General features: G+C 50.1%; 1 protein-coding gene across 3 annotated transcripts; it reads left to right on the top strand.

Moving 5' to 3' along the window:
• The first annotated feature begins 7,908 nt into the window (after nucleotides 1–7,908).
• GFRA2 (GDNF family receptor alpha 2) lies at nucleotides 7,909–119,327 on the top strand. 3 transcript variants are annotated; one of them, XM_058720413.1, is made up of 9 exons: nucleotides 7,909–8,057; nucleotides 25,654–25,968; nucleotides 31,547–31,630; nucleotides 51,096–51,450; nucleotides 89,156–89,265; nucleotides 90,016–90,156; nucleotides 92,781–92,953; nucleotides 102,555–102,608; nucleotides 103,623–104,989. In XM_058720413.1, exons 1-9 carry the CDS (start codon nucleotides 7,997–7,999, stop codon nucleotides 103,743–103,745), a joined length of 1,416 nt encoding a protein of 471 aa, XP_058576396.1. In that variant the 5' UTR covers nucleotides 7,909–7,996; the 3' UTR covers nucleotides 103,746–104,989. The 3 variants fall into 3 exon arrangements, with proteins under 3 accessions (XP_058576396.1, XP_058576395.1, XP_058576397.1); XM_058720414.1 differs by lacking the exon at nucleotides 7,909–8,057 and adding an exon at nucleotides 19,691–20,464; XM_058720412.1 differs by lacking the exons at nucleotides 7,909–8,057; nucleotides 102,555–102,608; nucleotides 103,623–104,989 and adding exons at nucleotides 19,686–20,464; nucleotides 118,125–119,327.
• Nucleotides 119,328–142,221: the final 22,894 nt, after the last annotated feature.

Here is a 142,221-nt window from a genome sequence, read left to right on the forward strand (position 1 = left end):
CTGTACTATTTTTTGCTACTTCCTGTGAATCTATCATTATTTTTATTTTTTATTTTTTATTTTTTTTTAAATTTTTTTTTTTCAACGTTTTTTATTTATTTTTGGGACAGAGAGAGACAAAGCATGAACGGGGCAGGGGCAGAGAGAGAGGGAGACACAGAATCGGAAACAGGCTCCAGGCTCCAAGCCATCAGCCCAGAGCCTGACGCGGGGCTCGAACTCACGGACCGCGAGATCGTGACCTGGCTGAAGTCGGACGCTTAACCGACTGCGCCACCCAGGCGCCCCTATCATTATTTTTAAAAAAGTTAAAGAAGCTAAAACAAAACAAAAACTAAGCCAGACTCTGCTCTGAGTGACCAGGCATTGGGGTAGAGGAGCAGATCTCCATTCAGTCCTGCAGAAATGCACTGTCAATACAGCCTGTGGGGAGGGCGGGGAGGCTTTGCCTGCAGGAGTCCCTCAGGGTCACTGGCATTTGAAGAGCCCTAGGCACAGCCTATAACTTTGGGAATATAACGTTTCTGCAAGATGGAGACAAGAACGGCTCCCCAAACCCACAGGTGCTCCTGGTGGATGGAGGACTGGGGACACTCCACATTCCTGGGCCCCTGACACTGAGTTTGGTTAGTGGTTGCTAGAGAGAGATGATCTGGGACTTAATCCTGGGAGGGGCACTCAATTGTTGGTATTATCCAGCCTGGGAAAACCTGCCACAAGTTCTCTAAGGGCTGGAAAAGTAGAAAGTAAAGGTTTCCTGGCTTGAGAACTTAGAAGGGGTGGGAGCCCTGGGGAGGCCTGCCCCTAGCAGTGCTGGCTGAGGTGAGGATGAGGCTACAGCTATGGGGCCACCTCGAGGAAGGCCAACTCTGCCTTCGGCTCTGGGGGAGGTGTGAGGCAGAGAGTACACTGTCCTAGAGGACACTGCCAGAAAGGCACTGCACCGGGGGCCCTAGCAACTTCCAAGGAGGTGGCTGCAAGTGTGTCCTCTGTCCTGGCTCTGCTAAGAGTTTGGGACTGTATTGCTCTCTGCGTGCTGCTCCACCTCTCTCTTGGGGTCAGAAGAGGCTCCCACAGTCCTGTCCCCAAAGCCAGTGGGATTTGAAAATGGATTTTCTGGAGAGGACAGAAGTGTCAAGTATTTCTACAAGGCTATCAAGAGGCAGCCTCCTTCCCTGATGTCCTCTGGAGAGGGGCCAGGTGGCTTTCCAGGTCCCTCTTCTCCCTTGGGAGTTGCTTGCTTGCTGGGGTTCCTCCCAGTCCCCAAGACTGGCACCCAGAGCATGAGCTGCACCTCAGGAGGTGTGCCTCACTAGGTGGGATATCTCACCTCAATCCCAGGGCTCCTTTCCAAGAACTGGGCCTTGGTCCTGTACCACCTCCTGTTTTTGCCAGAGTCCCTGAGAATCAGGCCTCTGTAGCAGGTATTTCCATTGTCACTGTCCACTCTGTTGAGGCCCGTAGCCCACTCTGGTGATGGCATTCTTGGCACTGCTCCAGTTGTGCTGAGATTAGGTCTCTGAGTGACAGCTTCTTTGATGCCTCTATTTCCCCCAGTCCCGCTGGGATGTCCTGCTCCTGCTCCCTTGGGGCCCATTCCTTTTGTACCCTCAGCATGTCAAGGAGCTGGCACCAAGTGGTTGTAGATTTTGATCTGTATTCTGGCAGCAAATGCCCAGGAAGGACTCTGTCTGGGGAGGGGAGGGACTTGAAGAGACTAGGGACATTGGTATGGGTCAAAGGAGCAACTATAATTCTCCAGACCTATCATGGGAGCTGGAGAGAAGGGGAGGCTGTCTGTACCCACGCTAGAGACAGACACACCCAGTAAGGAGGCATGGAGAAGACTGCATGTTGAGGCTCATTTCCACTCTCTGAGTCCAGAGTTATGGATGGCAACAGGGGTCTGTTTGGGTATGGGGAGCTATGCTCATTGGCAAAGGGGGTTGTGTCATCTGCTATGTGCCTTTTGTATTTGGCTTTCGAGGGACATTGTAGGGCTTACAAATTCTCCTTTTTTGAGCTGAGCTGGTGAGAGCCCATGGATTGCTAATTCTGTGCCTATTTCATACTACATATTAGATAGAGGATGATCAAGGAGGATAAAAAATGTGGGATCCACTTATGCCCAGGACTTTAGGAGAAGAAGCATCTGTGGCTTAAGGCACCAGTCCCTATCAGCTGGTGCAGGGTCTGCCCGACCCTGGCAGAATTATGTTGCTGGATGAGGAGGGACATGCAGTTTGCATTTGCTGTTCCCCCACTACCCTTCCTGAGCCCTGAATCACACCTGAAGTTCTTTCCCATCCCTCACACCCAGAAGGCTGCCCAAGGGAGCCCATCTCAAGGATGCTGTTCATAGACCAAACAGGGATTGCAAATTGAAAAGCCATTAAACATCCTGATAGCAACAGAGACTCTGATGGCAGGGATTGATGCATTAGGGCATGGGGCAGGGCAGTCTGTGGGGGACTAGGGAATCTGCACCTCAACTGAAATCATTCCCATACAAATTGTTTAAAAATGGTGTCTGCCAAAGAAGATACATCTGCACATAGAATCTGGCAACTGCAGATCTTTCCCTTTTCCTGCTGCCCTCAGAAGGGGTCTCTCCTGGTCTAGTTCCTCAGGGTTCCTCCCACACCAATTGGGTGACTCCAAGGAAATGGCATGGAGTGTGAGTTAAGGTCCAGTTTATTAATCTGCTCCCTAAATGACTTTGGGCAAATACTCGACCTCTCTCTGTCTTGCTTTATTCATCTGCCCAATGGGTATAACAATATCCTTCTAGTCCACTTTGAAGCTTTGTTCTGAAGATGAAATGAAATAGTGTATTTTTAAAATTCATACCTTATTTCATTCCACAGTGGATTTGAGGCAGCTTCTAAAAATACCTGTGATATAAAGGATAAAAATAAATAATATGTGAAATCATTTTGCGATTGTACTGTAAACACGTTCTCCTTATCGTTCCTGGGAGCAGTGCGAAAGTGATAATGGATATATTATTTCCCAGACTCATTTTCAATTTAACCTTGGCCTTCAGGGCCTTAACTGAAAAGCAGGGCTGTGGAGTGGGGGGTAAGGGGTGGGAAATCTCAGAAACCAACCATCTGCTGGGCCCCAAGATTGGTTTTGCCTGGGGATGCTTGGGGGTTGGTCAGTTCTGACTGTTCAGCCTCCTGCTGCTGTACTTGGAGGCTTTCCTGGCAGCTCCATTATCATTAATGCCAAACTCCCTTGAGCATCCCCTCCAGGCCTGGCCTTGGCCTGAGTGTGCAGACACAGAGAAGAAAATGACTAAGTCCTGTCCTACAGGGGCTTGAAAGGAAGACCTGGGAGTGAAAGTCACACTGGGTTTAGCTTGATTGGGAAAGTTATTGATTCCTTCTTATTTCAATTCTTTGTCTGGACAAGGGACCCCATACCCCCCTCTTCCTCCTTCACAGCAATGCTGGAAGGATGGAATGGGAACGTGCTCTGATAGAAAAAAAAATTGCTATGTAAATGTAAAAAGTCATCATCTCTGTTCAGTGCTGCTTTGAAGTGATTTAGGAAACAATGGAGCTGTTAGGATGTTGGAGTGGACATGACCAGGAGGGTTTGCCTTGAACACTCCACCATAGAGTCTTTCAGGGACCTGTGCAGGACTGGGGGCCTAGACCACAGAGATGAGCCCTTCCCCACAGAAAATGGAATGCCTATCAGCTTTGGAGCATGTATCGAATATTTAGTATGTGCCCAGCATGGAGACAGGCATTATTGAGTGAGAGTTGTTATGGGCTGAATTGTGTCATCTCTGGCCCTCTTGCCAAATTCCTATGTGAAGTTCTAACACCCAGGGTCTCAGAATGTGAGTATATTTGGAAATAAAGTCTTTTTTTTTTTTTTTAATTTTTTTTTCAACGTTTTCTATTTATTTTTGGGACAGAGAGAGACAGAGCATGAACGGGGGAGGGGCAGAGAGAGAGGGAGACACAGAATCGGAAACAGGCTCCAGGCTCCGAGCCATCAGCCCAGAGCCTGACGCGGGGCTCGAACTCACGGACCGCGAGATCGTGACCTGGCTGAAGTCAGACACTTAACCGACTGCGCCACCCAGGCGCCCCAGAAATAAAGTCTTTAAAGAGGTAATTAAGTTAAAATGAGGCCATTAGGGTAGGCCCTAATCCGATTTTATAAGGGTATCTCACTAAAAAGAGGATATTTGGTCACACAAAAAGATACCAGAGACACTCACATGCAGACGGAAGACCATGTGAGGACACAGTGAGAAGACAGCCACCTGCAAACCAACGAGGAGATCATGGCCAGAACCAACCCTGCCAGCGCCTTGCCCTTAGACTTCCTGCATCCAGACCTGTGAGACCATAGATTTCTGTTGTTTAAGCCACGGAGTCCATGGCATTTTGTTCTGGCAGCCTGAGCAGACTAATATAGATTTGCAAAGAAAAGTACAAAGTAGTCACTTCTTTAATGACTACTCATTGAGTCGAGCACTATGTGGGCAGCAGATGCGAGGATGAACAAGAAAGATGTGGGCTGCACTCTCAGGAAGCTTAAAGTCCAATAGGATATTGTAGCTGCCTTCAAGACGGGGAGAGAAGACCAGCACTCAGAGAAAATAGAATTGCATCTAATTATATGTGTGTATGTGAAGTTTAGTGGTGCTGACTTCCAGTGGTGGAAGCGCAGAGAAAATAAAACTAAGAGGACATCATTAGGAAGGTTTTGTGGGGTGGGGGCTAAAAAAGGTTCAGGGGACAAAAATCTGGGCTGCTCCTGACACTTGCAGGGAACTTCCAGCTCTAGCAAGTGGTGCCCTGCCAATGCTGCTTACCTGGAAGGCCCCCCACCTTGGGGACTTCTCAGTGCTCAGGGCGCTGGCCAAGACAGGCTTGTCTCCTGGGCGCCACTGCTGCCACCCTCAGGCTGCAAGCTTCTGCTCTCGGGTGGCTGGGGCTTGGCTGGCCCTTGTGTGCTTGTTTGCTGCCATTTCTCCAGGCAGATGGGGACTGCTGGCTGTTTGTCAAGTTAGCAATTAACAAGTAATTCATTAGGCGCCTAATGAACAAATTATTAACCTGGCAAGCCATGTCCAGCTGCTGACTGGGAGTGGGGGAGAAATGACTTTTAATAAGGTCTTTGAGTGGCAGTTGTGGTTTAGTGGTTAAGGCATGGGCTGGGCGACAGGAGATGTGGGTTCTGGACTTTTGGACCAATTGCTTTACCTCTCTAGGCCTTAGTTTGGCTGCTCACATGGTAGGAGTAATAAAGCCCTATTAGTGGGCAAATGAAATGTCAGAAACAGTCTGTATAAGTGCAGGGTATTCAGTTATATAAACTTTAAGGCCCTTCATTCTAACTTCCTCTGATTTCACCTCCCCAAGTCAGTGTAAGGATACCAGTAAGGATCCCTATAACCCCTGTAATTGCTAAGTGTCACTCCCAACTTACTATGTGCCTGGAGACATAGTATATGCAAGGACAATGCAGGGCAGGGAGCATGTGTATAATGTGTCCCTGCTCTCGTGCACTTGCCATTTGTGGACCTATCAGACATTAACACACAGCAACTAACTAGAGTATGAAGCAATTTGTGATAGGGCCTAGCGCCACAGAATTTCAGAGGGAAAAAAAAGAAGTGTAATCCCAGGTGAGCAGGAGCCTTGCAGGAGGGCAGGGACTTGAAGAACGACTTCATTGTGTTTTTCTGATTATAAAAATAACATGCGCTCATTCCCCCAAATCTCCAAATAGAGAAAATTGGAAAGAAGAAGATAAAGATAATCCGTAATCTCATCAGCCAGAGATAACTGCTGTTGACATTTTTGTGTGTATCTGGGAAGGATTTTGACAGGCAGAGATGGGGAAAGGATATCCTAGATGGACGCAATGTTTTGAGTGAAAGCTCTGGGCTGGAGGAGGGTAAGACCTGTGGTGGGGGCTTTGGGAGATGAATGTGCAGACCGGGCAGGCTGGAGCAGGGGTCCTGGAGCAGAATGGAATTGGTAGCCGGTGGCGGTGAGGGGAGTGGGGAGGGCTGAAGAGGGCAGGAGGGGCCAGACTGTCATGGCAGAGGGTGTGTGTGAGAGATAGCGCCTTGTGCATTGGACCAGAAGCCCCAGCCAGCAGGCCAGCCCTCTGCTCTTCAATCACACTCCTGATGCAATGGAACTTATTGATGTAGCTGTCCCACTTAGGAGAAATACTGCAAAAACCCCGGCAGGAAAAATAAACAAATATGAAGCTGTGGCAGAGCTGCCAGAGGGAGTGTGGGGCCAGAGGAAGAGGCAAAAAAGGCCTGTATTTAGTGTGACCGGCTGAGGCTGTTTCAGCTGTGTGGGCAAGTCTGCACAGGGGATAAGGGACCTGTTCTGCTTTGTCCCCCATCCAGCAGGGGTGACGTCCCTTCAGAGCCTTGTCTTATCCCTAGGAGACATCTAATCCACAGATACTTTTTGTCTCATAGCAGCAGAAAAGTTTATAGTTGGCAAAACTCTTTTCTATGAGATACTTAAAAGGGTTTTGTAGGAGGCAGAGTTTTTCTTTGGTTCACCACGACAAAGACTTTGATGGCACCACACAGTCCATCTCTTTAGCCACATCCCATGTGTCAGATGGGACCATGTAATTGGTTCTGGCCAATGGGCCATGGGTGAAAGTGACACGGATCACTCTGGCCAGCTGTCTCCACTCCAGCTCTTTCTGCTTCTGCCTTAGTGACTCAGGAGGGGTTTTGTTCCAGGAGGAGCAGCCACAAAATGATAGCGTGTCAGTCTGGATCCCTGAGTGACTGTGTGGAGCAGAACTCCCTGCAAACTTAAGCTGAGATTGTCGTATGAAGAAGAAAGAAACCTTTATAACACACCCCATGGAGACTTCACAGTTTTTTTTTTGCTGTAGCATAGCCTAGCTTAACAACCCATTTTGGTTGACTGAGGCTTGACATCTTACATTAACAGTAAAATGAATACCTTGCTCTGGACAGCTTTCCACAGTTTATTGTTGGGCAAATTCACATCTATCATTTCGATCCTAGGAGCAATTGCATATTCGGGAATTGCCCCCTGGCAAGAGCTCAGGAAGCATTCATTCTTAATGTAATGACTTCCTTAAATCTCCACTGCTACACACATCCAATGTTTAATCAATCCCTCTCCCCACTATGCTCTAATTCTACCACTGGTTAGCTTCTAAGTGTGTTACACTTATTTGAATCTTTTTAATGTTTTATTTATTTTTAAGACAGAGAGAGACAGAGGGTGAGCAGGGGAGGGTCAGAGAGCGAGCGAGACACAGAACCTGAAGCAGGCTCCAGGCTCTGAGCTGCCAGCACAGAGCCCGATGTGGGGCTCAAACTCACAAACCGCGAGATCGTGACCTGAGCCGAAGTCTGACGCTTAACCGACTGAGCCACCCAGACGCCCCGTGTTACACTTATTTGTTCTTCCATCTGCCTCCCCACAACCAGGTTGGAAGCTCCTCGACGCTGTCTTATTGAAGACAGACAGTGTTTGTTGATATTGCACATCAGGCAATTGCAGCAGGCACTTCAGTGATGGCAGAACGATCTGCCAGTTGTGTATGGGCAGAGTAGGCCTACCATCACTGTTTTCTTAAGGGGCAGCTAAGTTAGGGGGCTGGCCCAAGGTCACACAACTAGTAAGTAGCACAGCCAGGAATGGGCCCCATCTTTATGACTAACAATCACAGCCTGTCGACTGGGTAGGTGGTTTTGAGGACCAGAGGAGATACTGCCAGGGTGCTTTGTGAGGCATTCCCATGATGTTTGCATTTCCTGTTTCTAAAGGCCAGTAAGGAGTCCAGTGTGGTGGTGTTAGAAGCTGGAGAGGGGCCTGGTTGGACTAAGGAGGGAGGTTGAGAGGACTGGGGCAGGGGCTCCCTGGGGGAGGAGGCCTTGTCTGCCATACCCTCAGCAGCAGGATGGTGCCTGCAGTTTCGTGGATGCTCAATCCAGTGCCCCCTGGAACAAATGGGAAGGAATGAGCAGGCGAAGGGCGGCAGGAAAGGAAGCTGCAACCTGAATTTTGAAGGTACAGATTTGTAAGGATGGGGAACAGGCACGGGCTCCCTTCCTACCCTCCTGCTATCTGCGTGCATCCCCTGGGGTCCACGTGGTGTCTGTCTCCTGCCCCTGTGGAAATGCTGGGGTTGGGTTGGCAAGCAGGTGATATTACGTGTGGCAGGCTCATTGTTGCACCTGTACAGTCCATTTAAGCACTCCCAGGACACTCATTAGCAAACACAACATCGGTCATGGGGCCTCCCCTATTCCTAGCTCCTCATGGGGCTGGGGGTGTAGAGGCAAGGCCTTTCTCATGCTCTGGTGGCCTGAATCTCATCCAAAGAGTAGATGGATGGAGCACACTGGAGTGGTGGTCCAGCAGGGGCTGCGAGCAGCACCTCGGGAAGAAATGCCTGCTCCCTCAGGGCTGATGGCAGGTGGAAGCTCTTGTGTAGCAGGGATTGGTTCTAATTAGTCATCAGATTCCAACAGGGGCTGGGTGTTTTTCTTGGCACAGTAGGTCTCTTCCAACAGACCTGTTCCTGTTCTCCTTTGGGGAGTGGAAAGGTCTTTGTCTTTTGAAAAGCTCTTTCACACCCTCATTGGACACTCCTGGTGTGGCTGGGTATCTCAGGGTCAGCCATAGTGTGATTTGAAGGGTGAAGGGAGTGGCTTCCCAGACACCTCCCAGAACTCCAGATCTTAGGACCAGAGGGCATTCAGAATTCATCAAGCAGCACTTGCAAATGGATTAGATGAACTTGCATGCCCACTGCAAGTGACTGGTTCCGGCTGCCTGGAGCACTGCATTGAGAAGTCTTAGCTGCGATCAATTAACAGTATCTACCTTGGTTAGGAGAGGGGAGGGGTGCATGAAGGCAGATTTGCTTTCTCAGATCTCATTTGAATGAATCCCTTTCCCCTGGTGCCTGATTTCCGCTATTAGAGAACCATTACGTCCCGTTAAGACCTTGTCTCTCTGTTCATATTTCTTTAAAATGCATGTGTGTCAAAGAGGAATACCTAGAAGGTATTGAAGAATTCAATGATTGATTGATTGATCAGAATTGATTGCAAAAAAAAAAAAAGACCATTCTCAGTTTTGCTAGTTCTGGAAATTGCAATGCACTGACAACCTTAAAATACATGGATTACCACTTGGCTTAGGATATGTTTATCAGACTGCCTCTGAAGTGGCAGTTGCCTGAAAGGCAGGTCAGTTTGGTGGAAGGCAAGGCTGGAAACTGGAGAACCCCCTCTCCCACAGGGTATGCCTTGCAGTGGGGACACCAGGGGTCAGAGGTATTGAAGTGTTGACCACCTGGGGGAGGGTGCAGATCAGCTCTACTCTTTTCAGTTCAGAAACCCTTTCTTGGGAGAGACCGGTGTTCCTGGCACTCTTGCCTATTCTCTGTGGGCTATGTCTTCATCACCCACTTTGGCGGGGGAGTCAGGTTTGGGGAGAATTGAGGTTGTACCTGCCCCATTTCTTTAGAGTAAAAATTATTGGAGTTGCTGGGCTGAAGAGCAGGGGGTGGGGGATTACATGCTAACAAGTAAGAGCCAGGCAGTTCATTGTGTCGATCGGGAATTCTAATGAACTGTTAATGTACTAAGTCATTATAGACCTAGACTTTAAAGTGAAGAGTATAAACCAATCTAGCTTGAATTAAAAGAACTTAAGTGGCAAAAAAAAAAATCCTTCGGTCAGATTTATCAATTTTTCCTAAGGAAAACCAAATAGGAGGAAAGAGAAGCATTATAAATGGGTCAGTTAGATCCTAGTGAGTCCTGTAACAGTCCAGTAAAAGAAGTGTTTTGACCCAGGTCAGTGATCCTGTGCCTGAGCCTCTGTGCTGAGCTTAGGTCAGGAAAGAGGCATCATTCATTCATTCATTCATTCATTGATTCCAGAAGCACACACTGGGCACTGATTATGTGCCAGCCTCTGGGAATATGGGGATAAAGAAGATGTAGGTCCTGTCTGCATAGAGGTTTGAGTGGGGTGAGGAGTATAGGCAAGAAATCAACAGGCATTTTTGATAGAGCATGAGTGCTCAGCTTTGGAGATCTTGGTTTTCATGTCTGAGGAAAGGGGATGTTCCTCTTTACCATGGAGCTCCAAGTCACTGGAGCAGCCAGAGCTATGCCAAACAGTTCACTGGGTGTGGGCTGCTCACTCCTGAAGCAGATGGGGAAGCCCCAAAACTCTCCATGGGGTAGGGGCTGCCCCCCAAAATACTGACTGCTTCTTGCACCAGCAGAGTGTCTCAGACATTTCAGAGTCACTGTCACATGCAGCGTCTCACTGGATCTTCCTTCTCTTCTGAGAGGTCTCTTCCCTGAGGATGTTAAGGTCACAAGCATAGCTGGAGTAGAGCTGGGGCTGGAAACCAAGTACACTGGGCTGGCTCATTCCATGGGGTGAATGGGGTGGAAGATGAACTGGGGAGTTGGGATGGATCAGAGACAAGGAGAGGACAGAGATTCTAACACAGACTTCTCAACTTATGTATGACTTAATGATGGTACAACTTACAAATACTTGACTTTATAATGGTGTGAAAATGATACGCATTCAGTGGAACCCATACTTTGAATTTTGAATTTGGATCTTTACCTGGTCTAGCGACATATGGTACAATCTTCTCTCATGATGCTGGCCAGTGACAGTGAGTGCAGGTCCCAGTCTGCCACGCGATCATGAGGGTCAACAACTGATGCACTGACAACCATTCTGTATTCATCTACAGCACAGTGTTTAACCAGTTACATGAGCTATTCAACACTTTATTACAAAAAAGAATGATTTTGCCCAAATGAAAATGTTCTGAGCACGTTTAAGGTAGGCGGGGACAAGCTAGGACATTCAGTAGGTTAAGGTGCATTAAATACATTTTCTACTTATGATATGTTCATCTTATGATGGGTTTATTGGATGTAACCCTATAGTAAGACAAGTAAGGGTTGTAGTACAAAGTCTGTCCTTCCTTCCTTCCTCTTGTTCTTTCAACTAGGAAACCCAACTATGTGCACTGTGCTATGTTCAAATGGTACTGGACTCTTTTTCTTTTTTTAAGTTTATTTATATATTTTGAGAGGGAGAGAGAGAGAGAGGCAAAGAGAGAGGTAGAGAGAGAATCTCAAGCAGGCTCCACACTGTCAGTGCAGAGCTCAGCTTGGGGCTCCATCCCAGGAGGAAATGTGAGGAATCGATATCCAGAGTCTGACACTTAACTGACTGAGCCACCCAGGCACCCCCAAATAATACTGGACTCTTAAAGGTGGACCTCTAAGCCTAGTCTGGGCCTCCTTCCACAGTGCCACACTTCCCAGTTGGGGTGTTGCCCCAGGAGCCAGGTTGCAAGAATATGGAGAAATGGGACCACCCCAGGCCTGGGAAGATAGAAGAATCCTGAAGCTCCCCCTCCTGTCAGCAATGCAGACTTCCTAGTGTGGGGCCAGTGGATCTGGGGAGGCCCAGGCAGTGAAAGAACTCAGCCAAGGCAGAACAAAGGAGATAGAAGTTTATTGAATACACTGCAGGACAGCAGCAGGCAGGCAGGACGGTAAAGGAGAGACTCTGCCAGGAGGCAGTGGTGGGAGGCTGCAGTTAAGCAGGGAGTGAGGAGGTATGGGAACGTATGGAATGTTCCTTTTTTGGTACCTATGCCTGGTTGTTAAGTAGCCCATTGGTCTACTAGGGCCTTTGGCTATTTTGAGATGGGTCACCTAAGGAGTCTGTTTGCACTCAGTCCTGGGGGTCACTGTGGGCCCCTTCTACCTTACTCAAGTTTCCACTGTTCAAGCCTACTGCTTAAAGGTGGCCTCCAAACCTGGTACAGTCAGTCCCTCCCCATCCAGGGAGCAGGGACCCACCCATTTTTGGAGTAGGGAGGCAGCAGGTGCCTGGACCCCTGGGAATGGCCTGCTTTGCAGATGTGATGACTTCCTCCACGTGATGACTTGGGCTGGGGAGCAAGAGGTGGGAACGGTACCAGATGTCTCTGGTCCCTTCTGCAGAAAGCAGACAGCGCCAAGAACCCTGATGTCAGAGAGGTTGATGGGCAGCTGGCTGTCCACGGTGTGGGCAGCCTGAGGGGCTCTTGGGGGACTCCTATACAGGTTCCATCCTTGCGGACACGGGAGCTCTGGGGAGACAGATTCCACTTTGGCATAAGGAAGAACGTCTCAACGATCCAAGCAGTTTGGGACTGTGGAATGGAAGGAGAAATGAGCACCCTGTCAAGGGAAATGTTTCTGTGAAATTGTCTTAGTTTTTACAGTTAAAAAGCATTTTATTTTTGTTTTATTTTATGGAAGTGTTTGAGGAAAGGTTACCTCACAAATAGGAAATTTGGAATCAGTTATATCTGGGTTCAAATCCTAGGTTGGCAGCTCACTAGTGACCGCGGATAAGTCACTTGGTGCCTTGACTTTTAATTTTTTTTTTTTTTTTATCTGAGAAATGCTCACCTCAGAGACTGTTTGGGGGCCAAAGGGAAATGAATTTACAGAAAAAAGCTTTGTAAGCTGTTGAATGCCAGGCATCTGTTGGCTCTCTATTCTTGTTGTCCTGCAAATTTCCTTCAACCCTGACAGCCTGAGGGCTCAGGATGATTGAAATTCTACCATTAGCAATTCATTCTTTTGGGTTAAACATTACCCCTCCCCCTGGTTGCTGCTGGGGCTAGAGAGGATATCTGGAAAGTATAGTGCATGGGGACCGTGGAGTGAGGAGGAACGTTTTGGATGATGAGAAAGTTCCCAGGGTGAAGAGGGTCAGGGTGAGGAAGGGGGGCCATGAAGGTAAATGTGCCCATCTGTCCAAACTCTACATTAGGCCTAGGGGAAGCATGTCTGCTCAAAGAGGGATATTCTGGTCCCTGTTTTCTGTCCAGAGCCCCTTCTGAGCTGCCTTCCAGCCCCCTGGAGACTGCCCTGGGCCCTTCAAGTGACAGTCCATTTCAGACCTAGCTCTGGTGCTCCACCCACTTTGCCAGGCTTGGCTAAATAAAGACATAGTCCCTGTGGGGAGCTGCTGGGTCTGAGAGTTCTCCTGGGAGGCAGCAGGCAGCAGGAGCAGGCTCCCCACAGCTTAGCAGAAGCAATCACTGCCCCTCTCCCTAGATTCTGCCTCTGACCTTGGGTAACCTGGCAGATCGCCAGTGCCTGAGAGCTGGGGTGGGTGTGCACGCTCAGACAGGCAGCTGGGATCTGCCAAGCACAGTGCTGGCATGGGGACAATGCTGGGGTGTGGCCTGGATGGTGCCAACATAGGCAGAGCAGTGCACTCAGGGCCAGCGGGGAGGAGGCTTGACAGTGAGCTGGGATATTTTAAGCTGATGGTAGCTCACCAGAAGGACCACTTACCAGCTCAGCTCTGGTCTCCATTGGGAAGTTGTGAAGTGGGCAGAGGAGAAGTGGGGTTTTGCAGTTTTCGCAGGACATCTGTGACTTCTAGTGAAAGAGTTTAGAGAAACAGTCCTTCCCAGACCTGTTCTGGATGAATGAAAGACACTGCCAAAAACTATTGGGTCCCTTCTCCCTCTCCTCCATGATCTCCTATGTAGGAGAAAGCAGCAGAGAGGCCTGGCACCCTGGTAGGATGAATGCTTGGTTTCTGTGTTAGAAGGGGAAAGCTCACTAGACCAGAGTGTGGGAGGACCTGCTTTCAAGTCCTGGCTCTGCCACTTGCTGGCTGCTTTGTGACCTTGGCCACATCATGGGACATGTTCAAGCTTGAGTTGGTTCACTTGGAAGAGAAGTTAATTCTGCCACGCCTTCCTCTCAGGGATGCTTATAAGAGCTTCAGGATCTTGGAGGAGAAAGCCTTGAAACTCAGAAGTGCTATATCCACATAAGGTGGTTCTGATAGCTCCCTGCCCAGTAACCATCTGCATTCCTGCATTCCTGCTTCAGCAGCAGCTTCCTCTCCCTCTGATGGGCTACCCCAGGGCCTGGGGACTCCTTGGCATGGGTGGGGCTGCAGAGATGTCTCTGAGGGCCTGGGGAGAGGCTAAGTAAAGCCAGATTCCCACCTCCTGCCAGTGCCTACCTCAAAAGAGAATGATGAAGCATGGAGAACATTGACCGAAATCAATTAGAGAAATCAATGCCCCTGAGTGCAGTATGCATTTCTTCCCTCCTAATATGGTCCCACCCACCCTGCCTCAGCAGCCCTGTTCACTCTTTGGGATCAGAGAGTTTAGTTAAATCCCTGCTGGTCTTCATTCCCAGACTAGTTCTCTCCTGCCAGGCTGGGCATCAAGGATCTGGAGTGGTCCTATGGGGATGGAATGCTGGTGAGGGGGTCAGCCTGCCATTAGGAGGGAGACAGGGGGCTGGAACAGGGCTGAGAAAGGCCCCGGATGAGCTGGGCACCATGCAGCTATGCCATGTTGGACAGGATGCTTTCTAGGCTCTTGACTTGAACTCCAAGGATGAGGCCAAACAAAGCCCGCAGCAAAGAAAAAAAAAGAAATTTCAGTTTTTAGTGTTTTCACACTGTTGCTGGTCAGGGCAGGGAGAAAGGGAGTATTTAAGATGCTCTGAATTGGGACATGAAAACTTACAGGCTGGAGAGCCATCACTTTGCTTATTTATTTAGGGCACATGGGTTACCAGAGAGAAACCCTAGATCCCAATTGCCAGAGTTCGAATCATGATTCTGCCACTTAAAATATGACCCTGGCCAGGTTAAATCACTTTTCTTGCCTCAGTTTTCTTATTTATAAATGGTGCTGTTAAGAGTACTTGCCCCACAGAGTTATTACAAGAATTAAAGAAATATCAACATGTACCTTGCCATAAAGTTTTAATTATTTTTTTCATGACAGAGACTGAGAAGTCAGGGCTGGTCACCTTGTCTGTCTTGACCGGGAGTAGAAGGCAAATTCCCTCCTCCTGGGACTCCATGACGAATCTGTCACCAACAGCTTAAAACTTTATCTTTACAGTGCCTCTGACACCTTTTCCTGTCCCCGCCCACCTCCTCCAGTCCTTGCCTACCACTTCCTGTCTACGCCCACCACCACCTCCTGTTCCCCCCACCCCTCACTTCCTCCAGCTCTTGCCTACCACTTCCTGTCCAGCCCACCACCACCTCCCTTCCACGCCCACCTCCAGTCCTTGCCCATCACTACTTCCAGTTCACGCCCTCACCTCCTGGTCCACACCTGCCATTACTTCCAGTCCCTGAGTCTTTCCCTCCTGCCACACCCACCACCACCTCCTGTCCTTGCCAACCGCCTGCCTGCTTGGGTTTTGGGCCTTCATTACCTTAGGTGAGACTGTTAACAATTGCCTCCTAACTTCTCTTATCTCCATCTTTCACAGAATTGTCAGATCAATCTTCTGAAAATACCATTTTCATCACGTCAGTCACACGCCCTCTAAGAGACCTTCAGTAGCTTGTAGGGGAGCAAGTCCAAAGCCTTCCCCGCTTGGTCCTCCACTATGCATCCCAATGGGACCTTCCAGATTTTCTCCCACCAGCTCCTCCCAACCTTTTCCCCTTGGTTCCTCCCCACTCTTGGCCAGCTCAAACCTTTACCCCTGTGATTTTACCTTGGCTGCCCCTTCCCAGAATGCTGTCCCCTGTGTTCAGTCAAATTCTACCCATCCTCCAGGTCCAGCTTGAGTCCTACTTTCCCAGCAAGTCCTGAAATCCAGTGGCACTAACTCTTCTTTTCTCTTGCTTGGCCCCAGTCAGTGTTCCCTTGGGTTGCTTACTCTTCATGGGTACATGACCTAACTCTATGTGTAAATGCTTCCATGGCAGGAGCAGTCCAACACTGTGTTGGGGATAGAAAAGGGGTCCAATAAGTCGGTGCTGCTTGATTGATTGCAGGAGACTGGTGGGCTGCTGTTCCATGTTTGTTCCTGACATGTCTTAGCTGACATTTTTTTTTATCCCTGGTTGGCTTTTATCTCTGGGGCAAGGGAACACCCAGCCTTCTTCCCTCCACTGAAGGAAAGTAAGGGATGAGATTCTGTGGGGGCAGTACAGGTCTGGTCAGCTGAGCTCTGTGGCTACTGCATGTGCACATGCCTGTGTGTGTAAGCGTGTGTGCGTACTGTGGTGGGGCTGCAAGCTCCTGCCCCAGTCCTTCTTCCCTCTCTGCTTCTCTTGCTCTTGTCCTCCAGAGAATCCACTCCACAAGATGAGTAGGTCAAGAGAGATGAGGCAAAGGAAGAAACAAAAGGCCTAAGTGTTCTCCTTCCTTCCCCTCTGCACATTATAACTTCTGGATCTTTGATGGTGGAAGGGCAGGCAAGGTGGGTGGATGGGCACGAGAGTTACCTGCTGGTTAGCTCAGGGCAGCTGGGGTGGGCTCAGGAAAGCAGTCTGAAGGATACAGTACCTGGGGGTGTGAGGAAGTACATCAGTGAAGCCCAGGTGCTTTTGTTCACACATGCTCACTCGCCTTTCTCCCATGACTCCCTCTTGCAAGATCTCCTATCCATCATCCTCTACAAAGTAGTCTCTATTTCCCTTGAATAACTATAGCTTTTTATCTTCCCTTCTTATTCCGCACTAAGTTTTATGCCTTGTCATAGGTACCCAATTCTTTTTTCTGGATCCCAGAGGAAAGGGGTGACATTTTATGAACAACTGCCTATGAACCAGGCATCTGACTAGCTACTCTGTGTACAGTATCTCATCAAATTTCCTTAAGATTTTTTTCATCCTCATTTTATAAAGATTTTATAGATTAAATTGTCTATGGCTAGTATGTGTTCCTTTGTGTTTCCTCTGCAGATCCTGGTGGGGCGGGAGGCTTACATATAGCATGTGCTCAGGAAATAATGGTGTGGCACCTGGACTCCGCCATATCTAAGGGCAACGTAGGTTGAGGGCTGGGGTCAGCAGAGGGTGGGCTGTATTGGGAAAGGCTTGTATAGACAGGGAGGAAGAGAGGGCCCAACGCCGGAGGGCCCCACAGCCACAACAAGCTCAATGGTGGTCTGGCTGGTGTTGTCTAGTGTCCTTGTTAAGGCCGGTGATGCCTAGTCCCTGAAGGGCCTCAGCCACTCACCTCTTGCTACCAGATTCCCCTCCTGCCAAGAAGACAAGTCAATGGGAGCCATGCCTGGTGTCCATTGCTGCTTTCTCAGCAACCTTCACCAGAAAGGGGGTCAGGCAAAGCTCCCACATGTGTTTCAGAAAGTTGTCCTTCCATATATGTTTATTTATTTTTGAGAGAGAGAGAGAGAGAGAGAGGGCACGAATGGTGGAGGGGAGGAGAGAGAGGGAGACACAGAATAAGCAGGCTTCAGGCTCTGAGCTGTCAGCACAGCTGTCACAACCCAGGAGTTGTGAGATCATGACCTGAGCTGAAGTCCTAAGCATAACTGCCTGAGCCTCCCGGGCACCCCCAGAGAGTTGTCCTTATGTCTAGCCAGGGTTAAAAGACAGTTAAAGTTTTAGAGGAAAAAGAGCGATGTGTTGATTTGGGAGCTGGCAGTAGAGTTAGCCCTTGGAAGAGGGAAAAGCTGCATGGGATACCAGAGCGTGGGGATGGTGGAGGGAATTTGGGCTACCAGAAGTCCCTGAAGTGGGGCAGGGGAGGGAGAAATTTTATTTGCGGGAGCCTCCTAGCCTCTGGCCTCCAGTCTCCCCAGACTCCCCAGCAGCATAAGCCCTATGGGCTTGTTACCCTTTCATCTATACTTTTCCGAAGCTGCTTCCTTAAGTCCCCGAATTCTGGAAACGAGGCAGGGAGGTCTTGTCGGTTGTGAAGTCTTTTCCTAGAACAGAGAGGCCCAGAGGAAAGGCAGGGAGGTCTGCCCTGAGGAGGCTTTCCCCAGCTCTTACCCCAAGCATTCTTGGACCCCGTCTCCCACTCCTTGGGTTCGGCCGCACCTCCATAGGGCATCATTCAGTGGAGGGCAGGGGGAGGGGCTAGGGCTCCCGCCGACGCCCCAATATCAGCAAAAGGAGAGAGGTATTCTAAGAAGACCCGCGCGCTGTGCTTCCAAGGCTGGGGATCCGTGTTCCCGCCTAAATCCGCAAGATGGAAGTTGCTCCCTCTAGCTCTTCCACTAGCGAAGGCTGATGGTTTTGTGAGTGACCCTTCCTTTCGAGCCCAGGTCGATTTCTAGCGTTTACTCTTTTCTAGAGACTTGTTCATTTAAACATGCATGGTAAAAGACACCACCAAATACACCTTAGATCCAGTTTTGAGTAGCGCCGAAAGTTTACGAGGCACTGGGTGTACCCCACCCCAGCACCCAGGGTGCGCGCCGAATGTAGGAATGTGTGCACCAAAGCCGAGGGACGCAGGCAGCTCGAACGTTGCTGAGGATGTGTCAGGAGGAAGAGTGAAACTGGGGTGCCTGGCGTGCGTGGGCGTGTCCCCCGCGTGTCCACCGCCCCGCCGCCTCGCCCCCTCTTGCCGGAACGTGCCAGCAACCTCACCTCTCCTTCAGCCCTTTCCCAGCCAGACGCTTCCTTTTTGGTGCCTCTGGGCGTTTACTGTAAATTCCGTGACTAAAACACGCCGGTGAGCCCGGCCCATCGACAGATGGATCAATCGCCCCCTTCTCGGCTGGGGGAGGGGACCCCTCCCGGTGCCTCCGAAGCGAGGAGCTGCCGGTTGCCTCAGGAGAGCTCTCGGAGCCCAGCCCGTCGCCGAGCGCGGGCCGCCAAGCTTGGCACGGAGCCCTGGGCCGGGTCGGTCTCCGGAGCGCCCCCCGGGGTGGGGTTCCAGCCCCGGACCTATCCCTCTGGTGCGGTTCTGGCAGATCCGCTGTTCTAGGAGGCGGTCAGGGCGCTCAGGCACCACGGCCTTCCTCCCGCACCAGGGGAGGAGAGACCATTGGGGAAGGGGAGTCTCGAAGGGCTGCAACGCCGGGGCATGCGGGGCGCCGGGGGTGTGTAGGGAAAGTTCTCGAGCCCCGCGTGGAGAGCACAGGTGTATGCGTGTTCGGGGCTGGACCTGGGCAGGCAGGCTGCGCGGGGACGCTGGGGGCTGGCGCTGGAGGGGGTCTTTCTTTTCTCTAGCACCTTCGGGGAGACACTCTGCTTGGACTCCAGGGTCCAAGGACGCTTCCGCTTGAGGAGGGTGGAGCCCCTCCTCAGACCCTGGCCACCAGGCCTGGGGGGTTTTCGAGCGCCCCTCCCCCACACCCCGGGATAGCTGGGATGTCCGGGACTCCCCACGCCCTCCGGCCTCAGCTGAGCCTCCCCAGGCCTCCAGGACCCGTGGGCCGAGGCGGCGGGGGCACGGGCAGTGGGGGTTGGAGGGCGCAACCCGCCCGCCGCAGGGGGAGGTCTGGTGGGGCGGCGGGGGAGGGGAAGGGTGCGGAGCCTTTGGTGGGCTTGAGCCGTAGCCCCGCTAGCGGGTCAGTTTCCGGCCAAGGCATCAGGTCAGTCCCGAGAAGGGCGGGCGCCAGAGCAGAGGGAGTCAGCGGCGGAGCTCTCCTCTTGTCCAGCGTTCCCCGGCGCCACCGCCACCGCCGTGTCGCCACCGCCGCTGCAGAGTGTCGCTTCTCCGCCGCGCTCCCGCTCCCTGCGCCGCCAGCCGCCTGGGAGCCCGAGCGCCGAGCCCGGGGCGGAGAAGAGGGGCGCGGGCGCGAGAGCCGCGGCGAGGGAGCCGCGAAGGGGGAAGGGGGGGCGGGCGGAGGGAGGAGCAGGGAGAGAGGGAGAAGGGGGAGGGAGGGAGGAGAGCGAGGGAGAGCTGGAGAGAGCGAGAGCAAAGAGCGAGAGCCAGGGAGAGGAGAGGGAGGGAGACGAGAGAAAGACACACGCACGCAGATACACACGGTCACTGGAATTCCATTAGAAAAAAGTGAGACGAGCAAGGGTTAGCGGGAGAAGATTTTTTTTTTGTTTGAATCTTTTCTTCGTCTTGGTGCGAAAGAAGCGACTCCGGGCTCTCGTCCTCGAAGCTCCCACCGGATTGTTCCTTGGCGCTAACACCCGTCGGTGGATTTCTCTATTTGCATTTTATTCTGACCCCCACCCTTGCTGCTTCCTTCCAGCCCTTCACTCTCAAATCGCCTCTCCCCCACCTCCCCAGTCCGCTCCTGGGAAGCGCAGGGGAATTGGACCCGCGGAGACTCGCGCCTTCCCGGAGCAGCGGAGGGGAGGACAGAGCGACGACCGGGCTCTCGGCTTGTAAAGCAGATATATCCTCACATACGTGTATATTTCATTTTAGTGGGCAAGAAGGGCGTCGAGAGGCAGCCCACCGCCCTCCTTACCCCCCACCCCAGAGGCGAGAATCGCAGGACTCGGGATCTTCATCGGGTGGACTAGCTTGGGATCTCCGCATTGGATTTGGGGCTGACTATCACTGCTTGGCTATTATTATTGTTGTTGTTATTATTTTTTTTTACCCAAGGGAGAAAGAAAAAAAAAACACAAAAAACTGTGGGATTTATTTAACATGATCTTGGCAAACGTCTTCTGCCTCCTCTTCTTTTTAGGTGAGTACCTGCGGGCGGGGACGGGGGAGGGCCGTTTGTCCGCGGGAGCCTGGGGGGCCGCGCGGGGCCGCGCGTTCGGGCGCCGGCAAGAAGCCGGGAACGCGGCGGGCGAGCGGGGCGCGGGCCGGAGACCGGCGGGGAGAGCGCGCCGCGGAGCGAGCCGGGCCCCAGCGCTGCCGAACCGAGAGGGGCCGGGCGGCGAGGATGCGGGCGGAGGGACGCGAACCGCTGCTGGCTGGTTACGAAGGGGCTTGGGAAGGAGACGTGGAACACCCTAACCATCCCCGCACATACGCACGCACACACAGGCACACTCGCTTACTCGCACACAATGCTACTAGCATTCATTTCTCCCAAAATAATGGATTCAAATTGCGGCAACTTGAGAAAAAAAGAATTGCAACTCTTGATTTGGAAGAGAGGAAGGTGGGTGGGGAGAGGCACAGTGTCGCGGAGAGAAAAATCATGCCAGTTCCATCTTTCTTGTCGGCTCCCGGATCGACTCGGGCGGACAGCATGGGTTTCTCCAGGAGCTCCTGCTTGGACGTGTGTGGGGGCAGCGATGGCAGCCATCCCCTCACCTGCCAATCAACCTCTGGAAAGTGCATCCCGCTTCCCGCACCCGGAAATCCTTTCCAGTGGCCCCGCTCCCTGGAACACTTTTCAAGTTTCTCCCCACCCTTTGCCCTTCCTGTAGCCCAGACCCAAGCCAGATACCTGGGCCGGAGTGGAGGGTTTGGAGCAACCATTCACTGCCTATCCTTCACCACCTCTGGCCGCGGGGGCACCCTGTAGTTTGTAGGAAGAGGAGGGAGGTCAAAGTTTGCTTCCTTGGATGAAGAAAGAGAGGGATGTTGGAAGAAAGAGATCCTAACAAAGACCAGTGTCCATTCTGTAAGCCCCCTCCTCCAAGGGCAGGGAGGAGGGGCTGCCTGGTGCCCCCGAACCTTGGGCAGTCTCTTTCCCACCCAGAATTCCCAACCTCTCACCCCCTTTTGTGCTATGTGAAATCTCAGTTGCTTGGGAAATAGGTTCAGAGAGAGCATTCTGGGAGTGGAGGTGAGGGAGAAGGCGTTTCTGAGGCCCTGGGCAGACCTGGAGTCCCAGGCAAGGCTGCTGCTCTGGAGAAGGTGCTCCAGAGAGGGAGCTGGGGAATGCATGTGTTGAGGGAGCACACATCTGCTTCAGTGTGGATGCTCTTCCCACCATCCTGGCCTGCGATTAGCCAGTGGTGAGCCAGGCTGCCAGGCTGGGTCCAGAGTGTACCCTTTGCCTCCTGGTGGAGGGGAGAGGGGAAGGCCTGAGGAGGTAGGTGCCTATCCTGGAAAGATTTGGATGGTCTAATAAGTGCTCTCTTGACTTGAACAGGGGATTTGAGTCAACATTGGTTGGGCGCTGGACCCTTTGTCCACCCCCATCCTTTGCCCCTTCCCAGAAACTTCCTAGGGGGCTTGGCCCTGCTCTAGGGTATGGCCTTGGAGGTCCTGCCTTCCTAAGTCTGAGGCAGCTCCTCTCTTGGGTAGAAGAGGGTGTGGGAAGGAGCTGGAGAGGTACTCCAGGCCCATTGTGATCCTGCAGCCCTTCCTGGCTACCCACTGCAAGTGGACTCTCATTCCAAAGGGGTTGTTATAAAACCTGACCTTTTCTCCCACTGCTGGTCTGAATATCCAGCTTTTTGGGATCAAGAATGAGCAGGGCCAAGAAGAAAAGAAAATTATATTTCAGGAAAAGCAACCAGATTGTGCGCTGCTGAGCTGTGTACACCCCAGAGGGGGCTTCTAATGTCCTGGGATAGAAAACAGCAATATGGGCCCCTTAGTGCTGTCTCGGCACAGAACACCATGTTGCAGGCAGGCTTTTTTCAGCTGAGAGGGCTGAGGAGTTGACTTTGTTCTCATGATATAGGTGTATGAGAGCATGCGTGTGTGTGTGTGTGTGTGTGTGTGTGTGTGCGTGTGTCAGAGATGCACCCTGGACTCTGAGACCCTGGGGGCTGAGTGGTGAGAGGAGGAGTAAGAGCAGGGGGTCAGCAGCCCTTTTGGTCAAAGCCCTTCCCTTGAGATGCCCCTTTCCAAAGCCAGGGCAGGGGAGGGGTTAACTGAGTGACCACAGGATATTGGAAGGCTGTGGGTTAGGCCCACCAAGGAGGAAGGGATACGTTGTTATTAAGGAAACTTCAGCCTCAGGGCCACTTTCCTGGCAAGGATCCTACTGTTGGGAGTTGGTTGGAAATTCCACTTGGAGGAGAGGTTTTGTGGAGCCTGAGACTGGGTAGGCAGTTTCAGTGTGTGAGAGGCACGGTGAAGCATGTTCCCAGGAGCACAGGTCTTCAGTGAGCACCCCCCAAGGTTCTGAGTGAGGTCTTGGGGTAGAGAGGCCTTTCTGGCCAGTCATCCTGACCTCCAGTGTTGACATGCCCAGGGGGGAGAATGAGCATTCTGGCTGTTGCCAAGATGTTCAGTACAGCTCCACGTAGTCTCTCGGTCCCCCTTGTCTCTAGAAGCTGTTCCACATGTCTTTTCTTGATGGATATGAGTTTTTTCCCTGACCTAGAACTTGGGAGCATCTCCAGGATACCCTCTGACCTTTACTCTTTTGGAATTCCTGGCCCAAGGCTCTCAGTTGCTATTTCTTTCTCTTGCTGGGCTTGATTGGTTCTGGGGGTCGTGATGCCAACTAGAAGAGCCAGGGATAGGTGCAGTCAGAGAGTTTGGTGAGAGGATTCACTGGCTCTCTGCAGAGCATCTTCCTGCCCCAGTCACATGTGCCTGCTGGCAGGATGGGGGAAGCCCTTGCTTTTGGCACAGGAGCCCAGGATTCTGTGAGCATTGTTCCATGGGGCTCCGGGCCCCACCTGCCGGGCATGCAGGGTAAGTGCCTTTATTGCCCCAGTCCCCTAGGCCAATGTCCTGACCTTTAAACCTGCCCACAATGCTCCTTTCTCAGTCTGTCTCCGACAGTGCATCCTCAGGCTCAGTCAAGATAGGAAGGGAGAAAGCTGCTGGGATGTTGGGGTGAAGTCAGTGGAAGTCCCAGGGCTGGGTTATTCTTGAGCAGGCAGGCTGGCTGGCTCGGTGGGGGCAGCAGGTGCAAGTGAGGCTGGGTCAGCTCAGCTGGTTGTGGGTGGCCCACATGCACTGAGTCTTGCTCAGGGACCTAGGAATTTGCTGAAGCCAGGAAATAAAGCTGCTGCCTCTGCTTGGGTGGAGGACACCTCTCCAGCCAGTGCCTGGGCAGATGCCCCCACTCCATGCTGGCTTCTTCTCCGGTCTTGTCTCAGCCTGGCCACAGCCTTCAGCTCTTCCTGTCCTGGGGCAGAGGTATGGTCAATGGGAGAGGTATTATCTTTTGCTCTGGCCTACCCCTTCCTCCTTTACTTCCTTTTCTTGTGGGTGGGTGTCCTCCCTTCCAGCAGCAGATTCCTTTTCCCTCTGCAGCTGTAGGGAGTGACAGGCTCGTGGTGCAGTGCTCTGCCTCTAGGTGTCGCTCTCTTCCTGTGGTAGCACCCCCCCCCACTGTGAGCAGGGCCTTCTGGGGGAAGGAATGAGAAGTGGCTGTTCTGGATAGGGAATGGGGTAGGGTGTGTGTGTGGGATTCTGAGGAGGGGACTTCTGGCCTAGGATCTTACAATGTTTTGGGCTGGAATGGAGGAGGCCTCCCAGATCACTCCTGGGTCTCGGAAAAGGCAGTCTTGGCTCTGGTGCACAGAAGAGCTTTTTCTGGGGCAGAATCTGGAGTGAGGGGCTTGGAGAGGACAGGGAGACCAGGGAAATATCTGTGTCTAGAGGAAACCATTTTGGGAGCTTGATTTTGACAGGACCAAGTGAGCCCTTCCCTACCCTTCACTTCTGAATCTTTTTCCCTGAGCCCCTTCCTTCAGAGGCCTGTGGGTTTAGATGCTCTGAGGGTGATGGGTAAGAAAGGTGGCTGAATTCTGCTTGTTCACTTTTGGAGAGGTGAGGCTCCATGTGCAAGGCCAGGGTCTGAGGAGGGAAGCTCTTTCTCTTTTGCAATTGGCTTATTATTTGGCTTTTGGAAAGAAAAAAAAAAGAGACAGAGGGGGACAGGGTTTCAGGGGAGGGTGGAAAGAGAGGGAAGAAAGAGAAGAAAATAGTAGATGCTATAGAGGGAGAGTGAACAAGAGCACAGAGCTATTCCAAGAGCAAAGGTGATGGAGAAATAGACCTTAGGAGGAAGTCAGAGAGAGAAGTGTGTGAGAGAGAGACATGGAAAAGGCCCGTCCGGACACACACACACACACACACACACACACACACAGGAAATCGAGTTGCTTGTCAGGCTTGCCTGCAGCACTTTCTGTCAGTGGGGCTGGGGTAAAGCTTGTCTACAGAAATCCTGTTTTCAGCTCTCCAGCCAGTGTGCAGTTGGACTGGAAGATGTGGAGGGTTGGGCCGGGGAGGGGTAGCTGCTCCCTTCCAGGCATGCCTTGCCTCAGGCCACAGGCTCAGGCTTGTCTCTTGGGGTCTTCTCTTAGGGTCTGGGAACTTAGAATGGACAGGTTAGGAGTCTGAGGGATCTTTTCGGCCTGTGTGTGACCTTGAGTTGTTATCTCCCTTCTTTAGGCCTCAGTCCCCCCACCCCCCCAACCCCATGGTAAAATGTGGGGGCTGGACACTGTGTCTCTAAAGTCCTAAAAGACTAGGAAAGTTAAATAATATTCTGCTGCTTTCCTGGCTTAGCCCAGCATGTTGGCTGGACCTCTGGCTGGAACTGAGGTTGATGGAGGTTTGGGCAGCAGGAAAGTGAGGGTCCCCCTCGGCATGCTCAAGCAGGTCCTGCAGCCCCCAGCTCTCTGCTGAGGCTGTGACCTTCTTCTCTGGCCTCCTCGTCTTTTACAGGGTCTGTGGTCTCTCCGAAGGATCTTCTGGCTTTCCTGTGCTCTGCTCCTGGGCCCAGGGCTGTGGGGTGACAGGGTGGAATCGGAAGGGAATCTGGTAGAACCAGGGCAGAATGACAGCTCGAATTCTCCTTCTGGTTTGAGGAGGGGTGTTGGTGTCTTGGAGTCCTTTCACAGCTCTTCCTCTGACCGGCTCTGTGGTGGCCTTGGTGTGCTTTGGAGTAAAATGGGTGTGGAGTTTCCCAGAAGGGCGCAAGCCCCCAGGCCTGCATCTTGGGTCAGAGATGACGGCGGCCCTCATTCATGCTTGTCTTCCCTCCCCACCACCCAGACGAGACCCTCCGCTCTTTGGCCAGCCCTTCCTCCCTGCAGGGCCCCGAGCTCCACGGCTGGCGCCCCCCAGTGGACTGCGTCCGGGCCAATGAGCTGTGCGCCGCGGAATCCAACTGCAGCTCCCGCTACCGCACGCTGCGGCAGTGCCTGGCGGGCCGGGACCGCAACACCATGCTGGCCAACAAGGAGTGCCAGGCGGCCCTGGAGGTCCTGCAGGAGAGCCCTCTCTACGACTGCCGCTGCAAGCGGGGCATGAAGAGGGAGCTGCAGTGCTTGCAGATCTACTGGAGTATCCACCTGGGGCTGACAGAGGGTAAGCCCAGCCGGGCCTGGCGGGGGGGTGGGGGTGGGTGGGGGTGGGGTGGAGGGATGCGGTGGGATGGGGGTGGTGGGGAGGGCTGCGCAGGGCGGAGGGCGGGGAGGTGGGGCAGGTTCAGGGTAGGACTTGGTAGTGGAGGGAACTGGCCAACTCTCTGTCGCCCCCTGCCACGGGGGCCTAGAACACAGGAAGTAGGGGTTGTCGGAGTCAGCCTGGAGACATGGAGGAGGAGGGAGAGTGACAGCTGGGAAGGAGACAGGGCCAGGTGGTGGGAGAAGAACGAGGCTGGAGAAAGGAGAGAGTAGGGTCGGGAGAGGATGGATGGACTGATGGACGAGTGAAGTGGTAACAGAGAAGGGGAGGCTGGGGTACCCAGGCAGATGGAGAAGGGAGGGTGGGTCCTGTGCATGCAGAGCTGTGTTTCCAAGCAAACCAGTCCCTGGGCCTCCCCGAAACCCTGGGCGCTCAGCGAAGGGCAGTCCCATTTCTGTTCTTCCTGCTGCCAGGACACCTGCTCTTCAGGTGGCTTCCTGACTGCAGGGCTGGCCTAGGCACCTTCTATAGGGCTTGGGGCAGTGTGTGGGCAGCAGGCCGCTTCAGGTCCCAAGGTGGCACCTTACCAGCTCCCTCCCCTAACAATCCACTCCACACACCCCCATCCTCCCCTCTAGACTACAGTGTGGGGGATTTGTGTACAGTGCAGGGAGATTGGCCACCTTGGTTAGACGTTCATTTCTTGATTCAACAGCTGTTTATTGAGAGGTTCTCATCTGCCAGGCCTGTGGGAACAGTGGAGAACAAGCTGGGGTAGCCTCTGGCTTCTTGGAGCTCAGAGTTTGTGGGGGGATGTGGATAAGTGAGGGGCTTTCTGTCACTTGGTGGTGTGAGTGCTGTCAGAAAGCACTGGTGCTGTGGTAGCCCAAGGCAGCCTCTTATGAAATCTACAGAGTCTTCCTGGAAGAGGCAGCCTCTGATCTGAGACTAAGGAGTGAGCTGCAGTTACACGGTGGGGGGGAGGGAGGAATGTGGGGAGAGTGTGGGAGGTGGAGGGGAGCTTGGGCAAAGACTCCCAGAAGGGAGTTGCCGGTCTGCAAGTGACTCAGTGTAGTAAGGTGGGGGGTTGGAAGTGGGGATGGGGTGAGGAGAGGGGAGGGATGTGGGACCTGGCGGGCAGCAGCTTGGCCAGCTGGCCAAGGACAGTGGCAGGAAAGAGGGAGGAGGGTTCAAGAGCTATTTAGGAGGTGGAATCAACAGGTCTTGGTGAAGAGAGAGGACTCGAGGAGGGCAGTTTTCTCTTTTGGGCAACTGGGTTGGTTCATAAGAAGCAGCCAAGGGGGGAGAGCAGGGAGATGATTCCTTTATTTTGGGGCACATGGCTCTCACTGGCCATGCCCTCCACACAGCTGGAGCCCAGGTGGGGAAGTGGCACTGGACATGGAGATTGAGGAGCCACCATTAGCCTGTAGGTGTGACTGGGGCCATGGGAGTGGGTGTGCACACACTGAGAGGAGGGCAGGGACAGAGCCCTCAGGACTCCCAGCATTTAAAGATGTGCCAGCAGGGGAGGGAGAGGGACCTGCAGAGGTTGGGGGGAGGTGTTGGGAGAGAGGTGGGAGGTACATCAGGAAACCTGGGGAGGAGAGAGGGTCCACAGTCTCTAGGACATGTCCCTCATGCCTTTGGGGTGAGCATTGTAGGTGGTTTCTGGGAGCAGAAGCCTGGTTGGGGAGTGAATGGGAGCTGGGGGCTGGGAGTGGTGACTGTGGATGTCTTCTAGAACTTTGGTGTGAAGAGGAGAGGAGAACAAAGGATGACTTCTTTTGTAAGAGGTGAGAGGGTGGAGCAGCTTGAATTCTAAGGTAGACTGGGAGTGATAGGGATGTCGAGGTGAAGAGAGAGGGCTGCACTGTGGAACAGTGCCCTTGATTAGCCTCGGATGGAGGAGCAGGGTGCTGGAGGGAAGGAGGAAACTGGGATCTGGTGTGAGGCTGGAGAATGAGGGATTCCTGACCAGTGGCCAAGATGGTTCCAATCCGCCTTGAATTTGGAAGTAAACTGGGCATGTAATTATGAACAGTGTTACCACCATTAATAGCAAAGTAATTCCTCATGTGTAGGTCTCCTGTTCCTAGTAGCTTCGAGTCCTAGAACTAGAAGTGAGCAGAGAGGGAAACACTGCCACAAAGCGCGTGATGTTTATTCTCTGCAAGGCAAGGAACAGTCTTCACCCGGAGGATGCCTCTGTAGTGCGTGAAAACTGAGGTTCCTAATTCAACAGCTGGCTTGTTTAGTTTCTTGTTTTCTTTCCCATGGTCTTCAGTCTCAACCCAAGGGAGGCTGGGTGGCACTTGTGGGTGGGCTTGTTGAGGGCTTGCAGGATGGGCTTGTTGAGGGCTTGCAGGACGGATGCACTGGGGAGGGGACAGAACTGCCAGCTGGAAGAGCCAGGTGGGCCACCTGAGAGCCACCTCTGGCATCACCGTGTCAGAACACCAAGAACCTTCCTGATTGCAGCCAGGCAGTGAGGCATTTGGATGATAGCAGTGTGCGTTCTGTGCATTTATGCTGCATCCTGCCATGTGGTCTTCAAGGCCCTTTCAACCCAGGAATGTCAGCTGGAGAGGCGTGAGCTGGCTTGTTGGTTCCCTTACCAGGCAAATGTCTGTGTAGCCCCGACTGTGTGCTTCAGAAGGTGAGAACACAGATTCAGCCATGGTCCCTGTGCTGGCAAGCATACAGGCTAGGAGACCCCTCCCCTGGGCCAACTCTAGAAAAGTAGACTCCCTGCTTTTCTCCTTCCTCAAAACCTACCCTGCCCCCATTCCTGGCTCTTAGGAGTCAGAGGTATTTTCTGCCCAGGGTTGGCCAGGGAAAAATGAGAGGCCTTTTAACAGCAGGTAATGTTCCTGTGAGTGACAGGATCCACCTGAGGGTTAATTATTCATGGTGTGGGATGAGTGGTCTCCCTGGGGGAGGCTGTAAGCACTTCCTCCCTATTCTTTAATAACAGTTAATAACCTGGCTTGGGCCTGGGGCAGGGTGGGGGATTGTGGAGTGGAGAGATCTGTGCGGGTTTGGACTTTGATTGTGGCTTCTCCTTGGCCCTGGCTGGTGGGTGCGATTCCTCTCTTCTCCCTCCACCTGAGGCTGAGCTGTGCCTAGTCTGAGGTCCTTAGCAGTGGACAGAGCTGGCGGTGGCAGGACTGTGGCCTCTGCTCAGGTCCTAGATGGTCCCAACTGCAAAGACCTAGAGATCATTCCATCCCACTCCCACTTTGGTGGGGAAGCTGAGGTGCAGGGAGGGGGGCTGGTGGGACCAGGGCCCCCCGGACTCCTTATCCAGGCCCCTTTCCAGCTGCCCTGGAGAGATCCTGTGGTCTCAGGCTCATCTTCCCCTTCTGTCACACCACCACAACCACCAGTATCTTACATGATGGCACTGTCACTGTTGGTTGGCTGCATGGGGGATTTGAGACCACTTCTTGACTTCTCCAAAAGTGGCACTAAAGTTTGAGGTCATTCTGCTTCTTCAGATGTGAAGAGCAAAGGCCTCTCCCAGGTCATGGCCCAAGAATGTGACATCCTAGATCTAGTTTAATCTGGTTGCCAGGATGCCCGTGTGGCCAGGTCTCTGATTTCCCACTGGTGAATTCTGCCACAGGAACAGGCAGCATGGGTTGACTTAAATAGGATGGACCTTTTCCAGCCAGTCCTAGAAGAAGCTGTTTTCCCCAAGAGATTCCACCCCCGCCCATCCCGCCCCCAGTCAGTCATACTAGCTGATCCATACCCGCGGGCCTAGCTTTGCCAGATACGGGAGGGAAGGACCTGGTCTGGGGGAGCAGTCTGGCTGGCATAAGACTGACTCTAAAAAGTTAAACAGCAGCGCTACTTGTGTAAGAACAGTTTGGTTCAATAACACTTTTACTTTTGGAGACAGTATTCATAATGTTTCAGTACTTGGACTCTGGAGTCAGCTGCCTGGGTTTGAAACCTGGCACTTACCAGCTGTGTGACCTTGGGCCAGTTTCTTAACGTCTCTGTACCCCAGTTCTTTATCAATAAAACAAAGGGTAGTGCCTATCTCATAGACAAGAGAATTAAATGAGTTAGTACACCTAAAGCACTTTCAATGGTGCTGGTACATAGAAGGCTTAGTGTAACATCATTTTTATTACAAAAAGCTCTTGTATTATTTGGCCCTAACAAATAGCAATGGCTGGTAACCCCACCACCGGGAGTTTCTCCAGTGTCTGTGGGTAGAGTGGAGTTTGCTGAGATGGTACAGCCCTGTGACAGTCCAGGGGGAAGTTGGGATTGGGACTGGCCTGAAAGAATAACCTTTGGATAGTAAGAGACCACTTGGGCACCCATTGTGTGTAACGCATTTGCTGGGTGTTGCAGGGCATGAGGGTATAGGGTAAAGTGAAGGGTGGAGGACATTTCTCCAGGGAGAGAATGAACATCTGGGGAATCTGTACCATTTTTGGGGGGTCTGCCAGATATAGCAGACAGATGCCTTTCTCTGTGAACCAGCAGAGGGCTGGACAAGCCTGGAGTGCTAGACTCTGGGTGACCTCATGGGCCTGGCTGAATGCGTCCCTTATAGGCAGATTCCAAGCCCCCTCTTCTGGATGGCTGGCACCTTCCTGCAGGTGGCCCCCATGGATACCACCCCACATGTACTCTTCTTTAGGTGCTGGGCCCTGGGTGGATAGGAAATCAATGTGTGAAGCTGTGGGTCATCACCTGTGTCTCCCGCCCCTTCAACACAAACACGCAGTCTGAGTGATTACCCATTGATTTCTCCTCACAGTAAAGTCTCAAGAGGATATTTCCTCTCCTGCTGAGGTTTTGGCAAAGGGCGGGAGTCCCCATGAGGAGGTGGTGGGTCTCCAGGGCATCCCTGTGCCATTTATCTCCTGTCACTCGCTTGCTTTTCCATTCACTGAATCTCTGATGCACCCAGAAGCCTCGAGGAGAAGTCTGAGAAGCCATCAGGTGGCAGGGAGTCAGTCAGACAAGCTGGGGATCAGGATTCCACTGAGAAGACCTTCAGCCCTATCATGGTGACATGATGGGAAGCAAAGAGGAAGTTCTCTGCCCTTATGTGGCCTGGGCAGAGCCAACCTAGTGTGACGAGAGACAATGCTGGTGTGAGGGTCAGGGGACCAGAGTCTAGTCTAGCTCTGCCGTGAGTAGCTGTGTGATCTCAGTCAGGTTGCTTCACCTCCCTGGCCCACCTCAGGGTCCTCGCTTGTGAAATGAGGAAGTTGCACTGAATGACTTTGGAGGGACTTTGGCTTCAAATCCTGTGATTTATACCTGACCTTCCATGGGCACCTCCCCAGTGCCTTCTTTCAAGAAGCATTTGGAAGGCCTTAGAAAGGGCTGGACATGCAGGGAGGTCAGTAGAGGAGAGTATTGGCAGTACTGACCTGCTGTGGGGACTTCTCTAATTGGTGAGAAAGAACTTACCTGTGTGAAATGCTCACCGTTTCATTCATAACTTGCTCTCGTCTAGTCCTGTAGGAAGGGTGGGCCTGTGCCTGACACTGGTTCTCTCTTCCAGGTGAGGAGTTCTATGAAGCCTCACCCTATGAGCCGGTGACCTCCCGCCTCTCGGATATCTTCAGGCTTGCTTCAATCTTCTCAGGTAAGTGGGCTCTTGCTGGGGCCTCCCAGTCCTCCTAGGTGCCCTGGCCTTCAGTTGGCTCTGCCTTCCACTGGTGAGCCCCTTACTGCTTCTGAGCTTCGGGTCCTCATCTGTAAAAGAGGAAACCATAACAGCCACCCCCAAGGTTGTGTGTGGAGTGGTGGAACGAGCTCACCATGCTGTAGGTCTTGAATCTGAAACCTGGTGTCACTCTCCTAGTTTGTTGTTGGTCTTGCCCTCCTGGGTCCTTCTTTCTAATTCCCAACTCTTCCACTTTGGAATTCTACTTTGGTCAAGCTGCTCAACTTTTCTGTGCCTCAGTTTCCTCAGTTGTGCAGTGGAACAATACCTACCTTGGATTGTCATGATATACAAATGAGTCGATGGTTGTAAAGTGCTCAGCAAGCTGCTGGGCAGCACAGCACGGGTCCCGGATAGGAACTATTAGCTGTGGTTGGTGGCGGTAGTATCACTATTATTGGTTCTGGTCTGGGATTCTCCTTCCTCGAGGGGTCTTCTTCTTGAACTCCACCATGAAGCCTCTGGTTCTCTGGTGCTTGGCCTCCCCCAGGAAGTGAGAAGGACTGTGTTAAGCTCTAGCTTTGCTTGCTATGGTCCTTGGGTAGGAGTCCGATGAGTTTGTTGGTTCTTTCTTCCTGGCCTGTTCCTTCTGGCCTCTGGGAGACCTGTGGGCCCAGGGCAGCTGCCCCTGCTCAGGCACTGGTAGGTGGGGGCCTTCCAGTCTTGGGAACTGCTCTGTGGGGGCTGGGGGTGAGCTCCTCCTGGAGCCACCACTGGTGCTTAAAGGTGGCCAGGCAGGCTGTTACAGGACAAGGCTGCAGGCCTCAGGTTTCTAGGAAGTTTTGTGGCAGAATGTGAAGGCTCCTGAAGTTTCTTTTGCTCTAAACCATTCTCAATGGCAGCACCACTGACATTTTGACCTGGATAATTCTCTCCTGTGGGAAGAGCTGTCCTGTGCACTATAGGATATTTAGCAGTGTCCCTGCCTCTACCCTTTGGATGCCAGTAGCAGCCCGCTGAGTTGTGACAACCAAAAATGTCTCCAGATATTGCCAAATGCCTCTTGGGGGCACAACTTTAGTGTTGTAGAGAAGCAGCACTCTAAACTGTGAAATGAAAGACTTTCCTGTAAGACCCTAAACCCTTTCAAATGAAGAATTCTCTAGGAGAGTGTTTCTCAAACTTTCTTTTTCCATTATGGCCCCGCTAAGGAGAAAAGCAATTCTCTGTAGAGAAACACTGTCTTAGTCTGCTTTGGCTGCCATAACAAAATACCATAGACTGCGGAGCTTATACAACGGAAATTTATTATCTCATAGTTCTGGAGGCTGGAAGTTTAAGATCAAGGGCTGGCAGGGTTTGGTTTCTGGTGAGAGCTCCTTTCCTGGCTTGCAGATGGCCACCTTCTCACTGTGTCCTCACAGGGTGGGGTGGCCGTAGGGTAAGAAAGAGGGAGCGGGGGAGAGAGAGAGAGAGAGAGAGAGAGAGAGAGAGAGAGAGAGAGAGAGAGAGAGAGAAAGCTCTTCTTTTTCTTATGAGGACACCAGTTCTATTATGGCTCTACCACCTCACCTTTATGACCTCATTTAACCTTAATTACCTCCTAAAAGCTCTGTTTGCAGGTATAGTCACATGGGAGGTTAGGACTTCAGCATATGAATTTGGTGGGCACAATTTGGTCCATAGCAAGTGCCAAGGAATACCTGCTTTTTTTTTTTGCCTGCCCAAGAACCGATTTTTGCTCGGTTGGGGGTGATACTCTCTGCTCCCATTGAGAATACATGCTCTAAGGGATTGAGATGGGAAGATACCTATATACCTGGTGGGAGAAATCCTGGAACCCCATCAGAAAGGAGGCACTGGCCAAAGGGTGACCATCTAGATATACCCTTGGGCCCTGGCGGTGGTTGGGGGTGGTGGTGAATGAAATGGAGACTTCAGAGCTGATCCTGGTTAGTTTTGGATAGAAATCCACCTTTGGCCACTCCTTTTGAGACAGTTTTGGGGCTCAGGTGCAGGTTGAGAATATCATCAGCAGGTGATGATGGAGTAGGGATGCCTTGCAGCCCTGATGTAACCATTCCCCACCCTGCCAGCTGAGCACTACTACATGGGTGGGAGTCATTGGGTTTATCTCCAACAAAGAAATAGTTTTGACTTGTGCCCTGAAGGATGAAGGTCAGAGGTCTGCTTCCCAGACTCACACTAAACATCTTTCTAGCAGAAAATCTTTATGCGATGGGCGTGATACTCTGCAGGACAAGGACATTGACAAGACAAATGAGGAAATTATTGGGTTTCAGCTCACTGAATCAGCTTTCTTTATCTACTTCCCAGGTGAAACTGGGTCCCACATGACCCTGGATCCCTGGGCTCTGGGGCCCACTCCCTATAGAGTGGAGGGGTGCCTTCGAGGTCTTGGCAGCTCCCCCCTCATTGCTCCTGTTGACCCCTCTCCACCCAGAGTAGCTGCAGAGATGGTGCATGGGTGGCCCTGTCGGAGGAACTTGGGCACATAACTGGGTGGAGGGCCCTGGCCAGGCCATCGAGAAACTAAGTGGGCCAGGGTGGGGCACACAGCAGAAGGAAGGCTGGATGGGGGGCTGGGAGGCCCGGGTACCACTACATTCTCTCACCCAAATTAACTGAGGGGCTTTGGGCAGGTCACTTCCCTGCTGCAGACCTTATGTTTCATTTTGGAAGAAGGAAGACCTAACCTTAGAGCAGGGCTCCCTAATTTTTTCCCACCAAGGCACACAGACAGTGGCATTATTGCCTGGCATACTAGGGTGAGCAGAGCATCTTGGAGCTTAGGGGAACATGGGCCCCTGTCTGGCTGCCCCGTAGGGTCAGTACCTGGGCACAGATGTCACCTGCCTGTGGCTTGCTAGCTGGGAAGGCCTGGCCTGTGGGACCCAAGATCTGCACTGGTGCTTTAGGATGATAAGGCTGCCACCCTGTAGGACTGTATGGAGCCCTTCTCCACTTCTATACACCCATATTTGACTGTGCCTTGCCTCTTCCATCATCTGTGTGGAAAGGCTGTGAGTGGGGAGCATGGGGTCTTTGTGGCCCTTCTCTACACCATGATACCCCCAATCAGGGCCCTAGGAACTCAGAAAAGGGTGCTCCTGTATCTTTGGGGCTCAGTTGCCACTATATCCTTAACATCTACTGCCTAAGAATTTGGGCCCCTGTCATTGGGTCCTCCTGGAACATGTGTTCTTTATCTCTGGACTCCTCTGTCTGTTTGGTTTTTAGAAAGTCCTGCTGGGATTCTCTTGGCAAAAAAGCTGCCAGGATTCCTCTAGCACTCTCTGATGCCAGAGGCCCTGGGGTAAAGGCAAACCTCCCCTCTGATCTGCCTAGTTTAAAGACTAGGCTTAGGGTTAGGGTCAGTGACTGGGAGTAGGATTACTGGTGTCCCGATAGCCCTGAATCTAAAGCCAGGAGGAGAGCAGTCTGGCTGTGCCCCGAACCATGGCCACAGTGATGTTTGAGGCATCCAGGTGGGAAGGGAGTGCTCATGGAGAACTGAGGTTTTTCCTGTTTCTAGCAATTCAGCTGCCCTTGCAAGCATAAAATGGAGTGTTTAGGGAGTTAGTCCAGTGCACAAAAAGTGTGGGCCTTGAAATGATAGTCCAGGGTTTGAATCTTGACCTGAACACTTATAATTTTTTTATTTTGAGAGGGGAAGAGAGGGGGGTGGAGAGGGACAGATAGGGAGAGAGAGACAATCTTAAGCAGGCCCCATCCTGAGCATGGAGCCAGACGCAGGGCTTGGTCCCATGACCCTGGGATTCTGACCTGAGCCAACATCAAGAGTCAGATGCTGAACTGACTGAGTCACCGAGGTGCCCCACCAACCTAGCCACTTAGGGGAGTGTGATCTTGGGCCTCATTGGGCCTTCTTGAGCTGTAGTGCCTATGTTTGTAAAATGGGAACGTGATACCTACCGACAGTGTTGATACAGAGGATTCACCGAGAATGGATGTAGGGTAACAGAATTAGTCATCCTCTCTTTGCTGAGGATGTTTAGTAGGGGACAGGGGGTTTGGGGAGCTGAAATTGAGAGTCCCTCCATTCCTGGGTATGACCCTGTGAATACTGAATACCAGCTGGTCACATCTGGGGTTGCAGGAGAGGATGGAACAGGTGAAGAGAAGAGCTTCTTAAGGGAAGGAGAGATCGTTCAGGCAGAGAGAGGTTGTGGAAGGGTTTCATGGAGAGTGAGGGAAGTGGTACCTCTCTGTTCACATGGAGGGAGGCCATCACTGTGAGGGGCAAGGGTCTGGGAGGCCCAGGCAGTGGTTTGCCTCGCAGTCACGGGCCTTGCCTCAGGGACAGGCTGTGCATTCCTGGTGAGGGACGGGGCCTCCAGGGCCTCCATCCCATGCAGGCCTTAGCAGATGCATGCGTGTGGAGCATATTTATGCAAACCTGTCTTTTCTGTAGCTATAAAGGAACTCAGAGATCACCTAGGCCCACCTCTTCCCCTGACAGAAAAGGAAGCTGAGACCACGAGAACTGGGACAGACTGGATTGGGATTCAAGTCCTTGCTCCCACTCCTGTGCAGTGTCTGCCTCAGGCAGGTGCCTCTAAGCCCTGGTTTCTTCTTACACAGCAAGGGGCTGATGGAAACACCTACCTTCTAATTTTTGTTGGGACTAAATGAGATACTGCAGGTAAATCCTTACCCAGAGCTGGGGCATATTGCACTACAATATTTAAAACTTATTATGGAGTGATTTCTCTAAGGGTAATATGGCAGGCTATGGCAGGGCTGGCCTGGAAGCTTGCATTTGGGAAATGGTTGCAAGCCTTTGGGTGACACGAGGCTGCCTCCCACCCACGATAGTGCTTGGTGGGGGCTGGAGTGGGAGGTGACTGGGCAATTTTCAGGGCAAGTAGGACCTGGGGGCTTCTGCTGAGCCACCCTGGCCTTGTTGAGCTACACTGTGGAGGGATGGGGATACGTGGAGGCTGGCAAGACATCTGGGTCTGGGACCTTTTGTGGGTTGGAGGAAGAAACTGTGGGCGGTGTCTGCCTCAGTTGGCCAGTAAGCCTCTGGGGTGGGCAGTCTTGCTTGGATGGGGGCAGGAAAGGCCTAAGGATGTTCTTGTTTTAGGCTCCAGTGGCCCTTTTTTGGGGGCTCAGGAGTGGAGGGAACCCTGTCCCTGCCCAGAACCTGGCGGGTGGCCCCTGACAGATGAATGCCACCACACTCTGACGTGTTGTGATTGTGGGTGTTGGTCTCTGTGTCTACGCATCCATGCCTGTCTGGGGGTGCCTAGCACTGTGCTGTGCTCCTACTACATATCCATAGAGAATAGACTAGTGGGTGGGTCTAGACTAGTGGGTGGGCATGCTAGACCTAATTTGAATCTTGGCCTTGCCCTACCAGCTGGGAGACCACAGGGCGGGTCACTTGACCTTTCTGGACCTCATTTACTGACCTGTAAGATGGAGTGGCTGGGCCTGCCTGGCGAGGATTGGTGGGGACACATGCACGGTTCCTCATGTGGTACTGGGGCACCTTAGATGGTGGCCAAGGGCAGCACTGTTGAGGGCTGGAGGGAACTAATGGCTTAGTGTGGGGTGTTAGACCGGACAAGGAAAGGTGATGAAGAGGGCCAAGCAAGTCTGAGGGGGCCTGTGTGTGCTGCATCTTAGGAGTATCTGAGGTTTACAGAAGGGCGGGTTGCTCATAAGTGCTTCATGGGAGAGATGGGGCGGGGACCGACATGTTTTGTTCAGTAAACATTGAGCTCTCTGTGTTCCTGATACTGCGTCAGACACTGCTTTAGAGTGACTCAGACTCATGTCCTCACTGTCTACTGGGGTAGGCAGACACCCACTTAGACACCCATGAGGAGGCTTATTGTTGGTGGCAGTGTAGACCAAGTGCTGCCGTGAGAGTTCAAGTATCCTGGGGAAATCAGGAAAGTCTTGGAAGAGGAGACATGGGGGCCTGGGAATGCCATTCTTGGTAGTGTCATGGCCTAGAGGGAGGCCTGGCTCACCTGGGATGATGAAGGAACCACATATCTTCTGGGCCTGGTGGGCTCTGAGAACAGTGAATACAGACCCTTGTGGCAGATGGGAGATTGGCCTCTCTGGGGTCTCTTCCCTTGGGACTCCTGCCCCAGACTTCTCCTGGATGAAGCTGTGCATGACTGCTTGGCTAGGGAGCCTGGGTCCCTGGGGAGGGGCTGAGCTGCCCTTGGATGAGGGAGAGGCTTAGTACTGGGCTCCAGAGCCAGTCCCCTGTGAAGGTTGCCTCAGTGGCCATAGTGGGGCCTGACCCAGCTCTGCTGGGTGCCTAGGGAGGCCTGTTCCCTTCCCCTGCTCCTCTGAGGGGGGGCCTGAGCCTTCGTGCCACCAGTCCCTCCTCCCTTCGTGTTGCTTAGCAGGGATGGGTGAGCCAGGGTGTTACTGGCTCAGCCTCAGCCTGTGGGCTGGTGCCTCTCAGAAACCCCCTTCTGAGGCAGCCCCTGTGAGGTGGTAGTAGGGGAGGTTTGGGGATATCAGGGGAGGAACTGAAGGAACAGGCAGCCTCTCTCCCTGCCCCTCTGCACAGTGGCTTAGGTGATAAACTGCTTATCCTCAGGTTGTCTCCCTGAGCCGAATGCAGAAGTGTGTTATTTAAATTTCAAAATCACATTCTTCTTCTAACAGCTGTCAGAGTCTCTGAGTGTCAACGAAAATTGGGCTTTAGCTGCAGCTCTGTCACCTCTTACACCTTCCCTTTCAGGAAGAATTCATCTGGTGGCCAGGGAGAGCTGGTGTGGGGTGGGGCAGACAGGGACTGTGGGGACAGGGAGAGGGGAGGTGACTAGGTGGATGGGGTCAGGTGAGCAGTGACTCTGGCCATGCTGAGCAGCAGGTGGGAGCACCTGGGAGGAGGCCAGCCTCCCCATCAAGGGGTGCCAAGGCGTTTCCCCCTTGTGTTTCATTTCTTCCCCTCTCCTATCAGTGCTGGTGACTCGAGGTCCTGTCATTGGGTGGGAGGATTTGCTTGTACTAAGGTGTGAGCGGGGTGTTGGTGACTTCATGTTTCATTGTCTTTGTGTCCAAAGAAGAAATTGGTATGAGAAGAAGGCGAGAAGGAAAGAATGAGTAGAACAGGAGAGAACAAAGTTTAACCCCAAGGAAACGCTTTGTAATGGTAAAATTTGACATGTCATGGTTGGGACGAGGCTTTTGGGGTGAAGACATTTTCTGGTACTTCTAAAACAATATCTCCCAGGGGCACCTACTTGTTTCCCCTTGGGTATATAAGCCAGGCTCTGCCAGCAGTGGGGATGTGGGGTGGTTCTGGGCTGGGTCTCTGCTCTTGAGAGGCTCTCAGATGGCTCTGCAAGGTTCTGTCTCCCTCTCCACCCCCTGAGCACGCTCCTGGCTTAGCCATGAACTATACTCACCTGATTTATCCTGGTGGAAGGCAGGTTTTGGGTAACTGCCCTGGGAATGCCTCTTCCAACCATATCTGTTGATGCGCTCCTTTAACCCCTAGGCTGTTGAAAGAAAGGAACAGGTTTGACTGGGGTCAGAGTGTGTGGAGGGAGGTGTGTGTGTGCGTGCGTGTGCGCATGTGCACTGTGAGCATGTTAAGTGTTTGTGGAATGTGTGTATGAATTGGTATGTGTATGTATATGTGGGGTGGTATGTGTGTGTGAGGTGTGTGGGGGTGTGTGTGTTTGTGTGGTTGTATGGAGTGGTATGTATGTATGAGGTGGGGTGTGTGTGTGTGTGTGTGTGTGTGTGTGTGTGTGTGTATGTTGTGCCTGAGTGGGAATGAAAAAGTGGAGGGGGTGATGTGGCCCTTCTGTCAGGGGAACAATCACTGCCCTCAGCCCTCTTTTCTACCTCCTAGGGAAGCCCTGAGAACACTGGTGCAGGGGTGAATACAGAGGGACATTAGAGGATGGGAAGGCTATCTTCACGTGATTAACAAAAATAATTAGTGGACTAAACCTCTGTATGTGTATTTTGGGGCTTCCTACAGTGTGGAGGTTATGTCATCTTCTGGATGCTTCTGTCCCCTCCTGCAGAAGCAGTGTGTATGTGAATTCATTCTTAGACTCCAGGAAAATCCCTTGGGTGCTGTGCCCTGTTCTAGGTGCTGGGGAAATGTCAGTGAACAAACAAGGCAAGGGAGACTGTTGCTCTTATGGAGCTTATTTCGATTAGCCCGAGACAGAGAAAAACAGAAAACAAGCCAACAAACAAATTAACAGTAACAACAGAAAGATAGTGCTGAATGGCATGCAAGGATTAAATAGGAGGACAGGACAGAGGTGGCTGGTGGGTCATCCAGATTGGGAATGCCAAAGTCTGACTCCCTGGAAGGATCCAGCCATGGGAAGTCTGTGGAATGGCAGAGAGCACATCTAGGGAAAGGTCCCCAGGGCAGGACACTGTGAGGGAGGGTGGGGCCTGGGACCCAGTGAGTGAGGTGGAGGTGGTGGTTTGGGAGGTTGGGCACCTAGGTAGGCAGGGGCCAGATCACTGGGATGCTGCAGGTAAGTTAAGGACTGTGGATTTCATTTTAAGAGTGATGAGAAACCTTTCTAGGGTTTTAGGCACTTGAGTAGCACAGTATGAGTTATGCTTTTTAAAAAAAAATTTTTTTAACGTTTATTTATTTTTGAGACAGAGAAAGACAGAGCATGAACGGGGGAGGGGCAGAGAGAGAGGGAGACACAGAATCGGAAGCAGGTTCCAGGCTCTGAGCCATCAGCCCAGAGCCTGACTCGGGGCTCGAACTCACGGACCGCGAGATCGTGACCTGAGCTGAAGTCGGACGCTTAACCGACTGAGCCACCCAGGCGCCCCGAGTTATGCTTTTGAAAGCTTACTCTTGCGCTGTGGCAGAGTGGATCATGGGGCAGGGAGGGGCATGGGCAGCGGTGGGAGCCAGAGAGCAGTTAGAGGCTGTTGCACTGGCCAGAGTCCTAAGACAGTAGGGTGTATGATCTGGAATCTGTGGTGGCACAGAGCTAAGGACAACTGTGGTAATTTAGGCTTGAACAACAATGGGACTGCCATATATCAGGATGGGGAAGGGGGAGGAGAGTTCTCTGTCTGCCACAGTAGGCTGGAGATACTAGTCAGACCTTTAGACCTCTGTCTGGAAATGCCAAGTAGGCAGTTGGATGTAAACCTGGAGTTCTGAGGAGAGGTTAGGGTTGATATATAGATTGGGAGTCGTTAGCATATAGATGGTGTTTAAAGCTCTGGACCCATGAGGTCACCTAGTGAGAGTGTGTGGACCGAGGGGGAGGTAGGTGGGGGCTCTCCAATGCAGAGGACGAAGAGCTAGCAGAGGAGGCTGAGATGAAGGCCAGTGCGAAGGGTACCAGGGGGAGCCAAGAAAAGCACGGGTCTCAGGAGAGAGGAAGGGGTAAGACATGCTAAATGTAGCCAAGAGGTCAAGTTAGGAATGTTTTGAGACATGACCATGGCATTCGGCAGCATGGGGGGTCACTAATGACCTTGACCAGAGTGTCCTTAGTGGGGCTGTGGGTTGGAAGCTTGATTTGGAGAGGATGGAAAAGAGGATGTGAGGTAGCAAGGTAAAAACAGCAACTGTAGGTGGCTTTTGGAATTCCTTGTGAAGAAGGACTTCTTATGGTGAGAAGAGTTTATTTCATAATCATTAAAAAAAATTTAGCTTATGGTTGGTGCTTCCAATCCTGCATCCATTCACCAAAAATAAAAAAATGCTGATGAAGGTACAGGTGAATCACATCAATATGAAATGCCTCAATTTTGGCTTTTAATTGTTATAAATACAGAATTAAAGCTGATATGCTGTTGTGGGAACTGGTGTGAGCATGGTAAAAATCCTAATTAAACAAACAAACAAACCCACCCAAACTACATTTAAAAAGACGTATAACCCTCAAAAGTGGCTGAAAAAGTCCCTTAAAGTGTGAAATAATGAAATTTTAATTTTTAATTGCTTAAAACACAAAATTAAGCCTAATATGCCTTTTGAAGAATTGGAGAAAGCATACCAACAGTGGTTAAGATTTGACAAAATATAAAATGATATTCAAAAAGCAATCGATTTTGGAATCGATTTTCAGTGAATTTGCCATTCATCAAATTGACTTTTGGTGTGTTGGTCTGCTTCCAAAAATACAGCTGACCCTGGAGGATGCTGGGGTAGCTGTGTGTTGTGTGGGGATGGAGGTGAGGGGAGAGTCCCAGAGAAGGTTGAGGATATAAGGTGGGGAGCCTGGACTAGCACTGCCACTTGGTGGGGGGCGGGGGGAGGCACCCTGAGCGGTGGGGGGAATGAAGGTTGCGGTCCCGCTGGGTCCCTGGGCCTTGAGTGAGGACAGAGGACTGGCAGGCGAGGCATGCTGGGAGTGCAAGGTCATCTCTTGGGGAAGCTGACGGTATGCAGATGCATTCATGCAGACGGTATGGGGCTCCTGGCCACCGCTCCCAGCTGAGAGGAAGATCCTGGAGGTGGTGCTCTCTTAGGCTTCTGGATGAGCAGAGGGTGCTCTGAAGTCTGCCTCTTGCTCACCAGTGAGTGACTGGGGACCCTTCTATCTTTTGGGTGTCGTGTGTGAGCCTGGGGCAAGAGGTGCATGGGTTGGACTTCTTTTAGCAGGGTTATGTGCAAACAGAGATGTGGGGGAAGATCTTTCCAGCCGGGGAACACATTCTTAAACAAGCATTTATGGTGCATGTGCCATGGACTGGAAACTGTGTGAGGCATTTTTACCTACATTATCCAGTCTAATCTTTAGCATAGTCCTGTGTGTAGGCAGCCTGGGTGTTTTATCCTCATTTTGCAGGTGAGGAAAATGAGGCTCAAAGAGGTCACATAACCTGTCTGCACATGCTTGCTCTGATAGTTGTGCAGAGCCTCAACTGCCAGAGGCTGCCTGCCCCTGCCAGGTCCTCTGCCTCCCAGTTGGGCCAGAGTTCCTGCTCATAATCACCAGCCTGGCCCCCAGCAGGGACACTGTGAAGCCTGTGGAGCGAGCCTCAGGCCAAGGGTAATTTTCCATTTGTTACTTGATTATAATCTCTTCATTTCCACTAGAATGTAAGCTCCAGGAGGGCAGGAGCATTGCCGGTTTGGTTCATTTCTCTTAGCAGTGCTTTACATGTAATGAGTGCTCCGTGTTGGGAAAATCAGGGAATCTTGAGTGGTGGCTGGGTGTGGATGGCCTCATGAGGCTGAGGGGTGTGGAGGTGATGGTGCAGATGGCTATAGCCCAACAGGGAAGATTGGCTCCCCTTAGCTCCCCACCTTTCCTGCCTTCCATCCATCCCTATTTAGTTTGTTTTGTTGACATCTCATTGTTGATGGCCTCTCTGCTCACCCTTATGTCCCTAATTATTTGGACTCAGTTGACTGTCCTTTTCTTTGAAGTTCTTGTCTTGGCTTCCATGACACCAGTGTCTCCTGACTTTCCACCACCTCCCAATGTCCACTACATGATGATGTCCAAGGCTTTGTCCTGACCCCTTTCCTCTTCTTTATTGTCACCCTCAAACTAGGCAACCTCATTTAGTCTTATGACACTAAATAGCTTCCATGTCAGTCATGGCATTTTATGTCTCTCGCTCAGATGTACCTTCTGCAATCCAGACTCATTGATTCTTCTGCCTTTTCAGTATCTCCACTTGGACATCTAGTAGGCATTTCAAACTTCAGTGAAAACAGAATTATGTGTTCAGTTCTGCCCTCCTTCTCCCCTTTAGGTCTTTCCTGTTTCACAAAGTGATTCCACCATCTACCTGGTGCTCCGGCCCAAAACTTCAGAGTTTTCCAGGATTTCTTTTTCTTCCTATTCAGCATCTGACCCATCCTGTTGGTTTTCTCTCTAAGTTATTTGCTGAATGGGCTCAGTTTTTGACATCTTTGTAGTTACCACTCTACCTAGACCACCACCTGTGGCTTCTTCTTTCACTTTTGCTTCATTAAGGAAGCTCCAGCCACTTTATGTTTCCTTTTGCCTATGAACACACCAAGGTCATGCTTGTCTCAGGACCTTTGCACCTGCTTTTCCTTTTGCTTGGGATTCTCTTACTTTGGATTTTTTGCACATTTTACTCCTGCCCATCATTCTATCTCAACTTGGATGTTACCTCCTAGGACAGCCCCTTCCAGACCCCAGTCATTCTCTTCTGAATTTCCTTATGTATTTTCTTCATGGCATTTATCAGCACTTTATTTTTGTTTTTAATTTTTTTAATGTTTATTTATTTGTGTGAGAGAGAGACACACACACACAGTGCAAGTGGGGGAGGGAGAGAGAGAGGGAGACACAGAATCTGAAGCAAGCTCCAGGCTCTGAGCTGTCAGCACAGAGCCCGATGCGGGGCTTGAACCCACGAACTGTGAGATCATGACCTGAGCCAAAGTTGGATGCTCAACCAACTGAGCCACCCAGGTGCCCCATCAGCACTTTAAATTACCTTACTATTTATATGTTTATTACTGGTCTTTCACTAGACTGAAAGCCTCTGGAGAGAAGGGACTCTGTCTTTCCAGTTTGCAGCTGGATTTCTAGAGCATGTGGTCAGTATCTGAAAATATTTGTTGACTGACAGCTGTGTGACTGACTGGCAGTTGATAAGAAATTGGGGGCTGTGCATGAAGGCAGCCAGTGTGGCTGTGACCCCTGTATATATGAACGTGTTTCTGTGTGTATACATGCTGTGTTTGCATGGGGCCAGGGTAGACTCCTTTTAGCCTGTTTCCAAACGAGGTGGGATGGGAGGTTTCTCACTCCCTGCAGCCGTCAGAGTCTTATACTTGTGTGGGTGCCCAGGGGCTCAGTGTGGACTTGGGGCTGGACATTGCAGCTGGAAAAGGTGTTAGGGGCAAGCAACCAGTCTGGCAGATTCCTGGAAGGCCAGAAAGGGAGCAGAAACACCTGAGGACCCATTAGCCTGCAAGTATCATAGAATGGTGAGCATCTTATTTCTGTTCCCATGGGGAGAGGCCTGTTGGTTGTTAGAAAGTCTACCTTGATGAGCTTCTTGTTTGGGTAGCGGGGGGTGAAGCCCCAGAAGGCATGCTCTACAAATTGCCTTCTGCTGAGGGTGGGCTTGGTAAATGGTGTGCTGGGTGGGATGTGTGCATATTTGAGGAATGGGCATTGGCAACTCAGCCTGTGCTCCAAGTCAGTGGTTCTGCAACTTTGGAAGGCAGCCTCAGAGTCACAGGGCAGCTTGTGAAATCCAGATTCTTAGGGACCAGCCATAGAGCTCTTGACAGAAAGGCATGGGGCCTGTGCATTTGCGTGTAACAGGCACTTCAAGTGACTCAACCAATGCAATGAAATTTAAGAACCTTGACTGTAAATCAGTTACTTCCCTCCCACTGACCAGACCAACCAGAACTGACCAGGCACACTGCTGAAGGAATGGGAGATGGGCATAAGAATAAATACTTTAATTTTATTTTGTTTAATTAATTAATTAACTATTTTTATTTTAGAGAAAAAGAGAGTGTGTGAGTGGGGGTGGGGCAGGGAGAGAAGGAGAGGGAGAGAATCCCAAGCAGGCTCCATGCTGTCAGCACAAAGCCAGATGCGGGGCTCAATCTCATGACTTGAGCCCAAATCAAGAGTCAGATGCTCAACCAACTGAGCCACCCAGTGTTGTTATTTTAATAGCAGTGCATTTTAACACATAGTAGAAAAATGCAGAACTAACATAGATGTTATCATTTAGGACAAATCCGGGTAGGTATTGAAAAATTTAAAAAAGTGAGTCAATTGAGAAATTTAAAGATTTCATTTGAGAATTAAGAGATTTGAAAGAGAAATTTGACTGCTGTGTGGTGAGCCCATCTCCATATGGTGTCACACGGATATTTTAAAGATACCAGTTTGACGATCCAGGGACACATGGTCTTTGGCTCAGGGGAGCCCCCCAGGAGGGAAGAGGGGAGGTGGGTGAGGCTTCGCTGGGGTGAGGGAGCCCTTCTGCAGTTGTTTCCTGGCCCTGCTGTCACGGAGGGACAGGAAGGGAAGGGCGTGAAGGGCGTGAAAAAGCCAAGCCGTGTCCCCAGGGGCTGGAGCTGGGAGGCTGAGTTCACTGCGGTTTTGGAAAAGTACCAGGCATGGTTCAATCCCCACTCACACACCCTGAGGCAGCTGTTTCTCATCTACTCCTTGGCCCAGCTGGGCTCCTCTCGCAGGCGTGGGAGACCCGCGTGGGTAGGAGCAGAGTGAGTGTGGAGAGCTGGCTGGCCCAGGCCTACGATGAACTTCTAGTTCCTGGGTCCTTCTCAGCTCCTGTGTGGTCTCTGCGGGGGACGGAGGGGTGGGGTAGCAGGGGCCTCCCTCCCTGCCCTTTGCACATTTTAGTTCAGGGGCTCAGGCCCACACTGGGTGAGGCTGTTGTTTGCAATCCAGCATTTCTCCTTCCTCCCCCAGTAGGGGTTCCTGAAGAGAAAACAAAGCCTTCTGGACCCATGGGAGGGGCGCTCAGTGGTGAAGGAGAGACAGTGGATGTGGGAAGGGGCTGTCTGGTGGGCTTGCCTTCCCCCGGCACATATCTCCTCACTGGTAGGGAAAGCCGTGCTTGGGCCAGCTTCTGGGGCCGTTCTCCACAGGGCCGGTACCTGCTCAGGGAGGATCAGAAGGGGCATCTTCCCTGTAACTAGGCAATTGCTGTTACTGTTGCCACATTTATTGTTTTTTTTTTTTTTTTCTAGGAAATTTACCAAGTTTTGGCCCAGGGGTTTACATTTCCCACCCCCCTAGCACAAGCTTTCACTATTCAGACTACAAATGGAAGGCACTGAGGCTGTAATTACAGCGGCATTAGCTCAGGAACACGCTGAGAGGAGCAGGAACAGGGCACCTGGGGAACCTAAAAGCAGCCGCGGGCCTAAATTAGCTGCTGCTCCGCGTGCGTTGTCGCCCTGCTCCTCTTTGGGGGCCCCCTCCATCCTCACTCTCTGCTCTCCTCCACCTCCGCCCCATGCTGCTTTGCTTGCTCTTCCCCTCTGCCCGCCAGCATTCTGACAGGTGCAAGAAACACAGAAGAACAACCTGTCTGGTGTAGAGGTGGTGCCCCCAGAATAGCCTTTGTGTGGATGTGTGTCCTTGGATCGCGATGCGGGCAGGCTGGTTTGGCTGCAGCTTAGGGGACAGCTTGGGAGGCCGCACCCCACCGGGGACAAGCTCTCGCTGTGCTCTCCTGGGACTCACTTTTGGTCTCTGTGTCCAGGTATCCTGAATTGCTGTCAGGTCCTCCCAGCTGGTGCCCCAGCTCTTTGTTCCCTTGGCCTGGGACCCCGTTCCTACTCTTTTTGCTTCCTCTGACTCATCCTGTAGGTTTAGCCGAGATGTCACTGCTTCTGTGACCCCTGGTCTGGGCAGGATGCTTTCCTCTCTGCTGCTACAGCACCCTGACTTCCCTGATGCACAGCTTAGCACTGCCATGGGCCACTCCCCTGTCTCCAGCTGGGTCTCTGGGGAAGTGCTTGCACCTAGTAGGCCTTTAGTAAAGAGTTGAAAACCAACCTTGATTCCTTTTTGGCCTTAATCCCCCTTTTGCTTTCACAACAAGAAGAGAGGGAACTTTCTCTGCCATTCTAGGGCTGTTGTTGGCAGGGTGTTGAGGTGAGGCCCAGTCTTCATCCATTGTCTCCTGACTTTCACATCTGAGTCCTTCTGGACTGGGCCCTTACATTGATACTTGATTAGACATGGCCTTGTGTTGACCACTATTGCTGGCTCCACATCAGTTTGGCTTCTTTAATAGTATTAGCCAACAACTTCTAAGTACTTGTTACGTATTAGATATTGTTCTAAGTACATTTATTCTTTCACTCGTCAAATTTGCATTCAACACCTACCATGTACCAGGCATTGGGAAGTATGGATATGGCAGTAAGTACAACCAATAAAGCCCCTGCTTTCAAATGGAGTTTATATGTAACACAAACAAATGACTAAGGAAGTGTATACTCTGGCAGATGGTGATGAGTTGTGGGAAAAAGAGATCAGAGAAAGGGTAAAGGGAGTGACTTCTTGTTACGTATATGGTCGGAAAGGATTCACAGATAAGGTAACATTTGAGCAGAGACCTGAAAGAAGTGAGGAAAGGTCATGGAGGAGAGCTTTCCAGGAAGCGGAAGCAGAAAGTGCGAAGGCCCTGAGGTCAGGGCACATTCCAGGAAAAGCAAGGAGGCCAGTGTGGCTGGAATGGAGGAAGTGACCAGGAGGAGAAGGTGAGGTCACATAGAGCAGTGCTGGCTAACAGAAATATGAGTCATCTACATAATTCTAAGTGTTCTAATAGCCACATTAAAAAAGTAAAAAGAAGCAAGTAAAATTAATTTTAACCATACATTTGCTTAATATATTTTCAGAATATTATTGATTCAATATATAATCAAACTAAAAAATTATTAATGAAATGCTTTATTATTTTTTTTTCTTAGTGAATCTTCAAAATTTGGAGTGTATTTTCAAAATCTGGTGTGGACATCTCATTTTGGGTTTAGCCACGTTTCAGGTTCAATGGCCACATGTGGCTAGTGGCTACCATATTGGACAGCACAGATATAGGGCCTTGAAGACCAGGCCCAAGCCTCTGAATGAGGGGAAGCCATAGGAAGCTTTGAGGCCTAGGAGCATTATCTCTCTGCCTTATGTTCTAGAAGGTTCATTCCAGCTGCGATGAGAGGATTGTTTTGAGGCAGGGGGTGGGGTGGGTGCAAGGATAGAGCAGGGAGCCTAGGAAGGAGGCTCTTGGCCAGGATGTGGTGATGATGGCTTGGACCACACTGGGAGCAGCGGTGGCGGTGAGAAGTGGTTGGATCCCGGATGTATTCTGGAGGTGGAACTGGTTGGTTTTTCTGACGTGGTGTGTGAATGAGAGAGGAGTCAAGGGAGTACCTAGAATTTTAGCCTGAGCTAGTGGGAGGGTGAGTTGTTTTCATACAGATGAGGGGAACTGGGGTGGGGGAACAGCATTGGGGGGAATGTGCGGGTTTGGTTTGGGGCCTGTTGAGGTTGAGATGCAGTGTCAGCCTTTCAGGTAGAGTGGGCAAGTAAACAGGCAGCTGGACGTGTGAATCTTGTACTCACGGGGAGGCTTGGCTGGGGACAAGCCATGAGTGCCCTGGGAAGTGGGTGCACATAGAGAAGAGGGGCTGAGCCCTGGAGGAAAAGGTGGATAGTTGTGAAGGTGAATGCAGGGTGGCAGCAGGAAGCCCACTGGAGAGGGCAAGACTGTGAGGAAAGAGGGCCAGATGGGGTAACCTGCTGTGTCTAGTGTCCAGATGGGCTGAGGAGGAGGAAGCCCCAGGATCCCTGACCACTGGCAAGAGGGGGAAGCAGACGCTAGGCTGCAGTGGGTCCAGGTGAGACCAGAAGGGGAGAAAGAGATCGCTGGTATGGATGACTCCTTTGAGAGCTTTTGCTCTAAAGGAGAGCAGAAAAATAGGATTACCTTAATGGTGGCTATATGGTCACAAGGAGGCTTTTTTCCCTTAAAGATGGGTGATATAGTAGCTGATGGGGATGATCTAGTAGACAGAGCAAAATTATCATGCAGGAGAGAGGAAAAAATGAGCTATCTCATTCACACTCACAACCGTGCTATGTGGTAGGTACTATTTTGCAGATGGGGAAACTGAGGCAAAGGAAGATTCAGTCATTTGTCCAAAGCTGTACAGCTAGTAAGTAGCAGGGCCAGGAGTTGAATACAGATGGCTCAGTTCTATAACACCCAGTCTTAACTGCTATGCTACTGCTTCTTGGTTTCCTAGCTAGATTTGTGAGCTCTTTGAGAATGGGGCCTCCTCTTACACATTTCTATCTGACACAGCACCTAGCCAAGAGAGGGCTGTGCAGAGGTGAGGTTTGCTAGATCTTTAATGACCAAGAGACCTGAACACCAGGAATGGTGCTGGGAATGCTCGGACACCTGGGCTGGCCACGGGAGGCGGGGTGTGGGGCATGGTGTTAGCTTGCCTCAGTTTGCGTCCTCCCCACCACCTCCCAGGACCTTGCATGAAGTGGATGGTGCTCAGTAAATACAGGCTAGATGAAGAATGAGTGAAAAGGCTAAGGCTCATCCATCCTAAAACCTAAGCTGATGATTCTTCTGGTGTACACAGTGTTGGCATGACCTGGTTCCTGCTCTGGTTTACCACCAGTGTGCTGGGTGGCCTTGCCCACTCAGTGCGTCAGTTTCCTTAGCTGTAAAATCAAGAGGTAGGGCTAGGTGGTCTCCCATCTGGCTCTCCCCAGAATGTCTCAGGTGGGCATGTATGGGCTGGATTCCTGCCTCCCTCCAGTCTGTCATCAGGATGGACAAGAGGCACTGTGGGTGGGGTCAGCTGGCAGTGGAGGGTCAGGTGGTCCTTAGAAGAGCCGAGACTTGTGGGATGGGGTAGCCAGCACAAAGGGAGCTTTACAGATTGTGGGAATCCTGCTTCATGTCCAAGACATCTGACTCCAATGGCAGAGCTCAAAGCCGTGGTGCTAACGGCCGAGTCCTAACATCTAGCACATGTGCCCTTTAGCTGGTTATGCGCTCAGCCCCATTAAAGTCTGAGGCTGGACTTCAGCCTCTTACCTCTACTGCCGGGGCTCCCACCTGGAGCTTCCTTTTTAGGGGTTCTCCATGCTAACTAGCTGCTGTAGCACCCCTGCCATGTGGCATTTTGAAATGTGTAGGGACAGTTTTCAGTGGTCCTGTGGTGGGGGTGAGGGTGGTGGTAGTGGTGGCTGCTGAAGATCCCATGATGAGAATTGTCCCTCCCTAAATGCCAGCAGTACCCAGAGCAGAAGCCTGTTCAAGTGTGCCATTGCAGGGTGCTCAGGGGCCTGGGAGCCCATCTTGCCTCAACTGCCACTCAGTTGTGTGATCGTGAACCAGTCATTTTATTTCCCATTATCTACTTTTGTGAACAGGGCATGAACACCTACCTAGTTGCTTGCCTTAAAAAAAAATGTTTATTTTTTTTATTTTGAGAGAGAGAGAGAGAGAGCAGGCACACCCGAGTCGGGGAGGGACAGAGAGAGAGGAAGAGAGAGAATCCCAAGCAGGCTCCACAGTGTCAGCAAAGAGCTGGGTGGCTTTATCTCACAAACATGACCTGTGCTGGAATCAAGAGTCAGACACTTAACCCACTGAGCAACCCACTCCCCTCTAGTTGCTTGCCTTTTGGGTCGTGGTAAGTTTTAAATGAGCCTGGATTAACATTCCTCATCATCTTGACTCACCACAGGTAAGGCTGGCTGTGCACCAGGTGCTGTCCTACGCTGTGTATTCCCCCATTTTAATCCTTAGTGCCTGTTGGGTGACCCGTTTCACGGAGAAGGAAACTGAGGTAGAGGGCATCTTGAACCCTGGGAGGTGTGCCCAGTGGGCCTGTGGCGGTGGTCTTCCCGTGCCCCAGCAGGCCCGTGACCTCCCTTTCCTTCACCCCCAGGGACAGGGGCAGACCCGGTGGCCAGTGCCAAGAGCAACCACTGCCTGGATGCCGCCAAGGCCTGCAACCTGAACGACAACTGCAAGAAGCTGCGCTCCTCCTACATCTCCATCTGCAACCGCGAGATCTCTCCCGCGGAGCGCTGCAACCGCCGCAAGTGCCACAAGGCCCTGCGCCAGTTCTTCGACCGCGTGCCGGGCGAGTACACCTACCGCATGCTCTTCTGCTCCTGCCGAGACCGGGCGTGCGCCGAGCGCCGCCGGCAGACCATCCTGCCCAGCTGCTCCTACGAGGACAAGGAGAAGCCCAACTGCCTGGATCTCCGCGGCGTGTGCCGCACCGACCACCTGTGCCGGTATGCCCGCCCGCAGCCCCCACTCCGCGCTCCCGGGCCCTGGCGTGCGCGCGCAGACACCTGCCGTCCACTTGCTCGTTCTGACCCGCGTTTACGGTTTGTCTGCCTTCTCTGTGTTCACTCGTGCTTAGCACTGTGGGAATCCATGGTGAACAACCCAGCGAGCATAGAATTTCATAGACCCTAGAGCCTGCTGGGCTGAGAAGGGACCTTCAGTGAATTCGGCCCCACTCCTTGAGGAAACCGCCACCTCATGTCCCATTGAGGTTATGTGGCGGGCAGGATGGGGCCCTCCTAAATCGCAGAGGCAGCTCCTTACACACGGAGAGCTGAGCCAGTCTGGTGCTGGGGCAGGGTGTGGGTTCGAGTCTGACTGCCCAGGTTTGACTTTTCTACTTACTAGCTGTGTGACTCGGAGCAAGTTGTAAAAATTTCCCGAGTCGCTGCCATTCCTTCACCTGTAAACAGGAGTAAAAATGTCCACATTCGGTTATTGTGAGGATTAGGTGACATGATGTGTGTCAGAAGCTTAGCACAGAGCCTGGTGTATACTCCATTTTAATAAGCATAGCCTGATTATTAGCAAGGTTTTTTTCGGTTGTCATTACCGTGAGTTGAAATTTGCTTCTGTATAGTTCTTATGTCTTCCCTGTTTGTTGTTAAGCATTTGTTGAGTCCCTGTTGCACCCAGCGCTCAGTTCTAAGACATGGGTGTGCAGAGGTGAACATTGTGCTCTCTGAGGAACAGCCTGTCCAGAAGGGGACACAGACAAAGCAGGGATCCCAGTGCAGTGGCTCTCAGATGAGGCAGCATGGGGTAGGGACATCTGCTTTAGTCTGGGGCTCTAGAGGAGGGGGCCTTGAGCTAAACCTTGAAAAATGAGAAGGTGAAAGCCAGGGAATGTGTCAGCTGGAAAAGCATATGCAAAAGGCTGGAGGGTAGGAGAGAACCTGGCCTCATGGGGAACTGCAGATGGTGGGTGCACATGGAGTGTGGGTTGTGAGGTGGGGAGGCCACAGGTGGGGCTGCTGCAGAAATAGAGGCCATGGTGGCGCAGAGATATTCAGAGATTGCTTACTGTGTCCTGGATGCTGGTTTATTATATGGTTTGTCTAATTTAATTCTCACAACAAAACTACCGGGTAGATAACTATTATCATCTTTATCTGTCAAAAGAGGAGATAGAGACATAGAAGGTAGCTTGCCTAAGGTCACACAGCTGATACATTTCAGAGCTGGGATCCATCCATCCACACTGCTTTTTCCAGTGTAGCATCCTGGACTGGACTCAGATAGTGGCTGTAGGAATGAACAGAAGTGTATCATTTCAGATATGATTGGTAAGTAGACTTGACAGGACTGGGTGATTGGTTGAAAGTTCCCTGGAGGCAGAAGTCATTTCTGTTTTGTTTACTCCATACCTCGTCCTACACGTAAAGCCTGGCACATGGTGAGCACTCCACAGACGTTTCTTGAATGGATAAATGAACGGTGACCACTATGTTTCCTAGTTAAGTAATTATGGGATGAAGGAGCCATTCAGTGTGTGTGGGGGTTTTGGGTGTGTAGCATTTGAGGTGCCTGGAGGACCATTGCCATGCCCCAGGCAATGTCTGGGGCATGCTCAGTAAAGAGGCTGGAGTGGAGAAGTGGGTTTGGGAGTTGCTGGGCACCTCGTTGGTGATTAAAGCCCCAGCAGTGAGTGAAATGGTGCAGGGTGGATTGGTGGAGCCCAAGAGGGAGTCTAGGCTGGAGAGGCCTACAGATTTGGGCATCCTCAGTGTTTAGGTGATGAGAGAAGCCTTTGGTGTGGATAGTGAGGCAGAACTCTTCTGGAAATACCATTTATTCAGGGAGGGGCAAAGGAAGTGGGGCTTGTGGCAGGGAGGCTTGGAGGGTGGAAGGATAGCCAGGAGGAAGTGGGCCAGAATCCAGGAGAGAGAGGTTCCTGAGGGAGGGGGTGACTGAGACATGGTGCCTCATGGTGTGTACATGTGTGTACAAGAGAGTATGTGAGTGTGCCTGTGAGGAAGTGTGAGAGTGTGTACGTGGGGGGGGGCGTATGGATGTGTGTGAGTTTGAGAGTGCATGAGTGTGAGAGGGAGTGTGTGAATCTGTGTGAGTGAGTGAGTGGCGGGTGGAAACCAGCTGTAGTTGGTTCAGGCATGGCAGGAGGCAGAAGTGGAGGCAAACCCTCTTGTTGAGGACATGCACGCACAGGAGAGAGAGAGACACACACACACCCCGTGATAGAGGCTGCAGGGGGAAGAGAGGCCTCTTTCTACCATGGGAGTGCCGGTGGGGGGGGTCGTGTTCGATGAAGGGGAAGTGCTGTTTTGGTTTGGAAAACAAGCACCGCCTGAGTTCAGAGACAGGCCTGATCCCAAGAGCTCGCTGCAGGGCTTGGGAAAGCTGTGAAGATGGTAGGCTTTTCTCTTTTGTTTACTTAAAAAAAATAGGCCTTGTCGCTTACAGACACTGATTGAGGTGATTTAAAACAAACCACACTACAACAAGAGGATGGCTAGAGGCAGAAATCCAGGGCCCTGCAAAGGAAGTCGGGAGCCAGTGCCTCAGGTGTGCGATCTAGCAGTCACTGAGCTGGAGCTCTGTGCCTCGTGGTGGCTGGGATAAAGTGGGACCATGATGACCCACACGAGTTCCAGAGCACACTGGAAGGGAGCATGGTAGTTCTTGAATGCACATAACATCCTCTCCTTCTTCTAAGTGCTGACATGACCCACCGGGCTGTTACACATAGTGTATGTGGAATGACAGATGGATTAGGAGCTGGGCCTGGGAGGGAACTGGAGGGCCAACCTGAGTCCAAGTCCAGTGACAACAGGCTGGAACATGCAGGAGCCTGTGCGCACCTGTGGGCCAGGTGCACCAAGGCCAGCGGACGAGCCGGCCTCAGCCGTCTCCATGAGGAGCGGTAGCAGACAAGCCACAAGAGCACCAGCATCCCCTTCATGAGTCCTGTGTTAAGGGAGGACAGTGTGTGTGGTTCCTCAATGTGGGGGTGGGGGAGGTCCATGGTCCTGAGTGAGAGGGGGGGAGTTGAGAGCAGGATAATTTCAGGCTTCTAGAACATCTGTGTCTGTTTAAAGAGCCGGAGGGATTTTTTTGTTTCTTATTCCAGGGGTGGGGGAAGCCAGAAACAGGAGATGGGGATTAAGCCTCATATTGTAGAACCAGAAGGGGTGTTTCAATGAGATTAAGGGTTGAGAAAGTCTGGAATGAGGCGTCCCTGAAGCTAAGGGCTGACAGCCTCTGAGAGGCACTAAGCCAACTGGAGGAGGCTCCATGCAACAGGACATAAATTTAGACAGCGATCGCAGGACCTGCCAACAGTGCAGTCTCTAGATGTTTGAATTCGGTCAAGTGTTGAAGTTCTAGGTGCCCCAGGATGAGGTGACAGGGTGAGCTCTCGGTCTAGAACCAGGGCATTCCTCTAACCCTCCCTGCCCAGCTCCCATCCCTGAACAGATTTAAAGTGTGGTCCTGAAAGTGGTAGGACAAGGCTGAAGGAGGATCTGCATCCAGGATGGGGCTGGCAGGGCCTGGGGGTTATAAAAGCCTGGCCAGGTGTTCTCTGGGGAGCTTTGCCTATGACTCAGAGCTGAGGCTTGAGGTACAGTGGGGCAAAACAGATTGATAGGTGGTGGGTGGAAGTGGTCACCGTGGTCACCCTAGAGCTGGCAGACCTGCCCCTGGTCTCCTGAGTGGTCCCGGGTGGGCCATTTCACTCCTCATGCCCTTGGTTTCTTCATTGATCACGTAGGGACGCTCACCAGTCTGCAAGGACCCTTCCCAGGTCTGTGAGTCTGGGTTTGGGGGCCGCTTTCTTCTCCTGCACCTCCACTTGAGGTATATTTCTGGGGAGATGAGCTCTTGGCACAAGAGAATACAACAGAGACCCCTTGTTGGGGTAGAAGGCATGGGAGGGCAGATTTGAAGGACCTAGGGACAGGCCTGGAAGGGGAGGAGTTGGTGATTTTCCATGTTCTTGCAAGCCTGACTTATGGATCCATGGACCCTTTCCCCATGTCACGGAGGAGCCCAGGAGGTGATGGGTGGCTAGAGGGGGGCATGAAGAGAAGAGGTAGCCCAGACTTTGTTCTCCATATGCCTAGGGAGAAGCACCCTCCCTTTCTTGCCTAGCATTGGGTCCTTCCAGGTTTCTGCCCTCCAAGATAGGCACCACAGGTGGAAATCTTTACTGTGAAATGGGTGAACTCAGTGCCGTGATGTTTGGATCAGGAAATGGAGACCCCAAGCCTTCCTTTCCTGGTCACGTTAATGGACAAAACTGGCTTTGATGGGGATCATGGGAAAGCTTCTTTGGGCTGACTCTTGGAGAATGAGGCTCTTGCTGGCAGGCATCTCTTGGGACATGCCTGGTGCTCCAGTGCTATAGCACCCAGTCCTCACTTTGCCAAGCCTGCCTGGCCCCCTTCGCTTTCCTGCTGGGGGAGTTGGGGCCTGGCTATGCTTCTCTCCGAGTGAATCTTGGCCCAGGATTCCTGGGGGACAGCTCTGCCAGAGCCCACCTCAACTGGCACTGCATTAAAGCAAGTCTGTTGATCTGCTTTGTGGCATACCCAGGGGCAGGCCTTGTACATCCCCAGTGTGATATTTAACAGACTCCACTGTGCTGTCTTATGAAATGTCACTAAACACAAGGTGTTGGGGTTTGAAGAAGCCTTTGGTTAAACAAGGACATCTCTGTGCAGGGGCCAGGGTTTATGGGAAACACTTCTGAATCCTCCCCTGACTCTTTGGACCAGGATCAGCGTGGAAGCTTCCTGCTCCCTGGTTCCAACTGGCCCTGAATTTGAATGCTCTGTCTCTGGCTTTTGTCTGGTTTGTGTCCCATGAGCCTTTAGAGCTGTAAACTTAAGTCCAGGAGAGGCTTTTCCTTTAAAAGTCTTCTGATACAGAGTCTGGAAAGCCCAGAGAATCTCTTGGAATGAATCCATGGAATTTGGCTGAATTCTCTCACCCTAGCCCCCCAATGGGCCATGACCTACTTTTTTTTTTTTTAACACAATCTTCTGATGTCTACTCTCCGCTTATACTTACTGCAAGGACAGTCTGGATTGTGCGTGCGCGCGCGCGTGTGCGTGTGTGTGTATGTGCCTGGGAAGCTGTGGGGAGGATGGTTATGTTGTCCTGTAAACTGTGTCCCTTTCAGGCCTCGTTTAGAAGAGGCCCTCTGAAATGCCCTGTTCCTCTTGGTCTGCCAAGAGGATATAAATAACTCGGTGCTGGCCCTGTGCCATGTCCTGGGCTGTAATTTAACCTCTGGGTGCTGAGGATATGTATAAATAGATTCCAGCCTGGGGCTGCCCTGGCTGCCTGGGCCCCCTGTGCAGTGGACACTGTCCTTGTCTAGGAGGACTGCCGGGAAGGCAGAGGGGCTGGGGACCCCCTCCCTCCCCCCCCCCCCCCCCCCAATCAAGGTTGTCCACAGGGAGTGGGGAGGAGTCTCTTCAGCAAGCTCAGCCTCTTGCCTCACTGGGGCATGTCTGGGGATGTAGGCAGTGTATGTGGACAGGTTTGCATTTGATTCTTGGCTCCTTGGGGTGGTCCCTCAGCTTCCTTTGGACTCTGTAGAATCTGTTGACTGATGCTTTCAGCGAGTTATCTCCATAAACAGCAGCAGGTGATTATTTGCATGGGGTGAATGGGCTCTGGGGCTTCCAAGCCTTCACTTCTTTTAAAGGAGAGGGTCTGGAATATCTTGAAATCATATACAAAGTTTTGTGTGTATGTTCCAGAGAGAAATGCGTTGCTTTCATTAGATTCTTAAAGGGTTCCTTGATCTCTCAAAACTTAAGAACCTCTGCCTTGTCTAGATGGCCAGCTTGGATTGGCTACCTGGAGGACTGTGAATGATTGATTAGCAATACCTGCTACAGGCACAGGAGGGGCACAATGGCTGCCCTGCTGGAATCCAGCCAGTGTTCCTGGGCCCAGTGGGTCACCTGGAGCAGGAGGAATGCAGGTCTTAGGGCCATTGCTTTATTCATCTGACAACTATTTATTGATCATCCACTGTGGACCAGGTCTCATACTCAGATCAGAGAGTTCATGAAGTAGGTGGAGGTCCTTGTCCTCAGTTTGCTTATAGTCCAGCGTCAGCACTCTGTTTGTTGCCTCTGCAGCGAGAATAGAGCCACACAATAAACTAGATGATAGCATTTCCACTCAGGTTCTCTTGACATCACAGTTCTTCTCTGCTACCTACCAGGTCTCCCCTGGGTCACTTTGGTAACAGTGAGAGCAGCCGTACACATGAACCTGGCTTAGGGGTCTGCCCGGTCTTGAGCAGAGCTCAGAACCCCACATCCCATTCTACCTCCAGAGCAAAGCTGTGCCCAGGAGTGCCATGGGGTAGAGACATCATCCTCTTCCTGAAGCAAACCTAACCAGCAAGGTTGCCAGTGGAGGGAAACGCTTTGTGTGGCAGCATCCTGGGATCTTCAACCTTGCCAGAGACACTGGGGATCCCATGCTGGCTCCTGCTGCTGGCCTTAGCAAGGGTCCTGCCCAAATGACTCCTCTTGGAATTTCCTGTGATACATTGAGACCAAGCTGGAATTTTGAACATTATTTTACTAAGGCTCTGGGAAAATAAACATGGTGAGAAGCTGCTGCCTAGACATCTAGTTTACATCTTCCGGCTTTGCCTGCTGCAGGGGTATTAGCATGGCTGGGCAGAGAGTGCCTTTAACCTTTCCCATCCAGGGTAACTCTCTGGGCATCTGGGCTGCATAGAGCTCACGCCCCACAGAGATGTGGTGGTGCACCCCTTGTCTAGCTAAGGTCCCCTCTTGCAGAGTTCTGCACAAGAACCCCTCCAGTACTGGATGATTGGCAGGAGGAATGACCCATCTGGGAGAGATGCCACTATGCAGAGAGGATCAGAATGTAAACCAGTAAGGTCTGTTCCTACCATAGGCATTACCTACACTTGTGCGTGTGTTTGCTTAGATGGGACCAGGGCACACTTTCAGCTGCCATCATCTTGGTTGTGCCCTAGGATCCTTGATTATTTCCACTTCCACTCCTTGATATGAGCTGTCTACTGGCTTGCTACTTAATATCTTAGGGTTGCTCTAACAAAATTCCATAGAAGGGGGTGGGGTGCTGAAACAGCAAACATCTTCTCACAGTTCTGGAGGCTGGAAGTCTGAGATCAGGGTAGCAGCATGGTTGAGCTCTTGGTGAGGGTCATGTCCTCAAGTGGCCTTCCTTGGAATGTACACGCAGAGAGAGATCTGGTGTCCCTTCCTTTTTATATAAAGGCACAAATTCCATCATGGGGGTTCTACCCTCGTGATCTAATTACCTCTTGGAAACTCTACCTCCAAATACCATCACACTGAGGATCAGGGTTTGAACATATCAGTTTGGAGGGACATGAACATTCAGTCTATAGCATGAAGACTTACTCTTCATTCAAAGCCTGTTTGGTCCCCATCTCCTAGCTATGTCTTCTACTGATGCTTTCTAGAACTTTGCTGTATACTTAATGTGGCACTGATCACATGACTTTCCTTTAGTACTGTGTCTCCCTAGTTAGGTCTCTGGTTTTGTTCTATTTTTATGTTACTACTCTGTTGACTTATTTAACAAATATTTATTGTATGTCAGGCACTGTGCTAGGCATGAGAACATGATAGAGATGGTCCCTGCACCCCTGGAGCTTATATAGTCTGATGGAGGAGATAGGAGTAAACAGATAAATATATAATTAACATTTGCAAAATGAGCAGGATGTAGAAATAGAGGATAATGGGGAAGGAGGGGAGAGCTACTTGGACAGGGGGCCAGGACAAATTTATCTGAGGAGGTGACATGTAACGGAGACATGACAAACGAGAAGCCATAGGTAAGACAAATGGGGGAGAACATTTCACGCAGAAGAAATAGCATGTGCAGAGGTTTGGAGGAGTGGGGGGTTTGCATTGCTGGGGAAATGAAAGAAAGCTGGCATGGCTGGAGCAGAAGGGACTCCAGGGGAGAAAAGCAGGAGCAAGTGGAGGGGGCAGGCAGTGCCAGGTCACACAGGGCCTTGCAGGCCACGGCAAGGAGTTTGGGTTTTGTTGTAGATTGAAATGTAGTTGACATACAACATTACATCAGTTTCAGGTACGTGACATAATGATTTGACAGTTCCATATGTTATGCAGTGTTCATTATGGTAAGTGTAGTCATCCTGTGTCACCACACAAAGTTACTACAATATTATTGACCATATTCCCCGTGCTGTACATTACACCCCCATGACATATTTGTTTTATAACAAGGAATTTGGATTTTTTTCTGAGTGCAATTAAAGGAAGCTTTGAATCCAGCTAGTGACATTATTTAAATTGGGATATGAAAAGATGACTCTGGCTACTGTGTGGAGACCCAAGGGAGGGGGCAAGAATGGTCTCAAGCAGCCTGGGAAGTGGTTATCCTAGTATCACCAGACCAGAAGTGATGGCAGCTCAGGCCAGGGGGTGTCTGTGTGTAGAGAGATAAGTGGGCTGATGTGTGATGTTTGGAGATAGAAATGATATACCTTGATGTAGGAGTGAGGAGATGAAGGAATTCCAGGGTAACCTGCTGGCTTATGGCTTGAGCAGCTTGGTGTGTGACCGTGCCATTTTCCGAGATGGTGAAGGCTTGGATGGGAGATAAATCAGGAATTCCATTTTAGGCATGTTAATTTTGAGATGCCTTGGAGACATTCCTATCTGGAGCTTGACTGGGGTTATAAATTCTGAGGGTCATTAGCATATTTCTGGTATTCAAGGCTAGGGCAATGGACAGGGTCCCCCAGGGAGAGGCTGGCCTGGGTGGAGGCACTGAGAATGTGCCTGGCACCTGTAAGTGTCTGGTAAGGGGTTGGTGGTGTTATTATGATGTCCCAGGAGTCAGAAGGAGGTTTTTGAGAAAGAGGGAGTGGACGGCTGTGCCAGATGCTGTTGAGAAGTCCAGAAAGATGAGGACACACAGCTGACCATTGGATTTGGGAAAGTGGAAGGCACTGGTGACTTCTTCCACAGCAGTTTGGGTGAAGAGGTGATTACAGAAGCTTGATCAGAGCTATAGAAATGTTTGTCAGTTGGTTGGTCAGAGCTTCCTGGGAAAGATCCTCAAGGAAAGGGAGTGCGTGCAGCGTAGAGAGTTGCTCATCTGCCTGTTCAGTGAAGAAAGGGCCAAGGGGAACCCAATGCTGGTATGGCTTTGACAAGTGTAGGGTGGGGGTCACTGCCACCGTGAGCACTCTCAGGCCCTCTGCCATAACACCCTGTAGGTCCTAGGGCCACACCCTTGGCCAGGGTCAGTCTGTGATCCTGAGGCTGCCCAGCCTTGAAGATACAGTGTATGGTGTGGGCCCCATGTGCCTGATGGTCTTTGATGCGGACACATACACTGCAATGTGATTAGGACCCCAAACATCCCACCTTCCATGTCCTCCCTGGGCTCTGAGGGGCAATGATATGGTTGCCACTGACTCAGCTTTTCTAGTTATGGCCAGAAGGGCCCTTAAATGTGGGAAGAGACTTTTTCTAAACCCCATGGTCTTCTGAATGACCTAGATGACCCACCCTCCTGGAGAAGATGGCCTGAGGCTGCCTGAGGAACCTTGCTTTTTCAGCCTTCTTCAGCCAGGAGGCATGCACTACAACACCAAGGAGTATTTGAGAGGTGCCCCTGGGGCTACCTGCATGGGCATTCCTCTCCGGCATTCAAGGGGCAGGATGTGGCTTTTTCCATGGTCAGCCAGGACATGTTCTTTGTCCTCCCGGGGTGGTATCCACAGGGATGAGGCAGTTCCCCTTCTTCCTAAGTAGCACTAGCCTGGTATCCTGGAGCTGGCTGTCTGCCTCAGGGCCCTTTTGGAGGTTCTTAGTGGAAGACTCACAGCTCTCATACAGGTGATTCTATTATCCCAGGGTCTCGAAGGCGAGTAAGCATATCACACTGCCGTTGGTGCCCTTATGCAGAGTAGAACCAGGACATTGGGCTATTAATGAAGGAGTCATAAGATACTCACTCTTCATTGTGGAGCAGTAGGGAAATTTTGGGATAGCTGCTCATAGCCTGCCTTGCCCATGGTGTACTGCTTTAGTCTGGCAGGGGTCCTCCCGGGTGTGTGACTTCTCTTCCACCTGGCCCATGGCGGGTGCTCTCTGAGCACTGTGACATGCTCAAGAGAAGACTCCTCAGATGTATTCTTCACAGGGCAGCATGAAGTAGCTGGAGTCACAGTCCTAGCTTCAGATCCTCACCTAGGCAGTTGTGTGAGCTTGGGCAGGTTCAGAGCCTCACCTAGGCAGCTGTGTGAGCTTGGGCAGCTTTAACATCATGGAGCCTCTGGGTTCCTCATCAAAATAAGGACAGCTACGTGATTATGCCACATTGAAGCTTGGTAACCCATTCAACAGGGCTGCTCTGGGTGCTCAGCACCCAGGATGCTCAGGTAAATCACAGGCCTGCCTTGGTACTGGCTGAGAGGTGGAGGGCTGGCCCCACTGAAGTTGGCGGGGGCCCTTGCGGAAGGCAGCTTTGGGGGATATCTGGGCTGAGTTAGAGGGGGGAATAGGTCTGTACAAGGAAGCAGGCCTCTGGTCCTTCCAGAGGGAATGCATGTGTTATAAAGTGGGGACCCTATGGAAGCACAGGGAAAGCAGTGTGATTTTCTCCAGAAGGAAACGGGACATCATGAAGTCTTTTAAGCAAGAGAGTGACATGATCCTGCCAGTGTTTTGGAAAAATTTCTTTTGCTGCTGTGTACACAATGGTCTGAGAAGAGTGAGGCTGGAGACTGGGAGTCCCACTGGGACCACATTCTGATGGGTTCTGGGGTCAGGCCAAGGCACAGGGTGAGTATGGAGGGGCTGGGTCACAGACACACTTCAGAGACTTTAGAGGTCAGTTCCAGGGGACTTTAGGATAGGGACCCAAGGGAGTGAGGAGTCCATGGTCTCTGGCCTGGTGGTCTGCTGACTGATGAAGCCATTACCTGAGAGAAGAGAGGATGAGAAAGAGGAGAAGGTCTAGGCATAGAGGGAAGAGGTCTGTTTCAAGCCTATCATCGGAAACAAGTGGAAATCCCAGTGAAGTGTTTGTGTATGTGGGAATTCAGGAGAAAGACCGGGGCTTGGGATGGAGATTATGGGATTAAGTGAGGTAATGTAGAAAGAGCAGTGAGCGTGGGGCCTGGCACACAGGCACAAGGTAAACATTACTTCCTTCAAAGAGTGTATAAGCTCATTTGGGGAGACAAGGCTCACACGTCTGAAAACATTAAATACGAAGAGGAGGCCCCAGTTAATTAAGTGTTGTAAGGATTAGGCTGCTTGCTGTAGGCATTCAGAGAAAGGGAGCCGTGTGGCTGGAAGAGCCACGGAGGGTGGTGTGGAGTCCTGGGTCCTGTGGCTGGGGTGGGAAGGAGGACAGGGTGCCCTAGGGGCAGAGGCTTCCAGGGGAGGGGGACAGGAGGGAGAAGCAGGACTGGGCATGTTTGTTTCAGGCAGGAAGAAATGTGCTGCTCAGAGCAGAAGGTGCCACAGGTGAAAGAGAGTGTGTGCATGTATGTGCGTGTGTATGCATGAGGTTGGAACTTTGAGATGCCCTGGGGAGACACAGAGCACATAGGGTCTCCCCCTGTCCCTCCCAGGCCTCCCACTGTATGTTGCAATTTCAGCAGACCCAGGATTTTTCCAAATTTGTTGCTTACGAAGAGGAAGAAATAGAGTCTGGTGAAAAGGGTCCTGGACTAGGAGTTATACTAAATCCCAATACTGCTGCCGTCCTGGTACTACCTTTGTTAGTATCTGACTCTGATCTTACTGGAAACTGGGATGGGTAGTGAGTTCCCCGTCCTCAGAGGTATGGACTAAGCAGAGGCTGGAGGCCCCTTGGCAAGCCTCGGATGAGTGTCTGGTTCGATGGGCTTTGTAGGTTCTTTCTGAACAGATGTGGCATGGATCTCCTGTCTCTTGGGGTCATGTGAAGAGAATGGATGAATGGATTACATGATCTAGGAGGTTCCCTCCCCTCCCCTTTCTCTTTCCTTTTTTCTCTAATTTTTATTTACTTTTAATTTATTTTTTAAAGTTTCATTTATTTTGAGAGAGAGACAGAGCATGCATGTACACACACAAAGAGCGGGGGAGGGGCAGAGAGAGAGAGAGAAAGAGAGGGAGAGAGAGAGAATCTTAAGTAGGCTGCATGCTGTTAGCACAGAACCCGATGTGGGGCTCAAACCCATGAACTGTGAGATGATGACCTGAGCCGAAATCAAAAGTCAGGACGCCCAACTGACTGAGCCACCAGGCACCTCTTTCCCTAATTTTTAAAGCGAAATTCACTTTACCATTTTTGCTGATTATAAAAGTGATATTCACTCACTATAACACATCATTCAAGCAAGCGTACTAAAGAAAGTAGAAATCATCTTCTTCTCTAACACCCTGAAATAAGCCATGGTAAACATTTTGGAGAAAATATACTTCCAGACTTTGTAAATCTGCATACACGTATTTTGACAAAAATGATGTCATGCAGTATGTGCTGTTTTGTGAGCTATTTTTTTTCTCTAAATATATTGTTAACATTCAGTCTTTGTTAACATCTCCATACATACAAGCTTACCGGGTTTTAACGGAGGTCTAGTTTTCCCTACGGGTTTGTGTCCCCAGGGATGACATACCCCACTTGTTCTTCACACACACGTGCATTCACTGTTATGGGAAAAACTTGTATCTGGATCCGAGCCTGCCAGAAGGTAGGGGCCACTGCCTCCTAGGCCCTCAGAGGGGAGTCGGTACCAGGCAGCAAGACCCTCAGAGAGCTCTTGGATCCCGACCTGGGACTTCCTCAGGGTCCGGGGGAGACAGGGGACTGGAATGTAGCAGTGTCTCCATGGTGGGTGTGAGTGCTTGTGGCTAGCTTCTCTTGGGTTTCGGTTGCTCTCAGTTGGAGCAGGTCATTAAGGAGAGTGCGGTCTGTTTCCTCTAACTTGTCACAGTGTGCAGGGTGAGGGCTGTAATGGAGCCAATGAGTTTTAGAATGAAACATGCCAAGGCCTCTTTAGCCACTATCCAAAGGCAAGGAAAGATGATGCCCAAAGTGGAAAATGTTAGGAATCGGTATGGGTGTTGACACCATTAAAAAACAAGCTGGCTGGTGAGGTTGAGGACAGGGGTTCATGGGGCACTTTGGAGAGGCCTGGCAGGCTGAGCCTGGAAGGAAGGTCTGGGGCGGTGGCATATTTTCTCCACTTGGTTTTCCTAAGTGCTTTGCTTCTCTTGGGGAGTTGTAAGTAAACTAAGCAAGGATCATTGCCTGCTGCTTGCTAATCCTCCCCTAGTTCCAGCAGGGATGGGAAATCCCTGAGAAATCAACTAGTAGTTATGAAGTGGTAACCAGTGAGCTCAGAAGACCTGGGGGCCACAGCAGCAAAGGCAGTTAAGCTGCCAGCTCTCCCTGTCGAGCTGTGCTTGGAGCAGAGGTGGGCTCTCATCCCCCAGAAGGTACGCAGGGTGGGAAAAAAGCTGGGCAGGTGAACAGGTCTGGGAGACCCCTGCCTCCTCCTTCCCCCTGCTGGGAACATGTCCACAGAAGCCCGGGGAGGAGGAGACACTTTGGCCACCTCTTCTGCCTGTTTCTCCCTTTGTATTCTAGTTTCTTCAATTAAGGCCTGTGTCTCTGAGGAGGTTGGGCTGAGAGAGGGGTCCTCAGAGAGAGAACCGACCCTTAATTGGCTCAAGGGTGGGAAAGGCAGAGCCCTGGAGGTCTCCACCCACTGGTCTGAGCACCCCTCCTCTCTTCTAACTGCTTGAAGGAGGTGTGGCTTAGAGGGACCCTGGTGTGATTGTGTATAATAAGGGGAGCTGGCAGGGGTAGGACCTTGGTTCCTATGTCTTTAGTGTTTCATAGCCTTTTTCACTATGAGAGAAAGGTGTGTTGTCTGGAAAGGTGGCAGCTATGGGCAGAGCAAGGTACTGTGCCTCCAAATGTATCTGGGTGGAGCCCCTAAGGATCTATGAGTTCACCTGGAAACAGAGCTGCAGGAGATCGTGCAGCTCATCCCAACAAAATTTCATTTATTTATTTTTTGAGTCTACTTATTTTGAGAGAGAAAGCACGAGTGGGGGAGGGGCAGAGAGAGAGAATCCCAAGCAGGCTCCGTGGGGCTTGAACTCAAGAACTGCGAGATCATGACCTGAGCCTAAATCAAGGTTTGGCTGTTCAACTTCCTGAGCCACCCAGCCACCCCTAACAACAAAATTTCATTTTTAGGTGCAGAAGCTGAGGTCCAGGGACATGAAATTAGCTGCCCAAAGTCACATAGCTAGGGAGTGGCAGAACCCAGGCAAAAGGTCAGGTCTTACCTCCCTGGGCAGTGCAAGGCATCTTGGCCAGGCAGTGGGTGAACTCGACAGGGAGTCAAAAACCGGGGTCCCAGACTTGGGATATGGAACATTTCTGAGTCTCAGTTTCCTTATTTAAAAGAGCATACAGAATCAAGTCTGTTGTGTCTACCTTACAAGGCTTTTGTAGAAAATGAGAGATCAGAGAAGATACTTGTAATGCTGCCAAGAACCCACCCCTGATATCCCCTCCCTGCATTCATTCATTCATTTAAATGTTTTATTTATTTTTGAGAGAGAGAGCGAGTGAGCATGAGCAGGGGAGAGGCAGAGAGAGAGGAGGACAGAGGATCCAAAGCAGGTCTGTGCTGACAGCAGAGAGCCTGATGTAGGGCTTGAACTCATGAACCATGAGATCATGACCTGAGCCTAAGTCAGGCGCTCAGCCAACTGAGCCACGCAGGTGCCCATCCCTGCATATTTAGAAGTGTGATGTGTTCACACCCACCCCCCCAGAATCCTGACCTGTAACCTGGGGAGGAAGGTGGGCAGCGATGGGGTACTGGGGAAGGAGCCGAATGTCAGGGAAAACTTTGTACTTGAGTACTTACAAAGCTCTGGAATGGTTTTTGGCTTCTGGCCATGGGCAGAAGGTCGAAGACCACTTGGATCACAGGCTAGACCAGACCTCTGCTTCCTTCCCTCTCTTCCCAGTTCTTTCCCAGGGAGTATGTCAGACAGTCCAGAGCCCATGTAGTCCTGCCAGAAGCCCAGCCAGTCCACTGTGGACTACAGGCTGGGCAGGAAGGGGTGGGGGAGCATGGGGGTGTCCTACCAGTCAGTGACCCCCCCTTTCTTCATAAGGGCTCACACCTGCATTGCTCCTGTCCCCTGCTCCTCTCTCCCCTTTGGACCAACCTCCCAGAGGTCAATGGCAGAGAGGAGCGGGGGAGAAACAGAAATGATGATGACTTTGATTTTTTTTTCCTGTCGGAGCCTGGGGAGGGTGGTTGTTTTGCTTCCTGGACCTCAGCGGAGAATTCTCTGCCAGACAATCATCTTGGCGCTTTCATTGCTTTCTGATGCTCCTCTAACTGCACAGGGTCGGCTATTAAATGGTCATCAAACCTCAGCCTCTATCCCATCAATAGTCATAAAGTTGGGGAGATAAAAGCCATCAGTTTTCCATTATAGCTGAAAGCAATACTGTAGATAGCTATTTTCTGAATGCTGCAGATAGATGTATTTTAACTAGAGCAGGGTTTCTAGTGGCCCCCAGCTCAGCTGTGGGCCCTGCTGGGCCTGGGATAACCTGCCAGGTGGTTACAATGGGGTGGGGTGGGTAGCCGGGGCATTCTCTCTCCTGTCTCTTTTCTCCTTGGAGAATTGAAAGGGCACATCTTCAGGTGTGGGGTGCTGGGCAGAGGCCATGGTGGTGAGACTGTGGGCTTCAACCCTTCATTCTAACCACATACTATGGATAAATGCAAAGGTTGCAATCTGCTCATTCTGATGAGAAATGACCCTCCTGAGCTTGGGCTGTGGGCAGGCCAGGGGCCGGGCCCAGGGCAGGAACCTGGTGATTTGTGGGGCTTCTGGCGAGAGTGAGGGGGTTGGGGCAGGCTGGGTCTCCGTGAAACAGGAGCGGCCACAGCCTGAGGAAGCCAGGAGACAGCTTGGGATGTGGGACCTTGGGAGGATGGCTGCTTCTGATATACAGTCCCGATGGCTTCTCACAGACCAGCAGGCCATTTGGCAATGGATTTTGCAATCAAACACCTTGGCAGTGAGCAGCCATCAGATAAGTCCTCAGAATGAACTTTTCAAAGCCCTCAAACCCGGGGGCCATCCTGCCTCAGGTTCCTGAAGAATGTGGAGTTTGAGGCCCCTGACTCTGACCCATCTGCACCTCTTTGTAGGCACTCCTTCCAGGTGTCTGTGCTTGAGCCTCCCTTATCTCTGGGATGTTGCAGGGACAAGTCTCCCTTTGGGGGACTTTTTCTCATGAAACAGAAAGTGCCCCTTCATCCTAGAAGACCCCTTGGAGGTCATCACCTCTTTGAAGCTTCTGTGTCTTCCAGGAAGGTGTGTTTTGTTGCCTGTGCTCCAACACTACTTTGTCCCAACCAGTCAGAGCTATTCTTAGGATGCATTGCACTTGTAAAGTGTGTGGATTTTACTCCACAACACTCTGGGGTCAGATCACATTTCCTGATCTTTTTAAACTAGCTCCAGCTGCCTGCTACCTACCCAGGCCAGCAGGAAATGCAATCCCAGGTAATTGAGCTTCCCCTGTCTGTGGCATGAGGGAGCCCAGCCTGGGGTTTAGGTGAGGAAGCCTGAAGGGGTGGGGGATGCTGGTCTTCAGCCTCTGGTGGTGTTCCTCCTGCCAGTTGCACAGTGGGCCTGGGTCTTCTAGCATCTTCTGGGCACCCCTACCCCCACAGCTATAAGCTCGACTGACTCCAGACTTGCCCAGAGAGGCCCCGCAGGCACTTCCCTCAACGCCATGGGCCTCCCTGTTCAGCTGCTCCCAATGGTCCTTCGCCTGGGCCTTAGGACGGTGTGGCCCAGGTTCCCTCCAGCCTGGGGAAGCAGCCTTCCCTCCTGCTCTGATCACCAAGCTCTGGGCATCTCCAGCTCTCAACCTGCTTTCATGAGGCATCTGAAAATAAGGCCTTTCAGCGGCAGGGACACCCGGGCCTCCCAGCTCGCTTTCTAGAAGGGGCACATGGGTATGCAGGGAGGAAAGGAAAACACTTTTTATCATTTTAGTTCATATGCAGCTGCCCCTTTAGGCACATGAGACACAGCTGCCTTCTCCAAGTTTCCTGCATGTGGTGCACTATGCGCATCTCTCGAGCTCACATGGTGACTTGTTCATTTACCCCTGCGTCTAGCCCAGAGCCTGGCACAGTGCAAGGTGCAAGAAATACTTGAGTTCTTGAATGCTCTTTGTCTCCTTGAACAGAGATTGTGGAAGGTAGCTTAACCTTTTCTTGATGACACAGTGCTCTCCTTGACTACCCGTTCCGTTGTACAGATGGCGTGCGGCTATGCCTTCAGGTGCTCCTGACTTATATAGAACTGTTTGCCCCTGTGCTAATTAGCCCCAGATACTGTGAATTTTGAGTTGCTGTGTTTTGCTTTTCTGGTAGTTCTGTCTCCTTCTTCGTGTTTGCTGTCATTTCCTGCTGAAGGCTCTGTCTGCCCCTGGGAGTTTCCTTCTGTCCCCTTTCTTTTTCTCAGGTTTTCTGTGGAACAGGAAACCAGAGCACCTATGTATTAGAATTATGTATGCACTAGGAGCCATTAGACTCTAAGTGAAATGATAAAGGATTTTCTTAGGACTAAAATATCTGTTTCAGTGTGCAAACTTTATACTCCACGCAGGCAGCTTGTTTCTTGTTCCTGGCAGGCTGCCAGATGAGTGACCTACAGAAGTGCTGTTATGGTGGAACTCTTTCAGATTAAAAATATATATTGTAAGATGACTTTGGAAAAGGGACAACAGAGCATATTGAGACCTTTTGGAATTAGAGTTGGCTATTGAGATGGGTAAAGATAGGCAAACTCTCTGTTTTCACCAGAGAAGAATGTGACCAAATCCTCATTGTCCTGTTTTCCCTGATGACCTTGGATAAGAGCACAGTTTTGTGCTGTTGTTTTGTCGCTGACTGCAGGCCCAGGGATTGGGATGAGGGTGGCTTTCATCTCCGGTGGGGTTGTGGCAGCCACACAGGACACTGTGGGCCTGGCACTGTTGCGTCCCCACCCTGTGATGGTGAGCACCACGCCGGTGATAGTGATAGTAATGCCTATCCTAAGCAGGGGTGCCATGAGGACCAGATAGAAATAAGGCATGCTGAGGGCTTCTTTTCGAGTGTGAGGTAAGTGCGAGTTAACTTGGTGTCAGCAGCTTAGTGGAAGGGACCAGGCCTTGGCTGGAACTCCTGAGTCCTGCCCCTAAATCAGCCCATCTTGCTGGGAAACCTCAGGGATGCTGCGTAACCCGTTGGGGTTTGTTCCTTTATCTGAAAACAAAAGGGCTGAATGAAATGACACTTATCCCAGCTTATATGTTTCACAAATTGATTTGCTTTATTTCTAGAATATGGGGCAGGGCTGGAGGGTGTATGTGATCTGAAGAGGACCACAGGCTCAGGGCATTCATAAAATTTCTGCCATACAGTGAGGTAAAATACCAAGGGCTTTGCATTGACATCTGTTGTATGATTCCATAAATTTGCAGGAGAAGGTGCGGGGGTGAGTGTTTAGGGGTGCTGTGCGTGTGTGGATGTGTGAGGTGTGGGGCACAGAGAAATCCCAAGGGCACGTGAATCTGTGCTTGAGCTGCTGAGCTATCAGGAGAGGGCCTTGTGCTGTGCATTGCTCTGCAAGCCTCGAACTTTCCCCACTCTGGCACACACACAGGAGCCGTAAAAGAGTTCTTGGGTTAGCCCCTTGCCCCTCTGGGCAACAACTTCATTTCTGGGGTGAGGGGAGTGGGCTCACTGGTCTCTACAGCCCCTCCCATGTTACAACACTGAGAACCTGAGAAAATGCCTTTACAGTCCCTTCTCCTCCCACCCAGGGAGATCCTGCCTGTGGGCCCAACCCCCCCTTGAGTCCTCTGAATGGTGTGGCACATGACCGCTCATCTCTCCAGGGCATCACAGGTGCTGCATCTGTGATTCTAGGTTTTCCAGGTATGGAAGCGGTCAGTGGGGCTGTGGGCTGTTCTTTGTAGCATTTGGGCTTCCCAGACTCAGAAACATGGGGGCCAGGCAGGGCAGGGTGGGGGAGGTGGTCTAATAATTCTCAGAAGAGCAAAAAGGAGAGAGTCATCCCCTGGTGACTCTCCCTGGGTCATGGTGCCCTTCAGGGCTGGCAGTGGAAGGAGGGAGACTCAGTGTCTGTGTTCTTTGAAGGATGAGTGTATAGTCACATGAGGGGCACAAGGGAATGAATGTGTGTATACACAGTCAAGAAGGATTCCTTCCATGAGCGGGTCTGTGTGTTGTCTATGGATTTTGTCAGCATGCTCCGCCAAAATGTTTCTGAACTGCAGGGGCCTCTTCTGTACAGAACTGCCTTCTTCTTTAATAGTAATGCAACCCACGCTCTCCACAGTTGTAAAGTGGGGAAAGCTGTAACTCGGGAAGGAAAGGCAGGTGGGCCTCCAGGCCCCCCCCTTGTCTCCTGGGGCCCTTTCCCTGGGACCTTCCATGGATGGTTCCCACTCCTCTGTCTGTGTGAAGGGGCTGGGCAGCACTCAGGCTCTGGTGGGAGTGCCTCTCCACGTTCTGATACCCCCCAGTCAGAACTGGGATCAGCTGAGATGTTCATGGACACTGAATAAAGCCTCAGGGAGGCAAAGGAAGATCTACATGGGGAGTTATGTGCTTTTTGGGCCTAGCATGCTCTGTGGGGCTAGCTAGTGCCCATCCTGCTCTGGTCTTGGTTTGTCCCATGTGGGGGGCACCACTTGGGATCTACTACCCAGGCACAGGCCTGTGTTGTCCAACTCTGCTGTCCAGACCCCAGAGAGCAAGTAAGGCTGCCAGAGGGGACCTGTCCCTTCTGCTTGTAGTTGATACTGGATTGCCACCCCTTTAGGGAGGCCAGCCTTTCCCAAAAGAACGTGGTCTTCCAAGGCAGGTAACATTGATGGAGCTCTTGTATGTTAGGCACCATGTTACTGTGTTAGGAATTTTCACGCCCGGCCTCACATATTCTTTATGACCCTTTGAGGCAGGCACTTTTACTATGTCTCTATGCTCAGGTAAGGGCACCAAGACCAGAGATTTTAAGTAACTTGCCCAAGACCACACAGCTAAGAAGGTGAGCAGAAGCCTAAAGTAGGCTGGCTCCAAAGGCTGTGTTTTCACTGTTATTCTTCATCATGTCTCCAGATGTGGCCCATGGGGCCCTATCTCAATTACCTGCAGTGTTTACTAAAACACTGATACCTAGGTCCCTCCTAAAACCTATTGAAAGAGAATCCCTGGGTTTGGGGCCCAGAAATCCAATTTCCCTGTGTCCCTGGGTGATTGTCTTCATAGTGAAGGTGGAAAACTGATGCATGTGGGCACACCCTGCCCAGGACCAGTGATGTACGGGGCCTGTAGATAAGGTCCTGGAACATGCAGCGTGATGAATCTACTTCCTAGATCCACGTGCGAGGGGTAGCTTGTTTGCTGATCTCTCCACCTTCTCTGCATTCTCTAGAGCTCTTCCAAGGGTAGATGGAGTACGCCTGGGTGGGAGAGTGGCCCAGCTGTATCTGCCGTTTACTTGTGTGGAGCATCCAAAAACTTTTGTTTTATTTTTTATTTAAAAAAATTTTTGTTTAACGTTTATTTATTTTTGAGATAGAGAGAGACAGAGCATGAATGGGGGAGGGTCAGAGATAGAGGGAGACACAGAATCTGAAACAGGCTCCAGGCTCTGAGCTGTCAGCACAGAGCCCGACGCAGGGCTTGAACTCATGGACTGCGAGATCATGACCTGAGCCGAAGTTGGAAGCTTAACTGATTGAGCCACCCAGGTGCCCCCGAAAACTTATGTTTTAATATCCAGCTGGCATTTTTACTATTAAAATGACCTCTGCTTATTTATCCTTTGGAAAATAATCGAAGTGTTTGCTGTGAGCCTAGATAGTCATTGCAGAGAAACACTGTGGTATGTATGGAACAGGCAGATGGGCCTGAGCCTCAAAGACCGAGTTAGGTCCTTTGTGGAGACTAGTGCTCATGGTCAGAGGGTGGTGGCGCTCCCGCATGGGTCTGGCCGAACCCTGTTACAGTGAGTTGGTGGCCAAAAGGCATCCTGCATGGCCAACTGCCATGCTGGGGCACGCCTGGCCCTGAGTCTGAGGACCTGAGGGCCTGAGTCTGAGGATCTCCGAGTCTGAGGACCTGAGGAAGTAAGTCCTGTAGCTGTCTTTCTCTGGCAGGACACAGGGAATGGGGAGAGCACAGTGAGAATTCCTCCCCCAGGGTGTCGCTGCAGCGTGCAGGTCCTAAGGACCTGGTCCTGGTAGGACTCTGACCCTCTCCTCCACGACAGCTCCTGAGGGCCTACCCAGAGAAGGCCCTCGGCAGGGCCGGGGAGCTGGCCATCCTTGGGTGGGCAGCAGAGTCTCAGATCCTGGACAAAGCTGCCCTTGGAGGAATGAGTGGTCACCCAGGCTAGGCACACAGAGGGTCTCAGCCTGCCTCTGGACCAGCCTGGGGGCGTGGCGGGAAGTGGGACCAAGTGCCTGCTGTCAGGGGAAGGTGATTGATGAATATAAGTGGGTTGAATAGCATCTCTCCAAAAATTCATGTCCACCTAGAACCTAGGATGTGGGCTTATTTGATGTAATTAGTTGAGGCCACACTGGATTAGGGTGTCCTTATAACAAGGGGAGAGCAAGCATAAGGGCATGCTGGGAAGAAGCCATGTGAAGACAGGCAGAGGCTGGAGAGATGCAGCTATGAGCCAAGGGACACAAGGACTGCTGGGAGCCTCCGGCAGCCAGAAGAGCTGAGGAAGGCCCTCTTCTGGCACCTTCAGAGTGAAGCACAGTGCTGACCTTTGACCTCAGACATCTAGCTTCCAGAACTGAGAGAATAAGCCATTGGTGATGTGTTTGGGCAGCCCTAGGACACTAATACGCTGAGGCAGGGTCTTCCATACTTCTCCAGGGAAAGGCTGTGTTGCTGCTGTCACTGTGACCCCCAAGCTGGTGGGCCCTGGCCAAGGTCATGACAGTTCATGTCCCATGAGAGGCATGTGGCTCAAATGGGCAGGTGCTATTCAAAGAAATCTGGGAAATTCTGAGGGGGGCTTTCTGAGGAAAGGAAGTAGGAGTGAGATGGTGGGTGCCAGGACACTTGGTTGGGGAGCATGGGCCAGGGACTGCGTTCACACAAGGGGAAAAGGGGACAGGGTATGTTCAAGGCCAAGCAGCACTGGCTCTGCCCTTGTGACTGTCCCATTCCTTGAGGCCTCTCTCTTGGTTTCTACTGCCGCTATCATACCCACCCCACAAGGGCAATGTCTGTTTCACACGGGAGCAGGAACCCAAACCCTGAGAGGACCAGCAGCCTTGGGCTTGCCTGGGTTCAAGTCCCAGCCCCAGCTCTTCCCAGCTGTGTCTCCAGTCATTTCATGTCTCCAAGGCTGGGTTTCCTTCTCTGTAAAGTGGAGGATTTTGTGGTACCTGTCTTAGGTTTGTGAGGGAGAAACAAGGTAATGCTTTTAGAGGTGCTTAGCAGACACGTAGTAAACATGTCAAATTGTTAGCTATTATTATTTAGTATTCGTTTGGTAGGTATCGGTGAATGCAAAGGCGAGACTGAAAAGACGTAATTATAGAAAACATAAACAGCATAAAAATATAGGTTTCCAAGGTACAGATTTCAGATCCTGAGTGCCTGGGCTGGCTCAGCACCCTGGTGGCTCTGCCTCTCCATGGGCTGGGTATGGAGCTTCTGTGAAGCAGTCTTCTGCTCTGGCCCCCTGACCTGGAGGCCTCTCAGCCTCTTCGGTCTCCTGTCGGTGGTGACAGCAGACTGTATCCAGGTAGTGGGAGCAGGGCTGCTGCAGGTCTTGGTCCTTGTCAGGAACTGGATTGGGAGGACCCAGCTCTGAGGTCTCAATTTTGGGAGAAACCCAGAAATCTCCTTTGGAATAACTAACTGGTATTAACCCTTGACTCTTCAACTTCTCCAGGCTGGCTGGCTCTGCTCCCTTTCAGAGCAGGAGGGGTCAGAAGGGATGGATTTTGAGAAGGTCTGCTCTATGAAGGTGAACATGAACAACTCCTGGCCTAGGAGGCTGGTGTCTAGAGCTTGTGTGTGGGCCATGACTCCATTGCACCTGGCCATTGCAGCCTTGTTGAGACGTTGAATATATCCCACAGTGACTTCTACCAGGAGTGATGCTCTGTGCGATGCCATTACATATGCTACCTGTATTTGGGCCTAGAGGTGGGTTAGGGGGCTAAGGAGACTATGACCTCTTGAATGTTTCCTGGGGTATGATTATATTTTATTTCGTTTATGTTCAGTTCTGTGCACGTGAACCTACTATTGTCTTGGGGTCCTTCATTAAAATACCAGCTTTCACCCTTTGTAGATACTTTGACTACAGATCATCAGCCACCTGATCTCAAGTTACTGTTCCCAGTTTGCCTCCTGGTTTGGGAAGGCTCTGTTTAAGGCCTTCAATAGCATGGGTATCTACTCACTAGTTGTAGACCTACTACTACAGAAGAACATATCAACTGGGTATTCAAAGAATAGCTCTCTTGTCAGCTATACAACTGGTCTACCTTCCTCATTACTGTAGATTCACATGTATCAAAACTCATTGTACCCCATGCCAATGCAACAGTAGATTCTACTCCCTCTTTCCTTTGAACACCAACATCAACAGCAATATCCAGATGAAATACAAGTTGCCTATACAGACATCCAGTGGGCCAAGAGACAGCAAGAAGGAACACCATGAAACACCATGCCCTTGCAGAAGACAATCTGTGGCTGGGCACCATCAGGATTTCCTGCTGGTACATGTTACCTTCCTGTGCAGGAAGCTAGAGGACTGCTTCTTGGGGTCTGGGGTTGCCTGATTGGCTTTTGTCCCTGTGGTGTAGTTCTCTTAGGGTGTAGTTCTCTTGTAACTCTCTTTAAACAGAACCTGACTGCCCCTGGCCCCACTTGTTTCCTGGTGGGTCTGGGCTGTAGTTTGTGATTTTCCACCCACTGTGCCCAGCTGTCCTAACACAGTCATACTGGGGATTAAGTTTCAACATATAAATTTTGTCATGACACCAGCACTCAGTCTGTATCAGACCCCTTAGGGGTCTCCTTCTGCTCAGGCTGGAGCACAGGTGCTCTGCAAAGCCCTCTGTTCACTGCATCCAGACTCTGGGGCACTGTTCTAGATTCTGCCCCCAAAACTCATTCATACTCCTTGCTGGATCCAATTCCTACTCTCCATCTCACATTGGCCCTGATAGCCTTCCCTCCCTTCCTGGGTCTGCCCTTACTTGTGTCTCATTTTCAACTCAGGATTTTCTTTCCTCTGTACTTTGTATCCCATCCCCTATCCTGTGAACCTCAGCCTTGGCAGAGCCCTGTAGGTTAAGTGTGAAAGACTCAGAAGTGGTGAGGAACTTGCCTGGGACCCAGAGTCTGCTTATTCTAATATAAATTCACTTAAATGCTTGACGAGCTAACAAAGAGTCTTCTTACTCCTCGCCTGGCATTACATCTTCACATAGTCACTACTTTTTTCCTGCCACATGGGAATGTCTGTCTGCACACTTCATCTTCTTCTCTGATGAAGCCAGAGGCTTCAGTTCAAATTCTCAGAAGCTCTAGGGTCTTGATGTTTCATTGACTTATAGTAGAGGCTTTCCAAGGGGCTAGTGACTAGTCCTTTGGGCCCCAGTAGCCATCTGCATCCCTGAGTGGTTTGCTGTGGCCCCTCTGATTTCCTTCCTGTCCATTCTCCATGGGAGGCGCTGAGAGAAGCAAGATTGCAGCGCCATGTGATCAGTGTTGGTGTACGTACCGCCCACGCAAGATGGGTGTGGCTCCCTGCTCTCTGATGTCAATGGGATACTTGAAGTTGTCATTTCCTTTGGAACTGGAGGGTAGAATGGGGGAGACTCATGCAAGTCAGGGCGTAGTAGAAGGGCCTGGAGTTGGGGGACTGAAGACTTTCTACCTGAGGGGTATGTGGCAAGGCCTTCATGTGGGCATGTGTGTGGGTGAGTGTCCTGCTTACATGAAACAAACGGCCTGTGTTCTCGCCTCCCTGGATGCTACATTCTGTGTGCTTGACCTTAAGCTGACAGGTTGGAACCCCCTAGTTTATAGATTTTATTTTTTTAAAGCCCTTTTTGTAAAACACTAACCTCAGCGAAGGAGAAAGAAGGAAGAAAAAGAAAAAAAAGCTGAGTTCAGCAGCTGCAGTTTGCTGTATTTTTCATCTTACATCAGCAAGTTGGGACCACAAATAATCTGGTCTTCTATGCTTCAGTGATGCTGCTGCTTAAGACTTTGCTTTCCTCCTAAGGCAGTATATTCCTGGGAGCCAACATTGCTCTCCTTCCCCAACCTGCTGGCTCAGGTGGTCCGGAGGTGGGTGGCCAGGGCAGGGGATCCAGATGAGAGGTGGAGCACAGAGGGAGCATTGACCAGCCCGAGGCGGAGGGCGGGGGGGATGTCATTAATTCGGCATGATTTCTGGAATCAGCTAAACATTTCCTTTTAACCAGTTTCCCCAGCCTCACATTCTTTGTTAGTTCAGGAAAAATGTCATTTATAATGAATGTTGCCTTGATAAATTGCTCCCGAGAAGCATAGCGTTCTCATTAGTCTATATAATGAGAAAGACTCTTAGTGGTGACATAGCTGCCCAGATACTTGCCTGATATGAAAAATATTTGTCTATGCAGTCTGCTCTAGAAGGCCTGGAATGGAGGGCAAGGGGGAAGGGGCTGAGGGCTCAAGGCTTCCTGCAGGCTCTGTGACTCTGAGGATGTGATCTCCCAGCACTCTCTGAGGATGGACCCCAACCACTCCTTCCTGCTTCCTGGCAGGCACAGGCTGTGGTATGCAGGCTTCTTACCCATGCTGCCACACCAGCCCTCTCCTATCCCCACTCTGGCTGCCTGTGCTGGGAGCTGGTCTGTTGAGTCAGCTGGAGAAGAGAATTTTGGTGCCTTGTTATTCTTTGTTATTATTTTTATTCCAAAGAAGGAAAGAGTAAACGTGTTTATAGTGAATTCTGTTTTTGTGAAGTGCTTTTGCCTATGTGGTTTCATTCCAAGTACTCTTCTGTGTAGGTATCAGAGCCACTTAGGTACTGAGAGATGCAGTGGTATTTCTAGGGTTTATGGCTTGGAAGCAGCAGCATTTTGACCCAAATACCCAGCCCCATCACTAATTCCTTTTGCCCTTCTGCTTGTTTGAAAATGGACAATTTACCCAGCCTTTCTCCACAGGGACCCATTGGGTTTTTATCTCCAGGTCCCCAAGGCACTTCTTCATGTTAGGAGTGGTGCTTAAGGATGTGTGTTAATTCTTGCAGGCCACTGGGGCCTCCTTTAGCAGATGGCTATTACCAGAGATAGCGAACATACTTTTCCAAATTTCTAACAACCACCAGGCAGGATTAGAGGAGGAGGAAGACAGACCCACCATAGGGCATTTTGAGGAGCTGAGTTAGCTATCTTGGGGCTGAAGTTAATGCAATGTTGATGCATTTTGCTGTGCTGCCAGCTAGAAATCTGCTAGTAATTTTATTTTTCAAAGGGAGGTATTAAGAGAGTTCTTGGCTCTTCTCCTGCTTTGACAAAAGTCTTCCAGGCCTCTATAGGCTAGTCCCCATCCATCCATCCATCCATCCATCCATCCATCCAACCATCCATCCACCCACCCATTTATACATCCACCTATCTAACCATCCATCCATCCTTTCATCCATCCTTTCCTTCTTCCTTCCATCCAGTGGCTGTTGAGTCCCTATTTGGTGTCAAGTATGACTCTGGGAATTGGAGAGTCAAACGTGAATAAGATAGTTTCTGTTCTGAAAGGTCTCCTAATTTAATGGGAGAAACAGATAAGAAAAATATAAATTATAATATGGTTGGTGGTGCAAGCTCAGTAATTGGAGTTTGTGAAACATGTTCAGAGTTGGGGCAGGACATTCACAGAAAGTGCTCCAGAAGAGCTGGTGCCTGAACTGGGTCTGGAAGGGTGAACTGGAAGAAGTTTAAGGAGGGCATGGTTGGGGGATGGCATTCCTGGCAGAAGAAGTGCCGTGGGATAAGGGTCCATGAAACATCATGGTTGGGGAATGTGTGCTCTTTGATATTGCTGCAAGGGTTGGGGCTGGAGAGAGGAACATGAGGAGAGATGAAATGGTAGACATCAGTGGAATCCGGATTATGGGTGGGGATCAGGGTGGTACATGATGGGCTGAAGGAGCCCAGGGTATCAGTGGGGCTTTGTCACCAGGTCAGAATGGGCCCTTCATAAAAGCCAAGGCTGGCAAGCGGGGCTCAGCCCTAGGTGTTATATGGGAATCTCGGTTACCTTCTCAGAAACTACTAGACTTTTTTTTTTTTTTTTTTATGGATGAGGATGCTCACAGAGAAGTGAATACTTGCCCAACATTATACCCCTTGTAAGTTGTAGAGCTGGGGTTGGAAGGTGATTTGGTGCCTGGGATGTTGCTCTTAGCCATGATGCTATTCTGTCTCTCCAGTTGGTCTGCAGTTTCGGCTAAGCATCCACCTTTGGATTTTTCTCTGTATGTTATGTTTCAGGAAATGTTATTTAATGTAAGAAACTATCTGAATCTCTGTAACAATATACCATGGGTGTGGATGGACTGCGAAGGCTGAGAAGCACATTGTGTGGAGGTTGAAGGGAGGGGAAATGCTGAGGAAAATGAGATCTGGGTCTTTGTGTAGGAGGTTCTCAACATCAGGAAGGGGAAGAACGAAGGACAGAATGGCTAGAACTGAGAGGAAATAAGCTAATGGGACTTCAAGTGTCACTGCCTCTGGACTAATTCCTAGGGTTAGGAAGACCATGTGAGCGGCTGGCCACTAAGGTCTGGGACCTTGCCTGCTCCCTGGCACTGCAGGATTGCTTCCTACCCCCAACGGGTGGGAGGTGGACCTGGAAGACGGGGGTGGTGGGGAGAGAGAGAGGGAAGAAACCCAACCTCATACCACTAGCAAGAACCATATCAGCATTCAGAGAAAGTTGAAAGAAATCTTTCAGCTGGCTGGCTACCTAGCTCAAGGCTAACCACACTCTTAACACAATAATAAGTCAATCCTCACTGAATAATTAAATAGAGAGCCTTCATAAGTATTGACTTAATGTGACAGCAAGTCTATAGTGACTCGGGGTTTGCTTATGTAAACACAATCTCTTGTTCAGCTTACTTAGCAGTTCAATGAAATAGAACAGTCCTTCAATTAAAATCAAATGATGCATGTGTTTAATTCTTTTCTCTTCTTACTGTGTAATAATAGGTTTGGAACATAGGTGAAGATCAGATTGGGGAAAAGTGGAGAAAAGGGTATCTGCCCATCTGCTTGTGTTTTCAGAGGACATGAAGAGACTTAACCAATGGTCTCTAGAAGAAGGATACGGTCTTGGCTCTTATCTATGGGCCCTGGGTGGGAGATCCATCCAGACCCTACTGATCGATCCTCTCCCAAAGCAGGCTTAGGTTGGCCACCATGGTTGGTATATCTGTCTCTTGATGGTGGCCTAGGTCTAATTGATTGCTTTTGGTCAGTTGGGGGTGCAGTGGCTCCAACCACAGCACTCTCCAGGCCATTTCTCCATGGCTCACCTGGAGGGGAGAAGGGGGATGCTGTGGGATCCCCAGGCTGGATGACAAGGAGGGGCCAAGGAGCAAGGTAGCACCCCACTTATTCCCTTGGGGATGCCAGAGAGAAATAAACCTCCCTCGTCCTGTGGCTTCAGAATGCTGGGAGAAGGGATGGGGGTGGTGTGCTGGGAAAAGGGATGGAAGGTGAGGGCGTAGGCTTGTGGTAGAAGGGAAAACCCAATGGCTTCATAAGATTTGAAGCTAAGTCTTCTGGCCTTGCTGCTGAGATAGTAACTGAGTTAATTAACCTAAGTCTTCGTTTCCTTATCTGTAAAACAGAGGTAATAATGCCAACTTCAGAGAATTGTTGTCAGAGTAAAATGTGAGGATGTTAGTAGAAGTACTTTGTGTGACACTGTACAAATGCAGAGGGTGCTTGTTAATAGATCAGAGATGTTATGTCCCTTGGCCTGAAGGGAAAGGGCTCATGCCTTCTAACACTCTGTTCTGTGCTCAGGAGTGGTTAGCAGGGTCTTCTGATCTCATCAAGAGCGGCAGCAAGCGCTGCCAGGGCATCCACTACATGCCAGGCACTGTCCAAGCACTTACGTACATTTGCTGATTGGACATCTCATTCAGACCTTGCCATGACTGTATGAGGTAAATACTATTGTTACCTCCATTTTCCAGCTGAAGAAATGGAGGCCTGGAGAGATTTAATGACCTATTCAAGGTCACACAGCTAGTGAGTAGCTAAGCCAAAGCTCAAACCCAGTCAGTATGGCATAATGTTGGAAATTGGACCTTCTGGCTGAGTGTGCTTCTGGCTGGGTGGAGGGGAGAGGGGTTCTCGTGAATTCAGGACCTCCTGTGGGAGGAGAGCAAACATTTCTACGTGTGGCAGCCTGCCCTGGGGTCGTGGTCATGTCCAGAAGGGTTTGGTGTGCATTTCCCAGTTTGGCACCAGGTTCTGTCTCCAACCTGCAAGTGCCTAGGTATCGGAGCTACCCGGAGGGAGGAGCCAGTTCTCTGAGATGGTAGCTTTTCTCTCCCGGCCTCTTTGTCTTGGGACAGAGGGTCAGTAAAATTTGCTGATGTTCCTGGAACTAATAACCCTTTCTCTAAATGAAGCTTAGAAAAATCATTGTTTATAATAACAGGATTCCCGAGGCCTTGTTCAATTAAACTTGAAGAAATAATTACAATCTTAAAGCAACTTTATTAAAAGAGAGCATAACAAACAGTGTATTCTATTAGCATCTTTTGAAATTTACTTCTGCATCTTGTTAGTTTATACGCTTACCATTTTCCCCTGTTTGCAACCAGGGTATGCAAACTGTATTGTCTCCTGATTTTTAATCCCTTCACGTGATTTCATGTTTGACTTTTCATATATTGGCACAATCTACGTCCTTGTCGTTTTTAATAGCAGCGTTGCTTTCTGTGGCTCATCCATCTGAGCCATTCCCCTCTAGTTAAGCTGGGGAAAGAATCTAAGGCTAGGTCCATCTTCCTTCATGAATTTTATTAACATCTGTTTTCCAAGTTGCTCTCACTGAGGTACTCCTGTAAGCCTGGCTCTTTCACATGGGCTAGTCAGACCCTTTGTGGATTTGGTTTTTGATCTGTGTCCTTTTCAGTGTATGCCTTTTTTTGGTTCCTTTGAACGTGGGCAGAGAAGATCATATAAAATCAGAGAGTGAAGCTAGATATTAGTCAAGAATTTTTCTGTTTTAAGTGACAGAGACCCCCTTAAGAAAATTAAAAAGGAATTTACTGGCTTCCAATAAAATTTAGAAAGGGCAGGAGTAGATTCTAGGACTCAAATACAAATAGGCCTTTCTCTCTCCTTGTCTCTTGTTTCTGCTTCTCTCTGCGGGTTAGCTGCATGTTTATTCTTCTTGTGACCGTGAGGCTAGAGTATGGCCCCGATTCATCTGGGCTCATGTCTGTGGTGTCTCATAACCAGAGAGAAAAGAATAGTCGTCCTTGCTTGCTCCATTAAGAAAACCCCAGGGAAACACCCTGTTTAGCCTAGCTTGTGTTACTTCCTTATCCCTAAACTAGTCTGTGTGGCTGGGGACAGAGTTGTATGGTTGGCCCAGCCTGGGTCATGTGTCCACCTTTGGCCCAGGTAGTAGAGTGCCATGGTTGACAGCCTTTATTAGAGCTACCTGGCTGGAGGTGGGAGTCCCTCCCCTCAGCCCACTCCCAGGAGAGCTGCTATTCTGAGCAGGTAGAATAAATGTTTACTGTACACCTGAAGAATAAACAGAAAGGAAAGAAGCTGGGTTGGTACTTGATTTCATGAAACAAGTGGTGGCAGTCTCCTGGAGGAGCAGGAAAGGATGGAGGACCAGGCTGTCCACAGTGAGCCCTGGAGGTGTCAGAAAGCTGCCACATGGGAGAAATCCATTTTCCCCTTTCTCAGTGTCACATAACATTGAACGCACTTAACCAAGCCCTGCACTGCTGGAGAGAACCTCAGAAAGCCATTCCAGAGGCACTTGGGTCTATTAAAGCCATTTTCTCTGCATTCCCATAAGTTGTCTATGAGGCCTATCATGAGTAATTTGCACTTCTTGGGAAACCCTATTCCCTTCCATGAAATATTCAAGTACCCTGTTCGTTTGTATGAGGACAGTGCTGGTGGCTGCCTTTGGAATCATCATTAGCAGTGGAGGATCATGACAGCACAGCCAGAGAAAAGACCCTATCCTTGTTAGCAGGTGCCTGGTCGTGGTATTCTGGCTGTAGGGTACGTGTGGCCTACCTCTCAGAGCTGCTGTGTTCTTGCTGTGGAATGTGTCTACTTTGTGGAATTGTTCAGAAAATTCAATGAGGTAACTGCATCTGGTACATAATAGGACCTCAATAAATATTAGCTCCCTTTTCTCCTTCTTCACTTTTAAGACTATCAATAGAAAACCATTGGTTTCCATGGCAACAGTGTAAAAGGTATAATCTGATAAATGGGAACTTTGGGAAGCTGACAAGAACACACCAAAAAGCCATGTACTGTCTGGCATTGGAGTGCTTTGGGGTTCTGTGGAGTAATTCACCTTGTATTATATTTTAGTATTCCCAAACTATATGTGTTTAGGAAGGTATTTAGAATTTGGATCAAGGATGGTCTCACTGATTACAGGTGCCTGTACTTTCTCTTGGCTAAGACCAAAGCATAGAACTGAGAAGTGTGTATCCAAGTGTAAGTGTATGTCTGTGTAGGGATTGTTGTGTGTGTGTATGTACACAAATATGAGCATTCTTTGCCATGTAACAAGGAGCCTTCTCAGGCCCTGGTATGAAGCATTATTTTCTTCCATGGCTAGGTCATAAAGTGGGGATGTTTAAAGCTGAGACCAGGGGGTGGGGTCTGAAGGGCCCCCCGAAGCCCAGCTCTGCAGTCTGTGTAGATTGCCATATTCCCAAACTTTAGCCTGCCTCAGAATCACCTGGAGGGCTTGTTAAAGCACAGATTGTTGGGCCCTGCCCTTAGAATTTCAGATCTTGTATGTCTGGGGTGGGCCTGGAGAATTTGCTTTTCTAACAAGTTCCCAGTTGATGCCAGTGCTGTTGCTCTGTGGACCACACTTAGAGAACCACTAACCTATAGGGAGTCTGCTTGTATGGCTGATCTTTGCACATCGAGCCTTGCCTCTTTTTCCCTCTGTAGAAGCGCATCTGCCTAATCAAATAGGATTGCCAGATCCAACAAATGAAAATTCAGGATACCCAGTTAAATTTGAATTCCAGATGAATGATGAAAAACTGCTTAGTATTAGTATTAGTTATGTTTAGTTTAATATTAGTATGTCCCAGATACTGCATGGGATATACTTACACTAAAAAATTCATTGTTTATCTGATATTCAAGTTAAATGGACATCCTATATTTAATCTGGCAACCGTGTAATCAGATTGGGGGTCAAGTGTCTCTCTGTGCCTCTCCTGCTGCTTCTGTGTGATTGAATAGGCTACAGCTGCTAATGAAACCAGCCCAGAGATGGTTTGTGTTTTTCGGACAGAGCCACCTGCTGCCCTGAGCTCATTTGGCAGTCTTCACTTGGTCTCACTGGGATGGACTTGGCTTTGTTCATATTTGCTCTTTTGCTGGCTCTCTGTGCCTTTCTTTGTCTGTCTGTCTCTCTTTTTCTCATGCTTTCTTTTATGCCCTCTTTCCTATGGGGGTTCTTAAAGGTGGAAATTTGCAAAGTGATGGGGATGGGCCAAGGAGAAGTCTTCTTAGCAGTGTGAGAATGGAGTCCAGAGGCGACCTCACGGGGTCTGCAGGGAGGAGCAGCATCAGGCCCAGAGAGGGCATAGAGAGCCCCAGCTGGCTGGCCACCGTGCACTATGAAAAGGATAACATTTGCCTTGGAGAATGCGCCTTCCAGGGCTGGGTAGGGAGCGCTTATGTGGCTGCTTCACATAGTGGCTGGAGTCTAGCGTGTCACCAGCTTGAAGGAAATTGATGTCACTTGGTCTTTGATGCTGACAGAGGGAGCTGGCTGCCGTGGACATCAGCCTGTCTTGAGGGACAGAGAGAATCTGAGCAATCAAAGGCCTTCTGGAGACTTGGACACAGCATCCCCCTAACTGGCCCCATTTGGCCTTCTCTCTTGCCAAGATCACTTTGACGCTAAGAATGGAGAGATGGAGGAACAGAAGGCTGAGCTATGGCCCTTCCCTTCACCTGCCCCTCTGATGGCTGCTGTGCCCGGGCCTACCTCCTCTCCTCCCTGTGCTCTGAATGGAGCTGGAGGGCCTGCTTAAAGGAAGTAGGCCATGGCATTAGACGGGTCTGGCAAAGGAGACTTGTGTATGCTTTGGGGGCTGGTGTTCCTCTTCCTGTGTCCTCAGAGTGGCATGGAGAGTGATGGTGGGGTAGGGAAGCCATCATTCACCTGGGACCAGCAGGGTGACCCTGGAGCCTTGTGGTAAGGGAGAGGGCATGGGGGTCTTTTCTTCCTGGTATGCCCGCATTGCCTTGTGTGGGAACCAGACCTACCTTGGCAGGTTGAACAGGTAGTTTTCCTTCTATCCCAGACCGAGGAAAACCTGTTCCCTGTTTGCACTTGCCAGTGTTTGGCAGGCACAGTACTGGGGACAAGATGTCTGGATAGAGAAGAAAGATAAGGTGATGCCTCCTCTGAGTTCCCCAGCTGTCTTACATAGCCCCGTGGGGGGGAGATTGGCAGGCACGACTCACCCTATTTGATAACTGGGGCCACTGAGCTCAGAGACATGACAGACCTGCCCAAAGTCACAGCCAGTGAGTGATAGAGCCTGGCCGTGAGACAGAACCTCCCAGTTCCCAGCTTCCTTTTCTCTCATCTCATCTCCAGTGGCCTATCTTTGTGGACAGTCACATTCTCCTTGCTCATGCTTTGCACCTTCTCCAGCCCGTGGGGCCCAGTGACATTTTGAGGGGCTTTGTGGATGGTGGGGCCAGGCAAGATCCTCAAGGTTCCCAGTGTCAATGAGTGGAGAACTAACCTTGCAGAGGGGAAGTGGGCAGCGTGCTCCCACCAGAGGGCGAGCCAACCGTGACCTCTCATTAAGCTCTGGGCCATGGCTGGTGGGTACTCTGCCCTGACCCCATTAGCTGGGATTTCCTTTCTGACATTGCCCTTCCCAGCCTTGTCTGTCCGTCATGTGACAGGGGCTCAATACATGTTTGGAGGAAGAATGAAGAAATCAGTGAAGTCTGACACTCTAGGAAAATAGGTAACAGTTGGAGAGACCAAATAGGACAGTATCAGTGTCTTTATACAATTGAGTATGAAATTGCCTGGTCCAGACCATGTGTGTAGCTAGAATACAGAGGTGGGAGAAATCCACACAGCTGGGGTGGTCAGCAAGGGCTTTGTGGGGGAGGACGGCAGGTGGGCCTTGCGGGGGTACTAGGAGGGAGTCAGGCCCTAGTGTGATCACATAGCTTTGGAACGTACTCATGTACTTTGGTTAAGAGATGATTTCAATGCCTCTTGGTGGGGAGGAGATGACAATTGGTGGCTTTGCTTGTTGCTTGTTGCTTGTTGATCACATAGCTTTGGAACGTACTCATGTACTTTGGTTAAGAGATGATTTCAATGCCTCTTGGTGGGGAGGAGATGACAATTGGTGGCTTTGCTTGTTGTCTAGCACCTTCCTTGCCCCACACCCTGCAGGAGCTTGGTTCTGGCTTCATGCTGCGCACCTGCAGCCCAGCCCTCCTTAGTGTTGGGGCCTGACCACATCCCCTTGGCTCCTTTTGGAGGGAGGCATCTGGCCAAAGCAGACAGTGAAGTACCTGAAGGGCTGTACGAGTCTCCTGTGGCTGCCATAACAAAGTCCCACAAGCTGGGAGCTTAAAAGGGAAATGTATTCTCTCACAGTTTATGGAGGCCAGAAGTCCCATATCAAGGTGTCAGCTGGGTTGTGTTCCCCAAAGGCTTGAAGGAGGAATTTGCTCAGTGCCTTTCTCTCAGCTGCTGGTATTGCCTGCAGACCTTACCCTTCCTGGCCTTGTAGGGGCGTTGCTCAGTCTCTGCCTCCATCTTCACATGTATTCTCACTGTGTCTGCGTCTCTTCTCCCTTCTTAAGGACACTAGTCATTGGCTGGAGGGCTCACCCTAATCCACTGTGACCTCATCTTGGTCACGTCTGCAAAAAGCTCATTCCGACGTAAGGTCCCATTATGATACTGGGAGTCAGGATGCAATTCAGCCCATAGCAGGTGCCTAGAGCTTTTGTTTTGCTTGCCTCCAGGTCTCCTCTACCTATTAAAGTCTGTGTCTCTGGAGGCTAGGAGGTAGGCAGAGGCCACCACACTCACACTGTCAGAATGTCTTCACGCACATGTGGGGTGCGCGGTGGGACAGACGCTGCTCTTACCATTTAAGACTGAGTCTTACTCTGCAGGGACTGAAGTCTTGGTTAGAAATGCTGTTTCTCCCTGTTTTGGTGTTGGGTGGTGAGGAGATAGAGGGTAGGAAGGAGGGGGAAGACACCTGCAGGCTTCCTGTTTTCAGGGACGCAGAATGTTGGCTCTGGAAAGACCTTCAGGGGCTTTTGCCCCAGAAAGGGCATCCACCCTGTTCATTCTGGGGCGGGGCCCTGGCTCCACTGCTCAGGAACTCTATGATCTTGGGCAATTTATTTAGCTCCTCTGAGTCTCAGCGTCCTCCTCTGTAAAGTGGGATAGTAACAACAATCCTGGTCAGATCTCACAGAGTTCAGGTCTCAGTGTTTGTGAGGATTTAATGATAAATGGATGGATGTGTAAGTTTCTTTTCTTAAATCATTTTTATTGTGATAAGTTATACATTACATAAAATTTACCATTTTAACCATTTTTGACTGTATGGTTTTCAGTGACATTAAATACATCCACAATGTTGTGCAGCCATCACCACCTCCATCTCTGGAACTTTTTCATCTTCCCAGACTGTGAAAATATCTTTTACTGAGAGCACTTTGTATTTCATTTGATAAACCAGGAAACCGAGTCCCTGAGAAGGAAGGACTTGCCTGAGTCATCCAGTGAATTAGGGGCACAGCTGAAGTGTGAACCCCAGTCCCCTGTCAGTTCGGTGCTCATCACCTTCTGTCTCCCACACTTCTGTGGGCTGCAGGGTCTGGGACACATGAGGCATCGTTGGGGTTGAATTCCTCCGCAGAGCTTCCTCTCTCTCCCCCAAACCCTGTCCCCAGGACAAACCAGAATGTGTACCATGGTGGGACACACACAACTGCCTGCTCTGAGAGTGTTCCTGTCAGGCTGTCCTGGTCTCTGTCAACCTCTGGTCTCTCTCTGCCTGCTTCTTTCTCAGATGGGACAGAGTTCCAGTGGAGGATCAGGGGAGCTGAACTTGGGGCAACCTTTGGGATGACTTTGTGAGGTGCCTTATGGCGTGGAGAGAGTGGGGGCAGGGAGTCAAGGGCTGCATTTTGGTCCTTCCTATAGCTACCACAGTCTCCTCACTGAGCACCTATTTGTTGAGGCCCTACTGTGTGCCCATCATTGGGAAAATACCAGTGAATGAGACCATATTCCTCTCTACTTGGGGCTTCTGTGAGACACAAATGGTATGATACACGAAGACCCCATGGCAAAGGGCACTCACCTGTAGGAAGTGATGGCAGGTGGGGAGGTGAGATGGCCAGGCTGATGGTAGCCAGGGTGCCAGGGTGGGTTAGATTTGGGTGTTCTGGGCTCCATGTGACCTTCCACATCAGGTGCTGGAGACAGACCCTGGCCAGAGAGCATCTGTTTGCCTTCAGGTGACTCACGGTCAAGGAGGGATGTGCCCACATAGTTATGAAGCAGTATTATGGGGGCCAACAGAGAGGAAGGGGTGACAGCAGGTTATATCACCAGGGGAAGAAAGGGCTGATTCTGCCCAAGGGGCAGTTGGAAGGACAGCAGGGGAAGCTTTGCTCTGACTTGGTTCAGAAGAGGACTGTCAGGAAAGCCTATGGGTGTCTCACCATAGACGGACTCTTTTTTTACCTGTCTGGGGGCTGGCTCCTTTGACCCTCAACTGGATCCTGGGAGTAGCTGGAGCAGGGATTATTGTATGCATTTTGCAGGCAGGAAGACTGATGTGTTGAAGGCCTTGGGCAAGGTCACCCAGGACTGTGGTCAAGCAGAAAGCAGAGCCCAGCTTTCCTTCCTTGCTCCCAGGCATTCTTGGCAAACCCACCCCAGGTTCTTTCTGTCTGTGTTCCTCTGACTGGAAGATCCATTCAGAGCCCACCGTTCCTAAACTGTGTACCTGGCTCTCCAGGTAGTCCTGCCCTCAAGGAGCTCCCAGCCTGAAGTCCCTCAAGGCTTGGTTCCCCCCATGTTCCTCTCCATCTTCCTGGCTTCCTCCTGCCCTGGGAACCTGCAGGCAGGAGCCACTCTGCTGGAGAAAAGGCGGGAAGGCAGCCAGACTAAACCGTTCTCTCTGTTGGGTCTTCTCCTGACACCAGGTCCCGGCTGGCAGACTTCCACGCCAATTGTCGTGCCTCCTACCAGACGCTCACCAGCTGCCCTGCCGACAATTACCAGGCGTGTCTGGGCTCCTACGCTGGCATGATTGGTAAGCCGCCCCCGTGCACCTGGGCTCTTGGTGGCTCCTGGCTGCCCCATCCCCATGGGCAGGGGGCCTGGCTCAGGGCCAGAGAGTGGACAGCCTGAGCTCGCTTTTCTCTGTGGTGGGAAACCAGAGGAGAAGGCAGCCTTTTATCATGGGGGGAGGAGGGCCCCAAGGGCCTTATAAGGCTTTTGAAATGAGAAAGCAGCATTTATTACATGGTTTGGAGTTTCCAGGTACCGCGCTGAGCAGTTTACACCAACTGTTTTATTTTAATTCTCATAGCAGTACTTACTAGGGGGGAGTTGCTATCTCCATTCTACAAATGGTAAAACTGAGGCTTAGAGAGGTCAAGTCACTTGCACAAGTTCCCCTAGCTAGTAAATGTTGGCACTGGGATCCAAACCCAGGATGTGAACCTTAGTCTCCCTGGCTCTCGAACACAGGTTCTGCTTGCTGGTGAAGAAGGCAAAGGCCCAGGGAAGCAGGGGGCAGGGTGGTGACTCTGGGATAGCTCCTCTGCTATCTTGCTCTGTCCTCAGTGTCCATACCCCTCTGCCCCCTGTGGCCATGGCTGCATGGTCGCTGGGATAGTAACGGTCCGTTTGTTTGAGTTGGGATGTATGTGTGTTTGAGGGGGCGGGTGGGAGGAAAGGAGAGTTCCCCAGCCTCTTCTCTGTTGTGTCTGGGGCCTGGGACCCAAAGAGAAGGCCTCACTATTCCTCTTTCCTTTGCCTTCCCTTTCTCCCTGCCCAGGGTTTGATATGACACCCAACTACGTGGACTCCAACCCCACTGGCATCGTGGTGTCCCCCTGGTGCAGTTGTCGTGGGAGTGGGAACATGGAGGAGGAGTGTGAGAAGTTCCTGAGGGACTTCACCGAGAACCCGTGCCTCCGTAAGTCCGAGCAGGCCCTCCCCATGCCTCTCAGTCCCAGAGGGGCCCTGGAGGCCTGCCTTTGCCATGCCCTTCTCTCTCCATTGGGATGGCCAGTGATAATCTACAGGGCTTCCCCAGTGACCCACGGAGAACTTGGGTTTTGTGCTCTTGGGGACTCATCCTACTGAATAGTCAGTAGGCCAGCCTGAGTTTACCACTGGAGGATTTGAGCCTATGTCAGGCCAAGGTCGAAGATTTCTGGTCTGTTATCCTGAGAGCTTTAGCCAGGTTCCTTCAGGGACAGCCGTATGATGAGGATCTCAGCATCTGTCACTTGTCCCCTTAAGGATTTGTTTCCCGTTAGAATTGGTGACTTGCAAGTCCCAAACTGCTAACTAAAGGCTAGAGAGAGAGGTTAGCCACAGTCTGCCTGCCTCGCTCTTTTCAGTCTGACACTCTTGCCACCCACCCACTTGAAAATCTCCCGCCTTCCTTCTGTCCTTTCTTCCTTCCATCCGTCAGTCCATCCTCCCTTTTTGTATGGCACTGAGGATTCAGAGAGATGAGCCATGGTGCCTGCCATTGAGCAGTGTGGAGTCTGATGGAGGCACACTGTCAGGGGGTCACGGTGACCACAGTACGGAGTGAGTGATACTAGGGTGGAGGTCAGTACAGGGCACTTTAGGAGCCCAGACTAGTGATACCAGTCAGCCTGGAGGAGGAGGCCCTGAAAGCTCCTCAGAGGCTGGCCCCTTGAGGGAGAGTGGGCATTTGTCAGCTGACAAGGCAGGGAGGGCGCACCGGTCCACCCTTGGCAGGGCGGCTTGCAGGAACTGTGGACTATGGAGTCTTGCTGTAGAGCATGAGGACGCTGAGGGTTATCTGGACAGGGAGAGGGAATCCTCCTCATGAAGGGCCTTGCAGTCCTAAAAGTGTTAGGATCTTATGGTCCTACAGGTGGTGGAGGTGGGGGTGCAGGTCACTGAAGGGGAGTCAGCAGGTGGCATTGTGGGCAGACCAGCATGCAGATGGCCTGTTCTCTGGTTCTGGTGTGGAGGGTTGGGGCTGTGGTTCTGACAGGTGGTCCAACACCAGTGTACTCAGAAGTGGGGGAGCAGCTATTCCCAAAGAGGCCGGTGTGACTGAGCCGGAGCAGTGGTGGGCAGGAGAGAGGAGAGATGGAGTGCACAGATCTTTTTTTTTTTTTTTTTTTTTTTTTTAATTTTTTTTTTTTTTTCAACGTTTTTTATTTAGTTTTGGGACAGAGAGAGACAGAGCATGAACGGGGGAGGGGCAGAGAGAGAGGGAGACACAGAATCGGAAACAGGCTCCAGGCTCCGAGCCATCAGCCCGGAGCCCGACGCGGGGCTCGAACTCACGGACCGCGAGATCGTGACCTGGCTGAAGTCGGACGCTCAACCGACTGCGCCACCCAGGCGCCCCGGAGTGCACAGATCTTTAGGCGATGGGCTCAAATGCCGGCAAGTGGGCGGTCATGGAAGCATGGTGGGGGGCTTGGGTGGGGAGAGATGACCTCTGCAAGACTGTAAACATGGGCAGAAAGCAGTGATGCAACAGGAGGGAGCGATGCCTTGTTGGGGCGTAGACGTGATGAACTTGAGGTGCATCTGGGACTTGGAGGTGGAGATTTCTGGAGGCACTTGGTTCCAGGGTCATGTCTTGGGAATAGTTTGGTCCAAGAAGTCCCATTATTTAGTCTTCAGTGCACTGGTGTTGATGGTGTGGGAGTAGGTGAGGCCACCGTGGAAGATGGCTGAGTCTGGGGCTCTTGGAATGCCATTGGCAGGACCTGGAAGCATCTGAGGTGGCAGAGGAGCCAGGAGAACCTGTGTGGGGGTTGGAGGGTGGGCAGGGGTGGGGCAAGGGTGGGGATGGGGGATTGGTGTGGGGGACGCTTTGAAGTGGAGGGTGGTCTGCAGCACAGGATGCTACAGAGAAGCCAGTGATCACCGCCCTGGGCCCGGCCTGCTGCCTCCTTCCGGGCTCCCCACCCCACTTCTCCTCTTCCCTTCCTCTTCTGCATTTCTTTTTCTTTTTCTTTTTTTTTTTTATGTTTCAAGTTTTTATTTAAATTCCAGTTAGTTAACATATAATGTAATGTTGGTTTCAGGAGTAGAATTCAGTGAATCATCACTTACATACAACACCCAGTGGTCATCCCAACAAGTGCCCTTCTTAGTACCCATCGCCCATTTCCCATACACTTCCCTCCATCAACCCATAGTTTGTTCTGTATTGTTAAGAGTCTCTTTTATGGTTTGCCTGTCTCTTTTTTTTCTTCTGTGTTCATCTGTTTTGTTTCTTAAATTTCACATGAGTGAAATCATATGGTATTTGTCTTTCTCTGACCAACTTAAGTCACTTAGCTTTCGATGGACATTTGGGCTCCACATTTCTTTCTTTTGTTTGTCTTTTGCAACTTCCCTCTTGCTATTTTCTTCTCTCCATGTGAGATGTCAGTAGTGTCTGAAAGGGGACTCCAGAGAAATTAAGTTTGGACAAGCCACACCCTGTCCCCGGCTCTGGGCTGTTACAGGGGAGGCAGCATTAGGATGTGAGGGGAAGAAATTATGGAGGCAGCCCCTGATTTCTCTGTGCCTACCTGCTCTCACCCCCCACAGGGAATGCCATCCAGGCCTTTGGCAACGGCACGGATGTGAACCTCTCCCCTAAAAGCCCCTCATTCCAGGCCACGCAGGCCCCTCGGGTGGAGAAAACACCTTCTTTGCCAGATGACCTCAGTGATAGCACCAGCCTGGGGACCAGCGTCATCACCACCTGCACATCTGTCCAGGTGAGGGGACACGGCTCTGCAACTGGGGAGGGCAGGCTGAAGGCATAGAGAAACACCAGGACATGAGAGGCGGGTGTGGGAAATTAGCTCACTGGGGATCAGGGATGGGACTGGCAAGTTCTTGCCCTTGGGTCAGGACCCAAGAGGCAGGGAACAGCTGTTGGGAGCTAGTTTTTTTTGTGCCTACATTCCCTAGGCATTCACCTGACAAGTAGGAAGCACTGGATGTGTGCTAGAAAACACGGGATGCCAGGGAAATGGAATGGTTAACACATACTAACCATCTGCTAATTACCAGGTGTTATGCTAGCAGATTCTCTGCCTACTTCACTGAATTTTCACAAAGTGAGGTGTTGGTCTTCATGTATTATACACAGGAAACTGACCCAAGAAGAAGGTTAGGTAACATACCCAAGGTCATACAGCCGGTTAGTGGTAGAATAAGATTTCAAACCTACGTCAGACCCCAAAACCCATGATGTTCATTTGTTTGTCCATCTGTCCATCCACCTAGTCATCGAGCATGTATTATGTATGCGTTATGTGCCAGGACTTACGTGAGATGTGAGGGAGACTTTGGTGAATAAAACTGACGCTGTCCTGGGTTTTGTGGTCCTTACGGTCTTGTTCAGGGTCAAACAATTCAACAAGCATCAGGCATGGACTGGGTTCAGTGCCACAATAGGGGACACATGTGGCACTATGAGGGCACATCCTAGGGCTCCCCACTCAGCTTTTTCTCTCTGTTGGGCTACCCTCCTGCCATCATGCCATTTGCTACAGTAGATTCTTTGCTTAGGCAGTTGGATCTAGTCAGACACACACACACACACACACACACACACACACACACACACATACACTCACCCACAACACACCCACTCACCCACATACATACACCCACACACACCACACCCCCCCCCACACCTATACACTCTTACACTCACATACATACATACACTGATACATATACACACACAGTACAGCCACTCACACACACACGTACATACATATATACACACACCCACACTCACAACACGCCCACAACTCTCACTTTCACATACTCTCACATAATACACTCACTCGTACACTCACACCCACATCCATACTCACATACACACTTTCTCACACTCATACACACACACCCCTAGAACAAAGAGTGTAAAAGAGGACTGACCCCATGCAGAGTATCGGAGCAGAGGAAGGAGGGAACAGCAAAGTTGAGGGTGTTGGGGTACAGTGAGGGAGTTGGGCCTAGAATTGCCAAGAAGGTTGGGGGCAGCAGGGGGCACAGCCTGAGTGGGTGAGGGGGCAGGGTTATCAAGGCCTGGCTATGTGCGAGGCAGTGAAGACGCCAGGCTAAGTTGGGTGTCATGCTTGAGGGATCAACAGTGCACATCTGCTACAAAGTTTTACTTGTGTACAACAAGGCAGTTCTGAGACCTGGCATACAGCGATGTGACTGTAGCTGACACTATCGTATTATGAAATATGTTGATTGGCATGTGGTAAATATTTCACAGTGTGTGTGCCCATATACTGGGTCATCAGGTGGTACACTGTGAATACATGCAATGTTTGATGGTCAATTACAACCTCAGTAAAGCTGGAAAAAACCCCAGTGGGCATTCCTGGTGCCAGGATGAGGACTTGAGCAGGGACCCATTGTACCACAGGAGCTGGGGTGGGTGCCTGTCCTGGTTGGGAAGCCTACCCACCCTGCCCTCCCTGGTGGGCTTCTCTGTGCTGAACAGCTGACCTCCAGGTATCCTCCTGTTAGGCTCAGCATGGGCCCTTCCATGCCTTGCGCCCCTCCATCAGGCCGCTCCTCCAGATCCCAGCCGAGGAGTCCGTGTCACCCTCGGGCAGCTCCTAATTACACTAGCCACGCTTGAGTGGCTGCGGGCAGGGGCTTGGGGGCCCGCTGCACAGACAGTTGCCAGCTCAATTTCATGCTAGAGTGGCAGGCAGCTCGGCGGTCAGGGCTGGGCCACCTGTTAGGTGACCATGCTCTGGCATGGTCCACATGTCCCTTGGGGCACCACCAGCCTCCCTGAGCTCCTCGGGGCAGGCTTACAAAGGGAAATGCTGATTCAGCAGGTGGCTGTGGATCTTTCCTGAGGCTCTTACTGTAGCTTGACTCACCGTGGGTGTGGAAGAGTTCAAGGGTGTGGTCTCTTGCCCTCACTGCAGCCCACTCAGCCACTCAGTGCCTGGTGGCTCTGACTCCTTTTTAAAAATTTTTCCTCTATTCCCTCGGCATTTTGCTAAACTGTTGCCTGGTTTCTTTTAGCCCCAGTCTGGTTTTCTTCAGATTCACCATCTTGGGGCTTGTCTTACACTTGGTTTAATTCCAGTGGAGTTAATACACCATGTGTATGTGAGATGATGTATGTGAAAGTGCTTGCAGACAGAGGAGCACTCTGAATGCAGGGGCCCGAGCTGGGGAGGCTGACTAGCAGGGGGCTCCCCAGGCCTGGCCTCAGGCACTGCCCACTCACAGTCTACTGACTGTGTCACTCTGGGCGGGACAGCTGAGATTGGCCATTCCAGGAGAAAAAGAAGAGATGTAGACCCTCAGAGGGGGCCCACCAACCATCTTCCTGGTTCCTTCTCACTGAAACTAAAGGGGAATGGCCTGATTCTGTTTTAATCACAACCTGTTTGGTGAGAACCTACTACTCTATGCCTGATGCTGGGAGTGCAAGGGGAATAAACCCTCATCCCTGCCCTCAGCTTGGCTAAAGGCTGGCATGGGTGGTTTGTCCCCACACCCTCTCCCTCAGCTTTGCTGGGCTGGAAGGGGCTCCATGGTGGCCTTTGTGGGGCCTTGGGAGTGACAGCAACCTACAACTACAGAAGGGAGTCTTTACTCCACTCAGGGGAGTGAGGGCAGAGACAGGAAGCTGAGGCCAGGGTGGGAGGGAGGGTAGAGGAGGCTGTGCACCCTACACACCCCCTGGAGAGAAAGGCAAGGACTTTACTTATTACCTCTGTCCTCCTCCCCATTCATAGGCCCAAGCCCTTGGGAAAGCCTTAGGGACCCCCTTCACTGACCCAGAGATGGCAGCGAGTTGGGGATCCCACATAAGTGATTGGACGTTAGGATAAGAGGGCCTTCTGAGATCTCCTTCTCAAGCCCCAAAGTATGAAAGCTTGGTAAGGACAGTAATTTGTTCAGAGCCCCCAGCCCCCAGATCCCGAACAGTTTCCTCTGGCTGTACTGCACTGGGTCCTCTCCTAGATCTGCTACCCCAGAGGGCTTTCCCATGGTGGGGTTTGGGGTCTTCAACTGGAACCCTTGTCCTCATCATAGAGCTGCTACACAAACACCTGGGTATCTCAGCCACCCAGGAGCCAGGAGCCAGCAGGCCCCTGAGTTGGCCTGCGTCTGGGCATCTTTGATGCTGTTTTGAGTCCTGCTCTCATGTTTCCATTTCTGGCTGTGGTCACCGCTTCAGGCAGCCTTACTTTCCTGGAACTGTTTGAAACTTGGAGAAAGCATGGCAATACCTGCAAAATCATCTCTCCCCTTCCCTTCTGGCCTTGCCTGTATTGTAGGTAAACACACCCCTGTGTGAATTCCCTCCCTCATCTGTAGGCGGCAGGTCAGGCTTGAACTCCCATCGCACAGCCAGGCTGTCCCATGGCATAGGCTGCAGTGAGCAGGTTGCTGGCCTGTGCACTGGTCAGTCCTCGGAGTGAAGAGCCTGTCCTTCCTCTCTCTGCTTGGCGAATCCTGTTTGGCTTCCCCTTTTGGCGTGTTCCCCTGACTCTGCTCCTGCTTTACCTGACTTGAGCCCCCATCATGATGTGCCCTGCTCCATCCCTGACAGACAGAGGCTGCCTCTCACCCTCCTTGTTGCCCTGTGGACCCCAGTGCTCAGTGCATGGCATTGAGTAGGTGTTCTAGACAGGGTGAGGGAAGAACCCAGAGTTCCTGGTTCATCGGGTCTGTTGGAACTTCCTGCTCTCCATTCGAGAATGGGTTCTGAGTGCCTTATTGCTTGCAGCCAGCTCTGTGCAGCTTACCTCCTTCTCACAGATGCTGTCTGCATGCCATGAGGGTAGGCAGGTGGAGAAGTCTTTCTATGGAGGATGCAGGAAGATTGGTTAGAAGGTTCTTTTGTCACATGAGCAGCGGTGCAGTGATGGGGATAGTGGGAGCCGGACAGTGGACTCTTGCTTTCTCTGGTCATGGTTTGTTTCAGTGTCCTTGGCATTTCCTGTGGTTTGCTTTGAGCCACTTTGCAGGGACCCATCAGATCAACTGGGGTCTCACCTTTCCCAGGGCTGCAGAGCTCTGGCAACACAGCCTCCTTTGCTTTTTTGGTCTCTACCAGCCAGTTTTTGCTTTCCTCCTTGATCCTACCCATCACACCTGGTGGAATTAGAAATGAATTTGGAGGGGTTGATGCAGCCCCCCCTCAACACACCTGTGGTAGGCTCAGCAGCCTGCAGACACTTTCATCTCCTCCTCATCCCAGTGCGCAGGCCTGTGGGCATCAGAGTGGGGGACTGAGAGGCCTGTCAGTGTGTTATAGGTCTATTAGGCATATAGTTCTGATATACAAATACGGCAGGTTTCAAAGCTTTGAATGACTTGAATGCATTCCTTCTTTTCTTCCCTTCTTCTGGCTTCCCTTATAGTCATTCATTTATTTACCCATCAGTGCATTCATTCATTACTCAGTGTAGATTCTTCCTGCATGTTCTCTGTTCCAGGTTCTGAGGCTGACAGCTCACCAGGGCCAGTACCTTGGTCCCATACTGGTAGGATGGACAGGATGCACACTCAGATAATTGGTGGGGAGGAAGCGATTGGCACCCTAGGAAGGTAGATAAAGTGACACGGGGCCCAGAGGAGGGAGGGCTGCTCTGGACTGGGAGTAAGGGCAGAGGACTCATGGGCCGAGTAAACCCTGCTGCTGGGCCTGGAAGAACAGGGATTACTGAGTATGTGGAGACATGGAATTGGAGTAGAGTGGGTAAGGGTGTCCAGGCAGAGGGGCTCGTGGGAGTGAGGGCATGGAGTCAGCATAGCACAGAACAGGTCCAGTAGGGGAATCTGCTGGCCATATCTGGCCTGCTGCCTGTTTGGATAAATCAGGGTTTATTGGAATACAGCCACACCCCCTTGTTTACATATTTTCCGTGTGCTACAGGCAGAGTTGCCTAAAATACTAACTTTCCTGGCCCTTTGCAGAAAATGTTTGCCTGCCCTGGTCTAGAGGAAGAGCAGGCCCTGGGTTGGGTGAGAACAGGGATGGGAATGCAGTCTGGTGAGCAGGCTGAAGCACGGGCTTTGGAGGGGCCACCAAAGGCTTTGGACTGGGGAACATGCCGATGGGAAGATGAGCGCTGTGATTTGGGAAGATTGTGACAGCAGGTAGAGATTGATTGGCAAGGGAGACGTGCTTGCAGGTGTGTTTGATCTTTGCCATAATCGATAGTCATAGGAGGCAAGATGGAAGCGTTGGGCCAGGGGTGGCAGGTAGCGGAGGGGAAGAGGAATGAGTTACTGGGTGGGCCTGCCAGGAGGAAGGCTGCCGAGGACACTGAGATTTGGGGATGGGGCCAGGATCAGAAGCAGGGGACATGGTTTTCCCATGGACGCAACACTGGGCTTCGTCCCTAGCAGCTGGGCTAAGTCAGCAAGGACCTGGGACTGCCAGACCTGGCTTAGGGAGTGGGAGACAGAGGTGGGCAAGGAAGAGAGGAAGACAATAATTCTTTCAGCTTCCTTTTGCCAGAGGGCAAAAACCCCTCCGGGAGAAACTTCTAGAAGGATGAAGCTTACCTTTGCTGCCTTTCTTCCTCTGTGTCTGTGCCCCTTCCCTCATTCAAGTCCCCCAGTGCCGTCTGCTTCTTTCATACTTCTGGAGGCCCCCTGTAGTACAGCCAAGGACACAAAGCCCCTGTACCCACCTTTCTGTCACATGGATTTGCTGTTAAAAGCCCTGCCTCCTGCCATCCTTGCAGTCCAGACCTGTGCCCTTTGGGACACTGTAACCCAACAGTGCCTGAGCTTGCCGTGAAGGGAGGAGAGTCTCAGAGTAGTGATGGAAGCAGGACAGGGGTGAGCAACTCACCTCTATTCCCATAAACTTGTTCCATCGGAGTCCAAGAAAATTGGGTGAGATAGGCATTGTGGGTGGCCTTAGGGGGGCATGGCCTCAGAGGGCAGCCTGCAGCCTGCGGGATTTGGGGAGGGAGGCAGCCTCTTCTCCTGCTCCCATTTACTTAACTGGTGCTGAGATGACTGTGTGAATGTTTATTTGTCTCATTAGGGTGTGAGCAGAGCTGTGACTCATTCATCTTTAGAACCCCTTGTGGGAGCAGTGGGGGAAAGTTAATGGTGAGGGAGGGAGGCAGTGAATCTGAGCCACCGGTGGTTTTGCCATTAAGTAGTGCAACCTTCTCTCTGCACCTCGCCCATGTGCTGCTTTCAGAAAAGGTCAGCCGATGGGCAAACCCCCGCACTGCTCTGTGTGGCCGGGGCTGTGTGGGGGTCTCAGGTTTGCCACTGGGGAGATTACTGCAGCCTTCATTGTCTGCTCTGTGTCTGCTGGAAGTCAGGTGCTGGGGCAGAGACTGCTCCATGTGCCGTGGGGTAGGGCTGAGGTAGCCCCAGGCTAAGGCTGACCCTGGGTTTCACCTCACAGCGCCTTCCTGGGCCCTTCCTGCATTTCTCATAGGCTCTGCCTTTGAATGCAAAACTAAGCTTGGCTCAGCCTCGGGCCTTGTGGAATTGAGGAGCCCTTACAGGTGTGTGGAGCTTTGCTGTGCCATGTGCACTGTCTCATGTAATCATCACAGTGGGTCAGTGATGTGTGTTTGCCTATCCCTATTTTATAGACGAGAGAATGGATGTTCCAGTAGATGAAGTGACTTTCCTGGGTCACTGGATAAAGAAGGCTTGAGCCCGGGGCTCTGGTCTCTCAGGCTCTTCTTCCTTGGATCCAGGGAATTGTCCTGTGGGGATGGACGCCAAAAATTAAGACCCTTTGATCTAAAAGGGAAAGGCTGCATGGGTCTGTGAGGATAAAAATCTGTAAGTTAGATTTCACAGCACTTGAAGGAAGTACTTTTGGACAGCGAGAAGAAGCTCAGGATGTCACCTGGGCATTCAGCACACATTCAGTGTGTGGCTGGTGGCCCTGGAGCCTGCTGGACTGACATGTCATCAGTGCAGAGGGACATAGGTGAATGCTGTGGATGCTGGATATACAGTGGGTCACATGGGGTACAGGGAGAGGTCCTATCCCTGACCTTCATGGAGGCCAGTCCTTTTCTCCCACCACAGTCGCTGTGGCACCTGTCAGAGACCAGCAAGCAAGGATTGGATTGCCTTGGGGCTGGCCCAGGGGTGTGTGTCACTTTCTCTTGTTGATATGGGTCAGATGAGAGGATGAAGGCTCCTCCTCTGCTTCTTCCTCTCCTCCTGTTACCCTCCTTCTCCTGTGGCCCCTCCCTTCCTCTCTGTCCCCTGCCCCCTTCTCCCCTCTGTCCTCCCTGCTCCCCCCAAAACCCCCAAACTCTCTGCATGTGCTCTCTTAGGGTGCTGCCTCTCCTTTTTCTCTCTGTTCCCTTCCTCTCTTGATCCTTTCCTCTGCTCCTCCCCTCTCTTTTTTCCTTGAATATTTGCCAACAGCCCCCTCTCCTCTCTTCTTCTAAGAGGAGCCTGTCAAGTCTGCTCACTCTGAGGAGCAAAATCCAGCCATAAGCCAGCTGCTCCAGGTGAGATCTGTGTTCAGATCTCCCCTCCACCCCACTGCTTTAATTCTAAGTCCTGGTGCTCCTCTGTTTTGCTGGCTTCTCTCTGTGTGACTTGGCCTGGGGCTCAGCCTTCCAGAGCCAGCGGTGGCCAGGCCCGTGTCGAGGACCCATCACAGAAGGTTGCACCGCAAGGCCCTAGAGGTCACTTAGTTTAGTTCTTTTCTGAAACCTGATTTATTTTTAAGTAGTAGGCTGTTTTTTAAAATACTTCTTGTGTATAGCTCCAACATCTAGAACAAATAAAATCAGAGTTGCTTTGGTTGAAGTGGGGGTGAGAACACTCATCCTGGCTGTTTGATGCAACACAGACACGTTCCATATTTAGTGGCACTGGGGGAGGGGAATACACAGGAAGAGGACATGGGCCTGGAGACAGAGACCTGCCACACCTGGAACCCATGATACCTGGAAAGAATGCCAGGAAAAGCGGGTGTTGGGTCCTGTGGCATAGGATATCAGAAGTGCTGTGAATTGCTCAGGGGGGTGACTGAGGGAGGATTGTGTAGATGAGGGCAGTTGAATGGAAGATAGTGGTGACAGTGCAGCCCCTGGGATGGGGTGGGCAGGCTCTGTCCAGCAGTGACCTCCCACAGGCCTGGCTGGAGCTGCACTTTGTCTGTGGCAGTAGAATCCAGTCCTTGGGTTCCAAAGGGCCCTTCTTCAGGGACCAAGGTGGGTAGCATGGTAGGCTTGGATCTTGGCACCTGAAGTCATGGGCACTGTGGTCTTGAACAAGATCTTCCTGGGTCAGGTCCCTGGTTCCATTCCCGTTGTGCTCATCATCACTGTGGTCATATCTCCATGATTGGGAGTGACTTGGATTTTGGCTGGCCTCTGTGTGACAGCTGGGGCCTTGTTTTGCTGACCAGATGCCCAGGGTGGTAGATTGCCTATGATGTTTAAGGGATTATTGATACTTCTGGCCAAGAGCAGTGATTTAGGAATAATTTCTTGGGCTTCCTGGTGCTTATGGTGGCCAGAGCTTCCCCACAAGTGCATTGGGAACCAAGCCATTTGAAGCCAGGGTAGAAACACCATGTCCCCCAGCTGGTTCCCATGGATCATTATTATGATGATAACAAAGGACACTTCCTCTTGCTCACCCTCTGGTCCTGCATCCAAGTGGTTATGCCAGGAGTAGAGAATCCTAGAATCATCAGTAGGCCAGCCTTCCTTTCTCATTCATCACCTCGGACCACCAAGCTCACAGGTGCCCACATCTGTTTAGGGTGGAATGGCCAATGCCTGGCACTATTGCCAGATGTCTTCCTACCATGCACCAGTGGCAGACATCACTAATCAATTACAGTTCTCTTCGCCACAAGCCCAGATAAGGCTTGTGAGCTTTTTGGAGCTGGCACTTGCATGCTGGTTCTGATATATGGCATTCATTCATTGAGTCATGGTTTCATGCATCTAGTAAAGCATTTACTGAGCTGGTGTTAATGAGCCAGACACTGCTTAGTGCAAGGAAAAGGAGCCATGGTCCCTGCCCTGTCAAGAGGAGTTTTGAGTATAGTAGACAAACATGCAAATGTCTTATAATTATTCCATCATGCTCTAAGTTGAAAGCAGAGTTAGGAATCCCTTCTCCAGGAGCCTAAGGGGGACAGGACCTAAGTGCTGATGGTGTGAGAAAGGGACCAGGTCTTTTTGCTACACGGGATTGAGCCAGCACTCTTCATGTGAACCTTGTGCTTAATGATGGCAACGGTGGATGGTGGGGCCATGGACTCTTTGGTCTTATTCAAGTCATGGGACAAAGCTTGGCCAGAGACCCAGCTCTGGTAGCCCATCCTTACTAGCACCTTCTCTTCCACAGGAACAGGGGCTAAAACCCAATAACTCCAAAGAGTTAAGCATGTGCTTCACAGAGGTGAGTGAAGGGCAGAGTGGGGGATGGCTGCAGGGGACTGGGCTAGAAGGGGGTGTTTCCTAGGTGAGTCTCAGACTCTGAGCCCCCAGATCCCATCGCATGAGCTTCTGGCCCACTTAGACTTGGGTGGGTGCTCACTGCACTGGGGGTGCAGGTTCGGAGGCTGCAGCCAGGGGCCTTGGCTGTCTCCTTGGGTGAGACACAAACAGCTGCTCTGAGCAGAAGCCCTCTTAAGCCCTCCTGACTCTTTATGACAAGTGTCTTGAGTACCTACTCTGTGCTGGTTCTGTGATATTGAGGAGATTGGGAGATGGGAAAAGACACAGTCCCTTCCTAAAAGGAGCCCCAAAACAGGAGTGTATCTATGACTCCATATATAGTGTGTGTGTAGGTATTTATATGTATGTATGTATGTGCGTGTGTGTGTGTGCATACACACACACTCTCATATATATATATATATATATATATATATATATATATATATATAGAGAGAGAGAGAGAGAGAGAGAGAGAGAGAGAGAGGAAAAGAAGTATAAGCTCCTAGAGGAGAGTGCTCAGATAGAGATGTGTAGGGAAGAAGCTTCATGGAGCAGGGGGATTCAAAGACATTTAGGAACAGGTAGAACAGAGCTTCTCCCTCCTCTCCTCTCAGGAAGCAGGTGCCTGTGGACCCTGAGAGCTCCTTCTTGAGACCTTAGGTACCATGCTCCTCCTCTCTGGTCTGTGTCCACAGACCCTCTTCCTCACTTGGCAGTGTCAACCCTTTTCCCTGGGGACTGCTGCCTGGTCTCCTGGAGCCTGGGGCTCAGCTCAGCTCAGCTCTATGGAAGCCTAGCTCCACCTGCGGGTGAGCACAGAGCAGGGTCCCCTGGGTGGATGGGGCGGGCAGGGGCTCAAGGACTCCACTTCTCGAGTCCTTTCCTTTGCCTGATCCCAGCCCTACTGACTCCTTTGTTTTTCTGTCTTTTGTTGTGCTCTTTGCTTCTGTCTCCCCTTGTGTCATGGCTGCAGCTCACGACCAATATCATCCCAGGGAGTAACAAGGTGATCAAACCTAACTCAGGCCCCCGCAGAGCCAGACCGTCGGCTGCCTTGACCGCTGTCTCCTTCCTGATGCTGAAGCTGGCCTTGTAGGCTCTGGGACCCATGTCGGGGGATTTCCGGAAACTACGCAGATGAGAACACCTGCCTGGCAACATGGAAACACACACACACACACACACACACACACACACACACACACACACACACATCTTGCAAAAAAAAATTTTTCCCCACCTTGTCTCTGAACCTGTTTCCTCCCAGATTTCTTCTCTGGAGAAGTTTTTCTAAACCAAACAGACAAGTAGGCAGGCAGCCTGAGAGCTGGCCCAGAGGTCCCTCGGCAAGGGAAACCCAGTGCTGAGGAGGGTGCAAGGGTCTAGAAATGCCCTTCGTTTTCTCCCGGTGTTTTCTTCTCTGGACCTCGCTGACATAAAAGACCAAGATGACACCCCTGTGGCCTGAGGGACTGGAACTGTGCTGATGTGAACTGGGGCCAGGGATCCCCACTGGCGGTTTGGCAGAGGGCATCGGGCAGCAAAGCAGCCAGGCTGGCTGCTGGGGGTCCAGCTGGGCACCTCAGCACCTCCACTCGGTTTCGAGCATAGAGTTTGTTTTGTGCTCTCTGTCTGCATCTGAACTGAGAACCCCCAGTGATGCCTGTGGAGGGTGTGGTACCAGGCCCTCTGACTGTGGCATGGAGGGAGTACTGGGGCCAGCTCCAGGGAGCTTGGGAGCTCAGCCCTCTGGGGACATCCCCTTGGGCAGAGGGAGCAAAGCTTGGGCACCAGCTCAAGGCTGCTGCTTCCTGCTTGGTGGCAGGAATTTTGAAATCAAAGAGAAATGATCTGTCATTGGCTCTTTTGGTTTCTTGTGGGTTCATTTGGTGGGTCTCCCACCAGGGAGAGGGGCAGAGAACAACATGGCGGGACACCTGCTGGCACTGTGCTTCACTGGCCGCAGCTCTCTCCTCCTCTCGCCCCCCTGTTCCTCTTTTCCACATTCTCTCCTTATTTCCCAGACAAGCGCCAACTGTATGTACATAACACGACTCCTTTCTCAACATATATGTATATATAGATCCATATACATATATTGTGTGGTTTCCCCTTTTTTCCTTTTTTTAAGAAACAAAACTATCGAAATAATACTCCAACAGATGAGCGAAAATGTATTATTGTAAAGTTTATTTTTTTTAACAATGTTGTCTATAATGGGAAAAAAATGAGATTGACTCCCTGTGTCTCTGCCTCTGTCAGGCTGACTGGGCTGTGGAAGGGGGTTCCTGATCCGTATTCATACTTAGCCAAGGCTCCAATAAACATACTAGGAAGCAATTTGCCTTCTGCCTCCCTCCGGTGTGCCTTCTCCTGCTATTTTTTCCTTGGCACAGTGCTGCCTCTTGGCTGCTTACCTGGGGTCCTGGTGGGCCTTGGAGAATGTGTGTGTGTGTGGGGGGGCATGCACGCATGTGCACATGTGTCTCCATCTGTTATGTGTCTTTGATGTGGGTGATGGAGCTCCTTTAGGAGGTGGTTTTACACTTGGTGGGTCTCTGCGTCCCGGCTATGCTCAGCCTTCTGGGCCCTTCTTCACCCATCCTCCTCTACCTTCCCTTACCTATCAGTGCCAGTGCCTGTTGGTCCCCACCTTGAAGAGAAAGAAAGTACCTGTGGGGACCTGGAGGGGCAGGAGACCAGTTGATCTTGACACCTCGGGTATATTTTTGTTTTAAGGTTGTCTGTGTGGTCCTATTAAGTGGCCCATTGGTCTTATGTGGCATGAGGTGATATCTTCTCACTGGGACTCCTGGTTTATTTAAGGTATGTGATTATGAAGGCAGGGATCTGGTCTTCTGGGTCCTACTAGAGAAGGAAGATGACCATGATCCATCCCTTCTTCTCTTTTTCTCCATTTACCACCCGGGCTCCACCTGGACCCTGGGCCTGCCGTATTCCCTGGGGAGATTCTCCCTGGAGAAGGCTAGGAGGATGGCTGCTGGCCGAGTGTGTGTACGTGCACCCATGTGCAGGCTTGTGAGTGTTCATATGCATGTATGAGTGTGTGCACATGGCAAGATGAAGGAGGAAGACTGTCATGTGAGGGGGTGCTCCCACTGTCAGGGCTGCACGTGATCCCATCCTGTTGCCATTGGGAGATGAGTTGCTGTTTTCTGCTCTTCCCAAATGGCTCTTGTTTCCACTTGCTGAAATGTCGGCAACATTGGCCTATGGTGGTGAGTAGTGTGGTGTACAGGTTCCAGCCTGTGCATGGAGCGCCAGTGGGCCAGTGAACTGTCTTCCCTAGCCACCACTGGTGTTCCTGTGTGTGGAGGTGGCTGTGGAGTTTACTTGGGAATCCATGTTCTTTGTGAACAGCAAAGACTGGCTAACTTAAAAGGCTTTGGGGGGAAAAGGCTCAGAATCAGTGGAAGGTGGGGGGACCAGGGGAGGGTACAGTGGGAACCAAAGGACATCTGAAGGGGCAGAAGGCATGATCTACAGGGTCAGCATGCTGCTGTCTCTGTGATGAATGACCACCAACTTGTCCAACCGGTTTACTGGGGCCTTGTGCCTACCTCCTGCCATACTTTTGTGAGAGAGGAGAATATCTCACATCTGGTATTCCTAATGTGATATAAACCCTTGGCTTGCATAATGAGGGAGAGAAGATTTCCCGAAGGGAACTGGAGGTGCCAGAATAGATGCAGGGCAGCTTTACTCTGCCTTAAAACCTCTCCCTGTCTAGGTATCACATAGCTGAAATTTTACCATGAAATATTCATTCCTTTGGTTGAGATGATTCCTGTTCCCTGTGATTCTCTCAAAATGTGTAAATAAAAGTGGGAAGAATAAAATGTCACTATCTTAATGCTAATTAGTTTAATAGTTTGAATGAATCTTAGTAACATTAAGACATTTGGACCTAAACACTGAGATTGGGCATGGGGGACAGATAAGTGAAGAGGGGCAGGAACGGAATCAGGAGAAGATTGGTAAGGACTCCAGAGATAGAGCTAAAATTGTTTTAGTGTTCTTTTGGGGAGAGTCAGCTGCATGAAGTATAGGTTCACTGTGCCTTTACCCCAGTTAGCAGTCTATACAATGTGCTTTCTTTGCCATTAGTCCCTTGGGGATTCCTGACCTGAGGTATGCATCTGTCTGCAACTAGGTTCTAGTACCTTAACGAGACTGAGATCACATAGGAATGCTTTTCCTCTCCCTGGGGAGGCTTCCAGCCTGCGATGATTTTGCTCAGCCAAGAACCCAGACATCAGCTTCCACCTGGCTCATGCCCTGCCACCCTCCTGTAACGTAGATAGGACCACTCAGAATGCACTGAAGGTCCAGTGGAGACCTATGATGGTGGCAGATCCAAGAAGGCCAATTCAGGAGCACAGAGGGCTCAGTATCAAGTGAGCCACACCCTGGTCCTGAGCTGACCTTGGTGGAGAGCTGCACAGCTGGACCTCTGCCTTGTTCTGAGACCAGATGCAGGGTCATTACCTCAGTTTCCTGCATCTCACACCCTGCCTTCATAACCTACTTGACAGCATAGGTTTCCCAAGACTGAGCCCAACCTTGCTCTCTAGAGTCCTTCTAAGACACAAGGCCTGACTCGATCCTTAGGCCCTAGCTGAGCCCTGCTGTGTCCACCAGACCTTCTAGATGCTGAGCAGCTTTGGGGCTGACAGGGTGCCCAACTGTCATCTGCTTTCTGGATCCTGCCCATGGCTCACCTGCTTACTGAGATGTCCACCCAGGAACTCTGGTTTAGCCTCCCCTGTGCTGGTTAACTGCTGGTCCCTGGGCTCCCAGGGTCTGATGGTCCACCTGCAAGGACTTAACTTCATGCCAAAGGGCCTCATGGGGGTGGTGTGCATGTGCTTGTCTCTAGTTCCCAGATATGTCTCAGGGACTGCCGGATGCCCATATAAGACAAAGACTTGCCTTTCCTTACATGAGAGCAAAGCTTCAGTGTTGCCTGCTGCTGGAGAAATTTTTTGCCAGTCTTTTCTAATCTGTGGAATGAACTTAAGCTGCGTGTTCCCTCTCTTGTAGGCTGGGATACCAGGGGATAAAACTGGCCATACACTCTGTGTTAATACAATTAAATGTATCCATAGCCTGTTGCCTATTCCTTTAAAGTCTCAGTGGGGAGTAGATAATTTATCTTTTAGAAGGAGATTTAGCATGCCTGGGTGGCTCAGTTTGTTAAGCATCCAACTCTTGGTTTTGGCTCAGGTCGTGATCTCATGGCTTCATGGGTTCGAGCCCCACATTGGACTCTGTGCTGGCAGCGCAGAACCTGCTTGTGATTCTCTCTCTCCCTCTCTAGCTGCCCTTCCCCCACTTGTGCTGTCTCTGTCTCTCAAAATAAAAAAAAATTTAAAGAAAGATTTAATTTTTTAAGGAAAAGGCAGTCATTTGGAGCCAAAACTGGTAAAAAGTTGGTATTTAAAAAATGTTTATTTTTGAGAGAGAAGGGGTGCAAGCATGCACACGAGTTAGGGAGGGGCAGAGAGAGAGGGGGACAGAGGGTTCAAAGCAGGCTCTGTGCTAACAGCAGACTCCAGTGCAGGGCTTGAACTCATGAACTGTGAGATCACAACCTGACCTGAAGTGGTAAAGTTGGATGCTTAGTTGACTGAGCCACCCAGACACCGAAAAAGTTGGTACCATTCTTAGTGGTGGGTTTAAATGGTGGAAACACTGGTTTCTGTCTTCTTGTTCAACCTTGGTTACCTCATCTACAAAGTTCTGTTAGAGGATAGTTAAGGTCTTTCTCAACTCTGAATAAGCTCTAGAGGGGGAGAGAGATACAGAGACAGAGGTTTACACCAGAAGTGCTTTTCCTGCTCAGTGCCTCCAGTGTTCTGAGTAAGGGGGAGTCATCCCCATCTGCCACATGACCATTTCAAATTCTAAGTTCAGATGTGTTTTCTAAAAGCCCAGACATACCATTTCATTGTTACATTCCTATCTCAAGACAAGTGAGCAAATGGAAAGGGCTTTGAAATCCTCACAAAGATGTGGTTTATAAAATCAGGGCTGTGCAGAGAAGCATTAGTTAATCAGAACATTATTTGCCACATTCCACTTCTGGAGTGAAGTGCTTTTTTGTGCTCTACCTTCCAGAGCAGAAAAAGGGAAGTGAACAATATAGAAGGATTTTAATAGCATTACTCAAAACTGAAACCAAATGTGGATATTTTAAAATATGTATATATAAGATTTAACCAACGCTTACATAGCCCTCACATGCACCAGACACTGTTCCAAAATTGCGTGAGTATCAACTCATTTCATTCCCATGGGGATGCAATTAGTTTAGCTCTGCCTCCCCATACTACATACTGAGCAGACTGAAGCATAGACAAGTTGCGATCCTGACCAAGATCATACAGAGGGTAGGTGGCGTGGTGGCACTCTGACACAAGCCCAGGTGGGCTGCCTTGTGGGTCTGGGCTCAAACTGCCCAGCTGCTGCCTGAGCCACACTGCCACACTTGTCCCTGGCTCTGTGCTGGCCCTCAGCTGGCCTGACCAAGGCAGCCACTTCCCTGGGGGCTCCAGTTAATCTGGGCTTCGTTGCTGTGCTTTCCCTTCCCTCTCGGCCTATAGGGCAAATGGTGAGGGAGTTCTGTAAACCGGTTCATTAAACCCAATACATTGTAGACTCCAGAAGGGAGAGAGGCATGAGGAAGATGCAGCTCTAGATGTGGCCCACCCCAGGTCTTTCTGATGGGGAGAGTCCCACCTCGGTGTTTGCTAGGACGAGTGTGGACCTTGTGGGGAAACAGTTTGGTGGGAAGATGGCCTTTTGAGGAAGAAGACTGACCATCTGGGGACCTGCCCTTGACTTTGAACTGCTCTTGCTTTGGACACCATGGTGATGATGGAAGAGGACACATTTGGGGCTAGGCAGACCTGAGTTTGAATTACAGATCTGCCATTGACCAGCCAGGTGATCATGTCTAGTATGAGCTTCAGGTTTCTCATTTGTAAAATGGGGATGGCTGTCCCTGCCTCATAGGAACTCTTGTCAGGATTAAATGGGATTATACCCTGCCAAGGGACTGGCGCACAGTGGGCAGGCCATCAGCCATGCCACTCCTGCTTCCAGTGGGCCAGCCAGCCTGGACCTCCGCAGATTCTCTGCACCTGCCTGGCTCACCAGGTCTCATCCTCATGGCAGCCAGATGCCTTGTGGTAAACACAAGAACATGATGGTCATTAGGCCCCTGGACTGTGCTCTTTGAAGGATTGCCATGTGGAGTTGAGAGGGCAGGAGAGGTGGGGAGAGAAAAAAGGGAAACTTCCTTGTTATTTGTAAAGCACAGTTGACTTGATCTATGAGTCACTGGGGACAGTGGCTACAGAACAGCCAAATGTCATGCTCTCTCTGGAGTCCTTTTGATTGGCCACCTCCTCTCCATGCATGAAGGCAGGAGACGTGCTGCTGCAGTGACATCTCAGCTCAAGGGCACCAGGGCAAATGCGTATCAGATCAGCAGCCCCAAATGGAGACCAGGAAGCACTCATCAGCCATGAGGCCTGGGAACAATGTCAGCACCCACGGGTGACAGGCTGGCATGGGGTCCTGGAGGGTCCAAGGCAAGCTTGGGAACACCCTGTGAGGAGGGAGCCCCAGGCCCCAAACCCCTGTTTTGTGATGAATTCTGAGTTACTTCCATGCTTTCTGAGCAGAACTTTCTCTCCTCTGTGATTTCCCTATAGAAAAAAAGGCTGGCAATGAGGTGTGAGTCTGATGACACGTTCAAGCTCATATGCTGTCCTCAAGAATTGTAGGGTATACTTGAAGGGGTGTCGGGGGACCTGGGCTCAAAGTCTGGCTGGCCATCTATCAGCTAAGTCACTGAATTTCTCTGAGCCTCAGAAAGATTGCTCTCCGAGATCAGCAAACTTTTTTCTATAAAGGGCCAGATAGTAAGTAGGCTTTGTGGGTCGTGGCATCTTGGCTGCCAACTATCAACTTGGTCTTTGTAGCTTGAAAACAGTCATAGGCATTGTGTAAATCATGGGGCTTGTCTGTATTCCAATAAATATGTATTTACAAAAGCAGATATGGGCTGAACTTGGACTAGGGGTTATAGTTTGCCACCATTTGCTTTAAATAATCTCTGAGACCAAGCTCTCAATCCTGGGCATTCTGACTACTGAGGTTTGGTGGCAGGAATGCTAAGGGGTGGAAGGGCCGAAGTTATCCTGGGGTTGTAAGAAGAGAGAGGACAGTCCACCACTGTGACAGGGGAGGTGAAATTGGTGGGAGAGGACACCAGAAGGAAGGGTCCTGTGGGCAGGAAGGAGGAGAGAACCACGTAGCCTATGGTCTGTGCTCACAGAAGTGTGGTTTGGAGTCTGGGGGGCTGCAGTTGTGTTCTGCACGGGGGCTTTGGGCCAGGAGGGCAAATAGGTTGGAAATTCAGCTGTGCTCAAGTCATCCGTCCATGGGCCCACCCTGGGCTTGAGGAGGGGTCATCGCTTGCTGGTTTGCACGAGGGCTCCTGTATGTGCTGGAGCAGGGCCTGTGGCCAAGAGCAAGGGCAGTTGCCATTCTAGGGGCTGGGAGGGGAGAAGGTGGGGTGTGGCAGTGGAGCCCCTGAAAGCCCCTGTCGTCAAGTCACTTAACCTGGTTGACCCCCCGCCCTTTCCTCATCTACAAAGGGAAGGGTCAGAGGCACTGTTCTCCAAGCTTCCTTTCCACAAATAGGATTCTCTGATTTTATGACTGCCAGCTATTTCTGAACTCACTAGCCCGGCACAGAATGACTTGGAAGGAGACGGAATTCATCTCTCTTTCAATAAACGCCGCCACCCGCTTGGTTGCTCCAATTTTTCACCAAGTGTCTTGTGCAGAGCTTCGGACTGCTGCCGTGGGGCTCATTCTGGGTATGGCTGATGGTGGTGCTCTCTCAGGCTCTGCTCATTTCTTTCCCTTGCAAGGTGGCATTTCGCAGAAAGTCAACACCTGCTGGAGCCACATGGAGGTATACCCACCATGTCCTGTCTGAGTCCCCATCTTGACCAGGATGCTGCTCAGGGGTCAGAGGTCATGGAGCTGTTTACACTTGGACCACCCAGGTGGGAGGTGACTAATCCTCATCAAATATGTCTGCAGGAGGAGTTTGCCCAGCCACCTTGGCCAGCATGATTTGGGGTGCTGAAGCTCGGGCAGCCAGAAAAGAGGCATCTGAGAAAACCTCTGCCGTGATTTTTCCCGGGCCTGCACAGTGGACTCCCCTTCTTTCTTCCCTGCCCACCCACATGCAGGCGCTTGACAATTTACAATAAAGGCTGCAGTTCTCACTCTACTTCATTTAAACAGCAGAGTCTAGCTTAGTCGGCCAAACAAATCCTTGTGGGATGACACCTTTGGCCCAGTGCATCCTTCACTTTTATCCTCCATGGAAGATGAAAGGCCTTTTTTTCAGGGGTCTCTACAACCCGAAATCACTCTTAATTCTCATTGTGTGAGAAAGCTGGGTGAGTGTGAGGCCCCAGGACATGAAGGACTCTAAAATGCCTGCCTCCTGGAAGTTTGTAGCTGGGAGCTGCTGAAATAACCTTCTCTTCCAAATGAGGAAGCAACTTTATTGATGACTGGAAATGGTCCAGAGGAGCTATTGTCTGGGTGATGGGGAAGACCCCTCGGCAGCCCTCAACCCTGCCCAAGTCCATGCATCTCAATGTCTGGATATCTGGGGCCTGTACAGCCATGGAGAGGACAGGTCTAGAAAGACCCCTGGGCAATCAGAGGAATGTTTGTGGGAGCAGCCACAAGTGTAGGTCCCTGTCATGGATGGGATGGGGCTGAGCTCACGCTGTGGCCCTCGTTCCTCTTTGGGCATTAGCTGGCAGGGCTTTCTCCATTCACCCTGGCACCTGCTCCTGAGTCTGACAAAGGACCCCATGCATCTGGGTGACAATTCAGCCTGCTTGGTCCTCCAGGTGGGCATCTGCATGTGGACTCAGGGAGTCACAGCTCTGGTGTGAAATCTGATTGTGTCAGGACAGTGGGAGGGCTGGGGATGGGTACTATCTCCTGAAAAACTGTGATGGATGGAGTGATTGATTTCCATGGAAGGTGGTGGTCCTGAAAATCCCTCCGACTTCCACCCTGGGGGCTGCTGTCCCAGAAGCCCTTCCCTTTTCACTCCACCTGCTGCTGTCTCTGGCCAGGGCTGTGGCCTTGGACACTTCCTTTTGCTGGAACCACTCCAGAGCCTACAATTTAGGCAGGCAAATGTGGGTTTTGACTATGGGTGTGGCTCAACAGATTAGGTTGGGGCATCCAGAATTCAGACTATCCAGTCATTCTCTTTCTGGAATGCCATCTTTCCTTCTCCTTTCCATCATCTTATCCCAGGCTGTTTTTCTCTGGTGTTACCTTCTGGAATGGGTGTCTGTTCAGCATCTGTAGACCTGGAGAAGTAAGGGCTTTCCTCCTTCTAGTTCTCTGCTTCATGTCAGGTTTGTTCTTCCTTTTAGCAGCTGAGCCCAAATGAGCAGCATTTTGGGGATGTGTCCCCTCAAAGTCCCTGAACTAGCTGTTCTCTGCTTCCATCTTGATCCTCCCATCCATGCTCCCCCCACCATCCAGTCCTGCCCCTGGTGGTGTCCTCACCATGGGTTGTGGAGTTGAGGGCAGAAACCCATAGGGTTCCTGTCAGTTTGGCAGGCAGCCTCCCTTCACCTGCATGGTTTGCCCCAGGTGCTCCATCTTCCCCATTAGCAGCCTCTTCAAATTTTCCTGTGCATTTTCTTGTATCCCTCCATCCACTGGGGACAAACTCTTCTCATCTGAATGAATTGGGAGGTCAAGGGAGACTCACCTAAATGAATAAAAAAAATCTGAACTTTAGAATCTTGCTGAATGAGTAGTATGATGTCTTTGCAGTAGGCCAAAGCCTTTGTAATGGCCTTTAAGGCCCACGGGATCTGGCTGGCTGCCTTTCCCATCTCCTTCCCAATTGCTCTCCCCTGCCCACTCTGCCCCAGCCACATTGACATCCTTGCTGTTCTTTGAACATGTGAGACTGGCTCCTACTTCAGGGTCTCTGTAGTGGCTGTTCCATCTGTCTAGGGTACTCTTCTAGTCATTCTAGCTACCTTCCCTGCTCCCTGCTTCAGGTCCCCACTCAAATGTCAGCCAACTAATGATAACTTTCCTGTCCAGGATACCTCTCTCGGCACCCTCTTCAGGACTTTCCACTCCCTAATGTTTTACTTCCCCAAAGCATGTGTCACCTTCTGACAGACTATACATACACATATATGTTCATGTGTATTTGGTGTCTCTGTGTGTGTGTGTGTTGGGAGTTTATGACCTGCCTCACTCCACAATGATGTAATCTCCAAGAGTACAGGAGCTCCATCTGTTGTTTTTTCATAGTCATATCCTTAGCACCTAGAAGAGTGCCTGGCAGAGAGGGACCTCTGCAAATGTTTGTTGATTGGCTGAAAGTTGATAAGGAGTTTGAGCAGATCCTGGAGAATGAGCAGGTGGCACATTGAGAGAAAACAGGGTTGGGGAGGAACAGAGAGAATCTTGAATTAGCATATCAAAGCAGAAGCCCAGGGAGTGCTGGCTGGACACATTTTCCTTATTGTTGAAACAAGTCCAGAGTCTGTACTCTCTCCCAGGCCACACAGAGCATACTTAACAGCAAGGCTGATACTAGAACTCAGGATTCCGTTTGTTAGTCTGATCCTCCTTCCACCTTGCACAATGGCTTCTTCTCTTAGGTGGTTGTATACATACTCTGTGATCTCATTTAAAATAATTAATTAGCTTAGCAAACTCTTCTGGTGGATAGGACAAAAGGAATGTTCAGTGGAGGTGGTAAGGCACAGGTTTACACCTGGTCAGATTTGATGAGGGTGTCTAAAGAAACCCCTTGGCTGAGGATGGTGGCTTGAACATCTGTTTAAACAACTTCGGTGGAGTTCCTTTGCAGGAAGCTTATTTTATAATCAAGCTCACAGTCATCAGGATTTCTCCATCCCATCCCTCCAAGGCACTGTATGTCCTCATTTACCCAGCCTCACTCTCCTAGTTAAAAAATTGGGAGGTTGGTAAGGACAAATCTACCCAGTGTACGAGAGTGAGCTTGGAAGGGTTCCTCCACCTCCTGGATGGAGAGGTGGAGGAAGGGGGCAGGGGGCTTATTCACTCTGTGGAGCTGCTGATAATAAAAGGGGAAAATTAAGTCTTGCTTGTTCAGGTATGTGATTGAGAAAGGCCGTCAGCAGAGGGACGAGGAGCTTGTTAGAAATCACCAGGCCATTACAACCGAGATCAACAGCTGCCTCTTGAAATGGGGAGGAAATAGATACAATCTCAGGAAGGCGATAAAATTGAAAGGTTCCAGTGCGCCCTGGTGAACAAACATAACCTCATACAAAGTCTATTTGGGTGAGCAGCCTCCTTATCATAATTATCCCCCCGGCTACTGGTGTTGGAGAGTGAGGGGCATTGATCTGGGGGACTGGAGTCAGGGGTCACAGGCAAAGTTCCTTTGCCTCCCGTCAGGGGTCACAAAGCTGCTGACTTTTAAAGACAAAGGAGAAGCCAGGGACCATGAACAGCAAACCCTGGGTCTTAAGTTTTTGAAATGTACTGACAATCTTCTACTTAAGAAAATGCTTCATGTGCATGACACAGGGCTCTCCGTGGAGGGCGAGTAGAGGAGGGCTGCATGCGGCACTGCCTGCTGGAGCTCCACATCTAAGCAGCTGGCTGCGCAACTCAGGGGCCACGTTTCCTCTTCTGTGCTCCTGTTCTGCGGTGAGGGGTGATGGGTATGTGCATTCCAGTGAGCACATATATATGCACACACGTACACATTTCTTCTTGGCGGAACAATGAAGGTGGGTGGAATTGCTCACTCTGACAATTCTCTGAACCAAATCTGAGTTCCTTTGTGGGAAGCTGACTGACAAATCAAAGGGCAGTGGGCTGAGAAATGGTGGGACTATGGGGACTGGTCTCTTTGGCCTCGCCCTCTGGCCACCCAGCTGGTTGTGTTCTCAGGTGACTAGGAGACCATGGTTGGGCCTGACAGTGGGCTGGGGGGAAGCTCCCACTGCAGGAGGGTCCTGCTGTCTGTCCATCTGCCTTCCTGTCTCAAATCTGACTGAGAGCCTGCCAGTCCAGGGCATTTCCTTTAATGGCCCCTGTGATGGCACTCTTCCTGTGATAATTTACAACTGGTGAAGAATTTTGCTAAGTCCTTTATTTGGCTTTTTTAAAAAAAATTTAAATGCTTTATTTATTTTTGAGAGAGAAAGACAGAGCACGAACAGGGGCAGGGCAGAGAGAGAGAGAGATACAGAATCTGAAGCAGGCTCCAGGCTCCAAGCTGTCAACACAGAGCCCGACTCGGGGCTCGAACCCACAAACTTGGAGGTCATGACCTGAGCTGAAGTTGGACATTTAACCAACTGAGCCATCCAGGTGCCCCTTCCTTCACTTGGCTTTTAAAAATGTCATTAACTGTTTGCATGTGAACTCAGAGAGAAATCCAAAGAAGAGTGGACGGGGAGAAAAGCAGCCACAGAGAAGGCTGTGGAGGGATTTTCCCTTTCACTTTAGTTGGCTTCCCTATGCATGGGGGAGATTGCCTCATAACAAAAGGTTGGTAGGATTTCGACACTGCATCCCTTTGGATGGGATCTAGGATGTATTTGCCCTTTGGGGAATTCTGCTTACAGCCCTCAGCGCTGTAGTGAAGTGGCCAGTGCCCTTGAGATGGAGGACAGGCAAAGGGCAGGGGGGTTCTAACAAGCTCCTCATCACTGAGAAGTAGTCATTTGTGGGGGCTTTTGACTGGCTGTTCCACCAGGATGGGCAAGACCGTTGGCTTGCCCTAGAGGAAAAGTTGTGAGGGAGGCGGTACCTGCTGGGGAGTCAGGAAAGCAAGGCTGTGGTCCTTGTTCTGGTCTAGGTGACTTCCTTCTGTTTGCCTCATTTTTCTCTTCTGTCAGTGAGTGGTTTGGAGCAGATGGTCAGGCAATCTAGAGCGAGTGAATGGGTGAGACTGTAGGTGGCCAGCTGGAGAAGATGGGCTGTCTCTGTGTGGGCCAGTTCAATTTCCAGCTCCTTCAGCACTAAGCTCCTGCTAAATGACTGTGGGAAGCCCCTTAACCTCTGTAGTCTCAATCTGTCACCTCAAAAGGGGGTTAAGCAAACGTATTTTGAAGATTTGGGAGTACTGAATGAGCTAATGTGAATGTAGTGCAGGGCCTGGCACACAGTAGGCTCTTTAACAAAATAGGTCCCACCAGGGTGCTTGGATGGCTCAGTCGGGTGGCCGTCCAACTTTGGCTTAGGTCACGATCTCATGGTTTGTGAGTTTGAGTCTCGTGTAAGGCTCTGTGCTGACAGCTTGGAGCCTGGACCCTGCTTCAGATTCTGTGTCTCCCTCTCTCTCTGACCCTCCCCACTCACACTCTCTCTCTCTCTGTCTCAAAAATAAATAAACATTAAAAAAATTTTAAACAAAATAGGTTCCCTTCTCATTTTCTTTATTCCCTCATTGCCCACACTGCCATTTTTCTGGCTCACTTGCTGCACCAAGTTTGAGAATTGGAAAGCCATATAAGGCGACTGTGTTAGTTTGATTCCCTGTACAAATATGCACACTGGGGGACATTTTAGCATTCCACTCTCAGCTCCCTTTGGGGGATTGCTGTAAGTCCCAGCCACCTGATGAAGGTTTGCTTTGTCTGCAAACCCATTCTGGAAGACACTGCCCATTATAGGCAATAGCCCTGAAATACATGATCTTAGATTTTAGTACAGGAAAAATGAAGTCTTCCTTGATGTTAGACCACTGTAGAACAGTTCATATTTCCCCTTTTGGCCTTGGTTGCCAGAAAACTCAATTAAATTTTGTGCTTTGGAGCTATAATACCCGAAATACTTGTACAACCTAACCTCTCTCACACATCCTTCAAGGAAATCTTCTCTGACTCCCCATGTCTGAGAAAGAGGCCTATTTCAGTGCTTCTGGTATTCATGCTTTCCTCAAACAGAACCCTGTCCAGTTGACATTCCCACTCCCTTTCTCTCAACACACACACATGTACACACACGTATACATGTATATGCACACACATGCATGCACAACGCACACATGCATGCACACCTGCGTGCACACACAACACATACATACACATTTACGCACACATGCACGCATTCACCCCACCCCCAGATTTAGGTTCCTTGAGGACCAGCTCAGTTCACTGAGGACAGAACACCTGCTATCTGGAATGTATGGGTACTCAATAAAAGCTCATTGAATAAAGGTAAATGAACGAACAAGTGGTTATATAAACACTTTAGTTCAGGTATCAGATATAACCATCTTTTCTTTCCTATTCAGTGGGGTTTGACCTTTTACATTCGATCTTTTACAATTACCACACACTTAAAATTTTTTTTTCAGCTTGTCGATACTACCCAAAGCAATCTACATATTCAATGCAATCCTTATCAAAGTAACACCAGCATTCTTCACAGAGCTAGAACAAATAATCCTAAAATTTGTACAGAACCAGAAAAGACCCTGAATAGCCAAAGCAATCTTGAAAAAGAAAACCAAAGTAGGAGACATCACAATCCCAGACTTCAAGCTATACTACAAAGCTGTAATCATCAAGACAGTATGGTACTGGCACAAGAAAAGACACTCAGATTAATGGAACAGAATAAAGAACCCAGAAATGGATCCACAGACGTATGGCCAACTAATCTTTGACAAAGCAGGAAAGAATATCCAGTGGAATAAAGACAGTCTCTTCAGCAAGTGGTGCTGGGAAAACTGGACAGCGACATGCAGAAGAATGAACCTGGACCACTTTCTTAACACCATACTCAAAAATAAACTCAAAATGGATGAAAGACCTCAATGTAAGACAGGAAGCCATCAAAATCCTTGAGAAAGCAGGCAAAAACCTCTTTGATCTTGCCCGCAGCAACTTCTTACTCAACACGTCTCTGGAGGCAAGGGAAACAAAAGCAAAAATGAACTACTGGGACTTCATTAAAATAAAAATCTTCTGCACAGTGAAGGAAACAATCAGCAAAACTAAAAGGCAACTGACAGAATGGGAGAAGATATTTGCAAATGACATATCAGATAAAGCGTTAGTATCCAAAAATCTACAAAGAATTTATCAAACTCAACACCCAAAAAAACAATCCAGTGAAGAAATGGTCAAAAGACACGAATAGACACTTCTCCAAGGAAGACATCCAGATGGCCAACCAACACATGAAAAAATGCTCAAATCACTCACCATCAGGGAAATACAAATCAAAAGATACCACCTTACTCCAGTCAGAATGGCTAACATTAACAACTCAGGCAACAGATGTTGGCGAGGATGTGGAGAAAGAGGATCTCTTTTGCATTGTTGGTGGGAATGCAAGTTGGTGCAGCCACTCTGGAAAACAGTATGGAGGTTCCTCAAAAAACTAAAAATAGAACTACCCTATGACCCACAAATTGCACTATTAGGCATTTATCCACGGGATACAGGTGTGCTGTTTCGAAGGGATACAGGCACCCCCATGTTTATAGCAGCACTATCAACAATAGCCAAAGTATGGAAAGAGCCCGAATGTCCATTGATGGATGAATGGATAAAGAAGGTGTATACACACACACACACATACACACACACACACACACACACACACACACACACACACAATGGAGTATTACTCAGCAATCAAAAAGAATTGAAATCTTGCCATTTGCAACCATGTGGATGGAACTGGAGGGTATTATGCCAAGTGAAATTAGTAGGAGAAAGACAAAAATCATATGACTTCACTCGTATGAGGACTTTAAGAGACAAAACAGATGAACATAAGGGAAGGGAAACAAAAATAATATAAAAACAGGGAGGGGGACAAAACAGAAGAGACTCATAAATATGGAGAAAAACAGGGTTGCTGGAGGGGTTGTGGGAGGGGGAATGGGCTAAATGGGTAAGGGGCATTAAGGAATCTACTCCTGAAATCATTGTTTCACTATATGCTAACTAATTTGGATATAAATTTTAAAAAATAAAATAAAAAAGTTTTTTAGCTTTATTTATTTGAAAGAGAGAGAAAGCACATGTGCAAGGGGCAGAGAGTGGGAGAGAGAGAATTTCAAGCAGGCTCTGCACTGTCAGTGGAGTGCCCGATGCAGGGCTCAAACTCATGAACCGTGAGATCATGACCCGAACCAAAGTCAGATGCCTAACCGACTGAGCCACTCAGGTGCCCCTGCACACTTTTTATTATAAACACAACTTTAGAATTACGTGGGGTTGAGGATGTAAATAAATGAAGAGATAAATAAGTTTCTCTTCCACAACACCTCCTTTGCCAGCTCCAGCAAGTGTCTTGTGCTCGAGAACATAGACTTTGGAGCAGAGAAAGACATGCATTTTCCTGGCTGTCACTTAACAGCTGTGTGTACGTGGGCAGATTTCTCTGCTTCTCTGTTTATAAAAATGGAGGTAAAGAAATTTCTCTCATAGGGCAGTGGGAGATGAAATAGAACATGTAAGTGAAGTGTGCAACAGAGTATTTAGCCATAATGAGTGCTCAGCAAATATTTATCATGAGTGAAAGAAAGTCTCCAGCTCAGTGATGTGATGCACCTCATGTGTCCTACTGTTCTGAGCTGACTTTAAGCTCCTTGAGGCCAGGTGCCTTACCTGATGCTCCTTTTGTGTAAGCTGGGCCACCCGACTGAACACATTGGCTCTGTACATCCATGAATAGACTTCTGAACACCGTTGGAGACACTGTCCAGACAAATACCAGGCTGGCTCATGGACTTATAGCACATGGATCTGAAAGGGGCCTTTGTGGTCAGGGGTCTGTCTCTCATTTTATGTGGGAGAAACTGGGGTATAGGCAGGTGCTGTGGTGTCCCCAGGCTACACTGCTGGGTGGACAGCCTGGCCCCAGACCCGGGCTCCTCATGTCAGGCAAGAACACCTTCCAATCTGTTGTGCCCCTGGCCAGGATAGACTGAACGTGGCCCAGGATATTGGCCCTCCCCGCACCTGGCCTCAGGGCGCTGTTCTGAAGCTATGGTAATTACCTGTGGTGCAGGTGTGGAGCTTTATGTTTCTAAAGAACTATTTCACAGCCGTGATCTCATTTTGTCCTCGCAGGGATTATGTGAAACAGGCTGGCAGGCGTTTTCATCTGGATTCTCTGTGAGAAGCTTAAGGACCAGAGAGGTCAAGCGATGGGGTGGAGATCCCACAGCCAGCTAGCGGCCAAGCTAGAATAGAAACTGCAACTAGGGCCCTGGTTCAGTGCTCTTTGTCCTGAGCCTTGGGGGAGTGCCTCCAGGGGCTGTGTCTAACAGTTGGCACAGTCTCTGAAGTTTGCTCTGAAGAAGGTCAGAGCCTGAATCCCAACCAGTCCAGCCTGCAGAAGCTACGAGAGCCTGTTTTTTTGGTGAGGCTGCCTTTGCCCATGACTTACACGGGATGATGGCATCAGGGGAAGACAGAGGGCTTAGCTTTGAAGGTCTTGATTTGTCTCTGGGGCTGGGTTCAAAGTCAAAAGCTCTGACAGGCAGCATTGCCAAAGACAGTATTAATGTGGTAGGGGTCGTGGAGAGGGCTGCTTGTGGAGTAAAGGCTCTGAAGTTTGCCTCTGAAGCTGTATCATGTATACACACACGCCTCCATTCAGAGTGGCCTCCCAGACACACGCACGAGTTGGCATTTAGCAACTTTCCAAATTTGAATTGCAGTATAAAATTAAATCCACATTTAAGGGCTTTTAAAGCATAGCCTATTTATTCAGTGGCTCTTTATGAAGCCCTCACCGATTTGTAATCTATGTGGTAACTCACTCCACATTGCTGACAGCTGGGTGTTAACCCTTACCTAGAAGAATCATCTCTCTCCCCAGACATAGCTGGTCTCAGTAACCTGGGCCTGCAAGACAGTGGAGGCCCCGGGGATGCTGCTCACTCAAGGAGGCAGGTGATCACCTGATAGGGGAGGTGATCTCTGTGCACACTTCCCCCTGCCCTGATCTTCTCCTAGTCCTCTGGAAATCTCTGCGAGCTTGGAGCCTGAGATGCAGACAAATTTATTCATCCAACACCATTTATCTAGGGCCTACTATTACTGACTCTGGGGGGGCCCAAGGAGGAAATGCCTTAAAAAGTCCCTCATGGGCCAGCTGGCAGGGTGGGCTTCCCCTTTACATGCATGGGTGACTGGTGCCATGCACTCTTGCCCCCCGACTCCCTCCCCACACCTTCCCAGGAAGTGAAGAGGGACTTGGCAGCCCCCCCAGGAAGACCCTGAGGCCTTGGCTTAGCTCTCTCCGGTGGGCAGGCTGTTCTCTGATGGTTTTCAATTAAGTCTGTCCTAGGGAGGAAAATCCTTCCCTGATACTTGGGCTAATGCAAGCAACTTTCTCCTTTCTCTGTGGTCTCCTTCTGGAGAATGGCTCGGGCCTTAGGGGGTGTTTCTTCCACTTCTGTTGGGGAGCATTTGTGCTAATAATTTGTCATCTCAGTTACATAACTGGGCTTTTGTCAGCGGTTTTCCGATGGGAGCTTATGTGAAGTTGGGGTTTGCTGTTCAGTAAGCATTTCCGAGGAATGCTCCAGAAAGCCCAATGTGCTGTAATTGTGCCTCTGTCCTGCTTGGCTCCATGTGCCACTGGAGCGCTAACTCAGGCTTCCCAACCTTTGTGTTGTGCTGGGAGGTCTCTGTCATGGAGGCACCTGCTCCTGAGCACACTCAATCCGGGAAGCTCTCTGAGTCCATCTGCATTGGCAGGGCCCAGCACACCTAGTGGCCTCAGTGGGAGCAGGGACATTTAATGGAAGGGACAGAGCATGGTAGAAAGAGCTCTCCTACAGGAAACGTGAGCCCAAGCCCAGCCCTGCACCCTCTTGTTAAATGTAAAGCTCAAACTTCAAACCTCATTAACTAAAATCTCATTAATGGCAACGATAGTAACTAACATTAATTGAGTGCCTTTTAGGCATTTTACATGTGTTATCTTATTTAATCCTATTAATATTCCTATGAGGAGTTATTATTCTCTCCATTTTACAAGCATGAAAACTGAGGCTAACAGAGGCTTAATTCCTTGTCTAAGGTCATTTGGTTGTGGTGAATGGTGGTGGTGGATGATTGGGATTTGAACGTGGGGCCTCCTGCTTATTGCTTTGTTAGCTTGTACAAATGGACATCCAAATACATAGTGGGTGTTTTCTATAAATCCAACTCTGAAATACAAATGAAGTCCTTGCCCAGGCGATGCTCAGAGTCTAATGTGGGAGGCCTCATTCGAAGCACAGCCTGTGGGCACAGCCTAGGAGAAAGTGCTCAGCAGAGGACGTGTAGAACACCCAGCCCTGGAGGGCTCCACGAGGGTAGGCTAAGCATCAGCGACTGTTGGCATGCAGGAAAGTGTCAGCCTTCATGGCAGCAGTGTGGTGCTCGAGGTGAGTCTGGAAGAGTGGGCAAGAGAGGCCAGACAGCCAGGGGGAAAAGGGCACCCCAGCAGAAGGAGCAGCATGTGCAGATGCACAGAGAGATGAGAGCTACCGCTGGCAGTGAGCACCTCGGGTTGTTTGGTGTGGCTGGAATGTGACAAGCCGAGGGCCAACAGGAGGCTCATATGTCTGAGGAAGTGTCATATGGATGGAAGGAAGGGCCTAAATGGAAAGACAAGGAAAAATTCATGGATCTCAATGTCTTGCCGATGCTCATCTCTGCCATCCAACAATGCCTTTCTCTTTCATCTTTAAAACTTAAAACCCATTTTGCATATGGTCCCCTTTGGTGTCAGTGTTGTAGGATTTCACCCCCTGCATTAAACAGTTGCAAGCTGCTGAGCCCAGTTATGTGCTCTGGGGCATCTGGGAATGTCTCTGTCTTTGTAAAACCTCCTCCCCAGTCTTAGCACATAGAAAGCACCTACTAAACTTGTAACTTGTCTTCCACCTGCCCACCAACCACTACAGTGACACTGGGCGGTCCCAATCCTAAATTGGATGTTCAAAAGATTATGAAATTAGTGTGTCCTACTAAACTACTTCAGTGACTCTTATGTCCTCTCAGAAATCTCAAGAAGAGTTCGGATGGGCGTTAGCCACAAACAGTATCATGGCAGGAATGGCAGGGGGAACATGGCCAATACAGGCTTCACACCCGCCATGCTTATCACCCCATCCCACACAGGACTCGAGACCCTGAAGCCAGAACTCATTCTCCCACCTATCCCCACCCCTGTTGGGAAGATTGGATATCATGAAAAGGCCAGTACTCCCTGGGCTAATGTATACATTTAATATAATTCCAATAACATACCAGTGGGTTTTGTTTCCCCCCTGGAACTAGACAAGGTATTTTAAAGTTTATATGGAAATTTAAACAAGCAAAAAAAAAAAAATCCCTGAGAAATAATTAAAAAGAAAAAAAAAAAACAATGAGTGGAGACTAGCCCTACCAGACAATACAAACACTATACAGCCTCAGTAATTACAATGGTGTGGCAGTGGCATACAACAATAGTCCAGAGGGACAGAATGCTCCCAAGATAGGCCCAGAACATTTATAAGAAATTAGTAAATGATACAAGTGGCCTCTCAAATCAATATGGTAAAGATGAATTTTATTTTATTTTATTTTTTTATTTATTTATTTTTTTTAATTTTTTTTTTCAATGTTTTTTATTTATTTTTGGGACAGAGAGAGACAGAGCATGAACGGGGGAGGGGCAGAGAGAGAGGGAGACACAGAATCGGAAACAGGCTCCAGGCTCCGAGCCATCAGCCCAGAGCCTGACGCGGGGCTCGAACTCACGGACCGCGAGATCGTGACCTGGCTGAAGTCGGACGCTTAACCGACTGCGCCACCCAGGTGCCCCAAGATGAATTTTAAATAAAGGACATTGGGACCACAAAATAGCCATTTTTAGAAAAAAATACATTCGGCTCTGTGCTTTATGCCATGCATTGGGATACTCTCCAAGTGTTAAACACAAACATAAAAGTGCCATACAGGGGGGGCCTGGGAGGCTCTGTCGGTTAAGCGTCCAACTTCAGCTCAGGTCATGATCTCACGGTTCGTGAGTTCGAGCCCCGCGTCTGACTCTGTGCTGACAGCTCAGAGCTTGGTGCCTGCTTCAGATTCTGTGTCTCTCTCTCTCTCTGCCCCTCCCCTGCTCTCATTCTCTGAGTCTCTCAAAAATAAATAAAATGTTAAAAAAAAATTTAAAAAGGTGCCATACAGAAACATGAAGATCACCTTTGATGAGGACAGACCTTCTCACTATGATTCAAAATCTAGAAGCCAAGGAAAAGATGGGTAAATTTGATCATATAAAAATAAAAAAGTTTATGCATGCCCCGAACACCATAAGTAGAGTCAAAAGGCAAATGACAAACTGAGAAAAAAGTATTTGCAACAAATATATCCCAAAGAGCTAATCCTCCTAACATGAAAAGAAATAGAAATCAGGAAAAAGACCCCATTATTCAATAGAAAAATAGACAAGGGAGGGGCACCTGGGTGGCTCAGTTGGTCGAGTGTCCTACTCACGACTTTAGCTCAGATCATGATCTCACGGTTCGTGGGTTCGAGCCCTGTGGCAGGCTCTGCCACAGTGTGGAGCCTGCTTGTGCACTCACTCTTTCAAAATAAGTAAACTTAAAAAAAAGAAAAATGGACAAAGGATATGAACACTGAGTTCATAAAACAGAAATGCAAACGGTCCTTTCCCCTTCGAACACATGCGCAGTGAGAAGGATGCAAATGAAAACTACACTGAATTCTCACCTCTCAAGCTGGCAGAACTCCAAATCTTGATGAAACACAGTGCTGGCAAAGTTGTGGGGAAACATGTGTCCTCCGCCATTGCTGGTGGGCTCTAAAGTGGAGTACTTCAGGGGCGCCTGGGTGGCGCAGTCGGTTAAGCGTCCGACTTCAGCCAGGTCACGATCTCGCGGTCCGTGAGTTCGAGCCCCGCGTCAGGCTCTGGGCTGATGGCTCGGAGCCTGGAGCCTGTTTCCGATTCTGTGTCTCCCTCTCTCTCTGCCGCTCCCCCGTTCATGCTCTGTCTCTCTCTGTCCCAAAAATAAATAAAAAACGTTGAAAAAAAAATTTAAAAAAAATAAAGTGGAGTACTTCTTTGGGTGACCCTGGGTCTCACCCATCTGTCTGCCAGCATCACAAATGCATCCCACCTTTCTGCCCAGTGATCCCACTTCTGGGGGTCTGTCCTTCAGACACAGCTGCACATGTGTGAAATCACACATGCACAAAGTCACACATGATGGCATTGCTGCCGAGGGCCGAACACCGGGAACAACCCTGTGTCTGGCAAAGGGGAAGGGATGAATACATTATGGTACATCTCACCTAGTGGAGAACTACAGGGGTAAGAAAGGAAGAGGAAAATCTCCACTTAGGGATGTGTGGGGATCACCAGGATATTTTTGTTAAGTGAAAAAAGCTAGGTAGAGAACATATAAACAGTATCATATCTTTTGTAAAAAAATGGGAAGAAATAGGAATATATATATTCCTTTGTGCTTGTATTTGCCTGAAGAAACATTGGGAAGATAACAAGGAATGGATCAAAGGGTTATCTGTGGTGGGGAACAGGGGAGGTACTGAGCTGGGCTTCCCTGGATTTATTTATTTATTTTTAGCTTGGGCTTAATACATTTTTTATCTGACTTGTCCTGGAAGTCTGTATGTTCTAATCTAGCTTGATCATAAGAATCACTTGCGTTACTTGTTAAAATCAATCCAGATCCCAGGCTGCTGTCTGTGATGGGCCCTGGGAAGTTACGTTTCCCCACAAGTTCCCAGTTACAGAGGATAGGGCAGCTTGGGAGAGACAAGACCGACCCTGTGTCATGATCCAGGTCCTGAAAACCCAGGTTCGAATCAGATGGGTGTGAAAAACCTTGCTCCTTCCCCTGGGGATCCTATCTGTGCCCTCCGGGGCTGATCCTCCCATCACACAGAGAATCACTGCAGTTAGGTGCTTGTCTCCAGCAATCAAAAGCAAGTTGGATTTCATTTTCCATAGTTTGCATTATGAAAATGACATAAATTTTTTTGTTTTTAAATGTGAAATATTGTACTCTTGAAGATACTTTTTCAAACTACCCCTGCCCTGCCCAGTTCCCCAGGGAATTCTGAGAGCTCTGATGGATATCCCAATCCACCCACCCAGCAATGTCCCTCTCACACCCCCAAACCTTGCTCAGGGAAACTGATGGAAGATGCTTAAAGTGATCTCTCTGGTCCTTCCTTTCCCTCCAGGAAGCACTGCCTCCACTTCTGTCAAGGGGATAATGCAGAGGAAGCCCCTAGTCCTGAGAGGTGGGCATTGGGCAGTGGCCCTGGGGGATCTCCTGGCACCAGGCCATCTCTTCTTTCTCTCCTTCTGGAACTCCCTTCCTTGTCCTATGGGCTACGTGTCCCATGGGCCGCGTGTTGCTACAAGCTGTGTTCCTATGGGCTGTGTGTCCCACAGCCACCTCACCTCCTTGCTGACTCTGGAGCTAGGCACATAAGTGTGTGTGTGGTTTTTTTTTTTTTAAGGGTTCTGTTGCTAATCTTCATTGAGAGCAGCAAGGAGTAACCCAAATAAAGACCATGTGGGAGTTACAGAGGCTGGGGAAACAACAAAACCATGATCTTGCTCCTCAGGCATCAACTCTGAGGCCCTCTCTGGGATGCACTCTGGAAATTAGGGAAATGTTTGTGGAGATTCTGTGCCAAGTGTCAGCCCTTTAAGCCCCTCAGCTGCCAAGAACATGCCAGGAGGACCCGGAGGGGCTCTGGCTGAGCGGCATCCAGCTAGGGTTCTCTGTGGGCCTCTAGTCAAAGAGGCAAGACACAGAAAGGAATGTGGGCATTGAGTGGTGGAGGCCAGCCTTCCCCAAGGACAGTGGTGGTTTTCTGCACCCTGGCCCTTTGTTCTACCGTCTCTTGGCTGTTGCAGCTTGATTGTTTTTGTGTTTTTATGTTTTCATGTGTTTGTGTATGTTTATTTGTTTGTTTGTTTTTGTATCAGGGGAAAAAGTCTGTTTCCTTCCTGTTTCTTCCCGAAATCCCCAAGGGCTAATGAGAGTGTCATGGAAAAACTTGGGTTTTCCCATATGCTGCTAACAATGAGGAATTGTGAGCTAGAGATTAAATTTGCCAAATCTGGCCTGTGGTAAGTATTGGGTGTGAGGTGTTGGCAAGAACAGCTCCCTGTTTTGCCAGCACCCTATCCTGCCTGGATCGCATCTGTGACCCTTGCTTCCCGTTGGCAGAACATCTTCTCGGAGTAGGGAGAAGAAGTAACTGTGTGACTGGGAGCATGCTCCTTCTCCTCTGCAGGCCTCAGTTCCTTCCCCAGTGAAATGAGGGAGATGCTCTAGGTCCCTCTCCAGAGCCCCTCACCCCAGCTGGCATTCCTGCCTGGCACCTCTCTGCAGCAAACATTTGGGGTAAAGGGAAGACCATTTGAGAAGCAGCATCTCTCAGTCCCTTGCCCCTTCCTACCATGGCCAGAGCAAAGCGTGGATGGCAGGCAGGCTAAAAGAAGAAGTTCCCGGAGATGATGGGTCACTGTCCCCACTGCACCCAGGTTGACAGCAAATGCATGCGGGGAGCCCACCTCTCACTGCTCTGTGATTCTCAGCATGGCTTTGAACCTTTGGCACTGAGGAAGGATAAGCAATGTGTCAAACTTCACCCCCATCTGGAAACAGACACTCTCTTCCATTTTCTTTACATTTTGCAGGAGTTCAGGCTCCATTTCCTGCCACCCCCTCACTCTCTCTTGGCTGGATGCAGATCAGCTCATTCTCCCAGGTTCTGGAGTCAAAGCATTAGGGGAACATCCAGGCTGATAGCCCCAGCTGGCCCTCTGGGGGCCAGGGAGGGAAGTCTGGAGAAGCTCCAGAGATTGGAGCTCTTAGGAACATTCTCATATTTACGGGGCCCAGAGGGCTCTGAGATAAACATATGAGCTGGCATGTGTATAAGGTATCTGGCAGGAACTGCTCCTTGCAGGGACGATTTTGTGGTAGCTAAAGATGTCTTTGGAATCTTCCTACTTTCCTTTGCATCCCCCTCCCAATCCCTTAGGGTGTCCCCTCTCTTGCCGACCCTGTCTTTACCTCTCACACTGACTGATGTGCCCGCTGTTTCCTGAGGTCCCTGCTACAGAGCTCTGCTCCCTGTCTTGTGCTCATTTATTCTTTGAACATTCGCGGGGACCTATATGCATGTGCCGAGGCACACAGGGGACATGGCAGCCCTGCCTCTGAGGAAATCATGGTCAAGCGCAGCCACGAATGCTGCCTGATCTGAACCCAGGACATGGCGCTCAGCAAAGACAACTCATTCTTTCTCTTCGACCAATTTCATCTTCCTGCAGCATCCTGATGTTTGCAGGAGAGCAAATAAATGGGAAAACTTCACGCTGAGATGTAAAGTCCCCATTAGTTCTCCCTGGGATTCTGTCCACCTCCCACCGGGGAGCTGAGAATTGCACGTCCTGGAGGGAAGGACCCTTCCTCATGGCCCTCGCTACTCTACTTTCGACCCTTCCCCTCTCCAAATCATCAACTTGCACCTTACTGCTGAAGAGCGGCCAAAATCTCATATAGATGAGCAACATATGATGTGCATGTGTGTGTATGTTTGAACACTATTTTTGGAAGGAGGTCGGCACTGGGAGTCCAGAAACCTGGATTCAGATTGCTATTAATTAGCCTTGTGACCCTGGGTGATTCATCACACCTCTCTGGACCTCACTTTCTTTATAAAAGAAGGTAATGCTATCTGCCCTGTTTACTTCATGAAAAGTAATCCTGGGAGAGGATTAGAGAGTGTCTGCAGATGTTTTATGAATGCTTGACAAGGTGCCCTCTGAATACTAGGGACCACCTGGCTTATCCTGCCGTGCTCAGTAGCGCAGTTCTGGCACTATCCAGCAGCTTAGAACTGACTAGGAGCTGGGGTTCCCTCTGCTCACATTCCCTCGGACACCCATTCAGTGACTGCTTCTGTGAGTCCCTTCCTGGCTCCAGTGAGCTTCCAATGCCTGCCCTGATGAGGGTAGCCCAGGGGGTTTGAGAGCTGCTTCCCAAAGTGCCAGGAACCATACCTCCTCACGCGCTTGCTCTGGGCTCTTTGTCCATGACTGGGAAGAACAGGAGTGTAAGCTTTACTCCCTGGCCTCACTGTCAGGACATCTCAGATGTGTAATAGACCCTGAGGGACCTTCTGAGGTTGCCTTCCTGGGCCTGCCCTAAATCCGCACTCACCCCGGCTCCTTCTTCCTTACAGATTTCTCCAGGGAGCACACCATTGGGATGTCACTCCCATGTGAATCCTGGCTCGGAATGCTGGGGTCTGTTTCTAAGGAGCTTGACCTTGGGGAAAGCTTTCTGGAGATAATGAGCTGTTATATTTTAGCAGGGAAGGAAGAGTGAAGAGGAGGGAGAAACAGTTGAATAGTTATTAAGCACCAGCTATATGCCAGGCACTGTGCTAAATGTCTAATATTTCACCTGATCCTCCAAAAAAAAAAATCTGTATGATTGCTATACTCACCTTCCATTTTATAGTTGAAGAAACTGAAGCTCAGAGAGTTTAATACTCACCCAGGTAATGAAGTTAGCAAGTGACACTTGAACTCGGGTTTCACGCCCTCTCTGTTTCATTCTGCCGCCTCTCTGGTCTGCTGTGGTTTTGGGGTGCCTGGGGCTGGCTTTGGGGGGCACCTGTGAGCAAGGCATCTCTTTGGGCTAGACTGGATCTGAGTATAGCCCCCCACAGGCATATCCTTGAACATGGGACAACCTTGGGAGCCTTTTGTTTCTCCTCTAGAGAGCTGTGTGTGTGTGTGCGCGTGTACACATGTGCCCCTGTGCGTGTGTGCAGAGGGTGGGCTGGTGGGGGGAGGGCATCCTTTTACCCTGTTAATGAGGTTTAATTATCAGCTGCCTTTCAAGGGTTTTGCGGGTGACAAGCTGGGAGAGAAGCTGCTTTCTAATCTCATCTGTAATAACCACTCTAATGCCAATCAGATGCCTTTTGTCTCCCCATCTTCGCTGTTTATGGTGAGTTCTCTCTCTCAACCAGGCACTGACACACTGCCACATCTCCTGCCAGTGGGAGGGAGTGGGGGACAGCTGTTACTTTTTCTCTTTGCCCTTTAACAAGAAAGAATTCACAGATGTCCTCCTAGGGTGCAGAACAAACGCTGAACAGAAAGCTATGTGACCTTGAGCCACTCTCACCATCTGGTTTTGGGGCCTCTGCTTACTTACCTGTAAAATGGACATAATCACACTGCCTGGCCTTCTTCATGGAGTTGGTTGAGGGAAGAGTGAGAGGACAGGTGGAGAAGTGCTAGCAGGGAGACAGCCTATAGAAAGTCTGGTGCTCCCTCTGCACCTCTCCCTTCCTGCACCAGTGTGAGAGCAGCAGGCCCTCCCTGGAGTTGCCTATGCGGTGGAGATTAGACTCCACACTGCAGGGGTGGATCCTCCACAGAGCAGGGCACCACCAGCTGCTATGCAGTCTGGGTTGCAGCTTAAGTGAACCCTGCACGCCCCTCCCTGAGCAGCCCTGTAAATTGCCTGGGCTGAATTCCGCACACACCTCAGTGGAAGGGGAATTATTTGCTAGATATACAGTGTCTGCTAGAAGGGCCTCTTATGAGTCAGTGTTCAAATATGTTACCGGCTCAATAAACAGAGGTTTGCTGTAAATTAAGGGAAGGAAGCAAGGTGCCTGCAATAGCCCTTGTTCATCTACTGTTTTCTATTAGCGACACTTGCCCCTTAAGTAGTGCATAATTCCCTGGGAGCTGCGGGGCAGGCAGCTTGGAAGGGGGGATGTCATCACACTGCAGTTGTTAGCTAGTTAGACCTACACAATAAGGTTAAGAGAGGAACAGGAGCAGCCCCTGGGGGGCTTGGCTGGGCTCCTCAAACAGGAACATGGGTTGCCCGACATCCTTTGGGCAGAATTTGGACTGGGGTGGTGAGGGGCAGTAAAGGCTGGGGAGGGCTGGAGCAGCCTGGGCAGGGGCAGGGTGCCAATCTGGAATACGAGGCTCTGACTCTCATCGCTGGGACGAGGTGGGGTTGCTAAGGTCATGGCACCCATGGGGGACCCGGTTCCGGTTGATTGGCAGGCTGCTGGCAAGGTGCAGCTGTTGCTGGCAGAGATAGCAGGTTGGCACCAGGGCTGCCAAGACACAGGGTTCAGCCTGGGTGAATGAGGCCTGCCGGTAGTGCAGAGGAGTCTAAGGAAAGGAATGCTGTGGGACAAGGGGGACCCGGGTGAAAATCCAGCCAGGCTGTGATGGCCTCCAAGGGAACTCTGCAGGGAGCTGGCTGGCTGGTGAGTTTCACCCCTGGGAGGCATTTTCTGGCATGTTCCACTCCCCAGCTCTTTCTGGGAAGGCCCTATATGGCCCCATCCCACCCACAGCCCCAGATTCTGAGCCAACCCCGCCTGAGGGCAGGAAGGACTCTGATATCCTAGCTGTGCTCTCCCTCCCCTACTCCCCGGCCACATGGGATGCCTCGAGTTAGGATCCTGGGCTCCTGAAATGTTATGTCAAACTGTGGGATGTTGATGACTCCTCTGATCCTGGACATAACTGACCATGCAGGTGTACACTGGGATGTCACCATCCTGGCTGTCCCTAGGGAGTCATCTATGAGGTTGCTGCCAGTCATCCCTGTTTCCTCTCCAATGCCAACCTCCTCTTCCCTGTCAGTTCTGAAGGAGTCTTGTTTAGGAAGAAGGGAGGGCATCCTTGAACCTTCAGTCATTTAGGCAAACCCCAGAGTGCTCTCAGTGATTTAGAGACACAAGTTTTTGACACTCTAGAGGCAGGAAGAAGCTCCAGGGAGGTTTGTTTGTCCTTGTCCTTGTCCTTTCCTTGATGGTCAAGGAAAAACCTAGCTGCCTGAGTGGGGGTTATTCCACAGAATTTCACCACCATAATCGAGAATGTCAGAATTAACAGGGACCTTGGCCAGCTTCTATTCAGGCTCCTAGTTTATAGATGGAGGTCTTAGGTCCACAGTTAGAAAGCTTCTTAGTGGCAGAGGGTGACTTCTTCTGACAGAAGAGTTTGCAGGTGACATACTAGAGTATGCTGGGCATGTAGTAGATGACTAATACATTTTAATTGAATGAATGAATGGGTGAATGAATGGTGAGGTGGCATCTAGTGGTGGGTGAGGGAGGAGGAGATTCAACTAGAGCTCTTGTGCTTCCCCACTTCCTCTTTCCTTCCCTCCCTCCCTCCCTCCCTTCCAGCATCATGACATGCATGGACAATGATAACAGTAGGGCTCACTGGAATAAATGGGGGGTGATAACAGCAGTAGGGCACAATAGAATAAATGGGGGAGGCCACTTGTAACCAGAGGCCAGCCCTGGTCCATGTGCTATGAAGGCTTCAGGGCTCAACGTCTTATATGCTATAACCCACTCTTGCCCCAACATTGCGACACTGCAGGTAGATGACACCCTGCACACTGGGGCTATGGAGCTGGCTGGAAGTACATGCAGGCCTGAGGAGTTGGGGATCCTGGCCTGCACAGGAAGAGAGGCTGGTAATTTCTTTTTTTCTTTTTTGAGAGGCTGATAATTTCTATTTAATGCTTCAAAGGAGAGAAGGGGCTTATTCATTTAGTAGCAGAGGTTTGTTCTACCACTGGTCATGGTTCTAGCTCCTCACTCGAGTAGTTCAGAGACTGAATGCCAGGTTGGTCACTTACTGGAGCACTGATACTGCATGCTGGGGGTGGGGTGGGGGCTTATCAATATTGTCTGTCCCTCCTGTGTCCCCCACCCCTTTTCCTGCAGGAAAGTACCCATAGTTATCTGAACAGTTCCTGCTCCACTGTTCTAAGTGCAAAAATATCCTTATGATGGTAGGTATAGAAAGTACTCCCAAGGGGGCCCTGGATGGCTCAGTCAGTTGGGCATCTGACTTTGGCTCCGGTCACGATCTCATAGTTCATGAGTTCAAGTCCCACATCAGACTGTGTGCTGACGGCTCAGAGCCTGGAACCTGCTTCGGATTCTGTGTCTCGTGCTCTCTCTGTTTCTCCCCTGCTCATACTCTCTTTCTCTCTTTCTCAAAAAAAAAAAAAAAAAAATATATATATATATATATATATATATATATATATAAAAGAAAGTACTCTTAGGTTTATGGGATTGGAAGAGAGGACACCTCAGTTCAGTTGGGGGTGGGGGAGGGCTTTTTTGAAAACTCTTTATTCTAGAAGGCTCTGTCCCATGTCCAGTCTTATCTTCCCAGGCTTGATTAGAAGCCTTCATTCCCTCCATGTCTCTTTTCTATTTACCCTCTTATTTAGCTAAGTCTTCCCTACACTTCTTGCACCCAGGGAAATGGCTTCTTGTATAGGACCTCAATGTCATACAACTCTAGGGAGAACCAATAACACCCCACTGTAGAGCTGTGATCATGGGGCCCTTCCCCAAGGGGGTTCTCCAGGCCTGCTCTTTCTCTTAGCAGTAAGCCTATATAGTCCTCAACTAGACTTCTCCAGAAGTCATTAACTCCTACTCTTCTCCTACTCTGGGGCTCATTCAGTGTGGGCCATATGATTTAGTGGGAAGATCATGGGCCTGGGGCACAAACATCTAACCTGAAGCCTGGCCCTGTGGTGTGATCTTGGGGAAGTCAATCAACCTCTTTGTGCTTATTTATTTACTTTTTTTTTTTTTTTTTTACCAAATTTGAAATAGATAATGGGGTATCATATGGCAATCTGTTTGTAAAGGTACTTGGCACGTTCTAAACTACTATGCAAGTATTGGTTATGATTAGACCCTGGGATCTCATCATCCTAGTTGAGCATGTAGCTAGCAGACTTGTCAGAAGAACCAGGCTGTAAAGGACAGACTTTCACCTTCCCTATTATAAACCCTAACTGAAGGAATGTTGAGGTGGTGTTTTGGGGCAGTCTCTAAGATGAACCCCATTGGCTTGTACTTGGCCTTCATTAGACATGCATTTCACAGATACTTACTTAACACCTATTACAAGACTAGGCACTTGAGCACAGCAGTGGACAAAATAGACACAGTCCAGGCCCAGCAAGAAAATGCTGCAATTAGATGAGATTTCCTGGGGAAGGAACATGGACGTCAGGGAGAGCCTTCACATTGTGATGAAGGTCAGATAACCTGCAGAAGGAGAGAGGGAAGGAAGGAGGCTTGGGGTGGAAAGAATTTCTGACTAAAACACAATTCCAGGACTGGTTTGGCCTGGTTGATGTGAAGCCCTTGAACCTCAGTTAGCTATTGGAAGAGTCTTGCATTTTTCCTACCTTAGTACCCACAGTGCTCAGCTCCTGGCTGGGAGCAGCACCTGAGAAATGTGGCCTCAACAGGAGCCTAGTGGTGGATCCCAAAGGGATCAGACTGTTGGTCAGTTATGCTTCTCACAGCAGAGATCTGAACAGCACATTTTTGTGGCCACAACATACAAAAGTTCTTGTTCTCATGGAGTGAGGGAAGACAGGCAATACTCAGTAAACATAACAAATGTACTAATGCTACAAGTTCATGAGTACTATGCAAAAATGGGGTGGTATAAAGGAGACCAGAAGTGCCAAGGTGGACACAGTTACAACATAAGTAAGATGGATGGGCCAGGTCTCCTTTTCAAGTCTTGATGCCATGTCTCAAAGGAAGTAAGGCAGTAGTTACGTAGATATATGGGGAGGAGTGTTCTCTGAAGAGGGAAGAGCCAGTGCAAAGACCCTGAAGTAGAACACACCTGGAATGTATGAAGAACAGCAAGGAAACCAACATGTGCAGAGTGGAGTGAGCCAAGAGGAGATTGATAGAGGACGGTATCTGAGAGGGGTGGCCCTGTAGACCATTGTGAAAATGTGGCTTTTACTCTGTGTGACACAATGAGACTTTGGAGGATTTGAGGAGAGTGACATGCTCTTACATCTTAAAAAGATCATTCTGGAGGTGCCTAGGTGGCTCAGTCAGTTAAGTGTCCAGCTCTTGGTTTTGACTTAGGTCATGATCTCATGGTTGTGTGGGTTTGGGCCACCCATCGGGCTCTGTGCTAATGGTGTGGAGCCTGCTTGGGATTCTCCCTCTACCTCTCTCTCTGCCCCTCCCCTGCTCAGGCTGTCTTTGTCTCTCTCAAAATAAATAAATAAACTTAAAAAAATTAACAACAACAACAACAGCAACAACAATAAAAGTATCTGTTTCGGCATTGAGAGTAGGTTCTAGGCAGCCAAGATGGAAGACTGGAGACCAGTTAGGAAGCGATGACATTGATTCAGATGAGAGAAAGTGGTGACTTGGAGCAGTGTAGTGTCAGTGGAGTTGGTGAGAAGTAAGGGCTCAGGTTCTGGATAAATTTTGAAGGAAGAACCAATGGGATATCCTGGTGAATAGGTGATAGAAGGAAACGACATCAAGGATGATGTCATTTTTGGCCTGAATAACTAGAGGAACTTAGTGCCAGAACCATAAAAATAGAATGCAGGGCTTTCAAACTAGCAGAGGAAAATTTTATCTATCCAGTGGGAAAGAGGAAAGAAGGAAGAAAGAGTAAGGAAAATAGAAAAGGCGAAATAAAATGGCAAAAACAGTCTTATTATAACATCCATTTACAATGGTATATATAAATGGATTCAACTCATAATTAAAAATACAGAGACTCTTAAACTGGATTAAAAAACATAAGATGTAGGAATACACTTTTTACAAGAGACACAACAAGAAGATAGAAATAAAGGGGTAGAGGAAGATATAGCAAGCAAATATGAACAAAAGAAAATTTATAAGAAAATAAAAAGAGGACCATTTAGTAAGGAAAATAGATCATAGAAGTATAACAATCATGATAAATACATACCCACTTACAATACACCCTCAAATGTATGTGTGTAGTGATACACATGCATACACTTATAAAAATAGCTGCAGCAACACAGGGAAAAATAGATAAATCAACATTTTAGTTGGATATTTTAACATATTCCTCTTATAAGTTGATAGAGCAAGCAGACAAAATTTGATAAATATATAGAACAGTTGAACAACTTGTTTATTATTAAGCCTATGTTTAAATATGTGTGTATAGTCACACACATACATAGCACTATACTTAACAAACAAAAAATGCACATTATTTTGATTGTATGTAGAACATTCAATTCACCATAAATCAGGGCACAATAACAACCTCAGGAAATTCCAAAGGACTGACATAATACAGATGATGTTCTCTGACCATAGTATGATAAAACCTGAAATCAGTAAAACAAAAAACAAAAAACATGTATGTATGGAAACTAAAAAAATGGCAATATTAAGAAGCCTGCAGATTAAAGCAGAATTAATAAAGGCAGCTGCATAATATTTAGAACTAAATGAAATAAGCCATATTGCAAAATTTGTGGGGCACAGATAAAGCAGCATATAGGGGAAAATGTGTAGCCTCACAGCCATTTATTAGAAGACTTAACATAAATGAGCTTAGCACTCATCTCCAGGGGCTGTAGAAGTAGTGGCAGAGTTAGCCTACAGAAAAAGAAGGAAACACTGGGTGCAAAGGCAGAAACACATGAAAAGCAAATTATGATTAAAAATCACAGAAGCCTAGCAAAGCTGAATGTAGGTCTTTTGAAAAGACTCATAAAATTACACAAACCCCTGACAAGACTGTTTGAGGGGAAAAAAAAGACATAATCAAATAAAACTGAAGGATAAAGGGAAATGACAGACATAACAGATCTTTTTTTTTTAAAAAATAAGAAATCGTATTATGAACAAGTATTACAAGATACCCATAAATGTGAAAAATTAGATAAATTGGATAGCTCTCTGTGAAAATTAAAAATACCAAACTTGGCAAAGAATAAAAAGAAAACTTGAACAGACCAGTAATGAATAAAGAAAATCATGACCAACCCCTCCCTTTAAAGCCTGGAATCCAGACTGCATTCCAGTGGAGTTCTACAGAGCATTCATGGAGAAATAATCCCCATCTTGTAGAAGCTGTCCTAGAATATAGAGGAAGAAGGAGAGGAAGAGGAAGAGGTAGAAGAAGGAGAAGGGGAAGGAGAAGAAGAAGGAGACAAATAACTGGAGGAAGGGGAAGGGGAAGGGGGAGGAAGAGGAGGAGGAGAAAGAAAGAAGAAAAGGCTGTCTGATTCATTTAATGAAGTTGTTTAATTGTTCTTATTAAATCAGAGAAGGATGGAAAAAAAAAACTGGAGGCACATTTCACTTGCACAAATAGATGAAAACAGTAAATAAAACAGTAGCTACTGAATCCGGTAATGTACATATTAAAAATAATCACTGTGAGGTGCCTGGGTGGCTCAGTCAGTTGAGGGTGAACCCTTTTTTGTTTTAATTTTTAACGTTAATTTATTTTTGAGACAGAGAGAGACAGAGCATGAATGGGGGAGGGACAGAGAGAGAGGGAGACACAGAATCTGAAACAGGCTCTGAGCTGTCAGCACAGAGCCCGACGCGGGGCTCAAACTCACGGACTGCGAGATCATGACCTGAGCCAAAGTCGGATGCCCAACCGACTGAGCCACCCAGTCGCCCCGAGGGTCAACTCTTGATTTCAGCTTGGGTCGTGAACCCAGGGTCATGGGATTGAGCCCCCTGTTGAGCTCTGTGCTGAGTGTGGAGCCTGCTTGAGATTCTCTCTTTCTCTCTCTCTCTCTCTCTCTCTCTCTCTCTCTCTCTCTCTCTCTTTCTCTCCCTCTGCCTCTCTCCCCAGCTTGTGCAGTCTCTGTCATTCTCTCTCTCTAAAATAATAAATAAATAAATAAATAAATAAATAAATAAATAAAAACAATTGCTACAATTATGTTGGGTTTATATGAAAGATCTAGGGGTGGTTTAACAGCAGAAAGTCTGGCAGTTCACAATATTAAAGGACTGAAAGAGAAAAAAAAATCACATAATTAGCTCAAGATTTGCAAAAAAGCACTTGATGAAGTTCAATACGTATTTATAAAGAATAATAAAAATGATGAAGTTCAGTACCCATTTATAACAATTATCACCAATATAATAAATTTCTCAGGAAACCAGGAATGGAAGGGGACTTCCCTAACTCTGGAAAGGCTGCTTACCCAAACCTACAGCAGCATCACACTGAATGGAGAAATGTGAGCTTTGTTGTTTTATTTTTTTAAGAAGCTGACATGTGCACCCACGTCTATTTGGCCCCAAATCTTATGCTCTTTCCCATGGGTGGGACAAAGGCTGAGTCGTGGCCAGCTTTTAGAGATTTTTTTGGAGCAAGGCCCTTTTGGTTGATTATAACAGAAAATCACTTACCTTAGTTCTGTAAAAAGTGGGGACTTGATCATAGCTAAACAGGGACATGAGTGTTAAGTTACAAGTATTCTTAGATGGTAATGTACCTTGCCTGTGCCTTGCCTGTGAGCAGGTCCTGTAAGTGACAGTCACTGTGCGTGGGACCATGGATGAGTCACTGTTTTGCAGATGAGTGTTTGGAGGTGAAGGGAGAGACGGTGGTGGCTTCCACAAGACAGAGGGTGTGACGTGCCACAGATGCCTTCTGGAAGCATTTGGTAGAGAGCTAAGGAGGAAGAGGTGGAGAGATGTCTGAGCAGCAACCCCGATGTGGGGGACAGAAGAGAAATGTTAAAAGCATGTTTAGAAATGCTGCTGGTACTGTTAGGCGCAGCAGCCTCCTTTCCCCTTAATTCTTAAGAATAACTTCAGTCAGGAGCTATGGGTCATCTTTGGGCCTTTTGGTGTTCAGATATGTGAGTTGTGTTTTTTTTTTTCAATGTATCCTCATAAAAAAAAAAAACAAAACAGGACCCAAAAAGCCAAATTTTATTTGGGCTGCATGAAAATGAAAGATCTCATGGAACCCTGACTCCTTGAATGGAGTTTGGGCCCCCTGCCTGTCCCTCCCACTCAGGGACCTCACGTCCTCTAATGTGTGGGTTCCCCTCATTCTCTGTCTCTCTTCACTCTCCTTCTCCCTCTTGTTCTTGTTCTCATCTCTTCCCAATCCTTCCAGACTCATGAGGATTTGGGGGTTGTGAAGCAAAGATCCTGTGCAAAGTGCATGGAAATTTCACTTTCTTATTTCAAGGGACCAACAGAGACTGGATGGTGCCTGTTTGACCCGAATTCAAATTCTTATAGGAGACAGTCTGATTGCCTACACAGGGTCAGTGTCCACCCTGTTACAATCTGTGTGGCAGCAGTGGGGCAATGTGAAGGGGTAGGACCTGGTCACTTGCACAAGCATGGCTGGAGAGGTCCATCCCTGTGGATGGGAGGTTGGATCTCAGAAAAGGGAAGTGTGGGTTGCCTGGATTTGCCACATTCACTCTGAATCTGTCTTAAAAGACAAAAAGGATGAGTATTAAAAGCCAGAGTTTAACTGAGGAGGGTGACATGGGACTGTCCCAGGATGGCTCCAGATAAGAAACGGACTAAATAGTAGCCATGTCCAGTTTGTCTGCCTGGTGATTTCTGGGGACACAGAGCTGGTCCTAACTAGGAAGAGGAAGCATATAAACAAAATTCATAACAGCTTGACACCCTCCAGGCTGAACCCAGCAGTTTTATTTTTACTTGCTCAAGAGGGGGGGAAAAGTCATTGCTAATTCCACAATTACTTCATTCCAGAATACTTGTGAAAAATGACTTCAAGTGTAAAATATTGTCTACTAAAGAATTAACTTAATAGATAATTTGGATTCAATTATTGGCTCAATACTAAAATTTGCTGGGAAAAGTGCAGGCAATATTTTATGACTATCACATGATGCAGCGATTGTGAAATTAGTTATTAATGGCTTATGAGAGAGACACTTAAAAAAGTCAACTGGGGGAAGAAAATACATCACTTAGGCTTTTATAGGGCAGCAACGATGGGGGATTCTTCCTCCTCCATTTCTCAAGTGATTCCAATTTTGCTGACTGAACCTCTTGGCTTGGCTTCTGTCCTTCTTCTCCCCATGTGTGTGATTTGGGGCTTGAATCATACATGAATTCTTTGGGAGCAATTAGAAGCTGAAGGTTGCTGCCATCCATCATGGCAAGCGGGATGGCATCTCTACCTGCCCTGAGAGCTGGGGGTGACCTCTCACCTTGGCTGCACATCACTGATTATCTCCGGCCAGCATGGTGTGAGCACCGGATGGACTTTTAAAATTTTTTTTTTTTTTTTAATGTTTTTATTTATTTTTGAGACAGAGAGAGAGAGACAGAGCACGAGCAGGGGAGGGGCAGAGAGAGAGGGAGACACAGAATCTGAAACAGGCTCCAGGCTGTCAGCACAGAGCCTGATGCGGGGCTCGAACTCATGAATCGCGAGATCATGACCTGAGCCAAAGTCAGACGCTTAACCGACTGGGCCACCCAGGCGCCCCCGGATGGACTTTTAAAACCAGAATGATCTGCAGGCAGTTTATTACCATTACTTTCTACTGATAACTTGCTTGCTGGTTAGTCAAAGGGGAAATTTTGTTGACATCTCCTGGATTCTCTTTGGGGCTGAAGATGATATACCTTCATTAGCTCTTTTAAAGTTAGTGCAGAAGCTACCTTCTGAATTTAATTTTAATGACATTTATAGCCTTCTCACCAGTACTTATTGGGTTCCTACTCCATGACCAGCACTGTGAGGAGTAAAAGAGATGTCTAAATTGTGCTCCATGCTCTCCTAGAACCTCATGCTCAAGGGGTGACCCAAGAAGCTGTGCACTTTCCAGGACAGCAAACTGAATGGCTGACACTAAGTGATGCCTGATGCAGCATGTGGCCTCTAGGGTGGGAATCCAGAGACAGGGAGGGTCCTTGCCAGATGAGCAATGTGGGAGGGCCAGATTCTGTGCATCATCCCAAGAGCAGTCTGAGGGAGAGGCTCATTCATTCCACCAAGTACTGTGTTAGGTCCACCCTGTGCCCAAAGAACCCCATGTGGATCTAGGTGCTAGAGACACAAAGCAGACCAATGTCTTGTGGAATTCGTGTGTGTGTGTGTGTGTGTGTGTGTGTGTGTGTGTGGTGGGGCTAGAGAGATGACAATAATCAATAAAGCATTGACCTTAGCCAGTGGAGACCCTGCACCTGGATAGTTACACCCTCTCCTCTCTCAGCTGATAATTGACTGTTGCTGGGGACAAAAGGCCAGCCCCCTTGCCTCGCAGTGAGAATAAATCTGTGGTGCAATTCTCCCCACCCCCACCCCTGTACTCTCTGTGGACCCTGCTGAAGCTGGTGCCCAGTTGAGAGCGTTCCCTCCCTGCCATACCTGCTTTCCTCATGCTCCTCCCGAGAGCATCCTCCATAATCCAGCTCCACAGAAGCCCCATCTCATGTTTTACTTCTAAGGACCCTGAATGAAGCTGATAAACTCTGGCAAAGTGAACACATGTATGTAACCACCATCTGCATCCAGTAATTGACCACTTGTCAGCAGTC

The sequence above is a fragment of the Neofelis nebulosa genome, chromosome 3, assembly GCF_028018385.1.
Source record: "Neofelis nebulosa isolate mNeoNeb1 chromosome 3, mNeoNeb1.pri, whole genome shotgun sequence".
NCBI lineage: Eukaryota > Metazoa > Chordata > Mammalia > Carnivora > Felidae > Neofelis > Neofelis nebulosa.

Coding starts and splice junctions, on each gene's coding strand:
- GFRA2 (XM_058720412.1), top strand. CDS start 20,425: ATGATCTTGGCAAACGTCTTCTGCCTCCTCTTCTTTTTAG. Junction 25,969..31,546: donor CCACCTGGGGCTGACAGAGG/GTAAGCCCAGCC, acceptor TCTCTCTTCCAG/GTGAGGAGTTCTATGAAGCC. Junction 90,157..92,780: donor CACCGAGAACCCGTGCCTCC/GTAAGTCCGAGC, acceptor CACCCCCCACAG/GGAATGCCATCCAGGCCTTT.